Source organism: Chrysemys picta, chromosome 1, assembly GCF_011386835.1.
Source record: "Chrysemys picta bellii isolate R12L10 chromosome 1, ASM1138683v2, whole genome shotgun sequence".
Classification (NCBI taxonomy): Eukaryota; Metazoa; Chordata; order Testudines; family Emydidae; genus Chrysemys; species Chrysemys picta.
In genome coordinates, this window is record NC_088791.1 from 70,517,252 (window position 1) to 70,661,430 (window position 144,179).

Sequence of the window (144,179 nt, forward strand, 5' to 3'; positions counted from 1 at the left end):
ACTTACAGTCTATGGTTCCAAAAGGTGAAAGAGATGTAGTAATCTGTCAGCAATTAGTGTCTTTTAGGGCTAACCCAGGGGATCTCTCCTTTTGTTTCCTAGCTCCAGCCCTGCGAGAGTCCAAACAGCAAAGAGATGAGGAATTTTCATGTCAGCAATCTATCTTTCTTTCTTTCTTTCTTCCAGAATTCAAGTTGCTGGGACAAGCTTCCTTGCACATAGCACCTTTACTGCTGTGAGAGGGCCTAGCCCACTCTTTGTATCATGATGTTTCATAATGGCCCTGTGATCGGTGTCGGCCCACCTACCCGCTAGGGGGCGGTGGGGAGCTACGAGGTCACTGGCCGGCCTGGGTCACGCCTCCGTCAGCGGGGAATTAGCGGCGGGGCGGCCGCCAGCCAGAGTCTGTAGCGCGCCCCTCAGGCAGGGGAGCGCCGGCAACGGTCAGTAGCGCGCCCCTCAGGCAGGGGAGCGCCGGCAAAGGTCAGTAGCGCGCCCCTCAGGCAGGGGAGCGCCGGCAAAGGTCAGTAGCGCGCCCCTCAGGCAGGGGAGCGCCGGCAAAGGTCAGTAGCGCGCCCCTCAGGCAGGGGAGCGCCGGCAAAGGTCAGTAGCGCGCCCCTCAGGCAGGGGAGCGCCGGCAAAGGTCAGTAGCGCGCCCCTCAGGCAGGGGAGCGCCGGCAAAGGTCAGTAGCGCGCCCCTCAGGCAGGGGGGCGCCGGCAAAGGTCAGTAGCGCGCCCCTCAGGCAGGGGGGCGCCGGCAAAGGTCAGTAGCGCGCCCCTCAGGCAGGGGGGCGCCGGCAAAGGTCAGTAGCGCGCCCCTCAGGCAGGGGAGCGCCGGCTAAGGTCAGTAGCGCGCCCCTCAGGCAGGGGAGCGCCGGCAAAGGTCAGTAGCGCGCCCCTCAGGCAGGGGAGCGCCGGCAAAGGTCAGTAGCGCGCCCCTCAGGCAGGGGAGCGCCGGCAAAGGTCCCGGCGTGGCTCTGCCGGGTAGGGGAGCGCAGGCCCACCCTACACCACTGCGCTCCAGCCCAGGGCCCTGACAGTGGCAGAACGAGGGTCCCACCACTGGGTCAGCGGGGTCGTCCCGCTACATAGACTCACCACTGTGCAGCTCTGTCCCTGGGCTACTTCCTACCCGATTGCTCGCCCGAATCCCTCTGGTCCCGTGAGTGCGTCGGGGTAGTCCGCTGCTGGCAGCTCCGGCTCCCCCTCAGGCTCAGGCTCCTCCAGCTCCTCTGGGTACTCGGCTGCTGGCAGCTCCCGCTCCCCCTCCGGCTCCTCCAGTTCCTCTGGGTACTCGGCAGCAGGCAGTCCTGGCAGCCCCAGTCCGTCCTCCAGGTGAGGTTTCCACAGGTCCAGGGCCTCCCCTGGTGTGGCAGCAGGCTCTGAAGGGAGCAGCCCGCGGTCTGCGTCTGCCTCCCTCCCTGGTGCTGCCCTAACTGAGCTAAGGGCCCCGCCCTTTATACTTCCTGTTCCACCCCTCCCCTTCCGGGGGGTGGAGCGAGCTTGGGCTGGCCCCGCCCACTCAGGCTGAGGGAAAGGCACTTTACCCTCAGGGTCGGAGGGAAGCCACCCTGGCTCCCTACAGGCCCACTTAGTTTTGATAATCCTTCTTGATGGGCTGGGTGAGCCACTCCTCCTGTCTGAGTTCACAAGATCAGAGCAGGCATTTTTACAGTTAGAAAGCAAAACTTACATATTATCTTATAGCATGGGATACATCCATTACACATAAGATTAACGCTGTGGTTCTCAAACTTTTGTACTGGTGACCCCTTTCACATAGCAAGCCTCTGAGTGTGACGACCCCCCCCCCCTTATAAATTAAAAACACTTTTTTATATATTTAACACCATTACAAAATGCTGGAGGCTGGCAGCTCGTGACCCCCCATGTAATAACCTCGTGACCCCGAGGGGTCCTGACCCCAGTTTGAGAACCCCTGGATTAACGCATGCAGCAATTTACAAGCATTTATAGAGTCTAAACACTAATCACATCCTTACAAGTCCTATCTTGAACAATACTAACCTACAGGTGAGCTGGTCTGGTTTCCAGCTATGAATTTATCTCTGCTCAGCTGATGCCTATAGCCTGGGCAAGAGCTGGTACCTGGTCTACCAGCATCACAGGAGGTACTTAAGAATTATACTGGTATAAATGAGCCCAAAGAGAGGGTGTAGGCTGTGGAGGGAAAGAAAACACAATTACCAAGCTGCATGGAGAAAGAACTTGTTAGGAGCCTGTTGGCTGTTTTATTCCTCTCTGGAGTTGGCAAGAGGAGCCAGGCATCTCATTTTAAGGATGGCTCCTGGAAAGCTAGCATGCTGGGCAAACTGCATGAGCAAGCTGGCTGGGAATAATATCCAATGGTCTAAAGTTTTAGTAGCATTTCTTCCCCGTTATTCAGTACAGCACCAGGATAACAGTGGCTCTGATGTCAGTACATTATAGGTTCCCATGCCTCCACATTGTATTACAGAATTAAATTCCCACATACAGAGCCTGACCGTACACTTTGCTAGGGCAGAACTCTTGCTTTCCTTTTAACTGCATTGACATGTTTCATGTTCACTGAGAAACGAGGTCAAAGGGACACATTCTGCTGGGCTACAGAATCATTCCATGCTATGTAGTGGACACTGAGGAATCCCACACGTGGATGCAACCCCCATTGATAGGCCCATTTCTGGGTAATATTCAGAAGATTAATAAATGCATAAATAAAGGCATGAGGAGCTGGGCATTCCTATGGTTTTCCTCAGCACGAGTCTTGCTCCACAGGTGTCTTTAATTTCTACAGCATGAAAGCAAAGAATGCATCCATGAGCTGGGACAAAGGTATGTAACAGACTGAGATGCATGGAGGTGACTGCCATTATTAAAAGTGCATGTTTAGCAGGGATCGGGGTGGGAGGATGGTGTATCAGGATTTGCATGGATTTAACTGTAATGGGAGCAATATGGCTCAGTCTTTGCATAGTGCACATTCCACCGCAAATGTTCCCCTTATAGTAAAGCTTATCTGAAGCTGCCGCATGTTGTTACTACTATTATTTGTCAGTGATGTGGCAGGAAACTCATATTAGCAGCAGGTTATGTTGCCTTTTAAAGAAGGATAAAGCCTGTTAGTATTGCAGGCCATGAATAATGGAAAAGCTGGCATGATTTAATAATTTATGAGCAATGTGTCTATTTTATTATCAGAAGCCAATTTTGAGTGTGTACAGAAGACTGGGGAAATGCAACTCAGTTGTGCGGGTGCTGTCTGAACAACAATGGAGGTCTAGATTTTCAAGTGCTCAGCACACACAGCTGCAGACAGATTTTCAAATCAGCTCCCACTTCTAGGCACCAAAACAAGAGCCGGATTTTCAAAAGTGCTCAGCCTCAGGCAGCTTCCAGGGTGACATTTATGGCCAGATAGTCCAAAGAAGTCATCATGTCAGAGGCTGAGCTTTTGAAAATCTGACCACTTATTTTGGTGCCTAGCTCTCCTGCGCATCTTGCTCACAGAACTTAGAAGTTCTAACAGGAGACCAAATAGACTTAAAAACCACTCCTTTCTATCAAGCAACTGGGGCTTGCTCTACAATTGACCAATGACAGTGTGCGTGTTGGTTAGCTTTAAGTCTCTCACGTAATGAAAGCCAAAAAGAAAATGGCTTAATGAAATAAGCGCTAATCAGCTTTCAGATAAAAAGCCAAATCTACATAGCAATTTGCAGACTTTAAAAGACACTTTCCAGGGCACAAAGTGAAATGTACAGTTTTGACGGAGAAGATACAGCTCTCTGCATCTGTCTAGACATTTTCTCAATATTAAATACCTTTTATCTGAACAGAAAAGGTTTCGATTACACAGCACAAGAAAGTCCCCCATTACATTCTCTGTTTTTCTTCTGTTCCATGAAATTAGATTTAACCGTAGAAATCTGAAAAAACAATGTATTCCTTATGCAGGTTGAGAACATACCGTATCACAAATTGCAAAATGAAATCAATACTTCGGTTGAAATCCTTGCCCCATTGAATTCAATGGAGTTTTGCCATTGACTTAATCTGTATTTTCCTGCATTCCCAATTACCTTTCTTTGGCTGCCCCTCCTAAATATTTGGAAGAGTTTATTCATTTAATCTAGTTCTCTCCAAAGCATAGGAAATATTCTATGATTAAAATATAGAAACATTCAAATGTAAGGTCAGTACCAGGAAAATCTATGTATTAAATCCTTTCAGGATTCTTTTAGATGTTGTTCTTCTGAGGTTATAAATCCCACATTTGTGGGCTGGTTGCTATTAAATAACTGATGGCATTCTGTAGTAAAAGCCCCCTCTATTTGTTCTGAGATGTTACATATAAAGAGCAAACCACCTTACTGTAGATTGTAAATGACGGTCATTCTATATAGCGTCCCAGTGGTAATTAGAATGCCAGCAACTGTGGATTGGTTCAACTCTGAATACAATGGGCCCAATTGTCCTCTGACTTTACTGGTGTAAATCAGGAGTAACTCCACTGAAGTCAATAGAATTAAACTGATGAAAGCAGGACTGAGAGGCCAAGTAATTTCTATAGTTTGTTTTGACGTCCTTTAGGCAGGCTCCCTCTCACACTATCACCGGATCTAATTATATTAATAGCAAGTGGGAGGGAGAAGACCAGGGCTCCTACAGCCTCAGAATGAATAATCAGACCATCTGGAGTCACGGTATTTCTTAAGCCATTTGACAAATGCACCACTCCCAGCACACAGAACTGAAATGCTCCATATGCTGCTGGACTATAATAAGGAAGATGGGTTCAGCAAAGGAAACATTTATGTTGTCCTGTTAACAGATAAAGTGTCCTTCCCCCTTAGATGGCCTGTTGGTGTAGGAGATCAGATTACTAAGGATGCCACATGGTTATTCAGAGCAATGGGTGTCTTCAGCCTCCTCAGCTTATACTCACAAGCACTAAACTGATAAGAGGAATTCCCATACTCTTAAAAACCTTTGTGTGAAATCGGAGGATGGCAGAACTCAATGAAAGAACACAGGAGAGTTTTTAATTCCTTCATCAGTGAAACTGATGACAGCCTCTTTTCTGCTCTCGGTTCAGCTGCCCCAATGGGGCATCTGGAGTGGCCATTCACCAGTGCTGTCTGGATTCATTTGCACCACGACTCAACATAACTAAACTACCTGCATCTTTTGACAGAGGGATGAAGGCAATGTTTATCTGTAGCCATCTGTAACAACAAGGCATTCTACATTCCAGAAATAATTTAAACATTTGTCACTGTATCTGAAAAATGTCACACAGCAAACAGCACACAGAGGCGATACCAAACATTTTTTCCTCAGAGAAATGAACACAGGAAATAGGGTTGCCCTGTGTAAACTAGAATGAACAGAAAAATCTTAGCTGCCAAATATGGTGTGATTTCCATAAAATGTTAAAGGAACTAGTATTTGTGGACTTCTCACTGGCATTATCCTCTGCTTCTGGCTTACCTTTAGAATGGTTTACCTTTAAAACAGTACTTTTTAAACCACAGATGGATTTGCCAAGCACATTTTATATTGAGGAGACTTATGGGCCCCATCAAGTCATTTTCAGCAAAACCTTCAAAATAGTTTAATCAGCAGTTGCTTCTATTTTGTGTGTGCACACATTCATATTTGCACACACACACACACACACACACACACACACACACACACACAGGCTGTATATATATATATATATATATATATATATATATATATATATATATATATATGGCTTAAATCTCAGCACTAATCTAAAACTGCATTGATCCCCAATTCTTTATTAATTTTCAAATTTGAACATGTTCAGATAAGAATCTCCCTTCCCTTTTTTGTGAGCTGCAACAGACCCACCAGGGCTAAAATCTCTCTTGGGGGCTGAATATCTCTGGCAGACTAATAGATTAGTTACTAGGAAAACTGTACAGGCTAAAATAAGCATCCAGAATCTTTGCCTATCGCTTATTATATATTACACAGCTTCATGTGGCCTGTTAGATGCTGTAATATAGTTACAAAATAATTACACATCAGATTACTGTAAATTATGAGTGGCACTGGGAAACCAGATGGCCCACACAGCACAAACTGCTCTTTCAGACAACCATCTGAGTACAATTTATTGTAATACAAAGAGACAATAATATTTAGAAATGAATATCTTATACAGATCCCTTTGAGCAATACTTTATTTTGTTGTTTCCTTGCAGCCCATTCGCTGTTTATTTTAATTATTGCATATGTCTAATATACAGTGTGATGATTTAGACTGAGAAGCAAGCAGAACAGCTGATTAAAATGTTGTGCAGCATAGTTATTACACCCCCACAAAAGTCAGAATGGCCTACAGCTAAATCATTAGGTAAACTACTGGAAAACAACAGCAATAAATTGCTAATGTGGCTTTTGGATGTTATATGGCTAGCTCCTTGGTTCCGGAAGCAGCCTTTCTCTTTGTGCCTCAACAATTGTGACCTTTGTATGTATGACTCCACAGCCCTGATTCAGCATAATATATACATATAATCCTGCTGGCTTCAAAGGAAGTACTTGCATGCTTAAAGTAAGGCATACATGTAAGTACCTTGATGAATCAGGGCCCTTATGCCTGCTGCACCCAATCGTGTATTTCTCCATACCTAAATATACTGCTGAATAGCATGGCTTATAACAGAATCTACTTTCCAAAATGTACCCCAAATCTTATGCACTGAGATCTTGACTCCCACTGACTTCAATGGGCTTTGGATCAGGCGCCTTCTGAGCCCTGTGCTACCGCTGCATTAAAAAAAAAAGAGGTTAAAGAAAGACAAGACTAAGACACAAGATTAGAGGAACTCTTGAAAGTGCCACATAACAAATAAACAGTGCTTTGAAAATCTTCCTTGCTTTCAGTTTCCCTTAATTTACTGTTGCCCATGGCCATCACTGTTAAAATGAAGAATGAATATGACTGCTGTAAATGCAAAATGGATTACACCTTCATCAATAGCACCTCGGAAGCAACATTTGCAGCTGTGAGAAAGGAAGAGTGATCCAGTCTCTTTAGTATTTGTAAAAGCTTTTAAATAACTCTCGCATCCAGCTGTGGAAAATAGGCCACCCCTAAAGGACACTAGCACATAATTGTCACTGTAGGATTTTTACCTCCACCAGAATCACCTGAGGTGGGTTTTTGATTCTTCTCTCAAAAGACAGTGTAGTTATAAAGGCTCAGGAACGTCTGCTCTAAGAGGAGGAGATGCCAAAAGACTATTCTAAGCAGTGCTTAATTTGTAATGAAAGAGGTGCCAGGGCTCAAGCAATTTTTTTACATTCATAACTGATGCATCAAGCCCAGAGGTGTCGGGGCTCAGCCCTGGCCAGCTCTGGCACAAATTAAGCACTGATTCTAAGCCAACTTCAACCCCTCCCAACCATAAGCAAGGTGACATTTCCACTCTCTACCCCAGCCGAAAATGTGGGAGGCTTGTGACAGCTGAATTAAGAGCAAGCCCCAGCTGTGCTGAAGTTTCATTTTTCAAGGGCAAACCTAACACACAGCGTACCTGAGGCCAATCAAAATGCACAATTTCTTTCTGAGACTCTAATCTCATCAATGCAGCACACAAGAAGAGAGCTCGGGAACAGCAGTTAGCATTATGAATTACAGACATTTCCCTGTACCTTGTGTGTTCAGCTCAAAGAGAGTAGGGACAGAGGAGGGAGGAAGAAAATGAGACACATCCAAATCTAGGGGGAAACTGAATGATTTACGCCATACAAATAATAATAATAAATAAAATAATAATAATTTTGCTAGATTTGAGGTTCCTAGCTAATCTTAATGAGTACATATCAGATGTTGATGATTAAAAATCCTTACAATAATGGCTTTTAGTTAGGAAAATTAACCGTTACAACCCCAGGCCATTCTGAGTGAAAGCTAAAGGTAGAAGGCAATAAAACATTTGAAAATGTGTAAATATGGATTAAGGGCTAGATTCACAAAAGGACTCAAGAGCCTAACTGTCACGTTAGACACCTGAATCCCAGATACAGGTCCCCATGGGATGCACAAAGCCCCCACTCAGCTGCCACTGAACTGTGTAGGCACTCAACTCGCTCGGCACATAAGTTTCCAGGTTAAAAGTTCTGTAAGTGCCTATGATTTAACCACTAGACATGTGCATCACTGCCTCTCTCTAGGCATCTGAGTGCCTAAGCCCCCGTGTAATGCTTGAGCCAGGGGATGATGGCATTCCTCCACATAACTCGTCTGCAGGGTCCAACCCTGTAAGTGTGTTCAGAGCTCACCTACTGGATCAGGCTCCTATAGGTGAGCTTACACAGAATGGTTGTGGGGAGTAGGAGGCCCTCGCTCATAATTTTTAGCCCAGTGGTTGGGGTGCTCACCTGGGATACAGGAGACCCCTGGTTCAGGTCTCCCCTCTGCCTGAGGGGGAGAAGAGATTTGAACAGCGATCTACCAATGACGGCATCTTAATTCAAGTGCATACACTGTAAAATAAACTGAGCCCTTCCCCCCACCCCTCTTCTTACAAGTTATTACCCCTTATCTGACTCATGAAAATAAAAGTATGTATTATTACACTGCCAACCATCAGATATCTCTGTCTCATATTTACTAACTCTTCAGCTTGTGGTCCGTTAATATGATCATCCACTTTTAGCTCTGCAGTGTCATTAATACATACTTCATGTTTATGATTCAATCTCCAACTTGGAAACTGATTAGCAGACCATCCTTCTGTATTTCCTTGTGCTCCAAATGGACAGTTTTCTTTAGAGAACCCCATACAAATAGCAGACTTTTCCCAGGCTCTCTCACTGCCCTGGTTAAGAATGCTGACAATCTGCTGTCAAAGACCGAGGCTGTCAGCATTACTTTCCTATTGCTGATCTTTCAGTCATCACTTATATAAAGAACAAGCACGCAACCCACTGCCTTGTGACAAGAGTGGTGACTTTGTTAAAAAGCCAAGCACTAAGAATGAATATCAGGGAAACATAACTTAGTGAAACAGGATATGTTAACAATCCATGATAAAATGAGACAACAAACTACTATGAGCATTTATGTTTCGAGACATCATTTCATGATTTGCTAACATTAATAAAATTCTGCTAAAAAGCAGAAAAAAGTTTAACTTTTCCTTTAAGGTTTTCTCAAGAAAAATTTCTCTTATGTTCATCTTATTTTATATGCCAAAAAAAAAAAAAAAAAAGCTTCTAGGAAGGTCATCTGCACATTGCAATAACTTCACAGGCACAGGAGAGAGTCTGAAATATTTTTCAACTCTGCAAACAATTTAAGGGGCTATTTGCAAAAGCGGACAAGCTAGCCTTGCAGAATTCCATTAACGTTCTGCAGTGGATTACGATAAACCTGTTGTCTATGAGCTACTCTAACCTTATGTTTCCATCAACTGTTTCTGGGGGTTGGGGGAAGACTTGTAATGAATGTTTCCATCAAAATTAATTCAGCTCAATATTTTTTATGTATAGCTCAAAGCAAATTGGACAAATTTTGTCTGGTGGGTGCTTAAACAAAACAAATATGGAAAATATTCTATCTTTATTATTTAACTGTTTTCTTTTTAGTTAGTTCAATCAGGTCTATGACTGGAAAAGCAAGGTGAGGATAGGATTCATATCTGAATAATCATTTTAAATGATTATGCTGCTCATAACCTCTACATGTCTTTGGAATATGAAGTAAATGAAGGGACTTTAATCACTCAGGAAACTGGTAATCATCTACAGACCCTTTCACCCCTAGCTCACTGGTCAGACAGTGGCTAGTGTTGGTAATAACGAGATGCTGATTTCATAACGTAAAGCCCTCTGATGCTTGTTCTGAGCCTCATCTCCCTCCAGTTTCTAACAGACAAGTATCTGCATCACAAACTATTTCACATCTGGTACCTAAGTGGCAGAAAGTCACCTAAGTTGGGACCCAAACTAAAGACCTTTCATGTTAGTGGGAGTCTTTCAGCTGACTTCAACATGACCCAAGCAACAGTCCATTGACGAGCATAGAGAATGAACTACTCCATCACTTTGGAAGGTGGCACATTGGCAAAGAAGCGCACATTGCTTCATGTGCTATGCCTGTTCTTTGGTTAAAGAGATGATTTTATTCACCAGGACTGGAGAGGAAGGATTATCTAATATTAGAGGCTCAACACAGGCTATCCAGTAGATCTGGGATCTAGTCCTGCCTCTGCAACATAAGGCAACTCTTGGGAGGCCTGGGGCAAGTGACTCAAACTCTCTGCATCCAAGCTTCCTCACCTGTAAAATGGTGATACTATAAATACGTGGAACGAGGGCCTTGCACAGAAGGCACTCCTGTAAAAATTATACACAGGCTAAAGCCTGGTGAAGTAAATGGGAGTCTTTCCCTTAATCAGCTTCAGATCGGCCCTTTAATCTGTTTCTGGTCTTTGAGTCAAAGAATTCTAGAACCATTGTTTTTATTAGACAATGCATTTTATCTTCATAAATTGCAATAGATGCTAATGGGAAAAAAAACTTGGCCTTTCAGTTACATATGGCACAGAAAAAAAAATTACTATGATCAGTTTGATGATCCCATTTTACACATAACCTGATTCAACATTTGACTATAATAAGTGATGATCAAAAACATATGGCCAGTCATATATATCAGCAATATTTACAAAATAGTGCCAAGACTTTTAATACAAAAGTAGTGATTTCCTCATCTCGCTGTAAACTGGGAATGGACTATGCCAAAATGTGTTGTAATGTTGGCTCCTTTACATACAAACCACAAAGTACTGTATGTTTTATTGTAGTGGTTAGTCATTCCATATATATTTACTAGTGTAATCAGCAATACTAGATTAAATTAGCTATTGCAAGACAAAATTGCAAAGTAGGGCCAATACATATTGTTTTGTTTATGTAGAGATTCAGTGTTGTCATAGTACATTTTAAACAAAAGGTTTAAAATCATCGAAGTAATATCTAAACAGACATATCCTGCCAATCTCTGGATAACACTAGTAGATTATCAAGTATCAGGGGGTAGCCGTGTTAGTTTGTATCTACAAAAACAACAAGGAGTCTGGTGGCACCTTAAAGACTAACAGATTTATTTGGGCATAAGCTTTCGTGGGTAAAAACCTCACTTCGAAGTGAGGTTTTTACCCACGAAAGCTTATGCCCAAATAAATCTGTTAGTCTTTAAGGTGCCACCAGACTCCTTGTTGTACTAGTAGATTATGTATCAGAAGGATACAATTGCTCTTTTTAAAGTGGCTGTGATTTGTCTATAGAGGACTAAATGATTCTGGTTGGGTTTTATTTTTTTATTTTTTAACTATATAGCCGAGTATCATCTTTCTTGGTTTTTATTACCAAGTCTTCTAACAACAATTTACAAGTGTGGCAATCCAGCCAGGGCATACATACGGTATAGGTACTTCAAGAGCATTTTATCTGGCCAAGTGATTTCCTTGCACTGGCGCTTGTTTATGAAATGATGCCACCCGGATAACCATTCCGGTATTTCCTTTGTACATTCAGAATGCAAAATTAGGTCAAGATCCTGCCGGTTGCTGAGCACCCTCAACCATCTTCAAAGTGAGTAGGTCTCGGGAGTACTCAGCTCTGTGGAGGGTCTAGTCCTTAGTCTTTAGTTCTCAGGTTTCCCACCCTCATAAGAAGAAAGCAGCACTGTGAGCAGAGCAAACTTGGGGGGTGGCGGGTAACGTATTTCCAGCGTCTATTTTTCACAAACCAAAATCTCTAAATGAAATCAATGGATAGAAACATATTAAAACAAAACCCCTCTGCCTCCCCCCAACATTTTTTATAACTGTTAAATAAAATTGCTTAGAAGAACCCAAGTTGTCATTTCTTATTACTCTTGATGCTATTAAAAGAGTGTAGGTGAAAAGACTGTTGAGCTATGTTTTTAAAAGGTCATTTACACTTAGGGCATGGCTACACGTGCAGATGTAGAGCGCTGTGCGTTAAACCCGCCTTTGGAGAGCGCGGTAGGGAAAACGCTGCAGTCTGTCCACACTCTCAGCTGCTTGAGCACTGGCGAGGCCACATTTGCGGCACTTGCAGCGGCATTGGGAGCGGTGCATTGTGGGCAGCTATCCCACAGAGCACTTCTTCCCATTCTGGCGCTGTCGCTTGTGGGAAGGGGGCGGGGGCTGCGGGGCATTCTGGGTCCTCCTGACCCAATGCCCCGTGATGCATCAATTCGCATCCCAGCATTCCCTGTGCTTCCATCCACGTTTGGCGCCATCTTTCAACGTTTTTCATACTGTGCGCTCTATCTTCCCTTTCGGTCTGCGGGAATGGAGCCCAAACTACTGAGGAATATGCTGACGAGTCTCGCCAGCACGTCACGTTTGGCAGTCGAGTTATTCCTTAGGATCCAAAGTGACAGTGAGGACTCCGACGATATCGACTCGAGTATGCATACGACACGAGTTTGCTTGTGGCATTCACAGACATGCTCACCACTGTGGAACGCCACTTTTGGGCTCAGGAAACAAGCACTGAGTGGTAGAATCACATTGTCGTGCAAGTCTGGGATGACAAGCAGTGGCTGCAGAACTTTTGGATGAGAAAAGCCACTTTCATGGGACTGTGTGAGGAGCTCACCCCCACCCTGCGGCGCAAGGACACGAGATTGAGAGCTGTCCTGCCAGAGGAGAGGTGGCTATTGCAGTCTGGAAGCTGGCAACTCCAGACAGCTACTGATTGGTCGCTTACCAGTTTGGAGTGCGAAAGTCAACTGTTGGAATCGTGTTGATGCAAGTTTGCAGGGCCATTAGTTGCATCCTGCTCAGAAGAACCATCACTCTGGGTAATGTGCAGGACATTGTGGCTGGCTTTGCACAAATGGGTTTCCCTAACTGCGGAGGGGCGATAGATGGGATGCATATTCCAATTCATGCACCAGCCCACCTAGCCTCCAAGTACGCTAATCAGAAGGGGTATTTCTTTATGGTTCTCCAAGCATTTGTGGATCACCGTGGGCGTTTCATTGACATTAACGCAAGCTGGCCCGGAAAGGTGCATGACACACACATCTTTCGGAACACTGGCCTGTTCAGGAAGCTGCAAGCAGGGTCGGCTCTAACTTTTTTGCCACCCTAGGCAAAAAAGAAGAGCGCCGCCCCGCCGTAACACGCCCCCCAGCGCTGCACCACCCAAACCCCTGCCCCCCCCCCGAGCGCCGGGCCAGGCCAGGCTGCCCAAACCCCGGGAGCGCCGGGCTGCTCAAACCCCCGCCCCCCGAGCCGGGCCGCCAAACCTCCTCCCCAGCGCTGCGCTGGGCCACCCAAACCCCCGGCCCCCCGAAGCGCCGGGCCGGGCCGCCCAAACCCCCACCCCCTCGAAGCGCCAGGCCGGGCAGCCTAAACCCCGCCCTCCCCCACAGCGCCGGGCCGGGCTGCCGAAGCCCCCCCCCCAGGCCACGCTGCCGCCGAAACACTCCCCGCGCTGCCCGACTGAAACAAAACAAAACAAAACCTCAAGCGCTGCCCCGCCGAACAAAAAAAAAAAAAAAAACCCCACACCACAAGCATCCCCTGCCACCCCAAAATTGGCCGCCCCTTCTAAGGTGCCGCCCCAAGCACGTGCTTGGTCGCCTGGTGCCAGCCCTGGCTGCAAGCTGAGACATTTTTTCCCAGACCAGAAGATCACCATAGGGGAAGTCGAAATGCCCATTGTGATCACGGCTTACCCTTTAATGCCGTGGCTCATGAAACCCTACACAGGGAGCCTTGACAGCAGCAAGGAGCGGTTCAGCAACAGGCTGAGCCAGTGCAGAATGACTGTGGAGTGTGCTTTTGGCCTTTTAGAAGGTCGCTGGCGCTTTCTGTATGGGAAGCTGGACCTGGCCGATCCCAGCATCCCCGCGGTCATATCCACGTGTTGTACCCTCCATAACATTTGTGAAGGGAAGGGTGAATGTTTCACTCAGGCATGGACCTCTGAGGTTCAACACCCAGAGACTGAATTTGAACAGCCAGAGAACAGGGCTATTACAGGGGCCCGCAGGGCTGCAAGGATTAAGGATGCCTTGAGGGAGCAATTTGAGGCTGAAAGCCACCAGTAATGTCTGGTGCCCTGCACGGGAGTGAAGTGCAGTAGTTCCAATGTTAGTAGGAATCTGTGTTTGCTACGCTGACTTGCGGTGCCTCTTTCTTTCTTGGGCTAAGGTATCTTTTAATTTATGCAATAATAAAGAATGTTTTCAAAGCCAAAAAATCCATTTATTGAAAAGAAACACAACTGCTTGGGAAACAGAAAGGACAAGGGGGTAGGGTGGGGTATGGTACAATCACAGATATGCATATGTGCTGTCTGGAGTGCTGTGCAATGAGTGTCACACTTTAGGATGCCTATACTGCATTGTGATTGGGGTTGAGTGCAGTGGGTAAGGGTCATAGTTTTCAGGGCTGGGTGGTGAAGCTACAGGCACCTGTGTAGCGATAAGAACCCGGATGTTGGGGACGGTGGGTTGGAAGTGAAATGGGGGCACAAGGGAAAGAGTTTTGGGACAAGGGCTGCAGGGGGGGACAGGCGCGGTAGTGCTCTGCCAGCATGGCTACGAGCGCCTGGATAGAGTCTACTTGGCGCTCCGTATGCTTATCAGCCGATCTGTGCTTTTCTGCCGGAGCACCACGCTTTTGTGTCAGTGCTCCTCGTTCTGCTGGCGGATCCTCCTTTCACTCTCCCACCACTCCTGCACTTTTTGATTGTTATTACTTGAATGCTGCATTACTTCATGCAACATGTCTTCCTTGCTTCTATGTGGCCTCATTCGGATTCTTTGGAGTCTTTCGGCCGGTGATAACACAGACGGCTGAGATCTCAAAGTTGCATCTGTAAAGGCAAAATGCAAAACTTAACAGAGACAGCATTGTTCACACCAGACAGAGCAATGATTCCCCTGTACTTAAGGGCAAGCACACACTACACAATAGCATAATTTGCCCGTCCCAAAGTGAGCGCACATAAACCCACGGGAGCCCCAAAATGGTGAGTAAGCACAGGGTCAAGCGTGACTGATTGTTTCATGGCTGTACTGTCCTCTGGGTTTCTGTACCATGGGGAGAGCCAACAGCAGCAGGGGCCCCCTATACTGAACACTGTCCCCACATTTTCCACAGGAGTTCATCCTGGAAGATATCTCGCTGCTGAGGGTGACCTGGGAAGCAAGGGAGGGTCTTCTACTGCAATGCGGCTTCCACCCTGGCCCATATGCAGCTTGCCTGTGTGCAGCAATGGTCCCCCCGCCCCTCATAGCACAGTGGCGCGGACAAGTTAGCCTTACTGGGACAAGGACCGCAGTGGCTCTCTCGAGAAACCTGTGCAAGCGCATTGCCCAAGTTCTGGATGAGAGCTTTGAAGAGATCACTGAGGCTGATTACTGCGATGTGCGAGAGCACATCAACACCCCATCTAGGCATGCATGCAGCGCTAATCCTCATCGCCCCAAGAGCCTGCACCGAATAACTTCCTTCCCAAAATAAAAGCTGCTTACCGGGAACCTCCTCTGGTGTTTGTCTATTCCCAAGCACTGGCTGCCACGACTGGCTACCTTCCTCCTGGCTTGAGAACAGCTCCTGGCTGCATGCATCTAGGGATTCTGGGGTGTCTTCCTGTGCCTCAGCACACTCGCTCCTGCTTTGCTCCACCACCTCTTCCTCCTCCTCCTGCCTTGTTGAACTGGGCTCTGAAGTGTCCTTGGTAGAACTCGGAGTGGAGGTGGGGTCACTCCTAAGTATCGCGTCCAGCTCTTTGTAGAAACAGCAGGTCGCAGGGGCAGCACCGGAGCAGTTGTTTGCCTCATGACTTTGCGGTAGGCATTCTGCAGCTCCTTCACTTTAATCCTGCACTGCAGTGCGTCCTGGTCATGGCCCCTTTCCATCATGTCCCTTGATATCTGCCCGAAGGTATCATAATTTCTACAGCTGGAGCTCAGCTGGGACTGGACAGCTTCCTCCCCCAAAACACTGATGAAGTCCAGCACCTCGCCATTGCTCCATGCTGGGGCTCGCCTGGTGCATGGAGGCATGGTCACCTGGAAAGATTCGCTGATAGCACTCTACGCCTGGCTGAGCAAACAGGAAGGGGATTTTCAAAATTCCCAGAGAATTTAAAGGGCGGGTCTGATGGTTGGTCACGTGAGGGCAGGGCAGTAGAGTTCAAAGTGATGACCAGAGTGGCTAGAACAGGCATTGTGGGACACTTCTGGAGGCCGATCAGAGCACATTAACAGGATAGGTCGTCCACACTGGCGCTGCGGCACTCCAGTGGGGGCTCAGCAAACGTTATTCCACTCACCGAGGTGGAGTACCAGGAGAGCTCCAGCCATGGAGTCCGGGCACTCTACATGCCTTGCCAGTGTGGCCAGGAAGTGAGCTAGTGTGCACAGGGCTCTTTTATTGCACACTAACTCTCAAGCGTAGCCAAGCCCTTAGAAAACAACACAAGTCATTTCATGTTCCAACGATCTTTGTCCAAGTTTTACTGTAGAAATTGAAAGCAAAACCCCAGAATAATTAAAGTTATTCTCATCACAGCATCTAATTGCAAACGAGTAAATCATGGGGAAAGTGTCATGTTTTAAAAAAGGAAAGCCACCATTTTCACAACAATGGCAAAGTGATAGTGAAAGTATTTAGGAATCAAAGTGTCACTGTTCTAAATTCAGTCATGGTTTAATAATTTAAGATCACACAAAAGAACTAAACAAACCAAAACAAAAAACACACAAATAAAAAGAATTAAATGTAAATATGCATTCATGCACAACACCAAAAGTCTGCTTATGGGGCTTGAGCCAAAGTCTATTTTAGTCAATGGAAAGATTCCCATTGAATTCAGAGGGTTTCAGATCAAGCCAATAAATCCTACCTTATCATCTTGCAATGATTCCTAATGTTTTTATATAGTGTTCTTTCCATCTTACTTTACATCAAAGTAAACTCTCTCTGGAAGGCATTATTAAAATGATTGCCCCTACGGAGGAAGACAACAGCCCAATTCACGTAGGATGAACTTCACTTCTGTGCACAATGCCCACACAAGGCCTTTCTACCACTGAAGTCTGACTCGAGGCAGCATGATAGGACTTACATAGGACTCATGTGGGCATAGATCCTGTAAGTGGTGCCCTACACGCAGAGTTTGATGTCATCTTTAGTGGAAACACTGAAAATGACAAATTATTCATAGATTTTAAGGCCAGAAGGAATTGCTGGGATCATCTAGTTTGACCTTCTGCATGACCCTGGCCATAGGACTTCCCCAAAATAATTTCTATTTGAACCAGAGCAGATCTTTTAGAAAAACAGCCAATCTTGCTTTAAAAATTGCTAGTGATGGAAAATCCACCATGAGCAACCCTTGGTAAATTGTTTTAATGGTTAATAATCCTGGCTGTTAACAATATGTCTAGCTTTGACTGCCAGCCATTGGCTCTTGTTATACCTTTGTCTGCTAGACTGAAGAGCCTAGCATCAAATATTTGTAGCCCAGATAGATACTATGACAAGTCACCCCTTAACCTTCTCTGTCAAGCTAATAGATTGAGCTTCTTTTCAAAACTCTTCTTTTATTATGTATTCCTATTCCTGGTTGTAAAATATTTTTCTTTACATGTTTTTCAAGCTACAATTACAAGGTAATAATTGATATCACCCTTTAAAAGCTGCGAGCAACATTCTCAACCTTAGGAGCTTAACATTTAAGCAACTAAATCTACAGACACCTAATTAAAAGTGGCCTGATTTTTAGAAGTAGCTGGGCACCAGCAGCTCAGAGGGAGAAGCGAGCACTCGGCACCTCTAAAAATAAAGTTGTTTATGGATCAAAGTGCTTACACTTTAGGCACCTATAGTTGAAAATTTTGGCCTGGACAACTCTTGAAATACACATTAGAGCAGATATTTTTAGTGACTCTCAAATAAAATAGACTGGCAAATGTGTGTTGTTATATGTACTTACGAGAGAGCCAGAGAACGAATTGTGCCACTGAACTTAATATAATTGGTAGTGCTAAATGTCAAAGGTCACGGTAACGCAGCTTAACTTCACTGAGGCAGCTCGACACACCTGAAGACTTATCATTCCACAGAGACTGCAAAAGCAACAGAGGCAGTAGCACATTCTTCTTTTCACACATCATTCCTTGTCACGTATAAGGAACAAGTGCTGTTGTAAGCGGATACTCCTAATGTTTGAAGTGTCCTTTCCGGGCTACTTAAAGGTTACTTGAAATTCCATCAGAGGCTTTTAGATGCTGATAGAAGAGCAACAAGGCAAATCTCATGCTGTTCTTTAGACTCTTACCCAGCTTCTCTACCTCATCCATAGAGATCACCACGCTCACTGATAAAGATTACAGTCTGAGGAGGCCTCTGTCCTGCAACTTGTTGCATGTGGGTGAACTCCTGTGCCAGGCAGAGCCCCACTGAAATCAAAGAGCAGTCCACCCATGCACAAGCTACAAGACCTAACACCTTACAAGTGTGCTGTATGTAGAAAAGTTACTGGATGACGCTGTTAATTCAGTCAGCCGTTCTTTTAGGAAAGCTCTATGTAAATAGTTGTTTTGAACTCATGTTGTCTTTCAAAAAAAAAAAAAAAAAAAACCCACAAGCCTCTTCTAGAGCCTATTGAAGTCAATGAAAAGACTTTCATTAACTTTAGTGGGTTCTAGATCAGCCCCTTAAACCTTTGTAAGCTAAGAAGCTATAGCCCCAAAGGATAGTTCCTTCAACATGGCACCAATTCATTTCAACAGATACCTCTTTATTTGAAATGGAATGCATTTTGAAAAATAAGTCACATCTCTCAGAAATCATTTATGAGTCGTATTTACACACAAATTTGACAACACCGATATTTCAGCTAATGACGGGCTATGCTAGAAAACATTTGGTACATCGCTGCAGCTAATGATCAGAAGCCAGCAGTTACAGATCATGAACTTTAAAGAAGAGGAGCTACTTCAGGATGGAATGGAGATCATATTTGGTTGAACTTCTTGCTTCTGAATACAAAGCTATTAAGCGACAGAATGGTCACCACAGCTTGAATTTCCCTGCCGAATCCTGTCCCTCCTTACATGCAGGCACATTCAGTTTGCACCAATGTCTTCTACTAAGACATAAAAGGTTGACCTCTTTATTAACCAGCTTTCCACACTGCTGCTAACTACACTGAGCACCTCTTTTTGTTTTACTGGCACTGTAGTTTGTTTTCTATTAAACTCATTTGAGTCCTACACTCATTCTATCCTTCCATTAAAGGGAGGGGCTATCATGGTTACTTCACTCGTGAACCTTGAGTTGGATTATGCATGTTGTTCTGCCATGAATGGTGCAGGACCCACTAGACCTATTTGAGTAGTTACCACTGACATAGAACGTGTAGGTGACAATCAATATTTAACCAAGTAGAGTCAATGAAGACTGTTCAGTAGGAAAAGAACAAAACAAACATTTATCTTTACAAGTCCAACTTAATTTTTGGTCTGTATTGCTACTATTCTCAAGAAGAGCATAGTAAATTTAGTACTTGAGAAAGTTGCCAGATTGAATGCCCCAGAGATTGAAGTCTTATTGACACTGGGATGGCATGAGCAGCAGCATGTGCCAGGCTGTCCTCACACCACCTCAATCCTGAGCTGAGGCAGTGAACGCCCTCATCCCAGCCAACCACTGGACCTTCTACTTATACCAGAAGCACAGATGCCAACTCAGAGTGGATTTTGTGATGTGCACCTGTCACAGCAGCACCTGGGCTGACAGAAATGTTTTAAACAACATAACGGGAAATAAGTAATGCATTTGGCAGTATCAACAAGCAACAGTTTGTTCACGATAAAGATTATTACATTTAAGATAGATGTTCAAATAATACAGAAAGAGCCTGTCTCAAACCAACATAAACCAAGACATGCCACATGAAAGAGGACACTGATACATTTTCCCGTCAAGTTGAAATCAAAGTGTGAGCTAATGATGCCATCAAACTTGATTTTGAAAGTCTTGCCTTTTATCAGTTTGAGACAGAACCTTAATGTTATTTAAACCTTTTAAAAGATGTCCTTGTTTGTTTTTAAAAGCACAAGCACTCTGAGGGAAAATGATAAAATTAAGTGATTTAGGGCCTGACCCAAAGCCCGCCGAAGTCAATGGAAGTCCTTCTAGCATCAGGAGGAGTCTGGACTTCAGTGGGCTTTGGATCAGGTTTGTGTAGGACTGGAATGATTTCATCTCCCAGGGAAGTACATATCTTGGATCACAGAGAGACATATTTTGAATAATTACATTTATTCTTTACCTGGTTAAATGCATGTTTTGATAGGTGAATTTTCTGGGCTATGGGTGTATATCTGAAAGGGTGGATTAGCTACCTGATAAACTGTAATTAATGGCTCTGAAAAAGAGGTCACATTTTTCCACAAATCAATATTTAGGCACTTTTTAAAAGGTAGATGTTTTACACAGTCAAGGGCGATGGTTTTCAAGGAGCCACTACAAATTACAGTCTATTTTGTAAGTCTCCCTTCCAGCACAATCATCTACGATTTGGCAGAATGAGAATGGCAAACGTATTGAGATGTGAAAACTAGCTGCTGTACTTGCAGGGTATCTTTTCATCTCCTTCCTTCCTGTGTCCTAGACTGAGGGGATCCAGTCCTGCAAGGTGCTGAACATTCTCAGTTTCAATTAGCCTCAAAGGAATGACTTTCTTAAGGCAATTGTAACCTGCCATTCCAATCCAGTCAATATATATCCCCACAAAGGGCCTGAACTCCAATAGCCCCCTGGGACTGTTCACATGAGGGTTTGCTGGACTGGGCCTTAATTCTGTTAACACTTGCTTAACTTCATTCACATGTGTAGTCCCAATGACATTAATGGGGCTACTTACAGGTTTGCAGGATCAGGGCTAAATAATGTTCCATCACCCTGGAAGGGGCTTAGTACCCTGAATGCCCTGTAAGATAAAGGGGAGCAGAATGAACTCAGCACCTTGCAGGACTGGACCTCATTGTGAGACAGGGGGTAAATTAAAAGATACCCTTCAAATGCAGTGCTTGGTTTAAGATCTCTCTCTGTCATTTTCATGTTTTCTTTTATCCAGTCTTTTTTTTTTTTTAAAAAGGTAAAGCTACAAATCAGAAGTTCTAAACATATTACTTTAAGTCTGTTTACATTTGTATAGCTTATAAACAGGCAGAGCAGTTTCCCTACTGAGTTGGTAAAAAGAAATAGTTCCATGGCTGAGGCTCTGTTCCTTGACTTAGCGATAACAGGCCGTATCGTACTATCAGATTTTTAAGGACAACTCACTATTTATTTCAAAGCAGAGAGCTTTAACTACAGCAGTGCAAAATGGGAAATGATCCACCACATTAAGGGCCCAATTCAGTAAAGCACATGATTACGGGCATAACTTGCTTTTCTGGATCAGGGTCTAGTCACCCCACATGCTGAAATCAACAGCAAAACTCTCATTGATTTCAACAGGAGAAAGAAGACACATATGCCTACTACTTTGTTTTCTAACTTCATGGGGTTCTTTAACATAATGCAGACAAGATCCCAACACATCTCTCAACATCTGGTAATATTACACACTAAAATAAACTTGTTTATCTCAGCAATATAGCATTTTTCAGTTTAGGAAAATTATGACTGAAATGACTCATTTAAATACTTTAAGACATTTACAAGATGGGCTTTAAAATCTGTCAGAAAAAGGTCAGGAACATGGCCCTTTCATAAACCTTCTGTACCAAGAGAGCCCTGAACTCGAATGTACAGAAGTTTTAATAAATAGTTCTCAGCTCTTACAACCATTTTCATAACACAAAATAAACGAGCACATAAAATTGATATAAGTTTAACGTGACATTCTCATATCACAAATCAAATTGGTCAGAGCTCCCTCTTCAACTGCTGTATATGATAAATGAAACAAAAGGTATTTTATCTAATAATAATGAATCAAATTATTTTTTGTGTAACTGAGTTGTGTATAAAATGTAATACTCTTCCCCCATATTTATGTTTAAAAAATAACAACAACCTTGGCATCAGGTTCCAACCCTTGGAGAGAAGCAATTTCTTGTGCATTAAGATCTTTATCCTAATTCTAAACCATGCATTATACTTTCCACATTAATATAACAAGTTTCTAAAAGAATATTTTGGGTAGAAATGAAAACTATTGTATTCCATGTGGAAAATCACCCAAAATTCATGGCCATATAAGTCATTCACTTCTCCCACAACCTCCCTCTCTCTCTCCAAAGTTTGCAATATATGCAGGAGCTAAGGTGTGCTTTGAATTTTTATTTGGAATTTGATTTCTGGATAATGGCCTACATTCAGAAAGGTCTTGCAAACTAGCCTTTTACAAAATCCCTAATAAATAACCATAAAATAAAATACTTTAAAATAAATGTACAGTACATCATGTGTCCTAGACGCCCCATCATGCCAGACGATCCTTTCCAAGGTTCATAAATAGTACTCAGAGTCCATATGACTTGAAATGTTTTCCCCGCACCAAGGAAGGGATTGTGCAGAAAACTCGCTGGGTTTTCAGGTTGTTGAACTGATGCTCTCCAGTCTCCCCGCTCCGTGGCTCTCCTCGGTTTGCCAAGTTTGTCGATCCACTGAAATATGTTCACAACAGAAAGATGCTGATCAGTCTCACTTCCTTGGATTCAACCTGTGATACAACAATACAGAAGGAAGGGAATCGGAATGAGCTGACAAAGGGTGTGTGCACAGATAGCCAACCTGCCTGTGCCTGGAACAAGTTCTCTGAATGACAAATGGTAGGTGCACCGTCCTGCAACAGTGAACCAGGCACAAACGGAAGGGCAGGAGATGGAAGATCATATAGACTTCTAGAGCGTATAAGGACAGGACAGGGCTCGGAAACCATATACCCCGGGCGCAAAAGGCAGCGTTAAGTCAGCCGCACTCCCCGGCTGTCTCTGAAACTCCTCGAAGATGCTGGGGGAGAACGAAAGGGCTGGGAGCAGAGAAAACTCTTTCCCTCCTCCCTCTCCCCCAGGCAGACGGAGTCCCAGGCCGGTAAGTTGGCGATGGTTTGGTTTGTAAAGGTTCCCAGTGCCTTGAGAGGCTTGGGAGCCCACCTGCTTCGACCTAGGGAGGGATCCGGGGGGTCCTGGTTTGGCTCTGGCGCCCCGCAGATCCCACGCTCCCCGGCGCCCTGGGGCTGGCAGGGGAGGGGGCAGGATTCCTAGGAGCCCGGGGAGGTACCTGGGCTGTGCCGCGGCCGGTCCCTCGAGCGCCCTACGCGGAGTTGGAGGCGCTGCGGAGGCGGTGGCCCGGGTGCTGCTGGACCAGGTGCTGCTGCTTCTGGCGGGTGGACTTGACGGCCAGGATGGCCTGGCGGTTCTTGTACTGCACCAGCTGCAGCGTGATCTCGGCGTTCCAGCCCTGCTCCTGCGGGCCCCGAAAATCGATCTCCTTCCCCTCGGCCATGACCACGGTGAAATACACGTACTTGCCCTTCCGCTCCACGCAGTCCACCGTCTTCATGTGGGAGAAGTGCAGCTCCTTGATCTTGGCGGCCGGCGGCTCGGCGGCCGGGGGACCCGGCTGCGGCTGCTTGGGGGGCACGAGGAGCAGCCCTTCCTCGGTCAGGATGCAGCGCTTCTTCTTCCACAGCTGCAGCAGCCCGTCGCTCCGCTTCTCCAGCACGCCCTCCTTCAGCGCCTTGCAGCCACTCTCCAGCATCCTCCTGGCATGGGGCGGCTTGCGCCTGCTGGCCGCGGAGCCTCCTCCCGGCGGGGCAGGCAGCAGCCGGTCCCGTTCCTCCTCGCGCCCGAAGCGGATGGCGGCGAGCGAGCAGGCTCCGGCGAAGCCGGGACGATCCTGACCCTACCGAGGTGTCTGGGGCGGCGAGCGGCCGTGCGGAGCCGGCGCCCGGCTCTGGGCGCTCAGTCTGGCTGCTCCGCCTCGCAGCGCGCTTCGCCCAGCCCAGAGTGACACCCGGCGGAGGGGAAGCCCAGCTCCGGCAAACGCCGCGTTCCTTTCTCACGCCCCCGCTTCCCTGGGTTCCCTTCCAAATATGGGGCTGCCTCGCGGCGCGCTTCCTGGCAGGCGCCTCCCTTCAGTGTCACCCTGGTGGGGTTGTCCCTTGTTCTGACTAGGATGGGTCAAGCGCCCTGGAAAATCGGCTCCCACTTCGCCTTCATCAGCTCCCCGGCAGTCCGAGTGATGGTTAAATCCGATCAGTGCTATTTTCTCTTCTGCTTACAGTTTACTACCGACTAAACAGTTTCATTTATTATTGCTGTAGCGTCATCAGAGCGCCTGGCCCTCCCCAGAAAAAAAACTGAGATCAAAGGATGAAAAGCTTTCTATAAAAGCTAGGTGTCGTTAATAATAATAAATAATTACTAAGAGGCAGCTCTCAGACCATTTACAGTCATAGGTGCTAGAACTGGGGCTATGGCTTGAAGTGGTTTCCATCATACACAAGGTTGACAGTTTGGTTCACTGGCTCTCAGTACCCCCCCCCCCCCAATACAAATTGTTCAGTTACAATATAAGGGCCCGCTCCTGCAAAGCCCTACTACTCACTAAGGCTAATGGACATTATTAAAGTATGTTCCAGATCACAAACCTTTTGTGCCTGGGTCTAATTCACCTTAGAAACCCGATAAGAAACAAATGTGAAATAGGCAGCATTTACAAGCGTCTTAATGAACATACACTACAACAAGATCAAGAACTCCAGTCTGGACCCAACCAAGTGGAAATGGGGAGAAAGAAAAAAAACTAGATCAAAAAGTGGCTAAGGGCTGGTCTACACTTAAAAATTAGATTGACCTAGCTGGGTTGCTCAGGGCTGTGAAAAATTTCATGCCCTGAGCACTGCTGTTAGGTCGACCTAATCCTGGGTGTAGATATACCTGGCTAAGTCAATGGAAGAATTCTTCTGTTGACCTAGCTACCACCTCTGAGACAGGTGGATTAACTATAGCGCCAGAAAAACCCCATCATATCAACAGGGGAAGCATCTCCACCACTGTACCCTGGAGCTGTGCTACTGTAGCAGTTGTTGTGTAGACAGCTACTGGAGGTTATGTGGACCTATAGTAAAATAACAAGATTGGAAACAGCTGAAAATCCAAGTATTTACTTTCAAAGTGGAACAATATGTATATGTGCCTAGACTGAAAGTGGAATTAGACACTACTTTGTGAAACAAAACTCCGTTACAGCTTTTTGAATTAATGTTTGAGAAGAACAAGGTACAATATGGTGAACTACACTGATGCCTCAACAGTTTTGACCTACTCAAACTGCCGTAATTGTTGAGATGGTTCTCGGGGCACCATATTACACTTTGCCTCTGGCGTGAAGGAGTCTCTCTTGCTTATCCCTGGCCCACATCAGCTTCCTAACACAACCAGCCTTTCAGACATTCAAGCACTCTCATCTTGCCAATTGCCAGCCCTAACTTCACCTTGCAGGTTAGCAAGAGGTGCACACCAGTCCCCTTTGAATTGTATCCCTATGATCTCCAGCCCTTGATACTGGCTATTCACAGAAATTCCAGATCCTTCATACCCCCAAGGTGCAGGGAACCCCAGTTTACAAATTTTACCTTAAACCATCACTCTTGGAAACCACACCGCACTTCTGAGCCCTTATAATAAAACAAAAGTTGATTTAAGTGAAAATAAAAATTTAACTAGAAAAAGGAAAAAAAAAGTGTTAAAAGCAAGGGGTTACAACATAAAAAAAAATGCATACCTTGTAGACTTATCAATATATGAGTAAGTTTTCCCTGCAAATTTCAGTCTGTTGTAGAGCTGGCTGATTTCACAAGACTCAGGATCCAAACATTCATGAAAGCCCCCCTGCACCTCAGGGGAGTGCCTCAGTGAATGGATCCAAAATGCTTCTCCTCCTTGTGTGTTATCCTGAAAACAGCCTTTTGTTTCTATTCAGACAGGGCAAACCTCTGTCTGTTGTAATGTTCCTTTTCCACCTCAAAGTGGTTTCAATTGTTTGTAATTATCTCTGATGGTTTCCCATTGGTAGGCTTGGGAGGGAGCAAGGCCAAACAACTGAGGGCATGACTACACTTGCAGATGTAGAGCACTTTGAGTTAAACCAGCCTTCGTAGAACGCAATAGGGAAAGTGCTGCAGTCAGTCCACAAGCGCACTGGCGTGGCCACATGAGCAGCTCTTGCAATGGCCACAGGGAGCAGTGCATTGTGGTAGCCATCCCAGCATGCAAGTGGCTGCAATGTGCTTTTCAAATGAGGGGGGTAGGGTGAAGTGTGACAGGGAGTGTGTTGTGTGTATGTGGGGGGAGAGAGTGGGTTTTGGGGGGGCTGAGAGCATGTCAGCATGCTGTCTTGTAAGTTCAGACAGCAACAGAACCCCCCCCTCCCCCACCCGCCTGCCTCTCTCTCTCTCTCTCACATACAGCATTCTATAGTAATGTTTGCTTTGCCTCGGAGCAGATAAGCAGCCAGCTGTCAGAAATGGAGCTTTCAAAGGGCATATCGGCATGCCTGCAGTGATTCCAAAACAATGACAGGAGTGGCCACTTGACTTAAGGGGATTATGGGACATTTCCAGAGGCTGATCAGAGCGCAGTAATGCACCACCTCATTCACACTGACACCCGGGCGTTTCAGCCAATGTGCACCAAGTGTTAATCTTCTCACCGACGTGGAGTACCAGGAGTGCTCTAGCCATGGAGTCAGAGCGCTCTACGTGATTGCCAGTGTGGACAGGTAGTGAGCTAGGATGCCTGGGGCTGCTTTAATGAGCTCTAAATTGCAAGTGTAGCCAAGCCCTGAGCTTTGCATTACCTCTCCAGCTAAACAGGGTGGAGTGACAACTCCCCCTGCATGAATGGGTCATCCCTGATGAGGGCTTGTCTACACTACCAAGTTTTGTTGACAAAACTTATGTCGACACCCAAAAGTTGACAAAACAAAAATCGCCAAAGCGTATTCACACTTAACCTATTGACAGAGAGAGCATGTCCATATGGGGGACACCATTATCGACAGGGTGAGCAATGCACCATGGGTATGGATCCCACAGTACAGCGTTGTGGGAAGGAAGAGCTGATCGCTGCGCATCTTGGGATTCTCTCTGAGTTCTCCCACAGCCCCCTCAGCTGCCGAGAGCAGCATCGTGAGCAGCTCTGTGAGCTCTCCATGTTGAGGAATGGCAAAGCAGCACAGCAGGCTGCCTGTTCCTAGCACAGGGCAGAACAGGAGCATTCCAAGGATTTACTCTTTGTTTGTTCGCCAAGCGGAGCAGCACACAGATACTTCCGGGAGATTTCCCCACAGGGCAGCAGAGATCAAAACACTGAGCAGAGCAATCAGGCCAGGCATTGTGGGATACTGGCAGAAGCCAGTTCTGTCAACAGAACAATCAGCAGTGTCTACACTGGCTCTTTGTCGACAATAATGGGAGGGGAAAGACAAAAGTCTCTCGTAAGGGTGGAAGTTTTTTGTTGCCAAAACTGGGCATTTTTCATGACAAAAGGTCCATTGTAGTATGTACGCTCTTGCTGTTTTGTCTCCAAAAGGCAGTTTTGGGGGACAAAACTTGACAGTGTAGACAAGCCCTCAGACACAGTACCCCTAGTGACTAATTTTTATTCTAGTCAATAAAGAACGCTTTCAATATAAATACATTATTCCTTAAATATTGCCCATACATACTTCTCACAATGCTTCTGAGTCTTGACAAGTTACAAGCTTTCTGTAGAGAGGTGTTACTCTTTATGGACAAATATCCTGTAAGATGTGTTTGGTGTAGCAAGTTTGTAGCATCTAAAGTGAGAGCTGTTTGCAAGAAATAGGGGCCAAGGGGCCTCTGTCTCACAAATGGAGCCACAGCTCTACTTGCTCTATTGTAGTTCTAATAAATTCTATGCAAGGTTTCAGAGTAGCAGCCGTGTTAGTCTGTATCCGCAAAAAGAAGAACAGGAGGACTTGTGGCACCTTAGAGACTAACAAATTTATTAGAGCATAAGCTTTCGTGGACTACAGCCCACTTCTTCGGATGCATATAGCACGAAAGCTTATGCTCTAATAAATTTGTTAGTCTCTAAGGTGCCACAAGTCCTCCTATGCAAGGTTTGTAAACACTCCTAGCTTGCTAAAAGCTCTTTGGATATATCTGATGTTCAGATGCCCCCTAGTGCCAAACGTTAATACTGCAAGATGGAAGGATTCTGAACCTGATCCTTGAAAATATAAATGAGAGGTCCTCTCATCTTTCTGGTATTTTCCCCTATTGTTCGCTTGCTGATAGAGGTTGCTGATAGAAGAGTGCAGTTGTACAGACATTGCACCTGTGTACACATTATAAGGCTTCTAACTTTGAAAGCCAAAGACTCATGTGCCTGAAAACCCGTAGAATGTATTTATTGTGTGAAGCTTGAAGGAAATTTGGTAATGGTTTTGGGAACTACGGAGAATGGGCTCAAAAAGAGCACAGAAAAAGCAAAGTAACTACTTTCTTTGGTAGAAAGGGGATGGTAGTAGAACTTATTAATTGATAGCGAGTTTTGATTTTCATGATAGGCTCTTACTGGAAGGGCTTAGTTTCTTCATACGTTCATAAATATCTGTTTGGGAGGGTCTCATAGATGTGGCTTGCATGACACCGTCAGAATCTGCACAATCGGAGATTCCATAGAAGGAAAGAAAAAAAATAAAGTTTCCAGCTCTTTTGGCTGCAGACATAACCCTCCAATTGTATAGTGAGTACAAACTGATGTCATGTTTGCCTGAGTCTCCAGGGAGCCTGAAACACCAAGTCAGATGTGAGAACTCCCATGTCAGCCATAAACTGCATTGGGGCGTGAACCCATAACAGTCAGCAATAACACTGTCAATAATCAACATTAAACTATTCCACTACTGATCATTTAAGCAGATGTAATGGAAAAAAGATTGAGAGTGAAGTCTGCAAGAGGTAGGCACAGGGAGTTGTTGGAGGAGGGGGGGGGGGGGAAAGAGAGAGAGAAACAGCCAAAGAAAGATGGGGAAGGAAGAGAAACAAAGAGCAAAAGTAGCAGTGGCATAACAGGGCGCAGCTTTTCTCACAGAGCAGGACAATAAGGTACTAAATAAAAATAGTTACCTCTTGAATTCTGGTCTCTTCTTGGTCTTTGTACAAGCCTCCCATTGATATCAGTCAGGAATCCACTGTGGACTGAGGAGGAGTAAGAATTCCTGTATTTATAGCCCAGGCCACAAACCATAATCAAATCTGGTCCTCTCTTCTGATTGAGTTTGAACCTCCTGAGCCATAGACATGGATCTCATAAAACAAAATACAATATAGAAGACTATCCATAGATTTCAACCATAGCCCCTACACACAGTCAACCCATGCGACAGTCCACATTGTCCCCAAAGGGGTTAAACTAGAAGTCCAGAGTGCCCATAACCTGGGTGAAGCTCCAGAGGAGCATGTGTAAGCAACTGAGGGGGCCTGGGAGCCCTTAAACACTGGTTTTGGGGGTCTATGGAGGCTAGATGGCAGTGTCCAATGTCCCAAGGAAGGGCATCAAACAAGAGGCCTGAGCCTGAGAGTATGCCTTCAATTCTAAGAATTAGAAACAGCAACTAGACTCTGCCCAGACCCAGTTGGCTTGGAAGCAGGTGGTACCCAGAAATTAGGTCCACTCACAACAGACTGGTGAACACTGGGGTCCTGGGACAATTTGCAATAACCCCTTCCACAACAGTGATATAAAAAGATCGGTGTGGGATGTATAATATTCAGAAGGATAAACTGGCCAGGGCTAAAGCAGGGGGGGGGGGGGAGGAAGAGTTCTAAAATTGAAATCCCTTCACAAAGAATATCCTGCTAGCAGCACCCTCTTGTTTATATTCAGGTGGCTCCAGCTTAAGCACCTCTGGTGCTGATCTCAGCAGTGGCAATATGGCACAAGGAAAGGGGGAGTCTCTCAGGTAACCAGGTGCACAACCATTTGGGGTTTGTCCACAAAAGACATTTTTATCTCAATTTTACTTAGATCTTTCTAGGTTAAATCCAGCTCCTTGAATTCCACTTGAAAATGCCACAGAAGCCAATGCATCTCCAGCTGAGTGAAACAGCTACTAGGAAACTCTGACAGGGTCATACAGAGATTAGCCTGGGTAGGAGAAAACCATGACCTGGGGGATTAGGATTCTTTCATATGCCAACCTTTGCTCAGCACAGGAGGTGGTGGGAATTTCTGGGAGTTGGTTCTAACTCCAGCTCGCTGACTTTTATGGCCTGCCCAGGCCCTGATGAAACTTAAAAGCTGCTACTAGGGTTGTAAGTTCTACCGCTGGCTTTGAGGCCTCAATGGACCCTTCCTCTTCAGAACTCTCAACTTAAATCCTGGTCAATGTATGTGCAATTTACGTCTGGTCTACTCTTAAAATTTAGATTGACATAGTCACACCACAGAGCAACATAGTTATGATGACCCAGTACTTGCTGTAGAGATGGGAAGGTGCAAGGAAGAAAGTTCCCATTGACCTAGCTACTGATGTTCGGGGTGGTGGATTACCTACAGCAACGGAATAACTCCTTCCATTGCCAAAGGAAGAATCTACATTACAGCACTCCAGTAGCATAGCTACAGCAGTGGTGCTATTGCATCGATAGGGTGCATGGCCTAAAGCTCCGTAATGGGTCAAGCCAGTGAAGAAATGCCACACCTCCTTCCTCCCCACACCCGGGATTGGGGTGGAGGAGGGGGCTGTGGCACAGATGCACCTCTAAGGAGTTCTCTGACAGAGTAATTCTCTGCTGGGCATTTGCAGCTGGGTCTTTTTGCACCACCTGAGTGGTACAAAGGGGTCATAACCCAGGTTGTGAATCTGGATTGTAAGTCTCAGGGCAAGTGACAAGGAAAGCATCAGAAAGAATGTAAGGGTAGGTCTACAGAGGAGCAGGTTTAATTTCTGCATAGTTTCTAGTGAATGTTCAACATAAGGGCAATTCCTAGGTTAAAAAAAGGGAGGTTTCAATATCCATTACTTAGCTGGGAAAATACCTTGAGAATGTCATAGTTCTCAAAGAATCAAGTCAGCTATGTTTAAAGTCATGTAAAAGGAAGTATAGATACACAAAGTTTAGGTAATGTAGGCAACTTTAACATTCCCTCCTCCATCTCCAGTTATTCCAGAAAGCAAGAGAGAATCCCTTAACATACATTTAGGCCAAGTATGCACTACAAACTTTGGTTGACACAAGTTACATTGGCATATAGCCACTGAAGTTGGTATATCACTCGTGTGTATGCATATGTGGCTATTTGTGTGTCAGCGCCATGCGTACTCAGCAGGAGAGCTTGTGTTGATGCAGAGTGTTGCATCACAGGTAGGTATCCCAATGTGTCATGCATCACAGTGGGGTGCAATGCCATTTGGGACATTTTCTCAATGTGCTGTGGAATAGTAATGAGTCACTCAAGGATCTCTGGGAACTAGGGGTCAAGTTTCCAGCATGCAGCTTTCTCCATCCCATAATGCCATCCATATCCCATTATTTTTGCACTTTAAAAAAAAAATCCCACAAGTTTGGGATGCCAAGCAGTGGCTGCAAAACTTTTGTATGTGAAAGGCCACATTACTGGATCTGTGTGTTGAGCTTGCCCTAGCCCACCAGTGCAAGGACACCAGTGCAAGGACACCGAATAAGAGCTGAATTGACAGCAGAGAAGCAAGTGGCACTCACACTCTGGAAGCTTGGAACATTGTAAGTGGGAAATCATTTCTGAGTTAGAAAATCCACAGTAGGGGGCAATGTCTGCGCCAATTCGGTGCAATGGAATGATCATGCTTTGTCATAACAAATCTTCCATACAAACTAGGGTAGCAGTGGGATGGGAGGGAAGGCAAGGCGTACTTCAAGTGGCCCATCCAGGACAACAGGAGGGCATCACCCTTGAAATCTTGATGATGTGCTACTCTGGAACAATATATGTTGAACTTCTTGTTCATTTGAGAGGCAAACTGGTTGAGAGATGGTGTTCCCCACTGAGTAAGAGGTTGTTCAGCACTGAATTATGTAATTTCCACTCATGATTGGTGGCAAAATGCCTAGCAAGGCTGTCTGCTAGTGTGTTCTGAGCCCCTGGAAGGTATACTGCAGAGATTGTGGTGTGGTTCCGGATATACTAGTTTCATAATTTGACTGCCTCTATGCATAATGGGAGGGATTTTGCCCCTCTGTTTATATAGAAGATGCTCGTAGTGTTGTCTGACGTTATCCAGACATGTCGGGATCATATAGGTTGGAGGAATACATTGCAGGCATGTCGGACTGCTCTTAGTTTCAAGAGAATGATATGCATCCAGGCCTCCCAAAGCATCCGCGTACTTGTGCTGTGTGACCACCTATGGGGGTTCCCCAACTATGAGGAATGTGTCCATGATTAGTGTCATGTGATGTCAGGTAAGAAATACTCCACTACACATATGTTTTGGGTTTGGCCCCCAGATGAGTGATGCCCTGACATTGATGGCAATTGTGACTACACTGTTCATGCTGTGTCTATCTGGCATATATATCAACCAGAGCCAGGCCTCCAGACAACGGTGATGGAGCCTAGTAGGCACATTACATAAGTACAGGAGACAATGTGGCCTAGCAAAGAGACCTGGATTGTTGTTCAGGGTGTGAAAGGGACTTGGTTTATCAGACTGCTAAGGAAGGTAGGCCCTTGCAGTGGTCAAGTCCAGGGTTGCCCCTAAAAAGTCTATGAGCTGCATAGGAGTCAGAGTTGGACTTTTTACGTTTATGCAGCTTCCCAAGGATACCATGAGGTAGAGCAAAGACAAGGTTGCCGACTGAACTTCCAGATGAGATCTGCCTGTTAGTAGCCAGTCGTCCGAAGACAACGTAGCTGTTTCATCTCATCTGTGCTACCACCACTGAAGATCTTTATGAAGATCCGGGGAGCTGTTGTCAGACTGAACAGGAGTACCCTGAACTGGTTGTATTCCTGTCCTATCAGAAACAGGAGGAACCTCTTGTGGAACATGTGAATGTCCACATGAAAGTAAGCATCTTTCAGGTTGAGAGCTATCCTTTTCCAAGGAGGGAATTATTAATGCCAACGTAACCACGTGGGATTTTAATTTGCAATTAAAAGTAGTTAGTTGACATAGGTTGAGGACAGGCTTCGGTCCTCCCCTTTTCTTGGGAACTATAAAAATTGGGAGTAGAACCCTTTTCCTTGATGCTGAGGTACCACTTGCTCTATAGCTTCTCGTTCGAGGAGAGACTCCAGCTTCTGTCAGTGGATCTCATGAGAGTGGTCCCTGAAGCAGAGCCGGAAAGGGCGATTTGGAGGAGGAGAAGAAAAACTCAATGGTGTACCCAAAGCGGATATCTAGTACTCACTCACTTTGCCCACAACGAAGGGCTACAACAAAGGACAAGTATACTAGGCCACCACCGAAACAGGTGGAAATTGCATCAGTGTTGGGTCTCAGCTCTCGAGTAACCTTTAGTCAGTGGATGAGATTGAGTGGATGTCATCGAGGTGGATTGGGTTGCATACCTTGGCCTCTGCACCTGTTGACACTTGTGTGGCAGTTTATGTGGTCATTGATGGCATAGGCGCCGACTTCTACTGAAGCTGGTGGGTGCTGGACCCCCCCCCCCACCCCTAGCCCGACTCCACCCCTGCCCTGTCCCCTCCCTTTCCCAAAGTCCCTGCCCTGGCCCCGCCTCTTCCCCTGAGCGTGCCACATTCCCGCTCTTCCTCCCCCTCCCTCCCAGAGCTGCCACCAAACAGCTGTAGCAAGCAAGTGCTGGGAGGTAGGCGGAGGAGGGGGGACGTGGTGCACTCAGGGGAGGAGGCGGAGGGGTGGGGAGCTTGGCTGTTGGTGGGTGCAGAGCACCCACTAATTTTTCCCCGTGGGTGCTCCAGCTCTGGGGCACCCACGGAGTCGGCACTTATGATTGGTGGTAGAAAGACTGGAAGAGGCCTTGCCTTTCATATTTGTTTATGATGCTTCCTCTTAGGGGCAAGGATATAAATGCCCAAGGAGCGGAGGGTTGTCCTGGAGTCTTAACAAGTGCAAAGACTTCTGTTTTCTCAATAAAGAGATTAGTTTCATTGAAGCACAAGTCCTCAGTGGTATTCTGAACCTCTGTGAGGAACCTTGAAGACAACAACTCTTGCTGTTTTACTATGGCAGTGGCTATAAATCATTATGCAGCATAGGCTGCATCCACTGCAACTTGAAACGAGGTTTTTAAACCATGAGTTTACCTTCTGCAACAAGGGCTTAGAACTGGGCCTTCTCCTCCTGGGAGAGTTCATCTTTGAACACCAGGAACTTCGATAGTTCATAAAATCATATTTCGATAACAGGCTGGTAGTTAAGAGATTCTGAACTGGAGGCTGGTGAATATAAATACCTTCCTCCCCAGAAGGTCCATATATTTAGCTCCCTTGTCCATGGGGTGGTTTTAGCGTGTTGCTGCTTGGATCTTTCCATGGCTGCTCATACTAAGGACCTGGGGGCAGGTTAAGTAAACAAGAATTCTGCCCCTTTTGCAGGCATAAAGTAAGGTTTCTCAACCCTTTTAGGATAGGGTACACATTTCTGAGGTATGCCATTCCACTCTAGCTGGTTTCATAATGGCCTAATTCACCAGGAGAGCTACCCGACTACTGTCCAGTGGACTTACACAACACAAACTCTTGGATATGCTGATCTTGAACTTCTTCTAATGGAATCTAAAGTTCTGCCATCACCCTCTGCAGCAGTTCTTGACACTGCCTATGGTCATCAGGTGGCAATGGTGAAGATAGAGCAGTTGCCTCATTGGGTGAGGAAGATGATATCCATGTCTGTACTGGCGGATCCAGTTAGTTAACTCCCTCCTGTATGTACTCTTGCGGAGTGGACTGTTGTCGTCGTCTAGGAGAAGGACATGACTTTCTGGTAAAGCACACTAATCTGGGGTGTCTTGCATAGGACCCCATGAATCCCAATAGGGCCACAGTATGAAGGATTGTAAGGTGGTCAGGGGAGCCCAAGACATTGGGTACCAGCAGTCTCTTGGAGGGTAATCTTGCTTGAGCAGAGGATGGGTCCAAGAAACTCAAGGCTCTAGCTGGCCAAACCTCTCTGGGTTGGGGAGATGGTTTGTCCTGGACACAAGATTCAGCTGACAAGGCGGCCAGATTTGGTTACATCAGCGGTACTGCTGGTGTCAGTAGGAGGACACTCCATCTCAGACAGACGAGGGGAGTAACGCCTTCTCTTTGATGTTTTGATCCCAGATGAGGATGCCACATCTATCAAAACAATTGGGTCCAAAAGTAGAGGAGTTTGTACGTCCAGTAGGGTGAAGATATTCTCTGGGATAGTACATGTCTCAGACCATTCCAATGTATGAGGGGTTTTGGTTGTTAGTTTCACTGGATCCACTGCCAGACTTAGTGGTTGGCAGAGCCTTAGGGGACAGGGACAAGATGCATCTCCCATCTGGAGCTATTGATTGGTACCAGCAGATGTTGGTCCTTTGGCTTGCTAGGTCATGATCAGCACTGATGTCTATACTGGGGATGACATGGTTGTTGCTTTGTTCCTGCATGCTCTCGCTTCATGGTCAGGCGGCTTGGGCAGACCTAAGTTCTTGGGACCGGCATGCAAAAAAACTCACCTGACATAGAAGGAACCCATTCTCCTGGAAGCAGCCGGAGACCCAGGCTACACTACAGATCTTACAGCGGCACAGCTGTAGCGCTGCTAGTGCAGGCGCTCTAAGCCAATGGGTGAGAGCTTTCCCATAAACTTGAATTACTCCAGCCCCAGTGAGCACCAGTAACTATGTCAGCAGGAGAAGCTCTCCCGCCGTCATAGCACTGTCCACACCGGCACTTAGGTCTGCGTAACTTACATCGCTCAGGGAGGTGGCTTATTATTCACACCCTTGAGCAACCTAACTTGTACCACTTAAGCTGTAATGTGTGCATAGTCAAATGCCATGTCTACACTACAGTTTTGTCTATGAAAGGTAGCTTTTGTTGACAAAACAGTGGAGGTGTGCATTACTGCAATACTCCTCTAGCCAATTTAACCCTCCTGCTATGCCAACATAATAAAGTCACCTCGATGAGAGGCATAGAGCTTTTTGCGACAAAGTTAGAGAGACGCAGCGTCAGCATACACTCTATGCTCACTTACGTTGCCTTAAGTGGCCTCAAGGAAGGGTCCCAGAATGCTCATTGTGACTGCTCTGTAACCAGTTTGAACTCCATTGCCCTGCAGCCAGGTACACAGGCATGCATCCTTCCCCCTTTAAAGCCCTGGGAATTTTTGAAATTCCTCTGTTTGCTTGCCATGGAGAGTTTGCATAGCATCTTCCCAGCTGACAATGCCAGCTTCCCACAGCAAATGTGCTCCCATCTGGAGTACATCAGAGTTGTTGGATCTGCTGAGTCTGTGGGGAGAGGAGGCTGTGCAATCGTAGCTCAGCTCCAGCCATAAGAACTTTGATACCTATGTGGACATGGCATGGAGGAGAAGGGACACAAAAGGGACACACAGCAGTGCCATGCTAAGATCAAGTTGCTGAAGCAGGCATACCAGAAAGCAAGGGAAGCCAATCGTTACTCTGGTGCGTTGCCAAAGCCATGCCATTCCTATGAAGAGCTGCATGCCATTCTTGGCGGTGACCCCACCTCCACCACCAAGAGCCCTGTGGATACTTTGGGGGGACTGGAGGCAGCAGCCAGCAGAGTGAACCCTGAGGACGAAGCGGTGGACAAGGAAACAGAGTTTGAGGACAGTGTGGAACATGCAACAGGATCATCCAGTGATGTGGCAAGCCAGAACCTCTTTTTGACTCTGGAGGGGTCTAGCCAGTCCCAGCACTCCAGCTCTGGTATGCCTGATGCAGGAGAAGGGAGCTCTGGTAAGTACTCATTTTGCTTTGATACTGCAGTGACATGAGGTAGAGCGCTCGCTCTCTTTTAAATTAAAAAAAAAAAAACACACAGGATAGAAGAGGGATAAGAGATAGAAATTAACACTAGCACTTTTTGCATTTGCTTTTCATTCCCCTCTGTAGTTACACAGTGGGAACCCTGGCAGAAAATGTTAATGCACACCAGGATGTCCCGATAACTTTCAGTAGAGGATTGCAAAGTACCTCCAGGAAGGTCCCTTAGTAAAGCTGCCTTATTTTGCCCCCTTTCTGTATGAAACTTTGCCGCACCAATCAGCAATTACTTCTGCAGGCACCAAAGCAGCACACAGATGAGCCGCACACATGCAGGAGATGCACTCTTGCATCCTTGGTTACCCTCAGGAGTGAGATCAGCTTTCATCACCCTTGCTTGTGGAAAACAGTGCCAGTATTCAGAATAGTGTCTCTAGGTACTTGTAGTTATCCCCTTCAGAAGCCATTGAACTTTTTGTCCCATCTTGCTCTTACCCCCTGGGCCAACCACACCATGCTTAGGGCTCTCAGTGTGCTGTGTGCTTGCCAATTGAGAAAGAGGCCTATGTAACTTACGATTCAAGGCTGTGAGTACACTCACAATACTGCCTCTATTTATTGTTTCTTTAGCTTCTGCAGATGTGTCCTTGAGGGTCACCTCCTACACACCAGGAGAGCAGCTCTGTCAGATAAGGAGATGAACCAGGAGGCATAAGGAGGAAACATTTAAGGAAGTGCTGCAATCATCTGATGCTGCTGATAACAAGCAGAGAATGGACAGAGAACAAAAAACTCGGAATGGATAGCCAGGAGAGGAGACAGGAGTGGGAGCAGACGATAAAGCTGATGGAGGACCAGAGATGCTGAAGTCCCTGACTGTGCTGCAGGTGGAACACATCCACGCTTACCTCCTCCTGCAGCCCACACGACTGCCTTTCATGCCCTCCCCAAACTCCTCCCACTCATTCCTCGCATGTTCCTGGCCTGTCACACTAACCCTTGCACTTCATCCCTATGGATGTTTCATAATGACAGCAGGGCATACACAGTTGAGAGCCAAACTGATTCACGACTTACCGGTAGCAGTCTGGAGTTGCCAGCTTCCACAGTGATTGCCACTTACTTACTTTTCCATTGTGAAGGCAGCTCTCATTTTGGGGTCCTTGCGCTGCAGGGCAGGGGCGAGATCCCCACACAGTGCCAGGAAGGTGGCTTTGCACATCCAAAAGTGATATAGCCACTGCTTGTCATCCCATACCTGCATCACTATGCAATCCCACCACTCAGTGCTTGTTTCCCGTGCCCAGTAGTGACGGTCCATGTGCAGCTGATCTGTGAATGCGAATATCAATCTTGAGTTGTTTCTTTCCAAGGCACACAGCAGGGCAGACACCATGGTTTCATTATCAGATTTACAGCTTACAAAATACTACAGGATCAGGTGCATTGTGTTGTTAACATCCATCTCAAGGCTGGGGAGCACTGCAGGATTCATGCTTTCAGACAGATGGTGGGCATACTTTTTATGGGGGCTGTTGAAAAACATCTCAAAATGTAATCGGAAGCCTATGATAGGAATGAATGATAGGAAAGAGAAAAGTGCATCATGGGAAGGTAAGCCTGCACCCATGATACACTGGGATCCATTCCCAGAACTCCAAGTGGCAGGTGATTAGTTGCACAATGGGAGAGCTATCCACAGAAATTACAGAACACAAGGAGATCCAGGGCACAGGCATGGACCAACAGATATTACTTGCAAGATGTTCTGGTCTAGGTGCATATATACCCAAATGGGGAATACACATCGGGACCAGCACTCAAAGAAAAATAGTTATCTTCAATGACCCCTAACTCCTTTTCAGAGGAATTAATTTCCAGGATACAACCCTATTCTTTAACATACTTTTTTTGGTCATAAATGTATGACATTACATTTGGCTATACTGAAATGCACGTTTGATTAGTTTCCAAATTAGGTCAAGACTGAGGTGGTAAATGAGAACCAGTCCCTGATACAGAATGAACTAGATATAATCAGCTACTTTTAAAGTTTTAAAATTACATCTCTATTTTGCATGCAAGGTACAATAGCTGAGTGGGGTGGAAGATTAATAAAATACAACTGAGTGACCTTAATTCTGCCTAACTCTCCCCACTTACACTGTTAAAGCTATTAGTTCTGAAGTTAATCACTAAGATTAGCTTATTGATAAACTGGAGCCAATACAAATAGTCCCAGCACCACTCAGCCCAGCTGTCACAATGACAGGAATCCAGGTAGGCAAAATGTGAGTGGCACTGTACCCTGGCTCATGGGGGTTGCAACTCCATTCTCACCAATTTGGGCATCAGGGGACAGGGCCAAAAAACATGAGTGGCACTGCAAACCCAGAGGTTGCAACATCCGGAGTGGAGAGTCAAGCCCAGCCAGCTCCACAGCACCAGAGCTGCCACTGTGGGGTGAGTGCCAGGCAGGAACCAAGGGGTAGGATGCAACCGAAGCAACCCCAGGGCCTCCACCCACAGACTATTTACTGGGTCACAACAGGCCAAAAACATTTACAAATGGGTCCTGAGCTCAAAAGGTTGAGAACCATTGTCCTAGAGTAGGGGACATGTCTATCCTACAGCTGCAGCTACACCACTGTAGCATACACACTTGCTACAGTGGCAGAAGCAGTTTTTCTATCTCTGATCAATCCGCCCCTTCAAGAGATTGTAGGTAGGTGGTCAAGGGAAGGATGCTTCCATCAATGTAGCTGTGTCTATACTAGGGCTTAGGCTGCTTTAACTACCTCTCTCAGGGGTGTGAATTTTTCACAGCCCTGAGCAACACAGCTAGGTTGACCTCAGTTTTAGGTGTTGACCAGACATAAGGGTCAAATACCTTTCTCCCCATTCTCACCCCTCCCTCCCCCATGGCCTCCCACAAAAATATTTTCTAGAGGTGAAACATCTTAAATACCAAGGTAAATTGCCCACTTAATATTAACCCCAAGTATTAATTAATATGACCTGGTAAAAGTGGAGGGAGTGGAAACAATGTCACAACTACTACAATCCACACTGAAGGTTTACTGAACATAGTGCCCTCTGCTCTAAGGGTATGTCTACACTACGGGATTAATCCAAATTTATATAATTTGGATTTGAAAAACAGGTTGTATAAAGTCAAAATGTATGCGGCCACACTAAGCACATTAATTCGGTGGTGTGCGTCCAAGTACCAGGGCTAGCGTCGATTTCTGCAGCGTTGCACTGTGGGTAGCTATCCCATAGTTCCCGCAGTCTCCCGCGCCCATTGGAATTGTGGGTTAAGATCCCAGTGCCTGATGGGACAAAAAACATCGTCGCAGGTGGTTCTGGGTACAGCCTCACCTCCTCTCTCCCTCCTCCCTCCCTCCCTGCATGAAAGCAACGGACGGCAGACAACCATTTTTGCGTTTTTTCCTGGGTGGGTGAACACTGCAGACTCCACACCACGGCAAGCATGGAGCCCGCTGAGCTCAAGACAGCAGTCATGAACATTGTAAACACCTCGCGCGTTCTCGTGGAGTTTATGCTCAGCCAGGACCAGAAAAACGAGGCGAAGCGGCAGCAGCGCAGCGACAAGCATGATGAGGACATTGACATGGACACGGACACAGAATTCTGTGAAACCGCGGGCCCCGGTGCTTTGGAGATCATGTTGTTAATGGGGCAGATTCTATCCATGGAACGCCGATTCTGGGCAAGGGAAACAAGCACAGACTGGTGGGACCGCATAGTGTTGCGGGTGTGGGACGATTCCCAGTGGTGCTGCAAGCACTTGTGGATCACAAGGGACGTTTCACCAACATCAACGCGGGCTGGGTGGGAAGGGTTCATGACGCTCGCGTCTTCAGGAACACTACTCTGTTTAAAGGGCTGCAGCAAGGGACTTACTTTCCGGACCAGAAAATAACCGTTGGGGATGTTGAAATGCCAATAGTTATTCTTGGGGACCCAGCCTACCCCTTAATGCCATGGCTCATGAAGCCGTACACAGGCAGCCTGGACAGGAGTCAGGAGCTGTTTAACTACAGGCTAAGCAAGTGCAGAATGGTGGTAGAATGTGCATTTGGCCGTTTAAAAGGTCGCTGGCGATCATTATTGACTCGCTCTGACCTCAGCCAAAGAAATCTCCCCATTGTTATTTCTGCTTGCTGTGTGCTCCACAATCTCTGTGAAAGTAAGGGGGAGACCTTTATGGCGGGGTGGGAGGCTGAGGCAAATCGCCTGGCTGCTGATTACGCGCAGCCAGACACCAGGGCGATTAGAAGAGCACACCAGGAAGCGCTGTGCATCAGAGAAGCTTTAAAAAACAGTTTCATGACTGGCCAGGCTACAGTGTGAAATATCTGTTTGTTTCTCCTTCATGAAAACCTGCCCCCTTTATTGACTGATTTTCTGTAAGGAACCCACCCTCCCCCTTCCCCCAGGTTTCTTTCAAACCAAATAAAGTCACTATCATTTAAAAATCAATTATTCTTTATTAATAGATTAGAAAAAGAGGGAGGGAACCCGGGTGGTATTTGGGAGGAGGATTGCTGGGAAGGAAAAAGCCACTAAGAAAAGGTTTAAAAAAATGACAGCCTTTTGCTTGGGCTGTCTACTGGGGTGGAATGGGAAGGTGTACGGAGCCTCCCCCCCCCCCCCCCCGCGTTCTTACACGTCTGGGTGAGGAGGATACGGAACATGGGGAGGGGGGAGGGTGGAACAGGGGCTGAAGCGGCAGTCTGTTTTCCAGCAGCCGTTCCTGAAGCTCCACCAGACGCCGGAGCATGTCTGTTTGCTCACGCAGCAGCCCCAGCGTTGCATCCTGCCTCCTCTGATCTTCCTGCCGCCACCTCTCATCTCGAGCATCCCTCCTGTCCTCAGGTTGGTCCCTCCTGTCCTCACGTTCACTGGCTTCTTTCCTATACTTTGAAACTGTTTCCTTCCACTCATTCAGATGAGCTCTGTCACTGCGGCTGGATTCCATAATTTCAGAAAACATCTCGTCTCGCGTTCTCTTCTTACGACGCCTTATCTGTGATAACCTTCGGGACGGAGGAGGGAGGCTTGAGGAATTTGCAGCTGCTGTAGGGAGGGGAAAAAAGAGAATTGTTTAAAAAGCTACATTTTGCAGAACAATGCTTATACTCTTTCACGGTGACCAACACTATTCACATTACATAGCACATGTGATTTCTGTGCAAGGTCGCATTTTGCCTCTTAATGCTGAGTGCCTGTGGCTTTGCTGCTAGAGATCACAGGTCTGGGCAACAGAATTCGGCTTGCATGCGGCCATGGTAAGCCATTGTTTTACAGCTTCTGCGCCCTCTTTTCCCACATACCAAGCATAGCCTGTAGAGTGCTGCGGTTTTTCTGTTAACATTCAGCAGCAGCAGAAAACAAACTAACCCCCCCCCCCCCCTCTCGCCATGAATTCTCTGGGATGATGGCTGTACCCCTCCCCCCCACCGCGTGGCTGGTATCAGGGAAGATCCCTGCAGGCACCAAACTAACCACCCCCCCCGCCGCCGCCCCCCTCCCGCCATGAATTCTCTGGGATGATCACGGTACCCCTCCCCCCACCACGTGGCTGGTAAAAGGGAAGATCCCTGCTAGCCAAACGCGAAAAACTCAGGGCCAATTTCCCATCTGCGCTTGGCTAACTGCAGGGAAGGATTTATTTTCCGCCACAGGCAAACAGCCCAGTAGGAACGGCCACCTCTGTCCCCTTAATTAAGTTCCCGTATTTCAACCAGGTTACCAGGAGTGATATCACTCTCCTGAGGATTACACAACAAGATAAAGAACGGATGTTGCTTGAATGCCAGCAAACACCGGGACCATACGTTGCCAGGCTTTGTCAGGCAATGATACCAGATTACTTGCTGCAAGCATGGTGTGGTCAAGTGTCCTACCATGGAGGACGGAATAAGGATGCACTGCCCAGAAACCTTGTGGCAAGGCTTTTGGAGTACCTCCAGGAGAGCTTCATGGAGATGTCCCTGGAGGATTTCCGCTCCATCCCCAGACACGTTAACAGACTTTTCCAGTAGCTGAACTGACCGCAAATGCATCCCAAGTCCTCAGGGCAAAATAATCATTAAAAACCGTTTGCTTTTAAAACAAGTTTTATATTTTAAAAGGTAAACTCACCTGAGGTCCCTTCCATGGGGTCAGAGTCTTGGGTACTGGCGTGGGAGGGTACTTCAGTCAGGGTGAGAAAAAGATCCTGGCTGTTGGGGAGAACGGAGTACTGTGTGCTCTCTGCAAGCTCATCCTCCTCCTCCTCTCCCCCATCGGCAGAATCCTCAGGCGTCGCTGATGAGACTATCCCCGACCCAGAATCCACGATCACAGGTGGGGTAGTGGTGGCAGCCCCCCCTAGAATTGCATGCAGCTCGGCGTAGAAGCGGCATGTCCGCGGCTCTGACCCGGAGCGACCGTTTGCCTCCTTTGTTTTTTGATAGGCTTGTCTGAGCTCCTTGACTTTCACGCGGCACTGATCAGAGTCCCTATTGTGGCCTCTCTCCATCATGCCCTTGGAGATTTTTTCAAAAGTTTTTGCATTTCGTCTTTTAGAACAAAGTTCTGCAAGCACGGAATCCTCTCCCCATACAGCGATCAGATCCAGTACCTCCCTCACGGTCCATGCTGGTGCTCTTTTTCGATTATCAGCCTGCATGGTTACCTGTGCTGATGAGCTATCTGTGGTCACCTGTGCTCTCCACGCTGGGCAAACAGGAAATGAAATTCAAATGTTCGCGGGGCTTTTCCTGTCTACCTGGCCAGTGCATCCGAGTTTAGATTGCTGTCCAGAGCGGTCACAATGATGCACTGTGGGATAGCTCCCGGAGGCCAATACCATCGAATTGCAGCCACACTATCCCTAATTCGAAATGTTGAAATCGATTTTGGCGCTACTCCGCTCGTCGGGGTGGAGTACAGAAATCGATTTAAAGGGCCCTTTACATCGAAATAAATAGCTTCGTTGTGTGGACGGTTGCAGGGTAAATTCGAATTAAAGCTGATAAATCCGAATTAAAGTCGTAGTGTAGACCAGGCCTTAATGTAGTAATATTCGCACACCTTGGCTGAATTCCAACTCGGATAATTCCTAAGTTTCAGTAAGAATTGTCTTTATGGCCTTAGGCTAGGGGTAGTCAATAGGCGGACTGCAGGCTAAATAACCACTCCACACCTTTGAATTGACTTCAAAACCTTATTCACTTACTGTTTGGTTTTTTTCCCCTCCAAAGTCTGGACCTTGACTATACCTTGACTGCCCCTGTCCTAGGTTGTTATAGAACCTTACATGCTACAAGCCAGACTGATGCCAAGTCCCATAGTCTGCTGTATGTCAGGGGCAGGGTAGTGATAACTATCTTTACTCACAACATAGAGGCAATAAGAAATTAGTGTCAGTAAAGTACTTTGAGAGCCTCAAATGAAAGTGGCTGTGTCATATTAGAAAAAGGGAGTGTAAGGAAAACAATGTTTCAGAAAGCCACAAGCAGCCTGGAGGTCGTAAAGATTGTAAAGAAAAGGCAATGGTTGTACAAACATTGAATTCCACTGACTTTTCAGTGTTACATTTTAGCAGCCCAGTTTTATGAATAAGTAGCTTTAAAGCTTGTGTTCCATATTAAAAAAAATAGTTTCTAGAGCAGGAAAGGTGATAACAGAAAAAGGAATGATTTACTTTTGAGTGGAAGAATACATAAAGACAGACAAGAACTAAATTAAGCATAAATGACCAAAATTGGTGCAGTAAGGACTGCAAAATGAAACAGCCAATTCTATTAAAAGGAACAGGAGTACTTGTGGCACCTTAGAGACTAACAAAAGGGACACAGTCAAGGTAGAGCTCTTTGCATCCCAATCTCTTCCAGACTGATACAAAGTCAATAAACAGGGTGGTTTACGGTGTGTGTGGGGGGGGTGTGGTGTGGTGTGGGGGAGGAGAGATAAAGAAACGAGAATAGCTATTCAAGGAATTCGGATGCCCCTGCTCTCATCCTGAGGCCATTGCCTGTAAAAAGTATTCCTTCTACCACATAGCTAACAGGAAATGCGACAGCTTAAAACCTGTCTCCATATTTGTTAATGGGTGAGTCTATTCCTCTTATACACAGATATTGTTCCCAAACTGAACTAGTAGTTTGCACTCAGAAGGCCTGAATCTCATCTTCCCAGATTCATAGTTTGAAGATAGCAATAGAGCTTCCCACTTTGGAGAACTGTCTATATTGACTCATGAAAACGGTTACTATTTACTCTATCCAGGTGGTATTTAGGGGAATCTATACGGTTTTAGGTCTACACAGCAATTTAAAATATAAGCCAGAGTTCATTTGATCAAGTGGTGACCTCTGAAGTTCACTAAGGCATTATGAAAAGAGTTTTGTACATCTTTATTCCATGGTTCCAGACTTGCCTATAAATACAGAACTGCAGCAGAAATTGCATTTGTTTTCCCGAATGACATATGCTGACTGTAGTCAAAGAAATATGTAGCTCAAATTCACACATGGCAACATGACCTTATTATTCCCATTATACTGACAATGAAGAGCCTGGATAAAACTGTCCAGGAAGGAGAATAGTGCAGTTGAGTTGATGTTGTACGTCACTGAGTGTTAAACAGTTTGCATATAAAAAGTTTTCAAAAATGACTGTCTAGTTAAAAAAAATCAGCTGCAGCATGTAAGATATTAACAGTTTACACAGCATAATAAAAGAAGACTAACTTCTGAAAATACTAGGTTTTATTCACACCCCAGTGGTAAACAATAACCTTAATATGATTACTAGGTTTCTTTTGTAGATCACTGTCACATAAAATACAAAACCCATAGCATAAACAAGCAGACAGTTATGAACATTTAATGTGGTCTTGTTGGAAGTTAAATGAATTATACTAGTCCTCTGAAGTAGTCAAATCCAGAAATGCATCATCTCCTAGTTAGTACAAGTCACTGCCATTTCTCTAACAAGGTAATGAAGGCACAGCTAGTGCAAGCAGACAAACCCATTCAACTACTGGGCTGAAAATACTTTGGTTGGTTCTTCAGGAGAGGATTTTCTCTAAACAAATATTGGTCTCAGTTAACAGTTCTGATCATCTTCACAGCTGCAGTCTAATAGCTACATGACGAAAGACTTCACAAGAACCAAACTATGTAGCAATGAATTAACATTCATGCTTTAGGGGATTTACTGCATTCTACATATTGGCAGAAAATTATACTATTAAAAATGCTAGGTAGAATGAACCTACATTTTAAACTGGTACTTATGTGTTTGACTTCATTTTAACAAATTGTTGTTTACTTAATTCTACCAAGAAGATACAAAACATAAGGCTGTAAGTAACTAATAGTTGTGTTTAGGCTATTACAGTGCAGGTAATCCTCAAGGCCACATACACACTGCTTCACTGCTGCTTGCATTCTGCTGGGTTTTGATCCTTCTGTTGAGGAATTAAAAAAAAAGTCAGTGTACAGATGTCACATCAAGTTATTTTTCTAAGCCACTTATGAAAGCTGTCAAGCAAGTGTTTTCTAGTTTCATTTACAGCTCTTAAGAATTAACTTTAGCTATTAATAATCTTGCATCTTCTCTCCCTCATCCACACTGTGCATAATATTATATGTATTCAAATTTCTGTGCACTAAGCAAGTTAAGGATCTCTCTGAATAGCCAAATTCAAGAGGATGCCTCAGTTTTGCCTTGGGTGGGGGCTGCACTAGCCATTGGCAGCAACACAGCACTTCTAACTACAGTAGGGTGGTCTATCTTGAACAAATGGAGGGAAAGAATAGGAACAAAACTGGCCTGGCACAGAAATGGAAGAGGTGCCCATATACTGCAACAGTCTTGGCCAAGAAGGACTTTCCTTGATCCCGTGAGCACAGGCAGCCCAAACATACAGGCTCACTGCACAGGTCATCATGTATCTGTATAATGACATGAGGGGTAACCTGGTGAGGGTAACACTTAAGTCTCCATCAAGGGTCCCAAGGTATAAAGCCTACAGAAATAACATTTATGGCTTCTATGGCCATATTTCTCAGCACCTGTCATGACTGATGTATATGCAAACCAATTCCTGTCTGCACTGTTCAACAGTAGAGCCATTATGTGTGTGTATCATCTGGGCTAACAGGGAAGCCAAATCTTCCTGATAAAAGGACAAAAATTTACATTAATATCAGTAGTGGAGAGCTTACTTGCTCTAATGTCATCCCTCAGGAGACAAGTCACACTTTGAAAGCCTGGCTCCTGACCTGCATAATTAACAAAAGCACAAAATCCTGAAAACTGATAATGGTCGCTGAGACGACATGTTGAATACCCTTCGCATGTAAGTGATTGAATGAGCCCCCTGTGGGGTGATGGCACTAGACTGTGATGGCATACCTGAATGAACCAGCAGAACCTGTCCCCTAGACATCAAAAACAGGCTGATTGCTAATTTGCTAGTGGGAAGTGAGAGATTACTAAAGAAAATTACAAACAATATGGTAGGGTGAGTAGTAAGATGTATACTGGATTATATGGCACACTCAGATTCAGCCTACCTAACACTGTCAGTACTTTCATTACAGCAACAGTCTCAATCAAGGACCCGTCTCAGTCAATTGTGGTGATGGAAGAACTGGCAGAGGGTGGTTTCATACCCATCCCAGTAAATGTACATGGATATACTAAGCACAGTATCTAGGGCAGTGGTTTGCAATCTATTTTCACTTGCAGTCCCCTTTGGAAATTCACCCTGTGGTCTACAGACCCTGAAGTCTTAGACTGAAAACTGACTGAACAGAATTCAACTATAAATGCTGCATATCTCTGGCATGGCACTGGCCGCAGTGTGAGAAAGGGCCCTAAACTGTGGGCTTCTCTGGTAATGACAACACTTCTGAAATTTTATTTCCCACAGACCACAGATTGTAAATTGCTGCATTGTCTGCCTACTAGCTACTTGACAATGTTTGAGTCTCCAGCATCCGTTCTAATCATCTACTTAAACAAACGGAAGTAAATGCTTAGAGCATCTTCTTGCAAGGTTATATTGGCCCCACACTGCTCAGCCAAACATGAGTAAATTGACACTCCAGGTGCATGGGAGGTGTACAAAGGTAAAGAATTGTTCCCTGGCTTCTCACTGTGTGCAGCTGAACAATTGCCATCATGTGCACATGGAAATGGCCTGTAGGTGTGTTTTAACATGTACTTGCTCTTCATCTTATCCACTTAATTCCTTCTTCACTGCCAGGCCATGTACAACCTTCTGTTTTGCTTAGTACAGATGTAGCCCCCCCGCACCCCATTTTTAAGGGCCTACTAGCTACTCACCTTCTCCTCCCACAGCACCCTTTTTTAAAGAATCTGGCTCTACAGCAATTACTTCTGGGGAACAGCGGTGCTCAGTCCTACATCCTAGTAGCGTTACCGCCTTGATGACAACATCTTTCTCCCCTCATTCCTCCCCCCCCCCCCACAGATAGTCATCATAAGCCCTGGCCCTTGCCCTGTTTCTGTTCTATTTCTTGACGCTGCAGCAGTAGCGACTGCCATCTTGCCATGCTGAGTGGCATAAGAGGGAGAAGATTCAGTCAAGTGTGGTCTGCAGAAATGTGATAATAGATCACTTACATATACAGATAAGGATACTGAGGCTGGACCTGCACAGGACTGTATGCAAGGGGCACTTGCGTATCCATTTGAACACTACTCCCTCCTCTGTGTCCAGTGCTAGGCTAAGCAACAAAACTGCTGCATCCCTCAGTTGCCTCAAACAGAATTTGAAATCTTGCAACCTAACATACAAGGCCAATTAGCATATCCCACAGCAGGTGCATGAGCCCTACTTGTCTCAGTTGGCAAATCAATTTGTTGCTATTTCTGTCAGGGTAGATTAAAGCAGTTCAGAAGGAAGGGCATTGTGCGCATTACTTCGCTCTCCATAACAACTTTTTTTTGTCATGGGCAGTGAAGGATACAGTGGAATGCAGGTGGTTGGATGCAACAGGGCAAATGCTAAACAGTTTTGTTTGACCTTATTTGATATACCATTATTGGTTTGATCTAAGCCCTGCCAACACTGCTGAGAAGAAGTCTGATGTATCCATATGGCCTACTGATCTTTCAATATGTTATGTAGAGCCCTCCTTCACCTTTGCCCACTGAAGCTAGCACTCTTTAAATTCTTCTACAATGTGGGCTGGCACTATCCTTTAACAACTCAACTTGCAAAACTGGCTGATACTCAATGTGATACTGCACATTGTTTAGAGATTTCTAGCAGACAGGGAGGGAAAAGCAGAGAATTATCTATAGGTTTCTGCTTCTGTGTATCTGCAATGAGAGCATCCCTAGTAGCTGCCCATTTCACAGAGTATCCCATCCCCATCACATAGCTTTTGCAGATCAGAGTAGATATTACCATATTGTGGGTGACTATAATACAACTGGTCCAAAAATGATAATGGATATTTCCCATTATAATCTTGCATTTTTTATAACATACATTCTCCCCAAAATGATACAGTTGCCTTTATCTGATGAGTATTTTCTTTTTCTGCAGTATTTCTTCTGCAACTAGCCTGAGCAGGCATCATGTAACTGATATAACCAACTACCCACTATCACCTGAGTAACAGTGATGCTTCCAATGTCATGTATATTTGAGTTTGGTTTGGTTCCCACTCAAAATTACTAATGACCTGGCTTGGCTTCTTGATCACTGCTTGCGGCCCTAGAAGTAGCTGAATAAATGCTACCTACTATGACAACTAGGTTTCAAAAATCCCAGTGGCTCATCAAGAATAAAGGGGCTGATGTAGAGCAAGGAGCATGAATTTTCAGATGTCTGGTACTTCCCAAACTAAGCTATGAGAATTTACATAAATTTGGGAGTATGCAAAACAGAGGATTAACAATCCCTGCTGCACATCCATATTGCCCTCTTGTCATCCTGAAGTCTCTGCTCTCTAGGTAGTAAACATCTGTATTGTTCCCCTTTGTGGGGAAGAGGACATACAGGGGAAGACTGGAATGAGATGGGCTCTTAGCCAAGCAATATATTCCCTGCCAAAGGGAGTGTTTACATCCAATTGCATGTTAGCAGGAAAGCTACACCTAGTTTTCTTTAGAGCACTGTTGTAGGTTCTGCTCAGTACAGGAGGATGATCATCTCCAGGTAAGACAGCCCAAATCCTCTCCTTACTCTTAAGTCTTAAAATACAGCTTCAGCCCCACTCAAGAAATTTCACCCAAGTGAAAGGATATGTTCTCCTTGATAGTGCAACCAAATGCAGGCTACACTAAGTCACAGATAATAGCAAAAAATAAATAAATATATACACATGACAAACTCGCCCAACTAAATCAAAGATTTTAACAGCCCTCATTTAAGATAAGTTGTATTTTCTTTAACTTATGAATAGGAAAGCTTTTACTTGCTAAAAAAAGGTTGCTTATGTATATTTTTAAACACTCATTTTGTAATACTTCTAATTTCTTTAAAAAAGATCCATGGCCAAATATTTTAAAAAGTGTTATTAAAACAAAGTTAGAATGACAATGTTGCTCAGCAAATCTTAGAAGGTAAAACGTGGAGTATTAAAACCATCTGAGAGAGCAGTTTAGTCAAAGCATGTTTGTTACAGGAATTATGAATTGTATATTGCAGATTAATTTAAAGCAACAATTTAATGGTGTAATTTTAATTAAATACATTCCTTGGTGCTACTCACCTTCGGGTCATAATCTGGATCATTTTCTTCGTCTGCTTCTTCCTCCCCTTCCTGAAAGATAGAAAGCATCAATTAGAAATTGCTCTTGTTCAGATTAAATACATACAGTGCAGTAACAGGTTAAATGTTCTTCTGATGTTTATAAGTTACACTGGTCTACAATTTTTGAGAAGTTATCTGCTTCAGAGATAAAATGTGCTATTTACTATGTATTTTGATGTGCTGAATTCAAATATGACCATTAAAACAACTGATTAGCTACTATTTCTAAGATATTTAAGTTTTTACATTTTATGTCTATGTATATTGTGTAGATAGAGTTTTAATCATAAATTGTAAACCTAGGTCTTTTCATGTGTTTATGGTTGCTTTACATGAGAATATTTCACCTGTCCTGTTTATGTAACACTTTAAAAATCAGCAAAAGGGTTATATAAATAAAATTTATTATGAAACAAAAGGCAAAAAACTATTATGTACATAGTTTAGTCCTATTCAGTGTCTACTCGGCGCTTCTTGGCTTGTCTCTTGTATTCATTAAATGGAGCACCTCTTGTCACTGTCCAGCAATAGTCTGCAAGCATTGATGGGCTCCATTTACCCTGATAGCGTTTCTCCATTGTTGCAATGTCCTGGTGAAATCGCTCGCCGTGCTCGTCGCTCACTGCTCCGCAGTTCGGTGGAAAAAAATCTAGATGAGAGTGCAAAAAATGTATCTTTAGTGACATGTTGCAACCAAGGCTTTTGTATGCCTTGAGGAGGTTTTCCACCAGCAACCTGTAGTTGTCTACCTTGTTGTTTCCGAGAAAATTTATTGCCACTAACTGGAAGGCTTTCCATGCCGTCTTTTCCTTGTCACGCAGTGCATGGTCAAATGCATCATCTCGAAGAAGATCACGAATCTGAGGACCAACAAAGACACCTTCCCTTATCTTAGCTTCACTTAACCTTGGCAATTTTCCACGGAGGTACTTGAAAGCTGCTTGTGTTTTGTCAATGGCCTTGACAAAGTTCTTCATCAGACCCAACTTGATGTTGAATCAAGGAAGATTTTGTTACCACCATTACACAAGTGGTGGATGCTGAACACTTTTCCTCCCAGGCTCCAATGACTGTCGGAGTGGCCAATCTTTCTTGATGTAGTGGGAATCTCTTGCACAACTATCCCATTCGCAGAGAAAACAGCAGTACTTTGTGTATCCAGTCTGCAGACCAAGCAAGAGAGCAACAATCTTCAAATCGCCACAAAGCTGCCACTGATGTTGGTCATCGTTTATGCACCTCAAAAGTTGTTTCATGTTGTCATAGGTTTCTTCATATGGACTGCATGACCAACTGGAATTGATGGCAAAGCATTGCCATTATGCAGTAAAACAGCTTTAAGACTAGTCTTCGATGAATCAATGAACAGTCTCCACTCATCTGGATCGTGAACGATGTTGAGGGCTGCCATCACACCATCGATGTTGTTGCAGGCTACAAGATCACCTTCCATGAAGAAGAATGGGACAAGATCCTTTTGACGGTCACGGAACATGGAAACCCTAACATCACCTGCCAGGAGATTCCACTGCTGTAGTCTAGAGCCCAACAGCTCTGCCTTACTCTTGGGTAGTTCCAAATCCCTGACAAGGTCATTCAGTTCACCTTGTGTTATGAAGTGTGGTTCAGAGGAGGAGGATGGGAGAAAATGTGGGTCCTGTGACACTGATGGTTCAGGATCAGAAGTTTCATCCTCTTCCTCGTCTGACTCAAGTGAGAATGATTCTGGTGCATCAGGAACCGGTAGTCCTTCTCCGTGGGGTACTGGGCGTATAGCTGATGGAATGTTTGGATAATGCACAGTCCACTTTTTCTTCTTTGACACACCTTTCCCAACTGGAGGCACCATGCAGAAGTAACAATTGCTGGTATGATCTGTTGGCTCTCTCCAAATCATTGGCACTGCAAGAGGCATAGATTTCCTTTTCCTGTTCAACCACTGGCGAAGATTTGTTGCACAAGTGTTGCAGCATATGTGTGGGGCCCACCTCTTGTCCTGATTTCCAATTTTGAAGCCAAAATAAAGGTGATAGGCTTTCCTAACCATAGTGGTTATACTGCGCTTTTGTGATGCAAAAGTCACTTCACCACAAACATAGCAGAAGTTATCTGCACTGTTCACACAAGTACGAGGCATCTCTGCTCACTTTGGCTAAACAGAAATGTGTCCCTTTGCAAAATCAAACACTGACAAAGAAGAGAGCACAACACTATGATTTCTAGAGCTGATATAGGGCAATTTGTTCAGCAGAGTGATGTAAGCTTCGTTATGATTGCATCATCCATGACTTCTAGGAATAATATGATGCAATTCATATCATGTATGACGCAATACCAGCTTCAGATTGCATCATTCATTGTTTTGCCTAAAAAGCAAGTACTGTCCAAACCCAGTCATAGATTTATTCATAGATCCAGTCAAAGATGTATTTTAGTCATTTCTGGTTTAAATTGAGATCCCTTCCCTTTATAACTCACTTATCCTCTGCCATTCCCAAGTCAAGGGTCATATATACTGACCCAGTAGCATATCTTGAAAACTAGAGCCAATCAACAATTTTAAGCATCATTTTCGTTCTCAGTGACCCAGAATTAGTAAAGTTTGACTACATTTATTTCAGAAGCATTTTGGCTGTAGAGCAGTGTTATCAGTGCAGAAATGAAAAGAACTTGAATGAGATATCTTGGTGTTTACCCATACTCAGCTTTCAGAGTAAATTTCTACACTACATTTAGAATAAAGCTCTGCTCTTAAATATACTTGCTCCACTAGTACAAATCTGAGGGCAGACTAATATCTGGCATATTTGCTTTTATCACCACCTGAGACTTACACTTATAAAACATCTGAACCAGTAATGTTTTATATAGATTGGAGAAATACTGAAGAATGTTTGTCATTCACAATTAACTAAACAAGAAACATAAGTAACTTGCCAACTGCTCAGCTACCATTCCATCAAAGATGAAAAACTTCCTCCAAAATGAAGTATTCATGTGTCATTTTACTCATCTAACATCTTGTAACTCACCTCATCATCTGCCTCCTCACCTTCTTCATCATACTAAGAGAGAGAAAAGTTCATTGTACAATGTTGTAAACACTATCATTCTAGATGTTAAGCAGTTTTGTGTAAGTTATGTGGAAGCCAAAGAATTTCCATGGTAAAATTAAGTACATTTTTTTTTCCAAAGGGGGCATTTACATTAATCCAGCTTTGTCAAAAAACTTTTCTAGATCTGTGTTACAGTGATCAATATCATTAAATACTGAAGCCATTTTATTGAGCAGATAATTTAAAATAAGCTTTAACAAAGAAAGCTATTTCCTACTTTAAGGATGACACTTAACTATGAGTAAGTTTTAACATTCATTTTGCACACATATGTATATATTTTATTAAAGGCAGAGTTAAAAGCCACACCTATTACAAATGTCTGACACTTCCCCTAACAAGACCACATTTTCAGTTGCTTATACACTCTGCAAAACTAACTGTCTGGATTGAAATTTTCCAAGCCAAGTGTCAGCCTCAGGATAATTTTTTTAAAAGAATACAGCTAGATGGAGATACAGTTTTGTCCATGTTAATAAATTATAGTGACCTTTTCTTTGAATAGCTCTCAAAGTTCTGGAGCAAGCATTTGAAATTTGGCAGGGGATGTGCCTTTCTGTGTCTCCATGAAAATATACCCAAATTTGACCAAGTTATAAGTCTGAAAAACTGACGCCTGCACACACTCAGACTTGCTGGAGTTTAACAAATAGAATTTCCAAAGATTGTCTTCACTGAGCATGGCTCAAGCTTCATAGTTTCTAGTGCTGACCAGACTGCACATGTGCCATTCCACAGAGCAAGTTCCAGATCAGGGCTACAGGAGTGAGGCCAAACTTTCCCTGGAAGTGCTGCTCCACACTGGAATTTGGGGGGGGGAGGGGAGAGAGAATAACTGGAATGAGGGCAGGAGGCCTCTGACACCCGCCCCCCTGCCAGGCAGTGTTGCTTAAGAAATAGTCTAAATTTGAATGCAGAGGGGAACAAAAGCTGGACCGAAGATAGGAGGAGGAGAGAAAAGTCTGAGACAATCTGGTGCTACAGGGATTGCAAGCCAGGTGATGGGGAACACAGATTGGACAAGGGACTAGGGTTTGTGGAGGAAGAACTGGAACAGCAAGGAGGCAGACAGGGATAGGGTTGCGGGGGAAGGGAGAGTCCACTTACAGGGTGGACTGGACAAGAGAGATGAAGCAATGGGTGGATAGGGTAAATAGAAGAATTTGTGCCCAGTAGAGCACAATCCCCTTCTAGAGTCAGGAAAGAAACCCAAGATTGAATGTCACCATTCTTCCAGTGTCACCAAATATCTGTGAACCCCCAATGGCAAAGTGAGTCTCATCTTTATCTAAGTGATCCTCTATACAGAGGATGACGACCTACTGCTGCTGCTCAGTTAACTTCCTTAGCACAAGTGGCAGTGGATCTAACAGTTCCAACACTACTCATGATCCATATCTCAGTATAATGGAATTTGTTTTTTCAGTTTGCTTTTTTAAAAGCTTAGGAAGCTCTGCACTAAAAACTTGAGAATATTAAAATTGCAAAACCAATAATTCAGGTTAGGAAATGACAGAATTAAGGTTCCTTGGGCAACCTTAATTTGACACCCTTGTATACAACCATATACTATTTTTTAAATAGGACCTTTGCCTCATTCTGTGAATATAATGGATGATGCTCACTTAACGGGCAGCACTTCAAAATTTGGTTCTCTTCATTGTTCAGTGTGGGCCCCTCATTTATACTATTCAAACCCTGCTTTGAAGGCAAAAATAAATCATTTCCTCAGGGGCTTTTCTACAGTGCTTATCACTATAGTACTCAAGAGCTTCACAAATATTAATTTATTTTCATAACTCCTCTGATGGAGTATTATTTATCCCCCCATTTTACAGACTGGGAGCAAGGCACAGAGATTAAGATTATAAATTCACACTAATTTTGGGTACCCAATTTGAGTAATCTAGGACCTGATTTTTCAGAGTACTCATAATTATACAGCTCTTTATAGGTACAAAAGAGCTCCTATTGACTTCCGTTTCAGCTGGGAGCGCTCAACTCTTCTTCAGATCAGACCCCACAATATCATGTTGGGCACCCAGAAAGGGAGGTACACAATTAGTGACCACACATGAAGAGTTTGGTTTAAATAATTTGCTTATCATATAGAAGCTCTGCTGTAGGGACAGAATCCAAAATATCCAGTTCAGTATTCAATTATCTTAACCTTGATACCATCTTTTCTTCCTGCCTCATTCACGACACTTACTTACCTTCCACAATAAACTAGCCAGGAGTCCTACAGATAAATTTACCCAAGCAACTTTAATTCTGGTATTCCCTAGCTTTTGAACCGTAATGATTTTTTTTTTTAAGAAAGTCTTGTTATACACACACCCACCCACCCCCCGGTGTGCTGGAATATGGCCCATTTTGTTTTTATGTATTCTAATGTAGACAGAACTCACTGTGGAACGGAGAGAGGGTACTCGAGATCTGTCTGTTAAAATCAAACAGACAGACAGAGTACCCTCTCTCCGTTCCACAGTGAGTTCTGTCTACATTAGAATACATAAAAACAAAATGGGCCATATTCCAGCACACCGGGGCCATATGCTGTAGTCGGCATTTTCAGACCCTACATACAGCACAGGTGAGCTCACGACATTGTGTGAAGAGTCATGCCCCGATGGCATAAAGTCAGTGTCATATCCCTCCATACCTTTAAGGCCTGGTCTACACCTAAAACTTAGCTACATCTTTCAGCAGTGTGAAAAGTTACACGCCCTTTGTGAAACAGTGCAGTCAACCTTACCTCCACAGTGTAGATGCAATTAGGCTGACAGAAGAATTCTGTTAACCGAGCTACTGCTTCCCAGAAAGATTTACTACGTGATTGAGAAACCCCTTCTGTTGCTGTAGCAAGTGCCTACACAACAAGTGCTACAGGAGAGCAGCTACAGTTGTGCTGGTGTAGTACTTGTGGTGTAGACATATCCTAGAGTGGCCACTACTGCCCTCCGAGGCTTTTGTAACACGATGTAGGGGGGCCTACCCTGAACAGAGCTGGAAGTATCTAGACAGTAGATTCATGCACAAAATCCCACAAACACTACTAAAGCTACAGAAATCTTATACATTAGGAGTCTTAAATATTAAGAGTATTGTTCGAGTATATTTAAACAGTTTAAAACATAACTTACATCATCATCATCATCTTCAATAGCTTCCCCTGTAAAGTACAATACTGATCGTGGGACTATACGCTCACGTAAAAAGTGGCCGATTTCAAAATCTGCAGCAAGGATTGCTTCAGCATCATCATCCTGCATAAGCCATTAAAAGAAACAGTCAAGTGGTAAATTCATAACTCATGTGTTTTAGGAGTCTGAACACAAACTAATGTCAGATTGAGGTGACCAGACATTCAAAAGAGTTCAGCACAATGGGACTATTTTCAGGGATTCCGACATTTATTGGATCATAACTAAGGGACAACTCGCAAACTAGGGTAAATAGACAATGTATGCATTTGCCCACATTAAAAAAAGCAACCTGTGAAAAGTCTCTGAAATTTTGTGCAAATTAACACAGAAACCTCAATACATTAAGTTCCTTTGTTTTCAAGTTCAAATTTTTCACCCAGACTTATATTAAAAAGAAAGTTTCCCTGTTCCCCCAATGTTTAGCTTCTCCAGATCATTTTAGGGTTCTTCACGACCTTCCTAAAATTCTGTTAAGCACTAAAATCCCTTGAATATCTTACAAATACATTAATATCTGGATGCTTTAAAAGACTCACAGCTTACTCCTAAGGTATGTCTCTGCCAATTAATTCAACCATGGTGATAGTAATAGAGTCACCCATAATTCAGTTAATATGATATTTAAGTTAGATTTACACTGACAACACAATGAGATGGATACAACACTTGAAGTTTTCACTTCTGTTGTCCACAGATTCAGGTAAACGGAACTCTACTAGTTTACGTCTGAAAAAAACTTTTTTTTTTTAAAGTAATAAAGTGTTTAAATGAAAAAAAAAAAAAAAAAATTTGTATAAGATGCCAAAACACCTACGGATTGAGTTTATACTAGTTGTGGAGTTTCTGGCAGCATATTCAGAGTCTCCAGTGATAAAAAGCAGACCCATTATATAAAAAGCATCATCTACACTCATGTTTATGAGAAAAGATTTTCAAGACATTTTGGAATGTAGATAAGGCGTTATCTGTAAAGCTTCCCACCACTGGTAACCAAGTGGAACAGTAGAGCTGAAAAAGCATTTGTGGGCACCTGAGGCTTCACCAGTTTTAGCAGTGGTGGAAATGGTAAGTGGATAGAGTAGAGATAGCATTTCTGGGGTAACTAGATAAGTAGGTTAATTAAATCTTTCTCCTTTAGAGATTGTAGTTTAAGTCAGTTTGACACTCACCTTAGGTTGGTATTATTGGTTCCTCACTTTCATGAGCCCCAAGTTGATTCAAATTTTAATGTTTACAAGACAACTCCGGTTTATCCTTCACAAGTATGAACAAGCCCCAAATATACTAATTACAACTTAGTACTAAGAATGCTCTTATCCAACCTGAATATATCTTCCCATAAAGCAAGCCAGAATATGTGCTAAACAGTATTTACTAGACAAGTGTTCCTTATTACATAAAGAAATAGCTAGAATAGTTTAATATCCTCTCAAATTATAGCTTAAGTAGCATACACTCTTTCCAAATTTGGTGTATTGAATTTCTTCAACTTACCAGGTCTCCACTTTCAGGAACTGTAAAAAAAAAAGAGGGAAAAAATAAATAAGTACCGGTAATTTTAAAGATACTACATATAATTCATTGCAAATGAATCCAGACAATATTTACCTTCAGGGGGACTAAAGAAATTGAAGAAAGAATCATTGGAGACAGTTTTTGTCACTGTTCTAACTGTCCCACGTCCCTTGTGTTTCTGCTTCTTTTTGATGGTTTTCAAAGTAACATTTTTTCCTTTTTTCCAGTCTATTTGGCACCTGCAAGAAATAAGGGAAATAGCTATCAAATTGGGATACGCTTACAACTTCACATTGTTTTTACAAACTAAAGTTACCACTAGTCTAAGAATATAGTTAATAATTATTTATTTAAGTACAGTCAGTTAAATATTTTAAGGTGATCTTGAAAATTATTATGTATTTGGAGAAAACACCGAGCTAGCCATAACGCTCACGGGTAGTTCATTTTGAGGTGTATCACTCATTCTACTCCCCAAATTCCTTCCAATCCAGAGATTCCCCCCCCCCCCCTTACTTTTCTTGTTGAAAATATTTCTATCAGAAATAAAGAAAATAAACTGAGGTTACAGAAAGATATCCCACAGCACTTATTTCCTGCATGCATAATTTTTTGGGCCCCTCACATATTACGTTTCACTTTTAAGCCTTGGCAGATGGAAGAACAAGAGCATAGCTCAATTTTACTCTAGCACAAGACTAGCAAGCACTATTAATTTGAACAATGTTGAGCAAGACTATGAAAGACAATCCCTATCCCATGAACCTTGTCAACACTGACCAGGTGCCACTTTCCTTCCATGAATCATTGACACGCTGCATGGACAAAGTACATTTTCAAGAACGATTTGAATAGGGGGCAGTAATTTAATTGGCAAAGACAACCAAATATGTTAATGATACCAGGTTAGGGTGGAGGAGAAACTGGAGGAAAATGAGAAGAAAATATAGCCGTGACAGAGGTGTGCCGAGTCTGAGACAGCTAAGAATTGTTACTTGCTAATTTAATGATTGCCTGCAAAGCTGCACACTTGCTTACAGGTGGGCTCATGGCACTTTGTAGATAGTTCCAATGATTACTATGTACGCAACCTGCCAAGGACAACAAGGGACGAACTCCACTCAAGTTCATTTACTTGGTGAAAGAAATTAAGACCCCAAAAAAGTTGGAAGGAAGGCAGGCAGCTCAGGCAAACAACAAAAAAATCAAGTCAGTAAATGTTCATTCTTGAAGCATTGATTGCATGGATCTCTGTATCTGATGAACATTGCGGGTGATCCTAGACGCAGAAGTTTGAGGAGTCTCAATTTAACAATTATAGGATTGTCCTCCTGACCTGTGTATTTGATCTAGAAAATCAATTCAAGGAATGATGCTATATAAAATTTAGAAAGAATAATGGTTCAATCCATGAGAGAGAAGACATTCAGAGCGTCAACATGTTAACTCTATTCATGGGTATAGGAGGCAGCTTTTTGCTGTTTACACAATTGAAGAGGTGTTTGAGGCTGTGGTTGTACTAAAGAGCTGTCTGGAGCTTCATGTACCCCTCATTTATGCCCCTATTGTTCTCTCTCCCCCCCCCCAAAGTCAACAAGATTCTGACCATAGTTGCCTAGTACATTGTCTGAAATTTTAGAGCTGATTGGATGCAGTGTTCAAAAGTTACCCCATTTCATGCATAGCCAAACACAGAAATCCCAGCGAGTTGAATCTAAGACCATTGCTTGAATGTAAGACTAATACTTACCTGCCTTGAGTGCAGGGGACTGGACTAGATGACCTCTCAAGGTCCCTTCCAGTTCTAGGATTGCACGCTCAGTCAGCCAAATATTCAAGAAGAGTCATCAAAAGGTGGTTAACTACTTTAAAATTCCATATTAACACTTACCCTGTACAACCCATAATTTCTGGTCCATCAAAGGAAAAGGGATCAGAATCATCTGGTTCTGATCTCATTCTGTATGACTTTGTCAACACTTCATTTGTGAAGAAGTCATTTGATTCGAAGTGAAATTCTAACGTGAAACTCTAAAAACAATTGCCAAAAGACAATGTCATTAGCAACTGAGCAACATTTATTCATCTTTAATTTCAAATTACGATTAACAACTAATATACAAGAATCAGATAGTCCAAATCAATGTACACCTCTTTTCCAGTAATAAAGTGGCTTACTTAATGTCAATTCTGCCCAATATATGAGACTCAAAATTCTAAAACAATTTCTATCCCCAAATTACAATAATTTAAAGTTTCCTTAATTTGATACTGGCATCTAGGTTTATTATTTTCATCTTCTGCCTCATACATTTTGAAGTGTCATCACCTGATAAACAGTGATCTGTGAGCTATAACGTAGAGCTAAGCCTCTCGACTACTACAGAAATAATTAGTCATTTTAACTTCTTTGCAAACCACATAATTTCTTGCAAGCAACGTAGGTAATCAGTTCAAGGACATAATTATCAGCAACTATATTTTTGAAATTGTGTCCAAATCCGAAAGTGAAACTCCTAGCTGCAAATACTGACTAAAGCTAGGTTTTGTATCTAATTGATTAAACTGTCAAAATACAAGAGATAATGTGGTCATTTTATATATGACTGTATTAACAGCATGCTAGTGCCATTTCTCACTAAGAACAGACTAAAAATTCTTCAGAATCCAAAAGGCACCATCAAATATTTGACAGGCAAAGACCATCACTATGTTCCCAGTGTCAATTTTAATCTTATCATGCAGAAATACATAGTTTGTCTAAGATGTTAAGCTTACCATAGGCTGACCGGCTTCTGAGAACTTCACTTTAATATCTTTTAAGTGTTTCAGGATAGGTTCATCATGTTCCTTTAAATAAATTGATTTTAAATCAATGCATAGCATTTTTCATGCAAACAGCATTTGAGTTAAGCTAGTTACAAAATAAAAAAATGCACTGGGGTGAAAGGGGCACAGATATATTTAGTATTTGTTTCACAGTAGCTAAGAACCGGTGATGGGCATTTGAAAGTATTTTATACAATTATTTGACCAGCAGAGGGCAACAGTAAAGTAATAAATAGGCACAGTAAATAATTTCAATTATATAAGCATCCTCAATCTTATTCAATCATGAAAGGCAGTTTCTCATAATTTGATATGCAATTCATCACTGAATATGTGAAGAAGACCTGTGTAAGGAATGTAATTGGCAACTAAAGAATATGATGTGTCATGCTGAACAGGTGTGGGAGCATGGTACATCATTCCATTGACAAAGCACTTTGAAATGGGATACAAGCCATTTTTATTCTACCAGAAGAAATACCAAGACAGCCAAATCAGATCACTATTTCCACAACTTCTAGAAGCACACCAGTACAAATTTTATAACTTATGATTACATTTAACTTCAGGTCACCACCTACCTGAACCATATCACTAAGCAAGTCAACATTCTTAAATACTGTCAGCCAAAACTCAGGAATTCCTTTAGGGTCTTCTTTTTCTTCATCTTTTTTCTCCTCTTCAAGCTTGGCCTTCTCTTTCATTTCCTCCTTGATAAAATAAAAATGTTAAACTTTCTAAAATTTAACAAGAGTTTTATCACAAGTACCAGATATTCGGTTAAAGCACATGATTTTATGATAAAGTCAGTGTGCCCATAACTAAAAATCAAGATTCACAGCTACTTTATAGAGTCACAAAAAGCTATTATGAGAATTTCAATGCTGGCATTTTAGATTTTGCTACAGTATTGGGTCTTGTTTAGTGTGTTAAAGCTTGAAATATGCCATCAATTATTCTCTTCAGATATAGTGGAGATACTCACTGAAATTTCTTCTTCAGCATCTGCTTTCCATTCACATTCTTCCTCTGTAGGTTCATAAATTGCATTGATGATTTCACTTCGCTGGAAAATAAAACCCATGAAGTCTTTCAGTTTACTGTTGTATGTTTTTGCAATTAGTAAAGTTACTGTAAGCCAAGCTCTCTCTTTGGGGAATGCATTCCATTTGCTTCTTGACCTCATCTGCCACTCAACAGTAACATTACACTTTACTCCTATGCCCCTCCAAAATAACCACCCAGGCCCTGAGACCCTTAATCACACTGGTTACTCTCATGGGTGGTCCTATTGGAATCAATTCACTCACGGGACTGAGGGGTTCACATCTGGCCCCACATGGGACTGTAACACCATATAGCTACAGATATGCACCACTGATGTTTATTCCCATTGTTATCCTCTCTTTTGGGATTTTAGTTAACTAGAGCTTAAAAATAAAGTTAAATTAGCAAAGAGTTGTTACCTTATCGAACAGAGGTTGATAGAGAGCAGCATACTTTCTTTCCAGCTCATGAACTTCCTCGTAGAACTTTGCTTCTATCTGTGCACACTTAACTTGAAGGTTCTTGAGTGCATTCACCCGTCTCTTAACTACCTTAGGCAAGCTGAAAGTTTCAGTTATACAGTATTATGATTACTATTAACAGAAGTGTTCCATAAAACACACGGACCCCCCTTCTGAATCACTCCCTGCCCACCCCATAGCCACCTTCCATAGTACAGATTAGTTTTGTTTTATGCTATGTTACAATACTTTTCATACTTAAGCTTTTGACAGAACAATGGAGAACATAACTCACTATTTCATGCTGATTCAGCATTAATGCAAACTCAAACTAATCTGAGGTTTCATTAAGGCTAGGGGCAAAGCATTCCAAAGAACCAAGTTTTATTACGTAAGATTTGCTTAAAGATCCTAAGCAATAATGTTAGGCTGCTCTCTAAATAGTAGAGTATTAACTGAATTTAAAGTAATTTAATAAATAATAATAATAATAATTAATGGAGATATCCCATCTCCTAGAACTGGAAGGGACCTTTAAAGGTCATTGAGTCCAGCCCCCTGCCTTCACTAGCAGGACCAAGTACTGATTTTGCCCCAGATCCCCAAGTGGCCCCTCAAGGATTGAACTCACAACGCTGGGTTTAGCAGGCCAATGCTCAAACCACTGAGCTATCCCTCCCCCCCAATTTAAAGTAAATGATTGTCAGGATAGTGTTTTTTATCCCTACAAAGATGGGCCAATGCATCAAGATGACAAGCTACTTTTTTTCTATTTGATTAGAGAAAAATCAAGTAACATCAGGATTTACATCTGTATATTAGGCAGTTGAGGGCCAAGAGGCTGGTGCAACATTTCAGAACATATTATATAATATTCCCATGAATTAAAAAGATTTTTCCTAGACAGATCAATGTATTAAGTAAATGTTGGAAAAGTGTGGAAGTGACACGGATTATAAAATACAATAATTAGTTGCAACCCCTTGAGCTCTTAGCTTTACTTGTAATCAACTGGGTGCTCTCCTTACATCTGGGCTCCAATGACTATGTAACATTAAAACATTAAGGCCCAGTTATAGCTGAGGTGGATAAAGTCCAGCTTGTGGGCGAGGTGGGTTACATAGCTGGCCTCCAAGTTTCTCCCATCCTGGACTGGCTGTACACTGGCCCAGACACCCAGCAAGAATTAGGCTACAGCAAGCTCTCTAAATTACACTGGCTAGCCGCAATTGGCTGCCCAGGGGCTGATCAGCAGAATGTATGATCGTCCCAGCCTTGCCCTCTAAACTGCTTCCACAAAACCAACATAAGAATGCAGGGTGTCAGAGCCTATATATACACAGGATCCTATTATGCTGCAGTGATCTTCCTGGGGCCACTTACAGTGGCTTCATGCCTATGTCCCAATGGCAGTGGAGCACAAAGTGGCCATGCCTCAACCGAGGATCTGAACTCAAGTATTTTATGCAAACTTTATGGAAAAAAATGTACATTACTTGAGTCGGAAAACGATGGGGTATATTCTCAAGGATGGTGCTCAATTTGTAAGAGTTATACACAGTGATATTTACATGTCTAAGAGTATAAAATTAAATGTTGCCATTTACTCAGTGTATGGCTATCCAAACTGGGTAGCACGCTGAGTTACCCCCCCTGCCTGCACACAGACCCTAGCTACCCCCTCCCTGCACCCTGAGCAGTTTTCAAACTTTTTGATCTGAGTTCCCCCCTTTGAATTATATTTTTTGGTTGCAGACAGGCTGGGTGGCCTCCTGAGTGAGTCAGGGGGTGGAGGTGGCACTCCCTCCCTGGACCCTGCTGTGTGGAGCTGGCTCGAGCCCTGCCAGCTGTTGTCCTCCCAAATAGAAGTAAAACTATGCCTAAGGACTCGCCTGGCCTGGAGCTCCTACCCCCCCCCCCCCCCCCACCACACACAACCCCTGCTGGGCCCTGGCATTTTTATAACATGTTGAGCGGGGCCTCAGGGAGAAAGGTTGAGAACCCCTGGGAAAAAGAATATTCATTACTCAATATAGGACAAACAAAAAGCAAGAAGTTAAAACCCTTCCATTGCCCTCCTATCAGTGACAAAATAGTGATTTCATGCTTGGATATTTAAAAAACATTTTATGCACTTTGAAAGAAAATTTGGAAGACTGTCTACGCAAAAGGAGTGTGTAGATAAAGTTATTTTAGGAACTAGAAAAGATTGAATGTATTAGCATTTGCCTAATTTATTAAGGAGGTGGACCATATTGATCAGAACAGACTATAACCAGACTGCTTTTATTATTATTCTCACCTTTAGCTTTAAGAAGGGAGAAACAATTGAAGGCTCTGTTAAACTACTTACTTTAGTTGTCAAGCACTGGATGGGACTAAAGTACCTAACACTGCTCTACTCATTGTATTACTTACAGGTTCTGAGACTATTGCAACACTAGTTTAGTTTTAAAATGGTTTTAAAATACAAAATTGCCACCTTCCTCACTATCATTCTTAGGGTTGACAAGAATGTACCACCCCGACTAGTAAGATTTCTATTAACATCAAACAAGTGAGTTTCCAATAGGTCACCAATAATTCAGCATCTGGCTTTTGCTGAAGTAGAGATCTGCAATATGCAATATCAAACAAACTTATTCAGGAAGGTTCTGAAAAAGTTCTTATCCACCCAATATGACATTTACATTCAGTTATATTACTTTCATACTCTCTTTTAGAGATATTCTAAAATTTAAGGTCAAATTTATCACTAATGCTCCACTGCAATTTTAACTTGACGGAATGGTACAGTGAAAAATCAAAAGGTTAGTTGTGTAAAGATGTTAATAGAAAAATATTAGAAAGACTTTTGTTGAGACAGCATATGATAAGCACTCATTTGAGGTCACTGACTACAGTAACATTCTGCAAGAGTCTAATGACACTGGACAGGTCCTAGCAACTGTACATATAAGCATCAAGAAACAAATAGATACACACATCTTGTTTCTCAGTATCAGACTGTCAGGCTAATATTGGACACCTAATGCAAATTCAAGCCAGAGTAATTTAATGCAGGTTAACCCCTTTTATGGGAGCATCTGGATTCCTTAGTATAAATCATATTGGATATAAAAGTAAAATGCAGAACTGCTAGCGCCAACTAATTTCAAACTTCAACTGAGATTTATATATTAGTATCAAAGGGGTAGCCGTGTTAGTCTGGATCTGTAAAAGCAGCAAAGAGTCCTGTGGCACCTTATAGACTAACAGATATATTGGAGCATGAGCTTTCGTGGGTGAATACTCACTTCTTCGGATGCAACTTCTTGGGTATTCACCCATGAAAGCTCATGCTCCAATATGTCTGTTAGTATATAAGGTGCCACAGGACTCTTTGCTGCTTTTACAGATCCTGTGTGAAAAGGCATGTAAAGATAATGGAAGTGTCACCTATAAGCAGTTTTATAAAAGATAAAATTATGCAATAGCTCCAAAGAGAGGCAACAGGTCCAAAAGAATCAAAGCTGAAGGAACAAACAGATACAAGAGGACACCCAGTTAGCACTTGGTCCTCTGAATGCAAGTCAATTTAATGAATGTATGGTCAAATGAGAAGCAGGGCCAATCTCCTCAGGAGGTTTGTCTGACCTACAGAAAAACTTTAAATCAGCTTGTGGAGCCAAGCTTCATTGGAATTAGTATAAACATGGACAGAGGAGCAACTGACTGGCTGCAACAGAATTAGTAATACCTAGACTTGGCCAAATAGAATGCTTTTTCATCAGAAAATGCCAATTTGTCAAAATCTAAACGTTCCATGGGAATGTATTCATTTCACCTGAATTTCAACAGAACTTGTAATGGAAGCTTGCTTGGTTTCCTGCCAACTTGCTTGCCTGCTCAGCTCCTCAGCAGCCTGGACTTCCAGACAGGCTGCCTCAGAGTTGGGGCTCCCAGAAGCCCAGAGCTGCCTATAGCCTCAAACATTCTGAAAAGGTTGAAACAATGTTTCCACTTTTTCACAACAGAATTTTGCAATTCTTGTTCTTTGCAGAAAGTTTCAAAATTGTTTTTCCCTGTTTTGAATAGAGGGGATTTTTGAAGTTCCCCATGGACAAGATATTCCTATTTCCGACAAGCTCTATAAAAAAAAAAAAAAAAAAAAAAAAAAAAAAAAAAAAAAGGGCTAATTTGTAGCCTGTTTACAAAAAATAATAATTTGGGGTGGTCCATGGCACGTATCAGCCCTTTGGAGGAAATCAAATTAAAACGTTATTTGAAAAAGACTGCTTCTCCCATTAGGCTCATTGCAAGCCTCACCTGCTTATTCTCATTTCTGATAGATTATACTGAGCATACATGGACAGAGGAGTTAACAGGATTTTAAGCCTTAAATTTCACACCAGCTGGGCAGTACAAGGAGATAAACAGTAGTCCTTTAAACAAGACCCACCAACCAGTGGCAGTAGTCCTTTAAACAAGACCCACCAACCACTGAGTCTCACCTTAGGCAGACATCTGGAAAAAAGTTTGGGAGGCATACTGCTAAAAATCCGTCAGTCAGGGTATGGGAAGGGTTACATTTTTGGGGTGGGAGAGGGAGAATAATCAAAGAATTTCTGTAAAAAAATTTAGACATGAATGCTTGCTGGAAGGGGAGGGACATTTTAGGGAACAGAGTTAGGGAATTTGGAGTTGCACTGGAAAATAGGGATGGGTGGGGTAAGGAAGAAGCGAAGGCTTGGGGATGGGGGATTAGGACACTGGGAAGAGGACATGGGGGTAAGTGGCAGGGGCATCTGTCAGCACCACATTCTCCCCATCTGTATGTCAGGATCTGGGGGTCAGATCCTCTCCTTGCCCCCTCCCCCCATATGTGAGCTAGGATCTAGGTGTCAGTTCCCCTCCAGTGGTGTCTAAGCGCCACACTCTGCCTCCATGTGTGTCAGGATCTGGGAAGCTGCTTATCTATGGTGCTCTAACCCCCTCCAACATCCCATGTGAGCCAGTTTCAGTGGGGCTTGCTTTTCTGGGGGTCTGAACCCCTTCCTCTATTCATGTCAGAACCAGTATCTATAGGGGTCTTCCCCTTTGCCTCCCATGTAAACCAGGTTTGAGGGCTTACCTTACTGGGGCGGTCTGAACCCTTCTCCGTACCACCCATGTGAGCAAGGATCTGGAAAAACCCTGCTCTTCTGGGTGAAGAGCTTAGAACAAGCATGCTCGGAGCATACAAAGAACATACTGTTGAGACTGGGGTGAAGAGCTGAGAACTGGTCTGCTTGACACATCAGAAACTCTCCTGCACTGGGGAGAGTGGGGTAAGAGAACACCTACCGACATGACTAGAGCAGTGGCTCGAGCTAGGTCTACACTATAGGACCTTACAGCAGCACAGCTGTACAGCTGCAGCTCCACCGCTCTAAGGTGAGCACTCTCCCACCAACATAATTAAGCCATACCCAATGATCAGCAGTAGCTATGTCGGTGGGAAACGCTCTCCCACTGACATAGCACTGTCCACATTGGCGCTTTTGTCAGTGAACCTTATATTGGTCAGGGGTGTGTTTTTTCACACCCCTGACCAATGCAAGTTTTGCCAACAAAAATGCTAGTATAGACAAAGCCTCAGTTATTGTTTCAATCTGTACTCATCTCCACTGGGTATTCTTTCATCTGAAAACATCTCATTGCAATGAATCACTTAACACCTCACAGAGCCTGCAACTTTGAAGTCTGAGAATTCTTTAACCCCTGGCAGAAGTCTAACTGTAAACATTTGGAGGAGGAGGGGGGCGGGGAGGGGCTTCCTTTTAAAAAAAAAAATGTTTTTTGGAGAAATGTAATCCGAGTACAGCAGGATATTCAGAAGGTACTAAAACTATTTTTGAGAATGAGCTAAATTAGACAAGTAAATGCTAATTGGAAGGGGAGGGTTGATTGGGGTGGTAACAGGGGGTTGAGTCTCCAGCAAGGGATTATGGGGAAGGGGCTAAGTGGAAATGGGTGGTAGGGGAGGGAAGATAAGAGGCTGGAGAATATGAAGGGTAGCAAAGAGAGTTGGGGGTTCAGAGTTGGAGCGGCCTGTCAGCACTGAGAGAGAGAGAGAGAGAGAGAGAGAGAGAGAGAGAGAGAGAATGAGAATACACACACTATATATAGAGTGAGAGAGAGAGAGAGAGATCTAGGGAAGCCCTAACACCTCTGCAGGTACCCGAGACCTTCTCTGACCACTATGTACTCCAGGATATGGGGGACCCTACTCCTCTTGCAGTGTCTGAGACCCTCTCCCTGCCCTTCCTTGTGAGATGGGCTCTGGAGGAGGGTGGAGGAATGAAGGCAATGCAAATTTAAATACCTGAAATCCATAAAATAACTAGTTAAGGTATATATCAGCCCTGTGGGAGGCATAGGGGACAGTTAGCCAGAGTGTTTGGGAGAAGGGCACACTGAGCAGACCTGGAACATGGCTGGGGAAGCCTGACAGAAACAGGGGAGAGTGCCAAAGGAGGTGGGTAGTGGGAGTAAGGGGCCAAGTTCAGTATGCAGCTCAGGCTACCTAATAACCATGGCAGTATATGACCCTCCAGTAAGCTTTTGCCATGATGCATACACAGTAGCATAGGTCTGGAGACAGCAAGGAGTAACTTCTTACAAGTTAATGGTTTCTACAGTGCCAGGTAATAGCATAATAGGATGGGAAGGAGAGGGGGAGCTGGAAACAAGGAGGGTGTGGAGAAGAATACAGACATACCAGTCTTCTCTCAACACTTTGCGATCTGGTCTACACAACAGACCTATATTAGCGTAACTACGTCGCTCAGGGATGAGAAAAATTCATACCCCATAGCAACATAATTATACTATCGAAAGCCCCTGCGTAGACAGCACTATGTTAGCGGAAGAACTTCTCCCACCAACAAAATCCAGCTACCACCTTTTGGGGAGGTAACTACATAGACAGGAGAGCACGCACGCGCTCTCTCTCTCTCTCTCTCTCTCATCAGTTTATACTCCTGGGCGAATTCTACGCCACTGCATGTGCGCAGAATTCATGTCCCCCGCAGATTGCTTCCCTGCAGAAAAATGACTGACTGACAGGGAAGTAAAAGGAAGCTGCAAAAGCAGTCACGCACCACTCCTTAGTAGTGCAGGTACATCGTTTCAGACACCTAAAGCAGCCGGCAGAGGGGTAAATCACCACAGAGCTGGGGACACCTCAGCCAGTGGCTCCAACCCTGAACCAGGATCAGCTGAGACTCCCATCAGGGCTGGAGGCAGGAGAGGATGGGACTTACTCTTCCCCTGCAAGGAGTGGCTGGGACTATGTCAGACCTCCCCCAGCTGCAGGAAGCTCAGCATCCTCCCCTTCTTCTTATCTCCCTCCCCTCTCGCAGATGAGCAGGGCCCCAGGGTGTTTCTGAGGCAGGCCCAGGCCTTATGCTCTGTCAGGATCAGGTGCAGCCTCACCATTGAGTTTACGTCCCAGGGGTGGGAGGGCTGCAGGGTGATCTCCCACCTTTGTGCAGCCAGTAGCCTGTGCTCCCCACTGCTATGCTGGAGCCACTGCATTTATTTATTGACAAATAAAACTTGCAGAATTTTAAAATAGTGTGTGCAGAATTTAATTTTTTAGCGCAGAATGCCCTCAGGAGTACTTGGAGCATCTTAATTAAAGCGCTACATCAACTGTATGCTGATGCAGCATTATAACTGTAGACTTGCCCCAAGTTACTGTAACAACTAAGTAATAAGACTGTCAAGGTTTTGGGACATAGACCATGAATGAGATTTCCCACACTGGCCCCGTTCGCAACTACACACTGCAAACATTTCAATGCACTACTATTATCCCATGAAATATACTGGAGGGTGTGTGTGTGTGTGTGTGTGTGTGTGTGTGTGGGGGGGGGGGGGGGGGGGGGGGGGAGAGGAGAAGAACACTGAGGAAATCACATCATAACCATTTGGCCTAGTGAAAATACTGACTGGGACTACTTCTAGGTTTGTCACTGGCCTACTTGGTGACTGTGGGCAAGTCATTTCACCTCTGTGCCTCAGTTTCTCATCTGTAAAAATGGAGATACTGATGTAAAGTTCTTTGAGCTCTACTGATGAAAAGCACTATATAAAGCTAGGCCTTTTGATTATTACATACCTACAGTACCTGATCAGCTGCCAACTAGGTAAAACTGCCCAAAGGACCACTAATTCTTACCAACAAACATTTCTTTCTGTTTAAAAACAAACAAAAACATTAAGATATTAAGTAGCAAAAAACCCCATAATTAACCCAGAGTTCAGGTTGCCTGGTAGTAGCTCATGCCCTGCTAGAAGTTCAGAAAAACTCAACTGAAAAACAAGAAACAGAGTTAAGGTAAACAATGCAACTTTAACTCTGCCCATATCAGAAACACTCCCGCACTGGGCTGGGTGGGAAGGGAACACCTACTAACATGACTGGAGTAGTGCCCCATAATGCCCGTAACACACATACAGTGACAATGCAGAGTGCACGTAATGAATAGGTGCTACTTGCCATTGCCCTACACTCAAACACAGACTACTCCTCAGACAGAATACCATGCTTTAACAACCATTTCAGACCCTTCCACAACCCACTGACACCTGCACATACCACCCAAACATGTACTTCCTCAGACCCATCATATCAACCAGCTGCTCTCATATCCCATCAGATGACAACACCCATGACAAGACCACCCTAGAGCCCTGCTACTGACACAACCTACCAAATTCTGTATTAAAGTGAGCAGAGTAGAACCTCAAGGCACATGTGTATCTTTCCTTTGACAATATATGTTGGGGGGGGGGGGGAGGAGGAGAAGGGACACAGATCCAGTTCTCATCATATCACAACTACAGCTCTCCAAAGCTGCTCCAACTTCTTCCTCCACCATTCAATACAGCTACACTTAACAGTGAATGTAGCTGTAGTCCATGCAGATAATTCCCAGGGGCTACTGCCAGCTCCAGGTGGCAGAGTTAAGGCTGTGCAAGCATTTACCTTAACTCAATTTCCTGGCTTTCTGACTTTTGAATTTTGCTGAACTCCACATTCTGGAAGTGCATGAGCTATCAACTGGGCAATCTTAACTCCGCATTAATGAAGTTTTATGCCATTTAATCATTCTACAAGTTTTTCTGACCATACTGTAACAAGGATATCAGGAAACATAACTCAGCAACCGTATTACAGAAATGGATCCACGCTTTTCAAAAAAATAGCTCAAATTCTTGTAGTATTTATTACTGAAAGACTATGAAAGCGACCTCAAACAAACAGTTCAACTTCAACTTAAGTAAAACTTAAATGTACCTCTGCAAGTCACTTTAACGTCATCCCTACTTTAAGCTCTTTACCAAGCTTCCCACCTTCCCTTCCTCAAACAACACCCCCCCCTCCCCATGAGAACTCAGTTCCTGATCTCTTCTAAAGGTTAGGTTCTCAGATATATTTGGCCCCAGCAAGTAGTTTAGGATGTATTAATATTATTTGTCTGAAAGCGAAGAGACTGTGTGGTGTGAACACTTCCACAGAGAACAAGATTATAAAAACAGATACTTAACTACTGAATGAGAACAAGCTGTACCTTTCTATATATCCTGTAGATGTTCCTACCAGACCATCAAGTCTTTCCTGAAGGGCTGCAAGAATCTGAGGATTTTGCATCATCTGTACAGTCAGCTGCCGAGCTAAGTAAAACCAAGAAGAGGAGAGATTTTGCAAATGCATTATGTTAATCTTGTAGCCAACCTGGAAAGAAACTTATTTTAGTACTAGGGAAAGATGCCAGGTTGACAATCCTTGATATTTGAACCTTTTCAAAGGAAATGCAGCACAAATAGGAGCATTTCACACTTCCATTTTCCCCACTAACACTGTGCCTTAAATATGCTATTAAAAATGTTAGTGAAGATCCATCTTATTCTGATCATTTTGAAAGACAGCTGAATATTTGGAAAATCTAAAAGTTGACCATTCTAGAAAAAAGAAGACAAAGCTTTGAGATTCTTATTTTATGAAAAGTTGACCCAGTCATTAGAATAGAAGTTCTTGCTGAAAACACAGGTTTACAACGGGTCACCAAAAATGTCCTTAAAAAAAAAAAAGGCACTTTTGTCTAACATTTCAAACTAAATGATGTAAAGAAATGCAAGATACTGAGATTTGTACTTTTTGCTTTGGGCAGAGGCAGGGACTGTGCAATGTGTCAATATTCTTCCAAAAACAATTTCTGTACAACTGTCAAAACTCAAATTGGATTCAGTAACTGCCCTACAAGTCTCTAATTTATACAAGATTTCACACACAAAAAAATACTAGTGAAAATAAGGCATAAGTGACTTAAGCAGAAAAATTTAATGTGCAGTAGGAACAAACTGCCATACCAGATCAGACCAGCGATCTCTCTAATCCCATATATTTTATATGTATAATCATCTATGACTGGTCAGTACCAGATTCTTCAGAGGTAGGTGCAAGAAATCCCATAGTTTAAAAAAATAAAATAAGGGTAACTTTGCCCGTGGAGAAGCTGCTTCTTAACCTCTGTCATACCTTGACATCAGGGAAGTTTGTAGCCTATAAAATTTGTCTTGTCTAATGTAACTAACTGTTCTAATTATCCATATTAATATTCATCTTTTAACTCTTACCAAGCTCTTGCCCTCAATATCCTGTGGCAATGAATTCCACATATTTATTATTCCAAAATGCATAAGAGTTTCCCTTTTATCAGCTTTTTAAAAAAAAGTTAACTTTCACTGAACATCCTTGTTCTTGCATTTTCAGAGATTAAGATATATATGTGTGTGTGTGTGTGTGTGTGTGTGTACACACCTAAACCCCTCCTAATTTTGTGCGCTAAATTAAACAAATTCTCGATCTTTTTAATCTCTCCCAGAAGTGAGCACACTACTTCAGATGAGGTCGTACCATCTTTGCATGAAATTCCATATTATTTTCTGTCCAATATTTAATACATTCTAAAATTGTTCACTGTTTTGACTGCATTTACACATTGAGCAGGGGTTTTCAGAGAGCTGTGCATAACAGCAGTCCAGTCTCTTTCTTGAGTGACTGCAATTTAGATGCCAGTAACATGCAGAAGAAGTAGTTCAAGTTACTTCTCCAAAAGGGATTACCCTGCATTTGTCAATGACGACTTGTTTGCCATTGAACTGTTCATTCAGACAGCTCTCTTAGATCTTTTGGTTCTTCCATGTTCTCTATACTTAAAACATATGCAATTGAAACATCTGCAATTTTATCACATTAATATATTAAACACCAGTTCTAGTACAGTATTTTAGGTCACTCAATTGTCAATCTTTTACCATGTTGAAAAGTGACCATTTTTTCCTACTCTTAAAGTTTTTAATCCCTGAGAGAACTTCCAACTCTCATCCAAGACTACTAGGTTTCCTTAATAGCATTCAGTGAAGAACTTTCAAACAGGCTCTTGAAATTCCAAATAAATATCAAATGGGTCTTTTTTACACTCACTACTTTGTTTACATGCTAAAGTCCAATAGGATTAGAAAAGCATTTTATTCTATTGAAGTTCTGCTGGTCGGTCCCTATGATATATTCATATGGGTATTTTAGAACTCTATTTTTACTTATTTCAGCCAAGTTTGCCTAGTACTGAACTTCCCTTAGTGTCTTTTTACAGGTAGGTGCGATACATGCTACCCCAGTCTTTAGCTATAATAGCTGATTTTAACTTGGTTGTATGCTTTTGTTAGCAGTTAAACTATTTCACTCAAGTTCTTTGGGAACTCTTTAGGTGTTATACCATTGGATTAAGGGAACTTGTTGCTATTTATCAGCCGGTTACGTTAATCTGATATCTTCAGCAAATCGCAGGCTTCATACTGCGAAGACACTAAAAGCATTTCTTGCCATTTGTTTATATTTTGCCTCTTTGCTCTCTTCAAATTCCATTTTCACCCTCCAAACCAAACTACATTACATGAGCAGGACCAACTTTTTCCACCTGGATTGTGTGTCATGCAAAATGTACTACTAACTAGATATAAATGGGTGGGTTTTTTGGGGGGTATATGTGGATTTCTACTAATTGTGACTGAATCGTTGTGAAGTTGAATGGTTGTCTGTGAAATTAAGACAAGTGAGCAGTAAAGTTCATTTGAGAGTAGTGACCGAAGCACTGACTGGTCAATGACTGGTTCACATGGATAATGTTTCATGAACTGCTGCTGTTCAAGATTTAAAAAGAATGAGAGCAGACACCAACATGAAGTGAATGATCATTAAAAATCCCTTTGAATGAGCAATACCTTTCTGGTTTCAGAATTTAAAAAGCATTAAAAAAAAACATTTTATCATTTGCATTCAGTTTAAATTGAAACGTGAAATCCTTTTAGAATTTCTTTTGATGTGTGTTACAGTGTTACCTTTACTGTTGGCATCCTCGCCAGTTTCTTCTTCTTCCACTTCTTCAACATCTTCCATATCCTGTTGGTCAAGTTCAGCCTGTTCTTTGCTAGTAGAAACATTCAATTCAAGAGTTGACGTTTGTTTTGTTTTTTTCCTTTTAAGCTAAAGGACTTGTTTACTAATACAACTTGTCCTGAAAAAGCTGCAGTTACAGATATTGCATTAGTTCCCATTGTAACAACTAAGCTGATATATTCAGTTTTGTGGTTGGGTATTTTATTTTTTATTTTATTTTATTTTTTTGAACTTTTGTAACTTTTCCACTGGTAAATTTGACCAAAATAGTAAAATTCAAATTGGAAACTTTCCACAACAACAATTTCACTTTTACTATTCTAATGAGCAAATAATTTAGTGGTTTGCATATAAGACTAGGAATTGAGAATCAGAGTTCCAGTCCCATCCTGGGGAGAAATGCCCTCTGTGAACTTGGTCAAATCATTTAAACCTCTACCCTCTGCCCCAACATTTCTCCCTCTGTAAAATGAAACTAACTCCACAGCACTATTAAATCACAGAAACCGTTTTATACACAAGACATAAGTTTCACCTGTATCCTGTTTAAAGTAAGATTTTGCAACGCTTTAAAACTACAATATCACTTTGAAGGACATTTTGGCTTAGCTCCACTGACAAAAAGACAGGGAAAAGAAAAGTAATGTTTAACATGACAGTGGAATGGGCGATGCTGCTTGTTTTAGTAATTTAGTACATGAGTTGAATTTTATTTTGTAGTTAATTAGAACATTGTTAGTTTACATTTTGCATAATAGCTACTGCAGTTACAGTCCCAAACAGGGCTTTGGAATTGTGCTCCAGTTCCGCTCCAGCTCCACTGCTCCGGAGCTGCTCCGTGCTCCAGCTCCGGGCTCCGCTCCAAAGCCCTGGTCCCAAATGAGCATGTAATAAAACAAAATATGAAACCATTTGCATATTTGCTCATTTTACACCAACCTAATATATACCCCTTAAGAGAAAAAGCTATTTAGAGATCACAGTATTTTAAAGTACAGGATTAATCAATACATAGACATTTTTAGTCAAAGTAAATGTCCAAAAGAGTATACTTACTTGTCAATGTCTGCCATGTTCTCAGACCTCAGAAAGCCTTAAAAAAAATAATTGTGTTAAGTTTTATGTACAGAGACTATGTACACCAATATATATATATATATATATTAAAAATGAAGTTTAGGAACTGCATAAGACATGTACTATCATAGTTTTCAAAGCTTATCAGTAGTTTACAAAATAGTTACTATGCTGAGGTCACAGAAGTACCCATTTGTTAGGAGTGCACACTGCACAGAATCACAGAAATGTAGGGCTGACAAGGACTTCAAGTTTCCAGCTCCCTGCGCTATCACAGGACCAACTAAGCCTAGATCACCCTTGACAGGTGTTTGTCCAACCTGTTCTTAACTTCCAGTGATGGGGATTTCACTGCCTCCCTTGGAAGTCTATTTCAATCTTTCATTACCTTTTAGACAGTTTTTCCTAATATTAACCTAAATCTCCCTTGTTGCATATTAAATCCATTGCTTCTTGACATACTTTCAGTGGATATGGAGAACAACTGATCACCATCCTCTTTATAATAACTCTACATATTTAAAGACTATGATCAGGTCACCCTTCAGCAGGGCCGGCTCTAACTTTTTTGCCGCCCCAAGCAAAAAAGAGCACCGCCCCGCCGTAACACCCCCCCCCCCCCCGAGCACCGCCCCACTGAACCAAAACAAAACAAAAACAAACCTGAGCGCCGCCCCGCCACCCCAAGCACATGCTTGGTCAGCTGGTGCCTGGAGCTGGCCCTGCCCTTCAGTCTTGTTTTCTCAAGACTAGCCATGTCTCGCTCTTTTTTTTTTTTTTTTTTTTTTTTTAAAAGCAGCCTTTTCCCCCAGGTGTCAGGTTGTCTAAACCTTTCAGAATTTTTGTTGCTCTCATCTGGACTCTCTCTAGTTTGTCCATATCTTTCCTAAAGTGTGGCACCCATACCTGGACACAGTACTCCAGCTAAGGTCTCACCAGTGCCGAGAACAGGACAGTTACCTCCCATGTCTTACATAGGAAGCTCTTGTTAATACACCTTAGAATGAGAGTCTTTTTTGCAGCTAGAAAAGGTAACAGAGGGTCCTGTGGCACCTTTAAGACTAACAGAAGTATTGGGAGCATAAGCTTTCATGGGTAAGAACCTCACTTCTTCAGATGCAAGTCAGACTTGCATCTGAAGAAGTGAGGTTCTTACCCACGAAAGCTTATGCTCCCAATACTTTTGTTAGTCTTAAAGGTGCCACAGGACCCTCTGTTACCTTTTACAGATTCAGACTAACACAGCTACCCCTCTGATTTTTTGCAGCTGTATCACATTGTTGACAAATTCAATTTGTGATCCACTCTGACCCCTGATCCTTTTCAGCAGTACTACCACCTAGCCAGTTATTCTGCATTTTATAGTTGTGCATCTGATTTTTCATTTTCAAGCAAGTACTTTGCACTTGTCTTTACTGAATTTCATCTTGCTAAATTCAGACCAATGCAGCAATTTGTCATGGTCATTTTGAATTCTAATCCTCTCCTCCAAAGTGCTTGCTTGCTGCAACCCCTCCCAGCTTGGTGTCATCTGCAAATTTTATATGCATACTCTCCACTTCAAGTCATCAATATTTTCATTAAATTCCACCAGATCCTGCAGGACCCCTGTAGATACAACCTCCCCGTTTGTAAACCATTAATAACTACTCTCGAAGTATGACCTTTCAACCAGTTGTGCACCCACCTTATAGTAATTTCATCTAGACCACATTTCCCTAGCTTTCTTTTGAAAATGTTATGTGGGACCATCAAATGCCTTACTTTACCCAAAAACAAAACAAAAAACCACACCCAGTAACCCTGTCAAATAAGGAAATTAGGTTGGTTGATATGGTTTGTTCTTGACAACTTTCATGCTGGCTATTCCTTATAACCCTATTATTCTCCAGGGACTTACAAATTGATTAATATTTGTTCCAGGTATCAAAGTTAGGTTGACTGCCCTATAACTCTCCTGGTTCTCTTTATTGACCCTTTTAAAAAGACAGATACTATGTTTGCCCTTCTCCAGTCTTCCAGGACCTCAACCATCCTCCAGAAGTTCTCAAAGATAATTGCGAACAGTTCTGAGACTGCTTCAGCTAGTTCCTTGGGCATCCTAGGGTGAATTTATCAGTCCCTGCCAACTTTAACACATCTAACCATTCTTCAACCTGTTCTCTCCCTATTTTGGCTTGCATTCCTTCCCCCGGCTGTTAAGTACCTCATCAGCATTAACTTTTTTTGGTGTAGACTAAAGCAAACTAAGCATAACACCTCAGCTTTCTTGATGTCATCAGTTATTAGATCTCCTTTCCCGCTAAGTAGAAGGCCTTCACTTTTCTTCATCTTTCTCTTGCTCCTAATGTAAAGAATCTCTTCATATTTCCTTTTATGTCCCTTGCTAGGTGTAACTGACCTTGTCCCTTACCCCTTCTAATTTTGTCCCTACATGCTTGTGTTATTCTTTTCTACACTTTGTAAGAATGTGTTTGTATATGAAATAGAGATTATAAATTGTCTTGTGCTTTAGAATGAGTTATACTGTATGCCTTTACATTTGGCTAAGGTATTTAACCATGTATTAGATATGGAGTCTAAAATTCAAAATGGCGTGCCTGCCAAACAGCTCGACTCCATCTTTGTTTAGCATCTTGTTGAAGTTTCCGTGCCCTTTTGGAACTCTGGCTGGAAATGAAGCCAACGGTCAGCATAGAACTGGTTGAAACATGTTCCAGCAGGGGAGTTTGCCAGTTTTACCTCAGAACTTTGCCACACTTGTGCTTATATAAACTCTCTGCCTAGTTGCTGTCCATCCTGGAGGCAGCTACGGTATCATTTTATTTGCGCAGCTATGTGGACCAGAAGATCAGAAGACCAGCATTAAGAACTGTGAGTATGCTTACCAATCTCTGAACTCCACATCATTTTCAGAGAAAAGTACAGAGGTCCTGTTGATTGCTCACCCTTGGGTGATCGCAGAGCCAGGCCTCTCTTCAGCATCAGGAGATCCTGTTGATCTCCCCCTAAGAAGCAGGTGAGACCCAGGGTCCATCAGTCGCCTGTGACAACGGTGTCGTACTATCTACTGCTTATCAACACCTAGAAATGGTTCAGTATCTGGAGTATTTGTGTTTTAGGTTTATTTGTTTATTGCCAAGGTGTCTGTTTGGTTGGACCTGGATTTTAAATCCAAATAGTCAAACCACATCTCACTGTTTCTGTTTTAAATAAAAGCTGTCATCTGTTTACTTTAGTCTTCTCTCTTCTTTATTAATCTGCATCACTGGACAGGGAGGTACACTCTCTTTCCCTTCTAACTCCCGGATGATAGATACCGGATAAGGTCTAAGATCCGGCTAATTGGCTACAAGGTATAGCTGGCCTACACCACCCTCACCAACATAGTTAATGTTGCAATAGCTCTTAGACCATGTTTCCACTCTCTATACAATTTCTTTTTAAATTTTCAGCGGGATAGATAAAAATCCATGATTTAAAATAAATAAAATCAGTTTTTGATTTAAAATCAGATTTTTTAATTGCTTTGAGGGAAAAATCTTTTTATCTAAAGATTGTTTTAATTAAGATACCTTATAGCTCAAAGATATCTCATCATGGAATAGGGATTATAAATTTTAATTCTATAGTATGAGAATATATTCATGTAATGGTTAAGAAAAGATTTGTAAATTAGTTCCAATAGTTCACGGATTAGGGACCCAATCTTATGGAGTTACAGGGACTTCTGTATAGATTAACATAAATAACCTTGCTATCTAACCAATGGGACTCAGTGCTCAGTCTAGAAGGTACCATCAGAGATGCTTAGTTTTGCAGTTCTCAAACTGGATTTATATCTCCAGAGATAACATGCTTGTTGACAGCAAAAATGTTTTTAAATAAATAAATGAATAAAATAAATTAAATAAATAGAGGTGAGAAATAACAGACCTCAACCCTATTGTCCCTCTGCAAATTGTGTAGAGAGAGTCAATCCCTTACCTCTCTCTAAAAGTGCAAAGTTGCAAAAAGTTCAATGAAGACTGTTGGGGGCGGAATAGATCTGGACCAGAAGTCTGGAGATAAATGTGAGAGGGGAGGGACAGGCACTAGAAACCAAAGTGAAACTGTTTGAGCAGCATATTCCAGAAGTCTTAAGGTCTTTCTGAGTGTAGTCTTCATTGATTTGAGATCTACCATACCATTCTCTCACAAGAAGGGAAAACCTATAACGGCAGCAGGCCGTAAAAGAGACCCAGTTTGAGAATATTTTAATGAAGTTCCTCTACCTGTGGGTAAGACAGGCAGGCATGCAAAATGCAAACAGTGCAACAAAAACACAAGGCCTGGTTGTTTCGAATGAAACATCATGAGAAGCGTGCCTTCTCAGGAGGACGCTCCGTTGAAGATTATGAAAGGAATATGTCTGAATATGCAGGATCTTCAGATTGGTAAACTTTTTTCCATACTCCTTTCTCAAGGACTGCCCATCTTCCTTCTGACTGTTCTTGAATTCTCAAAAAAATATAGTTGTTATTCTATGGTACTACCACTTTAGATGCAGTTGTGATAAAAATTAATAGCTGAAATAGGCAGATCTTCCTTTTACAATTTCACCTTTAAAGTAGTACTGAGTGTCAGTAAATGCAATGAGTAATACTAAATGAGCAGTATGGTGGTAATAATTAATTAACTGCATTGACTTATTTTGTTTAGGAAAATCCATCCTCAACATACTGGATTCTGAAGACTATCCACCTTCAAGATAATCATCATCATTTTCTATAGTTTCAGAGTAATCTACCAACGATAGTGTTTCAGTCACACCATGTATGTCACATAGCCACAGTATATCATCTGTAGCAAAAAGAAAAAACCCTCCATTGTCCAGAAACAACCATAGATAAGAGCAGATGTTGCAGGCAAATTGCTGGATAAAGTGTATGAAAGAGAAATTGAGTAGTGTGCAAAAAGTCTAGAGGGTAAAATTATTAACCTGAGTCTTGATGAGTGAAGCAATGTCCACAATGATCCTGTTGTATGTGCTTGTGTGACAACAGAAGAAGCGACTGTCTTCCTTACAGAAACAATTGATACATCAGGAAATGCACACAGCAGAATACTTAGAAGAAGTAGCAGTAAAAGCTATAACAAACTGAAAAAAAATTCAAATGTCTAGTACTCAGCTTGGTCATAGACATGCTACAAATGTATCCAAGATGAAAAGAAATTATTTAGAAGAGAGTCCCAAGCTAACATACGGTTGCAGTGCTCATTTGATGCACCTCCTAGCCAAAGACTTCAGTGTTCCAGAAATAAAGGCGAACGTTGTTGAAACTGCAAAATACTTCTGTAATAACGACTTTGCAGCAGCTGCTCTGAAAAAAAGTGGGAGGAACCAAGCTAACTCTCCCAAAAGACACGTGATGGAACTCAGTAGTGGACTGTTTTGAGTACTATATCAAGAACTGGCCTAATCTGATGACAGTTTGTGAACAAAATAGTAAAAAAATAGATGGCACTGTCACAGCCAAAGTTCTCAACGTTGGGCTTAAGAGAGATGTTGACCACATGCCAAGTACCCTGAAGCCTATTTCTGTAGCCTTGAACAAAATGCAGGGAAATAGCTGTTTTTCTGCTGACACTGTTGACATTTCGTAGGAACTGAGTGAGATCTTAAAAAGAGAAATATGCAATGACAGAGAATTACAAGCATTAAAAAAAATAAATGGGACAAGTACTATCTCTAGCTCATTTTCTTGCAAATATTCTCAATACTCGGTACCAAAGTCAAACCTTAATGGCTGAAGAAGAGGAGCTGACTATGACATGGACATCCAGCAATGATCCCTCCATAATGCTAACTATAAAAAAACTTCAGAGCTAAGGGTGAACCATTCAAGAAATATATATTTGCTGATGATGTTTTAAAGAAAGTCACATAAGTGACCACCACCAGTTCACTTAAGCACATGGATTCAGAGACTGCTGAATCTCACTTTTAACAGCAGTAGCTTCTCCTGCCGTTGTAGAAAGAATATTTTCTTCCTTTGGACTAATTCGTTCCAAATTGAGAAATTGTTTGGGACCTGAAAAAGCAGGAAAGCTTGTTTTTCTTTTCCAGATTATGAACCAACAGGAAAATGAAGGTGAAGACGACTGAGTTAGCGGCAGAAGCCAATATTTTAAGTTTCTCATGTTGACCTGGCTGACATAGTTGATTTTTTTTTTTAATATTTCATTGAACTATTTTAGTTAACAATTTTAACAAAAACAAACCTGATTTTAAAAAACTTGAATGTTTAAATTCAAAAATTCATATGCTTGTTTTGTTAAAATATTGTATGTTTGCTGTTGAAGAAAAAATCCAGAATACATAATGTTGTTGTTTTTGTTAAATAAAAATGTAAGATGTCTGTCTGGTGATGTTCTCCTCCTAAAACATGGCAAGAAAATCCTCCAAATATTAATGATTAACCTGTTGAATTGGAACTCGTTCACCACTCAATTACTTCATAAATATCTGATTCAATTAACTTTGGTAAATGAAATAACTAATTATTCATTTTCTGATATAGCTGTAAAGCTAATCTGAAAAGTTTTCAAAATAAGTCACTTTAAAAATGTATTATGTGTACCTTCTAAAAATGAAACCTACATCTAGCTCTGAATTGTGAAGAATATGTATTAAGGTTATAACCACCAACAAGAATGCACTTTTATGTAGAAATCCTTGATTAAATCGAGTCTTCCTGATGCGCGATTTAAATCAAATCCACCCTGATTTTCAGGTAATTGAAGGGATCCTGATGAAGGCCTCTTACTATTCTCATCTCTCCTTTATAGCTGGATAGTTTGCAGTTGTGCCTTTAGTCTCCTTGAGAAACTGCCAGCTCTCCTGAACTTTTTCCCTTATATTTTTCTTCCCATGACACTTTACCTACCAACTCGGAGTTTGTTAATGACTGGACGTCCTTATTGTCCTTATTCTGCTGTTCACTCTACTTTCCTTAAAATCATGAAATCTCTTATTTCATGATCACTTTCACCCAAATTGCTTTCCACCTTCAGATTCACTACCAATTCCCCGTTAGAATCAAGTCTAAAATTGATGACTGCCTGGTTACTTCCTATACTTTCTGGAACAAAATGTTGTCCCCAGTACATGCCAAGAACTTACTGGAAATTGTTATGTCATATTACTTTTCCAGTAGATGTCTGGATAGTTAAAGTCCCCCATCATAACCAGGCCAAGACCTGAATATTTATGGATATCTGTTATTTGTTCTAGAAATACCTCATCCACTTACTCTTCCTGATTTGGTGGTCTATAATAGACCTTGACCATGACATCACCTCTACTTTCTAGGCTTTTATCTTTATACAGAGACTCAACTGTTCTGCCTCCCACCTCCTTCTGGGCCTCAGAACAAGTGTATATATTCTTAATGTATAATGCAATACCTCCTCCCTTTTTATGCTACCTGTCCTTCCTGAACAAGCTATACTCCTCTATCAATATTCCAGTACCCCCCTAAGTCTTACCCCTCCAAGTCTAGGATGCCAATTGCATCATAAATTTAGCTTATGACTAAAATTTCCAGTTTTTCCTGTTTATTCCCCATACTCCTTGCATTTGTGTACAGACATCTAAGATGTTGATCATATTCTCCCACTGATTTCACTCTTGTTGCTCCTATGACCCTGCTGTAATTTTCCATGTCCCCCACAAACAGCAGTTCTGGTATAAGGTTGACAACTTTTCTCATGCAAGTTGAGGTAAACCCATCATATACTGGTTTGCCACATTTTTCCAATGAAGTACTAATCATGTTTATACAATGCCAGAAGCTACAGAAATATGCAATATTTTGAAGATGCTTTCCAATATGAAGAATACAAACTAGATTACCAGCAGGTATGTTATATGACTAAACCAATGAGCCAACTGACTCAACTGCAGCACAAAAGCTCAATAAAAAACAGATCCTTTTGTGACTGAGTGCACCTACTTATAGTAGCATAGCTAATCAGTGCATTTTTGGTAAATGGGTCTCTAGTTAAGGAGGTCTTGAATAAGATAAATTTCTTCAAATATTAGACAGATTTTGCTTTTTCATGGGTTCAACTTCAACCCCATGCCTCATATTAGACCTCTGGGGGAAACGGACAGAACATTTACAGTGCCAGTGCATGTCCAATTTCAGACAAATTTGAAGAATTCATTGTTGCTACTAGGTGCTCAGAATGTTTTGCTGCCAAGCTATTTAAGGCAATTAACTCCCATGTCTTCAAAGGAAAGAATCTAATCACATCGGTGAAGGAGTTTTCAAAACACCTAGATACTATGGTGACGGGTGCATTCAAAATACTCAAGGTAATCCTCAATTTTCAAAGCTATGCCTCATACACACAAGAACAATTTTTAATCACTGATTTATTAGGACCTGAAAACTGAAAGCTCCCTCCATCAAGTCTGCATAACATAAGAACCACCATACTCTTGGGGGAATTCTGCACCACTGCACAATGCAGAATTTTGCAGAAATTAATGCTATACATGCAAAATTCCCCCCTCCCCCTTCACGGAAATGGGCTGGAGAAATGTTGGCTGCCACTTGGGGCCGATGGACCCAGCAGAGTCCAGGTTGCAAATATAAGACAAGGCCAGGAGGAGGGGGAGGGAACTGGAGGGTTCCCAGCAGTTGCAGTTCCCAGCATTCCCTGAAGGAAGGAAAATGGTGGCATGCAGGAAACTCTGTGCAAGCCCAGGACCCAGCATCATGCTGTTTCTCCCTCTGGATCCCTGGGCTCTAGGAGGGTAGGGTCTGCAAGTGTCTGGGCCTGCAGTTGGCCCCCCGGGGGAGGCGCTGGGGAAATGCAGTGTGAATGTCTGGGCTGAGGAGTGGCACATGGCTAGGTTCTGGGGGGGCACATGGCTGGGCTCATGGGGGGGGGGGGGAGAGAAGGGCAGAGAACCAGGAACTAGGCGTAGGGGGGTTCTTTAAAACTCTACTCCTGCAGGAATTTGTGTGTATCCCTATAGTTAGGGACATACTTGCCAACAAGTATTTTGAAATAAATCACCAAAATACTTGAAACTGGTGCGATTATATAGTGTTATTTTGACAAATAAAATTCGCAGAATTTTAAAATCATTGTGTGCAGAATTTAATTTTTTGGCACAGAATTCCCCCAGGAGTAAAACCAGTATAGTTTTACAGGGATTCTTGAAGAATGCAAGTATTAAGACATACACAAGTAATGTCACACTGCATTTTCAACCAGCAAATTGGTATGTAACATTACTATATCTGCCAAAGTACGACACAGGATACTTGGTGGTAACATTTTAGGGTTAAAACGACATAACACAAAGTTACACATTTAAATGTGTGCTGTAACACTACTGCCAGCTTCTCACTCAATAGCAATGTGTTTATTTCTTGGATTAGAGAATTTTTATACAGTAACTTAGGCCAAGTACAAACCCACCTGAAGCCATGCCTCCACTGCTGCTACCCATGCTATTCCAGCTAGTAGATCATGTTTTCACCCCTCAGCAGAGAGCCAAGACGCATGCTAGCTCGATTAGAGTTAGCACAAGTATGCATAGGAGAGCAAAAAAGAGTGACTTCTAGCTCATGCTACAGACAGAGTCTTAATGTTCTGAACAAGCTATCGTGAAACACTGAATAATTGTCATGTGTGTACACTTTAGCTTATTACTTTGAATATGCTGAACACTCTAATGGATTGTTTCTGATACTGAGTAAATTCTATTCTGGAGGTGGCCAAACTTGCTGACCTTCTGAATTGCAGAAAATTTTCATAACTTCAAGAGCTGGGCACACCTGCCAGGGTTCTGGGTTTTAGCATTGCAGGGCTGCCCCTTGCGGCTGAAGTCCATAGCTCTCCCCCCCCCCCCCCGGCCTCCCCCATTTGGTAAGCAGAGAATGAGGGGCATGGTGGGCTCCACGAGCTGCACTTTTAACTGTAAATGAGCCACATGTGGCTTGCAATCTGCAGTTTGGCCACCCCCATTCTATTCCCTACAGCAAGGTCTTAAAGACATTAGTTTAAAAACAAAACAAAAACTTTTGTTCCGATGATGAAATGGGAAGCCATGACTGTTCCAGTAAGACACGGACAATATGGTCACTTTTGGGACATCCATAAGAATCCAGTCACCTAGAGTTTACACTAATTTAGCTAGCTACAAATATGAAAATTACTTGAACAAAGTTTTGGCCGAGTCATTAAAATGAATATTAAAGTAATCAGTAAAAAGGCAACACTTTGTCCAAATGGTAGAGTTGAGGTTCATCAGAACCGCATATATTTCAACATCTGTCCCACAACTTCCCAACAACTTGCATCTAATGAATGTGACCACTGAAATACGTTCATTTTGAAATTAAAGCCAATTTAGAGGTTAGAAATGTATATTGTGGGAAGTGGATATCAAGAAAAGGATTTGAAGCATTACCTTGCACATCATCTTGTCACATGTTCTACAAATCTAGTTCAATAGCTCTTATTCATGAATGCCAAACATATAAGATATCCTAAACAATACAATGTAATTGAAGAGCAATTTCTCTCTCCACTTGTTCTACCTCCTCTCCCAAATATGTAACTGACCTTCAGAGTAGAGAAGTGAATGTGACATTCAGCTAGTGGTTACATTTCCCATGAGATATTATATTGTTAACAAAGGCTACAGAGGTTTTTGAAAAATTCCATTGATTCAGGCACATTAAGGTAGAGAGAGAGTGGCAGATAATGTTTAACTTGTATGACAAATAAGGCCGATTGGCAGGGTTAGTTTAAATTTGCTGCAATCAAACCAAGAACAAAGGGCTATTAAAAGAAATTTAAGGGCAGGAAGTTTGGAATAGGTAGTTATACTTCATACAACATAAGGCTCACTTACAGCAGCACGTATAGCAGACACTGTATGCTCAGCTAGCATGGGTACAAACAGTGGGGTAGATCGTGAGTAGAGTAGAGTGCCTATGTCTGAACCCCCAGGGTATATACTCTCTACATGCCCAATCAGTGCCTCCCAAATCTACACTGTTTTTAGCAGTGCCGTGTCCCATTGCTAAAGTCTCTCCCCGCTGCAGTGAAAGGCTCCAGCAGTAGGGAGACAGCAGAGTGAAAGGCTGCAAGAACTTCTCCACTGCATTCCCACTACTGGAGCCACATACTGCAGCGTGACAAACATGGATGCAGCCTACCTTCACTGCAGCTATACGTGTAACCCCTCTACTCTACATCTTGCCATAAATGTAGAAATAGCCATATAGTCAAACCTGTGGAATCCACTTCCACATGAGATCACCAAGACACCATAGATTCTTGTAGTTACAAGATGGCATGAGATTATGAAATACTCATCTAAAAACCTCACGAGGGAGTGAATAATCTGATGATGATCAGGAAACACCACCACACCCCTTATATAGCACTACTCAATTGGCAGCTGAATTATTGGGTGAAATGTTGCGTTCAACAGAAGCAACAAGCACTTGCAACAAGTACTGGCATCAAGATACCAGAATACCAAAAAGAAAGAAAAATAAGTAGCCGTCGTCTGATACGGTACATTAAAATAGTACTAATGAGGAACTGAAACTCAGACCCGTTTCCCCTTCATGTTGACATTTTCCTCTTAAATAATTAGCACAAGATATTCAAAGGTGCTCATGTACCCACAGTTTCCACTGAAATCCATGGGAGTTGCAGATGTTCATACCTCTGAAAAATCAAACCATGTTTCCAACAAATCCAGTTTAGTGATTCAAGGCTGAAACCACCACAACTGTCTATTCCTCATTTTAACCTTTTCACTAGTGCCCGACAGATTCTGTCCAGTACCAATTTTATGGGACTGCAGACTAAGGCCTTGCCTACACTGCCACTTTACAGCACTACAACTTTCTCTTTCAGGGGTATGAAAAAACACACCCCTCTGAGCACTGCAAGTTTCAATGCTGTAAAGTGGCAGTATAGACAGTGCATGAGTGCTGGGAGCCACAGTTCTGTAGCAAAAGGAGGACTTCATGGCTGAGGAATAACATAATACAAGTAACTTACATGGTTTTAAGTTGGTCTAATGTTTTGTTGTATTGATTGTGTCTATGCTAAGGAATTTTACCAAAAATATTCCCCTATAAAATTGGTGTGGGCCTTACTTTAGACATGAAGGCTATTGTGGCCTCTGACATTTTTACTACCCTATTTGCCACCACTGTCTTGCCCATACTCAGGGCTCCCATTAGTGGTACAAACACAGAAAGGAACTTTTTGTAAAATTTCATTGTGTAGACAGGGCTGAGATAATGAAGTTTATCAGTTTTCTAATGGAGATTCCCACCTTTTGCACCTTCTCTGTGTGGTACAGCTGAAGTGTTTCAAAGTCTTTTGTAAGTGGCTCCTATTCCAGTGAGGCAATACTCAAGCTACTGTCATCTGCCATAATGTACTTGGAGATTCTCTGCCAGAAATCAAGTGTCTACTAGTATTTGTGATCATAAAATGGGTGTTATGAAAGAAAGCACCTGATTAAATGACAGTTGATACTCTGGGTGTTAAGTTATATGTAGTAATGTTGCCTGTAGTTATGTTACATTTCCCGCTATAGGATCCTGTTTTCAGTTGCTTATAACTTTGGCTCAAATTTTGTATGCTAAGTGTCTACTTCAGGAAGAGAGTATCTTGAAAAGTGAGTTAAAATGGTTCAACCATTTCCCAAAGCAAGGTAGGGAAAAATATTGTTTTCTCATGTTAAAAAGATTAGCAGTTTTGTTCAGAAGCTGTTCCACCGCCATACTTTGGAGCAAGGCTTGAAATTTGGCAAGGGGGTTGCTGTGGTATCAGGGTTGTCCCTTTTTCTATTCCCATTGAAAAACCACCCAAATTTGGTCAAGTGATAAGCCTCTGAAAAAAAATCTCATTTCGTACATGCTCATTAGACTTGTTAAAGTTTGGCAGCTAAATTCTCTGAATAAGCACTGAACATGCTCTATTCTCTTGCATCTACATGCACAAGTGCCATCCACACGGAGTGATTGAGCATTCTTTAACCTGGACTGCAGAAGTGGAGCACAAATTCCCTACAATTGCTCCTTCAAGTTTTCAGGAGCTGCAGGAATTAAGTAGTGACAGTCTCTTCCCCTCAGTGGTCCCCCTGCTGGCTCTCAGGCAATTTGGTAGACAGGGGAAGCTGCCTGACTTGAATGTAGGTGAGAACAAGGGGTGTGGGGTGAGTAAGGGGAAGGGAAATCAGGGGAAGGGAAAGGAGGCATATGCTGGTGGTTGAGGACAAGAGCAGAAGAGGCTGGGTAGATGGGCAGAAAGGTCTAACCATTAGATCATTCCATTACAGAACCTGGAAAGAACCAGTTACTCCACTGTCCTTTGCTGTCTAGCAAATAGCTGTGAAACCCACTGGCAAAGTGCCTCCATCCCTCTCTAGTGGCAAGTTCACAGAAAAGTTAACAGGTTTCTGTTGCGACCAGTTACTCCATTAGCTTAAGTGGTAGAAGACTTTGCTGGGGATCTATAGATCACAAGTCCTGTGGATGATGGGAGGTCAGTATGGTTCTGCATGATGACTTTTTAAACTTGTAAGCATTTAATAATCTTAATATAGCAAACTACATTAAAGCATACAGGCTAGAAAATGCCAGAATTAGTTACCTACGACACTTTAATTTGGCCCCTTGGGTGTACGCAGTATCACAGTCTTAATTACATCATGATTACACACACTTTTTTCCATGACACTTGCTGTCTTCAGTAAGTAGGCTGGACTATGTTCTTGTAATGAATCAGGGTTGTCATAGTGAATGAGGCGGTTGCCTGTAGGACCTGTATTTTAGGGGTTGCATAAGTTGAAAAGTGTCTGAGTGAATGAGGTGGTGAACTGTAAGAAGAGCAAACATTTTCACATGTCACCCCCTCCCCTGGGTACCCAGCTTTAGTCACTTGGGGGCTGATTTGCAGAAGCACTGAGCACTCACAGCTGCAGTCAAAGGTCAGTGGGAGCTTTGCTCCAAATACAGAGTACTATACAGTTCTAGGTACTCAAAAAAAAAAAAAAAAAAAAAAAATCAGACCTAGGGCATCTCAAACTGGACACCCCAAACTAGTTGAGACTTCTGACAGTCTTGGCTTTTATATCTATCAGTTCCCCACATGTAGAATTGGGATAATGCCACTTCACATCAAGGGCTTCTATGAAGATAGAAGCATTAATGTTTGTAAAGAACCAAGATACTAGGATGAGTATCAGACCATGAGCCAATTAATAATTTTTTATTTAATGCAAGTTTTTGGCTGGTGTACAGTAAAAGGATGGGGACACATTGAATGATGACGGTAAAAAAATATTCATGGGTAGCTACCCATTCATTGAGCACTGTTCAGCATGTGCACTGAATGAGGTTTAAAAGTTCTATGGAAAAGCAATACAGCATTGTGTAGTTAAAGACTATCAAATAAACATGCCCAAGGGAGCTACATGGGCACCCCTAACTCTGGCATTTCCCTTACTTTTGAGTGTTTGACTTTGCAACCTTAATATTCTCAATGTGCTTTTTTGGATGTAATATGATCAAACTAGCATTCTCAAATCAGGATATCTATGGAAAAGGAAGAAATAGTAATAAACTTTAAAATATAAAACCTCAAAACACTAGGTAGCTAATGGGTTTTAGCAACTACGATTATGAATGAGGCTACAGATGATTCAAAAATCCCATTATAGCTGACTCCTCAGATTTTTTGTTCACATCCCCAAGCACCAGTGCTTAAGGATTTAGTTTGTGAATTAGGGCTCTTTATTGCCATTTGTTAAATCAGTGAGCGGGAAGTGTTATTTGCGGCGTAAAAACTGAAACTGACAGAGGCAACATAAGGTGGGAGAGGAAAAATGTGTGAATCTTTCCCAAGTCTTCAATAATATTCCACACTTAGTTTGTTATACTAGAACCGTTTTTCATAGTGGAAGGATATGTGCCATAATCACCTCAGAATCTCTTAAAACTTTAAGAGAATGAGCCATACTCTGTAATAAAGCTGGAATGTGGCCATCATTAGTAGATTAGCGGTGTGCTTTTTACTCTGCCATAGGCCTCCTCACTTGACATTTACAATTAATATGTGCACGCTTTTGTTGTGGCTTATTGCTATAGTGACTTTTCCAGGCCACAGTAACTGAAACTTACAAAAGTTCAAGACTGCTGTTGGCTGCCCTCTCTGATTCCATAAACAGTGAATTGGTGGCTGAAAACAGGAGAGGTTTCTTTTTAAAATCAGGTTTACAGTTTATTGTTGAAAGACTGGTTTCCCTGGGAACAGGAATGAACTGCAGCCAGCAGTAGAGGAGTTAGCTACTAGGCTTCAGGCTTGGAGCTGCTGAGTTTTCTGCCTTGTCAGACATTAGGTTTCAAAAGACTGCTTCAAAGTACTTAATTTTGAAGCACTTTTCAACATTTTAAGAGACTTTTAAAAAGCTTTATTCAGGTACAGCTGTTAAAAATATGCTTAATATAAGTTAGTGGAAGAAAAGCCACCTTCATGTTGCACAATGCTCCAAAGCTGTAGTGGGCAACCGGCGGCCCATTACAGTAATACACTGGCAGGTCGAGAGACAGGTTGTTCACATCGACCATCCGCGGCACGGCCCTAAGCCGCTCCCAGTGGCCGTGGTTTGCCATTCCCAGCCAATGGGAGCTGCGGGAAATGGCGGCCAGCCCGTGCTGCTTCCCGAAGCTCCCATTGGCCAGGAACAGCGAACTGCTACCACGCCTGCATACAGTCAATGTAAACAGTCTCATGACCCGCCAGCAGATTACCCTGACGGGCCACATGCAGGCCCGTGGGCCACAGGTTGCCCACCCCTGCTCCAAATGCTTGCAGATAGGAGATATCGGTGTAATTATCAACCTTGTCGCGTTTGAGTGCAAGTGATCTCAGCCAGCTGACATTATCCTTTCCTTCAGGTGATTCTCAGTTCTAGTTTTAGACACTAGATTATACTTCTCTATCAACACAGAATGAAAGCTTGCTCGGTATAGCAAGTATTGCTAGTGTGTTCTAGGCCCCTACATTCTAATTACCCCACTTTTAGAACCAGTTCAGAGAGTCTGAATAATAATAGAATAAAGGGGTAGAATTAATTGTCGGGCATGGTTTTAAACTAATTCTGAAGTATGTTTCCTTACTCACTTGACCAGAGTCTGGGATCCTATTCTATCTTCCCAGCAAGAGTAAATTACAAGCACACAGGGCAGGTCTACACTTAAAATGCTGCATCAGCACAGCTGCAGTGTGTAAGTGAAGACGTTCCTGTGCTGACGCGAGAGCTTCTACCATCAGCGTAGTTAATCCACCTTTGCAGTAAGTGGTAGCTATGTCTGTTGGAGAAGGTCACCTGCCAACATTGGCCGTGTAGACAACACTAGGTTGGTATAACTACGTCGCTCAGCGGTGTGGATTTCTCACACCCATGAGTGACGTAGTTACACTGATGTAAGTCTGTCAGGTAGACCTGGCCTCACAGTGCTACTAACTAGCAGAGGGGTTGCTGAGTGCTTGTTGAATTGTTTACTATCGGATGGAAACATGCAAGAGAAGCTTTTTTTCCCCAAGTGGGGAGGGGGGGGGGGGGAAATCAACCCTTTTGTTAGAACCAGCCCAGGAGTTGCTCAGAAGACTTTTGTACAAGCCCATGTAGATATTTGTCCTTTATTAACCTGAGCAGTTCTTGTTTATCCTTGATAGTAGGAGCTGAAATTGAGGCTCCATGAGTTCTTAAATGGTAGTTTGCTTGTAGAGGATTTGAGAGCTGAAGTCTAAGGAAAGTTACTGCTGTCTTAGGGTATGTCTTCACTAGTGTAGTCACAGCGCCAGCAATGGGAGAGAGCTCCCAAGTTCCCACTTTTAATGTGATACCTGCTAGGTGAACGGGCAACACAATGGCAGGTGAAATTCAATGCTTTGAACTATTCACACACTTGAACAAGCTCTAAATAGTGCTAACCAGGAAAAAAAAACCTTCACAGAAAAATTCACATCTGAAAGATATTTTTGGGGGTGGGGGAGAAGGGGAAAGTGTCCCCTGAACTGGGACAAACCACCAAAAACATGAAAAAGTTCACAGGAAGGATTTAAGGGGGGGGGAGAGAATGGTTTGAGAGAACCAAAACAGAATTTTTTGGCTTCCTGGTGCCCCCCAAGAAGGCTTGGGTCAATTCTAATAAATGATGCTGCTGGGAAGTTTCTAGTCTATCATACAATTCAAGAATATTCCTGCAAATTTAAGGTCCAGCCTGCTACAGAGTACATGAGGCCTGAGCTTTATAATTACATGCCCCCTTTGCACTTAATTTTATTGCATCTACAAAATTTGTTAAATGCATACAAGAAATCTTCAACAGGCTGCCCACATTGTGTTTTTAAACCCAATTAAGTCAGTCAGGAGCTAAAATGTAGACGTCTACAAGCACCTTTTGTAAAATCTTCCATACATGTGTTGATTGGACTAAATGTAAATAACATTTGTATATAAAAGCTAAAACCTAGATGTGGTTTAGGTGGAAATGAGTGTTCGTTCATTAACTTTATGCTTCTGCAGGCCAAGGTCAGTTAGTGGCATTGACAATTTATTTTTAACTAACTTTAATTATACACCACTTTTGAAAGCAAAGAATCCCAAAGCAACTTACAAACAAACTCATCTACAAAATGCACTATCAACCACCACTTTTGGAGTGAAACAGCTGTTGTAAGATACTGCAGAGCAAACCTACAGTTTAGGACAGACAGAAAGTAGTTAGAACGCAGTTACCCAAACTAGAAAGTGACCAGACAACAAGTTCAATAGCCTACTCTTGAAAGCCAAGGGCTCTAACCACAAGCAATTAGGAACCAGCTTTCACATTTCATCTGGTGACAGGCTAAAGTTCTGGTTCAGTATTAATTTAGAGGTGAGTATGCCACCCATTTTGTGGATTAATCAGATTTTGTACTTGCCCACAGAATAATGGATGAACATATTTAAAACAACAAATGTCACCACTTTCTGCAGCATCCAGCTGTTCCTTAAGTTCCCCATATAAGTAATGACCAGGCTTATATCAGTTTAGTTTGAGATAGAACATGTGCACAGCCCAAAGTCATATGATCACAGACCACAAAATCAGTTGGTGCTCAAACATGGTACCAGCATAGACAAACAGCTTAACGTTTCTAAAACAGCCGCCGCTGGACCGTAATTGACATTCCCTGAGTGATGAACCGTAGATGGAAGCTGTGTCTTGCATCCCTTAGGATAATGCAAACTAATCAGACACTCAACCGTTCCAAAAATTGTTTTTATTGCTTTGACAGCTACTTAGTTTCTGACATTTCTCAAATAATGAATAAGTTTATTTCATGTGGTTACTTTGTATTTGGGAAGTTCAGATAATGGACAACCTTCTACCAATGTCATTGACTTGCAGAAATTCAATTTAGTATAATATGGTGACATTCTCAGGAATGCAGTCTCTGCCTAAAATAACCAAGTCTCATATCAAGAAAGAAGTGCTGCGGGGAAGCTTTGCAACATACCTGTACAATGCCTAATGCCTAATTCTGCTCTATGTCATCAGTTCACATAAGTGAACATCTTTACAAGTTTGTGTAAATGACACAAATTTAAAAAATGATTGTTTTAATCTAAGAGACTGAAAACAAATAAGTCTGTTATTTCAATTCAGCAGAATTCTGATAAGAGCTTGAAAAGTTTACCATCCCAACCTGCTAAGAGTGCTCCCATACACTTTCCAGAGCCTCTAAACTGCTCTCAATGGAAGAGTCTTCACTTCTCTCTCCCTCCAGAGCCTTATGCCGGATGTGAGGAGAAGCAGAATTCACTGGCACCCTTCTGCCACTACTCCAGTCTCCTAGTCTTTTGATTCCTCTTCCCCTGGGAGTATCTCAGTGTTTACCTCTGCTGTTGCTGGTCTTAACTTTTCCCAAGGAACTACACCATGCTGTACATGAGTCTTCCACCAAGGTCCAAACAGCAGCAAGGAATCTAACAAATCTTATGAACTGCACTCTGCTACTGCTGCAGAGGCACTGAATGTCTGGCTACGGACTAAGGAAAACATCAGCATATTGATTACCCTTTGTTCACTTTTGGAGAGTTATTTTACCAACCAAATAGAGACAGCATTTTTTTTATTAAGCTGAATTTACGTAGAATTTCGTGTTGTAAGTGTCTTCCCTGGCTTCTTGGGGTTAGTGGATTTTTTCAAGTCTAAATTCTGATATTACTAGTAATATTATGCAACTGATAACAGTATAAAAACAACCCCTCAGCACTGCTTGAAACTTGCTCCAGGTGGTGGTGATGGTTACTAATATGTCAAGTTTTCTTTTTGACAAGCAAAGCTACCACTCATCATCACTTACAGTCACCAATGGTACTTTAAACGCGACCTTTACATAGAGTTGTGAGTAAGCGCCAAGAACGAAGCCCAGAGGGGACTAGCATGCTGCGCTCAACTCACTAGATACCATGCATCGGGGGAAGCTAGGAACTGAGCGGAGACAGCTCATCGACAAGGCGGGGAGCACAAGCGATCCATCGCCAGGCTCTGAATCTCTGGGCCCCCCGTCAGTAACAAGTTGCGCAGCACACTGCTGTCTCCCCGGAGAGCGTGGAAGCTAAAGAGCCAGAGGTAGTACAAGGCACCCTTCTCTACCCTCCCCAGACACATCTCCTGCCCCACGCCCTACGCACGACAACAACCTCCCCGCCACAGCCACATACCCCCCACACAGCCCCCCTCTCGTCCAATCCGTCTCAGTACAGTCTCCCCTATTCACCCCCAACACGCACCCCGCCTCCCCCCCACCCCCCACACACACCAGCATCGGGCGGGGCAGCGCCCCGAGGAAGGTCGGGGGCAGCCCCGTCCCCACGTGCTACTACCAGGCAGACCGACCTCTCTCTGCCTCGCCGCCAGGCCCAGGGCAGCGCGGCCTAGTGCGACCCCAGCGGCCATGGCGGCCCCGGGGGGAGGAACTGACCAGCGCTGCTCCCCTGGGAGGAGCTGAAAGGCCCCACAGGAGGGGAGGGGCCCCGCGCCGCGCAGACACCGGGACAACCGACTCCGTCCGGCCAGGCCCAGTCCCAGCCGCATCCGGTCCCGGCCCACCCTTGCCTGGCGACCCCGGAACAGGGGCCCAGCCCGGCCAGGCCGAGGGGCGCCTCCCCCGAGAGTTGAGCGGACCCCCACCCGCCCAGAGCCGGGCCCCCTCATTCCGCAACGGCCCCCGCCAGCCGCTCCCCCTTCCTCAGTACCTGCGCCGAACCGGGGCTCGCAGTGACTCAGGAGCGAGGAGGAGGTGCCGCGCGACTGGCGGTAAAAAGACCCAAGCTCCCGCCGCTCGCGCTCATATAGAAATAACGTCACCACGTAACCCCCTCCTCCCCGCGCGCCCCTGTCCCCAGGCAACGCGCGCGCGCCGGGGTGAGCGCCTGGGCGGGAGCTGTCCGGCATCAGCCCCGCCCCCGATGGGTCGGACAACAGGGCGCGCGGGGTGGTCTGGCTCGCGGGCAGGGCAGACCCAGGGGCCGCCAGGCAGAAACGTGACCAACAGCTCGCCCCGGGCCGGAGCGTGACACACACGGCCCCAGGCGGCCCCACGTGTGATCATGACATACAGCATGAACATACAGCCTTCAGCCAGCCCCACCTGAGATTTCACACACACAGCCCCAGGCCCCACGTGCGATCCCACGCACAGAACATGAATACACGCAGCCAGTCCCAGGCCCCATCTGAGATCTTCTATATATACACACACACACTGCCAATACAGTCCCAAGCCCCACGTGTGATCTCTCTCACACATACCGTGAACACGCACAGCCATCAGCCCCCAAGTATGATCTCACACACCTAGCATGAACACATACAGCACCCCACTGTTGCCGGCACAGAGTGCCCGAGGAAAGCAACAGCGGAGTTCATTGCCCAGTGTGCTTCGCGCCAATGAACACACCAGGGTGGAGAAGCAATCAAAGTTTATTTGAGATCTCAAAGCGGTGCAAGGAGACTGGCACGTCTTAGATCAAGCACACCATCATAAGCTGCTTTTCTCTTTTCATACATTTTGCAGTTAAGCTTTTTTCTTCTTCTCCCCCCTTCCCCCCCAATAGTTTACATTAAGCAAGTAGCAAGCAATTACATTTAAGCAGTTAAATCATCTTGGCGGCTATAAGTCCAGCTTGTTAGTAACTTCTTTTTGAATTATTATCTTGTCCCTTTTCTTTGATTTGTTATTTTGCCTTTCAGCCAGGAGTATGCAGGCCTCATTATTACCGCTTGGCACCGGTATGAGCGGTGCTGCACCTGATAACTGACTGCTACACATTTCAATTTTTGCATCTGGCTTTTGAGGTCGATTAGAGTTTAAACATGGAAGGACTTTGGTTCATTTAGGCCTAGTGCAGGAAGGTTTCATCAACACTCGTGGTCTTCCACCCTCCCGAGTTACCTAGGGTTATGCCTAATGACACCAACACCACCAAACCCCAAGTATGATCATACATGTATGCACACCTCCTACTGCGGAAGCCTGAGAATAATACACAAACATCCCCTGCAGGCTGAAGCATGACACCTGCACTCCCCAGGCCAAAACACAACATACACATACCCCATGGGCTGAAGGGTGACACACACAAACACATCCAACCCCCTCCCCCAAGGCCAAAATGTAACATTTGACCCTGAGCTCTCAGGCAGGGACTCATCTCTTCTCCTGGCCAGCCACACCAGGTCCACTTCACCAGTCTACTAGGCCTGACAGACCCACACCAAATTAGGCTAGTTGTTATTATGGTTGTTTAAATGAGTCTCAGTGCCAGGATATTCGATGAAAATCTTTCAATAAATTGTATTGCTCTTCCTGCATGCACTGTGTAATAGGCAGTTCATTTAAGCCACCATAGCAGCACCCTGTACCAAAACAGATCAAACTCACCTGCATCAAAGTATGGAAACCAATTTCACATGGGCTACACGCGCAGGAAAACAACTCAGTGACACTATTTCTTTTATTATTTATCTTACTTACTATTTATGTGATTCTATAATTTTGCAAGGCACTTTACAGAAATAAAAACTGTCCATGCCATAAAGATTTTGCAATCCAGATGAGGTTATTTAACAGTGAAAATGACAATAACAGAGAATGACAGAGGAAGGAACGGGAGGGATCGGTGTACCAACTGAGATGTATGTATTATATGCATATAATACAGATTGCATATGAATTTTGAAAAAACGTATGAAACATGAGAATCAGGCCAGGTCTACACTTTAAAATTTAGGTCAACATAGCTACGTGTAAAAAAGTTCACAGCCCTGATTGACAGCAATGGAAAAATCCCTTCCTACTCTATGTCACTACAGTGACATAGCTGCTGTGCTGCCACTGTGTCGCCATAGTATAGCCATACTTTTAATAGAAACAAGTAATTTAATCAATATTTATTCTGAAATATCAGTTATATTTTATTGTAAACATGTTAATTTTATTCAAGCAGCTAAAATGGCACCGCAGCTATGTAAACTGCACACATACTGGCTTATGTCACCTTGCTCTGGTGATTTTCTAACATTCAAACAGCCAATTCATTTCTTCTTCATGAAACTTTCCATCCCACAGCTGGCTCCAAGCATCTGTAAAGCTTGCAGTAGTAGATGATCTACAAGTCACAGGATCTCCTCAGTGGCCGCGGAGAAATCCTTGTTCACATTAATTAGGTAGCACTACAGCAACCCTGCTACCAACTAAATATTTGGAATGCAATCCTCAAGCACACTTAAGGTTGCCAATTTTGGTTGGATGTATTCCTGGAAGTTTCATCACACGAAATAATCTTTAATTAAAGATTAATCTTTAATTCCTGGAGACTCCAGGACAATCCTGGATGATTGGCAACCCTAAATGCACTGGAGCAGCCCTGGACACACCTGGGAAGCAAAGGTGGCTCTTGCATGTCACCTTTCTGCTCTCACTCCAAATCTATGGTCAGCCAGGGGCAGGTCTGACCCTTAGAATGATTTAGAGCAGCCTTGCAGCTGAGAGGTGACGCACCTCTGAACAGGGCCGGCTCCAGGCACCAGCCCACCAAGCTTGTGCTTGGGGCGGCACCTGGAGGGGGGCGGCGCGGCGCTCCGGCCCCCGGGGAGAGCGGGGCCACGGCCGGGCTCGCCGCCCTCCCGCCGGTGCTCTGGCCACCCTCCCCCTCCGGCGCCCTCCCCCCGGCCGCCGGGGGGAGAGCGGAGCCCCGGCTGGGGCTCGCCGCCCTCTTGCCGCCCTGCCCCCTGCGCTCTGGCCGCCGGGGGGAGAGCGGAGCCCCGGCCGGGGCTCGCCGCCCTCTCGCTGCCCTGCCCCCTGCGCTCTGGCCGCTGGGGGGAGAGCGGAGCCCCGGCCAGGGCTCGCCGCCCTGCCCCCTGCGCTCTGGCTGCCGGGGGGGAGAGCAGGGCCCCCGCCGGGGCTCACCGCCCTCCTCCCAGGGCTCCGGCCGCCCTCCCCCCCGGCTGCCGGGGGGAGAGCGGAGCCCCCGCCAGGGCTCGCCGCCCTCCCCCCGGGGCTCCGGCGGCGCGGGGGGGCGGCCAGCGGCTTTTTTGCCTGGGGCGGCAAAAAAGCCAGAGCCGGTCCTGCCTCTGAACCAGCTATTACTAAAGAGGCTAAGTGGTGAGTCGCACTGTGGACCAACGGTGAAATAACAGCAAAAAGCTTAAGGCTCACCAGATGTCACAAAGGGATGCATTTTCTTCAGTTCTTTTTCAAATGGCCATGAACTGCAGCGCTGCAGCACTATGTGTACCTCTATCTAATGAAAACAATACATGCAGAGACAATAGACTCACAGACTTTAAGGCCAAAAGGGACCATCATGATCACTAGTCTTACCTTTTGCACATCGCAGACCAAAGAACGTCATCCACCTATTCCTGTAAAAGACCGATAACCTCTGGCTCAGTTACTGAAGTCCTCAATCCTGATTTAAACAGAGAATCCACCATTTGCTCTAGTCTAAACTAACAAGTGACCAGTACCCTATGCTGCAGAGAAAGGCAGAAAACTCCCAGGGTCTTTGCCAATCTTACCCAGGGCAAATTCCTTCCTGACCCCAGATTTGGCATTCTGTTGGACTCTGAGCATTTCGGCAAGACCCATCAGGCAGACACCTCGGAAAGAGTTCTCTGTAGTAAGCCAGAGCCTTCCCCATCTAGTGTCCCATCACCAGCTGTTGGAGATATTTGCTACTAGCTGTCGCAGATGGACTACATGCCATTATAGACGGTCTCATCATACCATTGACTCTATTAACATATCAACCTCAGTCTTGAAGCCAGTTTGGTTTTTTTCCCCCACTGCTCCCCTTAGCAGGCTGTTCCAGAACTTCTTTCCTCTGATGGTTAGAAACATAGACGGCGAGTTATATGGGCCTGTGGTGCCCTTGCTCCACCAATATTTAAGAACATGGGCCCGGCTCCACCAATGTTTGGGCTTATCACGCTTTGGGGGGCCCCACGCTTCAGACCTGGGGGATTAGCGGGGGGCCTGGCACAAGCAGCAATGAGCGACCCAGACCCAGCCCGCCCCACCCCACCCCGCTGGCTCCTGGTGTCGCTCGGGAGAGGGGGCGGAAGCTGGAAAGAGGTGGGGTGGGGACTTGGGGGAAAGGGTGGAATGGGGGTAGGGAGGTGGAGCAGGTGGAGCAGAGGCAGGCTGGGGCCAGCTCACTTGCTGCTGCCTGCGCAGGGCTCCCTGCTAAACCGCCAGACTGCCCTGGACCCCGAATCCCCCTGAAGCACAGGGCCCCCCAAAGCACGGGGCCCGGGGCAGTTGCCCGGTCCGTCCTATAGACAAGATGGCTCTGCCTAAACCCCGCTTTCCACTGAAGTGTGGGGCCCAGGACGGTTGCCCCGGTCCAGCCTATGGAGGGGATGGCTCTGCTTGGACCCATTCTGGGCACCATCAAAAATTATACAAACCTGGCGCCTATGGTTAGAAACCTTTGATTAATTTCAAGCCCAGACTTGCTGATAGACAGTTTATACCCATTTGTTCTTGTGTCAACATTAGTGCTTTACTTAAATAACCCCATTCTTCCCTGGTATTTATCCCTCTGATGTATTTATAGAAATCAAGCATGTCTCCCCTGATCCTTCTAAACAAGCCAAGCTCTTTGAGTCTCCTCTAATAAGGCAGGTTTTCAAAAAAAACGAACCACATTCTTGTGGCAAGAGGTATACATTTTAGCATTTATTGAATAATTACCATAAGTTACAAGGATAGCCAAGTGAATGATGAAAGTTAGAGCAGTTACTATTTCTCCCGCTTATTATTTACTTTCAGATGGACTGTCTTTTTAGCAACAATGGAAGAACACCAACTCAGAAAAAAAACATGGTGTATAAACAGTTCTGCACAACAGAAGTGCTGTTGAACTATCACATGGCAGAGCTAGCAAAGCATGCAAATTCCTATATAGATTTGAATGAAGTTCCCTCCTAACTTTCTGTTTTGCACTTGGTTCTGCTTCTGTAAAATGAGAGCAAATTTGCCACAAGGAGCACATTTTCAAACAGTGGAAGCAAATTAAAGAAATCTACCATATGGAACTTTTGAAATACAGTAATAGAAGACAAAAGAAAATGACATGGTATGGACACAATGAAATGCTAGGGTGTGATTATACACCTGTTGACATAATAGACTTTCAACATCTTTCATTTCTCAATATTTTTAACTCTCCAGGGATAAACTGTCACTCTTGTCTTACATTAGGGTTGCTCATGAAGATAGAAAACAGAAGCCAAAAAGTAATAACATAAAAATTGGCATTAGACATAGACCTGAATAAATTTCAGGATGTGGAGAAGATAGAGCTATAATGTGAAGTTGATAAACTCAAGAAAAAGAAAACAACAGAAATAAGTTGAAATATGAGAAGAAATTTTAAGATCTAATGTCCACTGCTGTAGTGATAATTTCAGAAGTGAAATATATTAGATATAACATACAATGCACTATTATGTGACCCAAGGTGCCTAGGGTAGCCCACACTGAAAATGTCAAAGGGCAGGCTGCGAAAAGAGAGCAGATTCTCCCAAAACTGGTGGTTAACACTTTAGTTAGGGTATGTCTACACTGGCATAGTTACAGTGCCGGCAGTTACAGCACCGCTGTTGTGTGTTCACACTGTCATCTGCCTGCGCAATAGTGTGTTCACACTTGCGCCACTTGCAGCGGTATTCGGAGCAGTGCACTCTGGGCAGCTATCCCACAGAGCATCTTTTCCTCTTCTCCCACTAAGAGTTGTGGGAAGGCGGAGGGGGTCGCAGGGCATCCTGAGTCCTGGCCCAATGCACCGTGATGCACTACTTCACATCCCTGCGCTTCCATCCGCATTTGGCGCCATCTTCCAACGGTTTGCGTACTGCGCGCTCTGCCTCTTTGGTCTGCAGGAATGGATCCAAACTGCTGACCAGTATGCTGCTCGCTCTAACTAACATGTCACAAGTGGCAGTGGAGTTATTCCTTAAACTACAAATGCAAGAGGAATGCAACATTGATCTCGCCACGCATACTAGCTATGACACGAGATTGCTTGTGATATTCACTGAGGTGCTAACCACAGTGGAACACCGCTTTTGGGCTTGGGAAACAAGCACCGAGTGGTGGGATCACATCGTCATGCACATCTGGGATGACGAGCAGTGGCTGCAGAACTTTCGGATGAGGAAAGCCACATTCATGGGACTGTGTGATGAGCTCACCCCAGCCCTGCGGCACAAGGACACGAGAATGAGAGCTGCCCTGCCGTTGGAGAAGCGCGTGGCAATTGCATTGTGGAAGCTGGCTACTCCAGACTGCTACCGATCGGTCGCTAACCAGTTCGGAATGGGGAAGTTGACTGTTGGATTCATGTTGACAGAAATGTGCAGGGCCATTAATCACATCCTACTCTGAAAGACCATGACTCTGGGCAATGTGCATGACATTGTGGATGGCTTTGCACAAATGGGCTTCCCTAACTACGGAGGGACGATAGATGGCACGCATATTCCAATTCTGGCACCAGACCACCTAGCCACTGAGTACATTAATCGCAGGGGGTATTTCTCAGGTTCTCCAGGCCCTTGTGGATCACCGTGGGCATTTCACAGACATTAACGTGGGTTGGTCCAGAAAGGTGCATGACGCACACATCTTTTGGAACACTGGCCTGTTCAGGAAGCTGCATGCAGGGACTTTCTTCCTGAACCAGAAATTCACCGTAAGTGAAGTAGAAATGCCCATTGTGATCCTGGGAGACCCCACCTACCCCTTAAATCTGTGGCTTATGAAGCCATACACGAGGCACCTTGACAGCAGCAAGGAGTGGTTCAACAACAGGCTGAGCAAATGCAGAATGACTGTTGAGTATGCTTTTGGCTGTTTAAAGGCCCCTTGGCGCTGCCTCTATGGGAAGCTGGACCTGGCCGATGACAATAGTCCTATGCTTATAGCCACTTGCTGTATACTCCATAATATTTGTGAAGGGAAGGTGAAAGCTTCACTCAGGGCTGTATCGCTGAGGCTTAGCGCCTGGAGGCTGAATTTGAACAGCCAGAGACCAGAGCTTTTAGAGGGGCGCAGAGCAGGGCCATAAGGACCAGGGATGCCTTGAGGCAGCAATTTGAAGCTGAAAGACACTAATATTTGTTGCTATGCTTGGGAGTGCAGTGCTTGTAATGCTAGGAGGTGAATGTGATTGGTGCAGACGATACAATATGAAGGTTTAAGATAATTGTCTGTTGCTTTGCAGGACTCTGTTTGCTTTCAATTAATAGAATAAAGTTTGCTTTCAAACCAACACAATTCTTTTATTAAAAAACAACAACCGGAGGAGAGAGTCAAACAAAAAACACATCAGCACTAAGAGGGATGGGGGATGGGAAGGTCCCAGGAGGAGGTGGGGTCCCGGGACGGTTAAAGATTTTTGTATGTCCAGGGATCATATCTAACCTTCTCCTTTGGAGTACAGTGCAATGAGGACTGTACTTCAGCAGGGCCAAACTGCAGAGGGATGGATGTTGAGTGCAGTGGGTACTGGGAGTCTGTGTAGTGTTGGGGAGTAGTGCTGCACTGTGACGGGGGAGGAGTGGAATGCTGCAGGTACAGACTGGAGCCAGGAGATCTCTTAGGCAGATTCCCATGAAGATTATCAGTGTTCCCATGAAGTGAGGCAGTCAATCAACAGCCTGTTCCACTGCTCAGAGTAGGTATGTGGTTGTACGCGCATCATACAGACACAAGCCTGCTTTCCAAAACCCTCCTGCCCCCAACAACTCGCTTCAGCGATTCCCCAAATCAAATCCACTTACCAGGGGCCTCATCTCCTGTTTGTGCTTCACCAAGATCTGACTGCTGTGATTGGATAGCCTCCTCCGGGGTAGAAAAGAGCTCCTGGCTGCATGCATCTCTGACCTCCGAGTCATCCTCTGCCTCTGGGTCCCCCTCTCCCTCCACATCCTCATCAAAGATCTCCTCCTCTTGGCTCAGTCCACTCTCGTCTGGCACATGAGACACCGAAGTACCCACAGTGGCCTTCGCAGTGGAGGTTGGATCACCACCGAGTATTGCGTCCAGCTCTTTGTAGAACCGGCAGCTCGTGGGCGCAGCATCAGAGCAGTAGTTTGCCTCCCACGCCTTGTGGTAGGCACTCTGCAGCTCCTTCACTTTGACCCTGCACTGCAGTGTGTCCTGGTCATGGCCCCTTTCTGTTATGCAATGTGAAATCTGTCCGTAGGTATCATAATTCCTATGGCTGGAGTGCAGCTGGGACTGTACAGCCTCCTCTCTCCAAATGCTGATGAGGTCCAGCAGCTCGGCATTGCTCCAAGCGGGGGAGCAGGCATGGCCACCTGGAAAGATGCACTGAGACCACTGCATGCATCACTGAGCAAACAGGAAGGGGACTTTCAAAATTCCAAAGGGGTGGGGATGACGGTTGGTCACCTGAGGGCAGGGCAGTAGAGTTCAAACTGATGACCAGAGAGGCAAGAACAGGCATTGTGGGACACCTCCCGGAGGCCAATCGCAGTGCTGTAATCGACCAGGGTGTCTACATTGGCACCGCAGCACTGTACCCCCGTCGCAGAGAGCTCTACACCTCTCGTCGGGGTGGTTTTTTTACAGCACTGTAACTGCGCAGTTTCTGCGCACTAAGTGGCTTGACAGTGTGTACACCTCGGGAGTTACAATACAGAAAGTTGCTTTACTGCGCAGAAACTTGCCAGTGTAGACAGGGCCTTAGATTCACCAACCAATCACAAACTCTGCTCTCGATCCCCCACACTGGTTATCAAGAAGCTAAAAAAAATAAATCACAGAGACCCCTCTATTGCATTCCAGTTCTCTGGCTTCCAATCAGTGCATTCAGTAAGGTGAGGAGTTATTTAAAACTCTGTTCACCATACAAAATGTTCTTCTGATCCCCAAAGGGCCAGCCACATTACCAGATCAATACTAGTTTGGATCTTATCAAAATACCACGCTGCCAGCCAATGCTTTAGTATCTAAAACTAAAGCTTTATTATAAAAGAAAAGAACAAGAATTGTTAAATGGTCAAAGCAATCAGATACATACATATGACTTCAGAGTCCATATATCAGATTATTAGTTGCATTAGGTAGTTTGCTGGCTTTTAAATCTCTCTGGAACACATCCAAAGCTTGGATGGGTCTATCAGTCCTTTGTTGAGAGCTTCAGTTTGTAGGGAAGTTACTCCAAGGTGAGAAGCAGGATTGAAGACAAAATGGAGAAGATGCAGCTGCCCTTTTATATCCTTTGCCATGTGGCTTGTACATCCTTCGTCCCAAACACTAGCTTACAGCACATGGGCATGGAAAAGCACTTGGAGTCCCCTGTCCACGGGCATGTCCCTACATGTTCGGCTGACTCATAAGTGTAGCCCCAGGCTTCTTTCAATGAGTTCACTGTATAGCTGATTGCCCTCAATAGGCCAGTAAGCAGGCTGGATAGTGCTGATGCCAATGTGTCTGAGGGTGTCACCCAGATACACAGCACAAGTTTGAGATATCAATATATCGCATGTATTTATAACTCACAAGACAAAGATGATACATACATATAAACACGATTATCATATTTAGCAATCATAACTTTTCCACTGATACCTTACATGGCATATCTTGTAAGATTCATAACAATTTTTTAATATTGGTATCAATAATATAAATAGTGACCCATATTCCATACAGCATCACAACCTACCAGTGGATTTGAACTCAAATTTGTAAATAATGGTGTCTGTTGTGGCATTCATACCCTTATCAGGAAACAGCAATGAAAGGTCATTACTGAAATATCAATCTTGGATAGAAATTCTTCATTAAGTAGTTTGTTTCTATTGACATACAAAATTATTAGAATAAAATAGAACAAATCCTTTTATTAATGTATATGAAAGAAATGAGCCTAAAGAAGGGTGAGGGAGGAGAAATAGGGTGGAAATAGATATATCCCTTGGAGTGCCTGTGGCTATTCCAAATTTATCCTATAGTTTCACAAAAGAAGCTATATACTGGAAAGTCAGTGTCCTTATTGCCTTTGGGTACTTACTGTGATGCAATTAAGGTTCATCTGATTTGAGTGGTATCATGGTCCAGGGTGTGGCTGCACTGGGACCAGCTCCTAAAAAGCGGTTAATTTATTACGTAAAGGTGTGAGGACCATCTAGCTTTCTCACTTTACTTTTCAATAGCCTTTATATGGCTGGTTCTTTGACAATCAGGGTATGTCTATACTTAAACTGCTACACTGGCACAGCTGCAGTGCTTCATTTGCACTACTATAGCCCTTCAGTGTAGACACTCACTCATAGACTCATAGACTTTAAGGTCAGAAGGGACCATTATGATCTTCTAGTGTGACCTCCTGCACAACGCAGGCTTCAGAATCTCACCCACCCACTCCTGTAACAAACCCTTGACCTATGTCTGAGCTACTGAAGTCTTCAACTTGTGGTTTAAAGACTTCAAGGTGCAGAGAATCCTCCAGCAAGTGACCTGTGTCCCACGCTGCAGAGGAAGGCGAAAACCCCCCAGGGCCTCTGCCAATTTGTCCTGGAGGAAAATTCCTTCCCGACCCCAAATATGGCAATCAGCTAAACCCTGAGCATGTGGGCAAGACTCGCCAGCCAGACATCCAAGAATGAATTATCTGTAGTAACTCAGATCCCACCCCACCTAGTGTCCTATCACAGGCTATTGGGCATATTTACCGCTAGTAGTCAAAGATCAATTAATTGCCCAAATTAGGCTATAATACTATCCCCTTCAAAAACTTATCAAGCTTAGTCTTGAAGCCAGATATGTCTTTTGCCTCCACTGCTCCCCTTGGAAGGCTGTTCCAGAACTTTATTCCTCTGATGGTTATAAATCTTCATCTACAGTGATGGGAAGGATTCTCCTGTCAGCATAGGTAATCCACCATCCCAAGAGGCTGTAGCTAGAGTACTGTCTACACCAGACTCTAGGTTGGCATAGCTATATCTGTCAGGGATGTGGATTTTTCACATTCCTGAGAGACGTAGCTATGCCACTGTAAGTTTTCAGTGTAGACCAGCTCAGTTTTACAATTTTTGCACTGCAACAGAATCCACGGTAACCTTGTGCTGCAGGAACCCCACCTGAAATAGTCATTGTACAAACATGGGAGAGAGTGCAGTGTGTACTTCGCCCTGGAAGGTTCAGCACTAGAGCTGGGCAGGAAACAGTTTTCCCATCCTGTGAAGATTTTTGCTATATCCAAAAAAAAAAAAATCCTATCTTGAATGAGGAAAAAAATCTCTGTTATCTGAATATTCAAAAAATAGTTTGGTTCAGGTTAATTGAAACATTTTGTTTTGACAGGTTTCAGAGTAACAGCCGTGTTAGTCTGTATCCGCAAAAAGAAGAACAGGAGTACTTGTGGCACCTTAGAGACTAACAAATTTATTAGAGCATAAGCTTTCGTGGACTACAGCCCACTTCTTCGGATGCATATAGAATGGAACATATATTGAGGAGATATATATACACACATACAGAGAGCATAAACAGGTGGGAGTTGTCTTACCAACTCTGAGAGGCCAATTAATTAAGAGAAAAAAAACTTTTGAAGTGATAATCAAGCTAGCCGAGTACAGACAGTTTGATAATAAGTGTGAGAGTACTTACAAGGGGAGATAGAGTCAATGTTTGTAATGGCTCAGCCATTCCCAGTCCTTATTCAAACCGGAGTTGATTGTGTCTAGTTTGCATATCAATTCTAGCTCAGCAGTCTCTCTTTGGAGTCTGTTTTTGAAGTTTTTCTGTTGTAATATAGCCACCCGCAGGTCTGTCACTGAATGACCAGACAGGTTAAAGTGTTCTCCCACTGGTTTTTGAGTATTTTGATTCCTGATGTCAGATTTGTGTCCATTAATTATTTTGCGTAGAGACTGTCCGGTTTGGCCAATGTACATGGCAGAGGGGCATTGCTGGCACATGATGGCATATATCACATTGGTAGATGTGCAGGTGAACGAGCCCCTGATGGTATGGCTGATGTGATTAGGTCCTATGATGATGTCACTTGAATAGATATGTGGACAGAGTTGGCATCGGGGTTTGTTACAAGGATAGGTTCCTGGGTTAGTGGTTTTGTTCAGTGATGTGTGGTTGCTGGTGAGTATTTGCTTTAGGTTGGGGGGTTGTCTGTAAGCGAGGACAGGTCTGTCTCCCAAGATCTGTGAGAGTAAAGGATCATCTTTCAGGATAGGTTGTAGATCTCTGATGATGCGCTGGAGAGGTTTTAGTTGGGGGCTGAAGGTGACAGCTAGTGGTGTTCTGTTATTTTCTTTGTTGGGCCTGTCTTGTAGGAGGTGACTTCTGGGTACTCGTCTGGCTCTGTCAATCTGTTTTTTCACTTCAGCAGGTGGGTATTGTAGTTTTAAGAATGCTTGATAGAGATCTTGTAGGTGCTTGTCTCTATCCGAGGGATTGGAGCAAATGCGGTTATATCTTAGAGCTTGGCTGTAGACAATGGATCGTGTGGTGTGTCCTGGATGGAAGCTGGAGGCATGTAGGTAAGTGTAGCGGTCAGTAGGTTTCCGGTATAGGGTGGTATTGATGTGACCATCGCTTATTAGCACAGTAGTGTCCAGGAAATGGACCGCTTGTGTGGATTGATCTAGGCTGAGGTTGATGGTGGGATGGAAATTATTGAAATCATGGTGAAATTCCTCAAGGGCTTCTTTTCCATGGGTCCAGATGATGAAGATGTCATCAATGTAGCGCAAGTAGAGTAGGGGCATTAGGGGACGAGAGCTAAGGAAGCGTTGTTCTAAGTCAGCCATAAAAATGTTGGCATGTTGTGGGGCCATGCGGGTACCCATAGCAGTGCCGCTGACTTGAAGGTATATATTGTCCCCAAATGTGAAATAGTTGTGGGTGAGGACAAAATCACAAAGTTCAGCCACCAGGTTAGCTGTGACATTATCAGGGATACTGTTCCTGATAGCTTGTAGTCCATCTTTGTGTGGAATATTGGTGTAGAGGGCTTCTACGTCCATAGTGGCCAGGATGGTGTTTTCTGGAAGATCACCGATGGATTGTAGTTTCCTCAGGAAGTCAGTGGTATCTCGAAGATAGCTGGGAGTGCTGGTAGCGTAGGGTCTGAGGACAGAGTCTACATAACCAGACAAGCCTGATGTTAGGGTGCCAATGCCTGAGATGATGGGGCGTCCAGGATATCCAGGTTTATGGATCTTGGGTAGCAAATAGAATACCCCTGGTCGGGGTTCTAGGCATGTGTCTGTACGGATTTGTTCCTGTGCTTTGTCAGGGAGTTTTTTTAGCAGATGGTGTAGTTTCTTTAGGTAATCCTCAGTGGGATCAGAGGATAATGGCCTGTAGAATGTGGTGTTAGAGAGCTGTCTAGCAGCCTCCTGGTCATATTCCAATTTATTCATGATGACGACAGCACCTCCTTTGTCAGCCTTTTTGATTATGATGTCAGGGTTGTTTCTGAGGCTGTAGATGGTGTTGTGTTCAGCATGGCTGAGGTTATGTGGCAAGTGATGTTGCTTTTCCACAATTTCAGCCTTTGCACGTCGACGGAAGCAATCTATGTAGAAATCCAGTCTGTTGTTTCGACCGTCCGGAGGAGTCCATGCAGAATCCTTTTTTTTGTAGTGCTGGTAGGGAGGATTCTGTGGGTTAGTATGCTGTTCAGAGGTATGTTGGAAATATTCTTTGAGTCGGAGACGTCGAAAGTAGGATTCTAGGTCACCGCAGAACTGTATCATATTCATGGGTCTGGAGGGACAAAAGGAGAGGCCCCGAGATAGGACAGACTCTTCTGCTGGGCTAAGAGTATAGCTGGAAAGATTAACAATATTGCTGGGTGGGTTAAGGGAACTACTGTTGTGGCTGCTTGTGGCATGTAGCAGTTTAGATAGTTTAGTGTCCTTTTTCCTTTGTAGAGAGGCAAAGTTTGTCTTGTAAATGGCTTGTCTAGTTTTTGTAAAGTCTATCCATGAGGAAGTTTGTGTGGAAGGTTGGTTTCTTATGAGGGTATCCAGTTCTGAGAGCTCATTCTTAATCTTTCCCTGTTTGCTGTATAGGATGCTGATCAGGTGGTTTCGCAGTTTCTTTGAGAGTGTGTGACACAGTCTCTCAGCATAGTCTGTGTGATATGTAGATTGTAATGGATTTTTTACCTTTAGTCCTTTTGGTATGATGTCCATCTGCTTGCATTTGGAAAGGAAGATGATGTCTGTCTGTATCTGTACGAGTTTTTTCATGAGGTTGATGGATTTCCATTCCATACGGCTAAATGCAGTGCCTTGCATAATGACAGGTTTCAGAGTAACAGCCGTGTTAGTCTGTATCCACAAAAAGAAGAACAGGAGTACTTGTGGCACCTTAGAGACTAACAAATTTATTAGAGCATAAGCTTTCGTGGACTACAGCCCACTTCTTTGGATGCATATAGAATGGAACATATATTGAGGAGATATATATACACACATACAGAGAGCATAAACAGGTGGGAGTTGTCTTACCAACTCTGAGAGGCCAATTAATTAAGAGAAAAAAAACTTTTGAAGTGATAATCAAGCTAGCCGAGTACAGACAGTTTGATAATAAGTGTGAGAGTACTTACAAGGGGAGATAGAGTCAATGTTTGTAATGGCTCAGCCATTCCCAGTCCTTATTCAAACCGGAGTTGATTGTGTCTAGTTTGCATATCAATTCTAGCTCACCAGTCTCTCTTTGGAGTCTGTTTTTGAAGTTTTTCATTAATTTCTCTTAATTAATTGGCCTCTCAGAGTTGGTAAGACAACTCCCACCTGTTTATGCTCTCTGTATGTGTGTATATATATCTCCTCAATATATGTTCCATTCTATATGCATCCGAAGAAGTGGGCTGTAGTCCACGAAAGCTTATGCTCTAATAAATTTGTTAGTCTCTAAGGTGCCACAAGTACTCCTGTTCTTCATTTTGTTTTGAGAATTTCAAAACATTTCATTTAAATTTCGACCATCAATATTTTTTACTATAATTAGCTTAAATTTCAAAATGAAAAGCCATTTCAAAGTGGAAAACCAAATATTTCATTTAGAAAATATGAAAATGATTTTTTCAACATTTTTGAGTCAGATAATTGGTCAAAATCAATCCTTTCCTGTGAAGAGTTTCAACAAACCAGCAGTTTCCAATGAAAAAAACATTTTGTTGGAAAATTCTCAACCAGATCTACTCAGCACCACTAACTGGTACAGCATCATTTCCTTTCCATCACTCTTAAGGCTGATCCTGAACTACTGAAGTCAATGGAAGTTTTGTTATTGACGTCAATAGGCGCAGGATCATGCAGTTAGAGAGCTGTTGACACTGTGCTAGCTAGCAGCAGTCCTTGCAGCCCTTAGCCCGAATTAAGAGATGAGGGTGTCGAGAAGAAGTCCAAGGCTATGGGTACACTAGAAAGCTTACAGCAGCACAGCTGCAGCAATGCAGCTCTGTCACTGTAAGCTCTCCAGTGTAGCCACTCTACCCAATGACCCCACCTTGTAAGGAGAGGCCCTCGGAATACTGACTACTTATTTTAGCTGTCTGGATCTAGAGCCTAAATCAGCAAGTTCCTGCACTTCAGTACTGGGCCCCTGCCAAAAGTTGTAACAACTAAACAACTCTCATATAGGTTTAAACTGTGACTTCTAGGATGGGGGGAAATTCCAGCCCTTTGTTTGCCCAAGACCCAATCCTAGGTTTTGCTGTGAGGAAGGGGAAAAAAAGCACAACCAGTTTACCAGCCTCAGCCAATCTGGTGCTATGGGGAAAAAAGACCTAGTAAAGGGATGAAGGATGGGCTGACTGCATGGGCAGTGGGTGAACCACGGGCTCAGGGAGGCTATACCCCGGCCCAGCCCACCCCTTCCACCTGAGGTCCCGCTCCTCCTGTCTCCTTTCCCCTGCCAAAGCCCAGAGGCACCTCCCGTGGCCGGCAGCCCCCCAGCCCCGGGCCACCTGAGCATCTCCAGCCCAGGAGCGCAAGCGGGTGTCATGTGGCCTCCTCCCAACCCCAGGGCATCGGGCGGGCTGGCAGCATGCAGCCTCCAGCCCCAGAGCACTGGGTGGGCGACAGGCGACCCCCACCCTTCCTTGCATGGGTGGCTAGGCCCCAGCCCTGGATGCCTTTTTGAAGAGATTTTAATCAAACACAAGTTACTGGGCTCAACATAGGTGTCACTGGATGACATTCTATGACCAGTGTACACAGGAGGTCTGACTAGATGATTTAATGGTCTCTTCTGGCCAAAAAAATCTATGAATCTATGAATCTTCCCTCTCTTTCTCTCTCTCTCTCTCTCACACACACACACACACACACACACCCTCTCACTCCCCCTGCATCTGCTTTTCCTTTTTCTCTGTCTCAGCTATGTCTACACTTAAACCACTACAGCGCCACAACTGCCGTGAGGGGAGGGATTCTCCTGTCACTGTAGTTAATCCACCTCCCTGAGGCCTGGTCTACACTACGGCGTTAGGTCGACATATGCTGTGTTAGGTTGAATTTATAATGTGCGTGTCTACACTATCGAGCCCTTTCCGCTGACCTAAAGGGCTTCTAAAATCGATGCCTGTACTCCACCTCAGCAAGAGGCATAGCGCTAGAGTCGACCTTCCCGGGTCAAATTAGGGATAATGTAGACACAATGATGTGTAATTTGACGGGATTGGCCTCCAGGTGGTGTCCCAGAGTGCTCCAACGTGACCGCTCTGGACAGCACTTTCAACACCACTGCACTTCAGCCAGGTACACAGGAAAAGCCCTGGGAACTTTTGAATTCCATTTCCTGTTTGATCAGCATGGAGAGTTCACCAGCACAGATGACCATGCCTGCCCAGGGCCACAAATGCGCTCCAGCATGGAGCATACAGGAGACACTGGATCTGATTGCTGTGTGGGGAGAAGAGTCTGTTCAGGCAGAGCTCCGAAACAGCAGAAGAAACACTGACATCCATGCCAAAATCATACAGGAGCATGGGGGACAAAGGCTATACCAGGGACACACAGTAGTGCCACGTGAAAATAAAGGAGCGCAGGCAAGCGTACCAGAAGACAAGGGAGGCAAACAGTTGCTCTGGTTCTGAGCCACAGACATGCCGCTTCTATGAGCAGCTGCATGCGATTCTATGTGGGGACCCCACCAGTACCCCAACACTCTCCGTGAATACCTCCGACTGGCCCCGGATGGCCTCGGGCAACAATGAGGAGGACATTGTTGATGAGGAAGAGGAGGAGGAGGAGAATATGCAGCAGGTAAGTGGAGGATCCATTCTCCCCGACAGCCAGGACCTTTTCCTAACTCTGGAGCCGATCACCTTCCAGGGCCTACTGTTGCGGGACCGTGATGGTGGGAAGGGCACCTCTGGTGAGTGCACACACTTGTAATCACACCACAGGGGTTAAATGCAATTGTGGCTTAATGTTTAATCTGAGGTAAACAATTGGGATACAGTGATGGCCAGTGCAGCCACGCAAAGGGTGCTCCCCGGAAAAGCCTGTTTATGTGCCAAGAGTTTCCCCACCAAAAAATGTCCCCGGACGCCGCCTACTCTTTCTTGTGTGCTTACCATGCCTGCCTGCAAACCAAAATCTGCTGCCTAGCGCTCTACTGTGTGTTGTACCTTCCTGGTAGGCACTTCTTTTAAAAGACAAAATGTGGCCATGTACTTCAGGGAATGTATTTACTGCTGTGAAGTGTTTCATTCATTGCAAGAGTTAACCATCTGTTTTCAACAATGTATGTTCTATAAGGCTAATCTTGTGGGTTTTTTTCCCTTGCAGCTGCAACCTGCAATTCTTCTGTCAACCTTGCACTGTCTATATCTAAGGCTATGTCTACACTATAAAATTAAGTCGACTTAAGTTATGTCGCCGATCATCCACCACTGTAATTAAACCATTTTTGCATGTCCACACAATTCTCCTTGTGATGGCAGAGCGCATCCACAGAGAGAATGGTGCTCTTGCATCAACAGAGAGAGCTATGCGAGTAGCTATCCCACTGTGCAACTTGCCACCATCTGCTACTGGTAGTTCTGGGAAGTGATCATGGAGACAGGCTTACCATCTCCTGATGCAGTTTTTTCCATCCAATCATTCTATGGGCTTCTGACTATGTTTCGTGCCGCTTTTCAACAGCCACTGTAAACTTTGCGCCCACCATCGCTGCCTCAAAGCATGGATCCAGCATTGCTCTCCAGTCTTGTGATGAGTGTTATGAACACAACATGGCTGATCCTGCAGTATTTCATGAGCTGCAAATCTGATAATGAAACCATGGTGTCTGCCCTGCTGTGTGTCATGGAAAGAAACAATTCCAGATTACTTTTGGCATTCACAGAGCTGCTCACATAGTGAACCGTTGCTATTGGGCTTGGGAAACAACCACTGAGTGGCGGGATTGCACCATGATGCAGGTATGGGATGACGAGTAGTGGCTGCAGAACTTTCAGGATGCACAAATCCTCCTTCCTGGAACTGTGTGTGGATCTCTCACTACTGCCCTCTGGCACAAAGACACCAAAATGAGAGCATTACTAATGATGGAGAAGTGAGTGGCAATCACTGTGTGGAAGCTGGCAGTGCCAGACTTCTACCGATCAGTTGCCAATCAGTTTGGAGTTGGGAAGTCCACTGTGGGGGCTGTAGTGATACAAGTGTTCAGGGCCATTAATCGCTTCCTGCTATGAAGGACTATGATGCTCGGCAACGTGCAGGAAATAGTGGATGGCTTTGCAGCAATGGGATTCTCTAACTGTTTGTGCGGCGGGGGAGTGGTAGATGGCATGCATATTCCCATTTTGGCCCCAGACCACCTCACAACAGAGTATATCAACAGAAAGGGATACTTTTCTATGACACTGCAAACTCTGGTAGATCACCAGGGTCTTTTCACCAACATCAATGTGGGGTAGTCAGGGAAGGTGCAAGATGCACACATCTTCATGAACACTGGCCTGTACAGAAAGCTGCAAGCAGGGACATTCTTTCCAGACCAGAAGATTCCAACTGGGGATGTGGAAGTGCCAAAAGTGAACCTTGTGGACCCAGCCTACCCCTTGCTCCTGTGGCTCATGAAGCCTTACATCAGAAACCATCAACGAGCGCTTCAACAACTGGCTCAGCTGCTGCGCTCCACCTCATGTCTTCCTGCACAATGAGTACTTACCGGAGCTCCCCTTTCCGGCATCAGGTGCACCAGAGCCAGAGAGCTGGGGCTGGCTAGACCCCTCAGAGTTAAAAAGGGGTCCTGCCTCATCACACCACCAGATGACCCCATCGCCTGCCCCCATCCTCCTCCAACTCCACTTTCTTGTCCACCACTTCATCATCGGGGTTCACTCTGCTGGCCACTGTCTCCAGGCCCCCCAAGTATCCACGGGGCTCTTGGTTGTGGAGGTGGGGTCCCTGCCAAGGATGCCATTCAGCTCCTTGCAGAAGCAGCATGTCTTTGGCGATGCACCAGAGCAACGATTGGCCTCCCTTGTCTTCTGGTACACCTGCCTCAGCTCCTTGAGCTTAGCACAGCACTGCTGCATGTCCCTATCATGCCCCTTCTCCTCCATACCAGGAGTAATCTGCCAATAAGTATCAAAGTTTCTACAGCTGGAGAAGAGCTGTTGAGCTGGGAGTGTGTTTGCTGCGGGGAGCCGGTATGGTCAGCTGAGAAGATGCTATGTGAACTCTCCACACCAAGGAAACAAGAAGAGGAATTTCAAAAATTCCCAGGACTTTAAAGGGGGAGGGGCACATGCCTGTGTACCTGGCCGCAGGGCCGCAGAGTTCAAACTGGAGGCTCCTTAGGGTGACATAAGCAAGCTCAGTGTTTATACTCAAACTGCATCACTTGAACTTCATCACAAAAATCTCTATGCCTCTTGCCGAGGTAGTTTGATTATAACACGTAGCAGGGGAGTTAAATCGGTGGAAAGAGCATTGCCAGTGATAGTTTTGTCGATGAAAGCTCCCTTTTGTCAACAAAAATGTGTAGTATAGACATGGCCTAAGGCTAGGTCAGCATAGCTATGCCTCTCCCGGATATGGATTTTTCACATATCCTGAGAGACGTAGCTATGCTGATGTAAGTTTCCAGAGCAGACCAGCCCATAACACTTCTCATTTCCTCTGTCTAGCAACCCAATTGCCACTCTTTCCCAGTATCTACTTCTCAGCTCCTTGTAACATCACTGACTAATGGTTAGTCTACACTAGAGTTTTACTGAGGTACTTAACACCTTTGTATACCCTAGTCTGGACACTTCCCAATCATTTTTCCTAGGCTACAAATGTTTTCCATAGGCTGATCCCTAAGGTCCAATTGTGGAGGGGCAGTGTGATGGGTTTGGGCATTTAGAAGTAGCATAATGAGTTGAGATAGGAAATATGTTGAAGGTGATAAAACGTGTGGGGTAATTTTACCTGCTGTGACAGAATTGGAGTTGCTCTTGAATAATTTATGAATACTGTATGTTGGCCTGGTTACTGGGATGGTGTATGAAACTATATTGGTTTAGGTTAATAGGGAGCTGTAAGGAAAAGCAAGCAGGAAGTGAAAGAATGGCTCAGGAAGAGCCACCCCTAGGCAAACACTTGAGAGTTGTTAAGGGATGATGGTAGAGCTACTGGCCCTGAGGGCTCTGGCTTTATCTCCCGCTGATCCTACAGACTGGTTTTGTCCAGAAGAACCAAAGCCCAGGAACACAGAAGTACAAAAGGTCTATAGCAGTTCAAAAAGGAACACTCTCTCAAAAGATGTAGGAGCTGTAGGGGAAACCGGACTGTGACACAGGGACCTCACCAGGACGTCTGAAGAAGTGAGGGCTGCCTAAATTAAGCCAGACATGCCTGGAGGCTGTTTGTTGTTTTAAAATCCTTTTTCTCTAATGCTTTGTTCCTACTGCGAAATAAATAATAGTTTTGTTTTAAGAAGGCTGCCTTATCACTGTATAGCAATGGTCACAGACTCCCCAAGGGAAGAATTCTGGGTGCCAGAACTGAGCTGGGCCTGCTGGGTAAGCACAGTTGACACACAGAGAACTTCAGCCCAGAGCCTGGTCTAAGAGTGGAAGAACTGTGGAATTCCATCCTGGGATAGGTAAAGGCACAAGATCTGAGACCTGAGGGGACTGCACTCAGAGGGACTAGAAAGGGGACAGAAGTACATCTAGCCCCGTAACCATGACATCAGCTGACTGAGTTTGTTTGCTTTGGATTTTGTTATATCACATAAAGGGTGCCAATAAAATTTTAGATGGGTGAGTTTTTTGATTGACTGTAAATCCAAATTCTTTAATACTTCATATGTCCCCCACTACATCCTGTTGATCCTGTCATTTGACAGTCTACATGAAAATTACATGTGACATTACGTTTTTGAGGAGTGTAGGGCCTAGCATATTGGCCATCCAATACATCCAATGAAACTCATTAGCTGATCCACCAAGAAGGGAATGAACATCAGCTTTTGAGATTTAACTGCAGATTTGCTTTGTTATTTGCCAGACAAGAAAATTATCTAGAGGAAAAAGAGTTCTTTACCAAAATAATGTATGTAACTATCTTAAAATCTCAATGTTACAACCAAATAACAGCATTTTAGTTGGTCAGTATTCAAACTGATTAATCATAGGTGCAAAAACTAAGGTGCAGAGATGCCAAGGCAAGAAAATGCATAAGCTGGATATTTTGAATGCATCTACAGTAGAACCTCAGAGTTACAAACACCAAAGTTACAAACTGACCAGTCAACCACATACCTCATTTGGTATCGGAAGTATGCAATCAGGCAGCAGCTGAGACAAAAAAAAAAAAAAAAGCAAATACAGTACAGTAGTCTGTTAAACGTAAACTAACAAAAAAATAAAGGGAAAGTTTTAAAAAAAAGATTTGACAAGGTAAGCAAATTCTTTTGTGTTTGTTTCATTTAAATTAAGATGGTTAAAAGCAGCATGGTTCTTCTGCATAATAAAGTTTCAAAGCAGTATTAAATCAATGTTCAGTTGTAAACTTTTGAAAGAACAACCATAATGTTTTGTTCAGAGTTACAAATAATCTCCGTTCCCAAACTGTTCGTAACTCTGAGGTACTACTGTATAGAAAAAAGATCCAGATTTAAACAGTTTTATTGACAAAAGAACTGTAACATCCATTCTTTCTGTTCTCTTTCTTTTCCCCCTTCATTTCTTCCTCTGTAGCGTTGGTATTTCAAAGGTTATTTTTGTCACAAAAGATTTCTGAGTGTAGGTCAAGTGATTTCAGTTTCTCCTATTATTCTTGCTTGTTCCTATAATTTATGTTAACACTTCTGAAGGAACAGCCCATCAGGGACTGACATCAATTCTAGCAAGATTCTCCTCTTTCTGTGGTTTTTCCTTTGTATATTTACCTCTTTTCTCTTCTGTTTTCTCTTGTATTTCCTTTTCTTCTGTTTTGGTCTTTTTTTTTCCTTTCTGTTTTTGTCTAATCTTCTTGAATATGCTTTCTCTTCTATTTTCTTTCCTTTCACTCTCCCTTTTTTCAGTTATTTTTCTTCTGTACTTTTCCTCTCCTATCCTGTTTTTTCCAGTCTATATTCTCTTGTTCTTTCCTTTGCTACTTCCTACTGTTGCTCTGTATAGCTTCTCTCTATCTGTCTTCATTTTTTCCCCATCATAATATTATCCAAGTGCTGCTTCAATTTACTGATGGAAGTATAGTTTAATCCAGCAAATTTTAAATGCCAATTTATCAGTTTAGCTGTATTATATAGGATAAATATATATAGGGGATATAAACCCTTATGCTTCAGGATATAAGCCAACCATTAACTGCCTGGGCTTCCAAAGAAACATCCAGCATGGGCACTTTAGTCCATAATTCTCCATTATGGGATTTCTTGCACCAAGATGTGCAGCAAGCAGCAGAAGGGGACCTTGCATCTAGAAAAAGCTAATCTCCAAAGCGGCCAGTAAGAGGCACGACCTGGAATGAGTGGACCCCATGACAACATGATGGAAAAAGCCAGCACTCGGTCATCTTTGATGTAAGAGGACTGTGACAGAGACTATGTAAGAAGGTCAAACCCTGATACAAGGGGAGTAAGAGGCATGGTAGCAGGAGATGCCAAAAAAGGAAGAAAGCACGGAGGTGCCTACGGTGGAGGCCTGCTTTGCGGAGGGAAGTCACTCCCTCCTGAGATGGACTTCAGAGTTGCCACTCCTGTTGAGGGGAGCAGATAAAGAACAAGGGTGGATCCACGCCATTATGAAGCAGGTGCTGGAAAACCAGCAGAGACTGTGGGAAATTCAAGTACACCTGCAGGACTATTTAATGAGGGTAGCTGAGCAACAGCAATATTGTGAAAAGAAAATAGGATAAGCCATAAGGGCCAGGAACAGAGGGGGGTTCCAGGATTAGTAGGACAGAGGCCCAGCCAAGGTATTGTTGTGCCTGTGGGCAGCAGGGGCATCTGTAGAGGGACTGACCCTACTTCTATGGCAATATGGAACCTTGACAGGAAGTAAGGACTGATGTAAAGCCTAGGAGAATCCCACCCAATAGAAGATTAGGTAAGAAGGGGATCTGTTTTGGGGCATGGGGAAAGAGGACATATAAAGAGACAGTGACCCCACAGGAAAAAGAGGAGCAGGGAAGACAAGGGCAAGGTTCCAAGGGAAAAGAGTCATGAAGAACCAGAGGCCTGTAGCAAGACCAATGAAGTGGCAGAGAAAGCCAAGGGGGTGGTAAAACCGGAACATGAGAAGAAACAGGAGAGGAGAGAGGAAGTTGAAAAATGCGGGACTAAAAGAACTACAAAGTGGGGGGGGGGGGGGGGACTGAGACCCTGGGAGTGAGGGTGCTGGGGGACCAGGTGGAGCAGATGAAGCGGTTGCAGGAGAAGCTGGTAGCTGCTGAACAAACTCAGGATAGAGAGTTTCATAAAGAAAACTTCAGAGATGCAATGGAGGAACAGGGCAGGCTTCGAGTAATTGTCAGGGACCTAAAACAAGAAAGAGATTACCTGAGAGCCCAGCTGCGGCAAGTACAGAATAGCAGGTTCCTGCACCCCAGATGATTGCAGTCTTGAGTGGAAGAATTAAGGCTGAGAAAAAAGCTTTAGTTAGGGGAAGCTCACCTATGCAGGAACAGGCAGGGCTTCTATAATGCCAGGAAGCTGATAGCAGAGAGAGGCTGCAGTGAAGTAGTCTGCAGTCATTCCCTGGGACAAGGGAGGTGTGTTTGGGGCTACAAAGGCAAGTGGCCCACAGTAACTCTGGGAGAAGGGAGTTTGGGGACTGGAGAACCCAGAGAAGCGGGGAGAGCCAGAAGGTAAAGAAAGGCTCAGGGAAAAGGCAGTAAGGTCCAGGATGGAACAGATCTTGGCTGTTGATTAGAGGGGTCCTGAGCTGAAACCCGGAGTAGAGGGCAGGCCTGGGTTCCCCTACCAGCCACTGGGGAAGCGGTACCATAGGGGCAGGGAATGAGAAGACTGCCTAAGACTGCTGGAAAGGAAAGACTTTGATACCCCAGACAGGGTAGACATGCATAGTGATCTGTCTGGAGAGCCAAGTCACAAAGACGGAGCACCCTAAGTCTCAGAGGGTGAGAGAGAGAGCAGCAGCAGGGTGTGGAGAGAGCAGCAAAAGGGGGCTTTGGATCTGGAAAGAGCTAATCCCCAGAGTGGCCAGGAGGAGGCACCACCTGTGGTGAATTGACCCTCTGACAGCACCTAAATACCCTTAAGAATCTGGACCCGAGTCTGTTATTCACATACTGTGTCACTGGGAGGACATCTTTATGGAAAGCCTCTGTTTTTTTCAGCATGTTGAAACTTTGATCAGGGACACAAAATAAAGTTCATATATGAGAGATTGATAATGAAAACATTGAAGTTGTATTTTGATACACTGCAACAGCCTAAACTTGATTGACTATATGAACAAATAAATTAATCTCTTAGAGATGGCAGCAAAGAACTGTCTGAGAAGTCATTGTGCCTGACATGGTTGAGATGGCAAGAGCTTTGCTGTATCTATTGAGAAACTTGAAAATGTGGTACATGAGGGAGCTTTAGGAATCCTGGGAAAAGGGGTGGGGGGATAGTAGCTGCCCAGCTGACTTCGAGGTGAGTGCGCTTTTCATTTATAAAAATGCAGGGAACCATCATTTCCATTTAACCGTACATTCTACCCACTGTGAGATCATCTTAACTGATGATGAAGATGACACCGGCCACTACAGATCAGTTGCTTCCCCTGCTGGATGGTGCAGAGGAGACCAAATCTGTAGAGGGAAATTCAGTGTGGTCCCAGGGAGAGGGAAACTCTCTCACTTGCTCTGTGTGGCCACCTTGACCCCTCTCCAATCTGAAGAAGTGAGTGAGGAAAGAGGTAGGTTCATCAGAAAGTTCTTTTTATTATCCTGCATGTAAAAAAGAAATTACATATCTCTTTCCAAAAAGTCCTGAGACTGGAATGGTCCCTGAAGATGTGTTTCATTATACCTATATTAAGCTTACATCACTAATATTGATCTGAAGTTCTTTGGCCAAACGTTTGCAGCTCAAGGTAGGTTATAATATCAATTATGGATCACACTAATAAGGTAGTCTGTACTTAGACGATGTAGTTATTGATCCTGTAAGAGAGTAAAGGTTCACATCTTTTATGGGGATAGCTGCAGTATCTCACAGTATCATTTGGGTCTGCTTTAGCAAGGTTGGATTCCTGCAATGTTCTGGATGCCAAGAAAACAAACCTGTCAAGCAATACTGCTTCCATCGATATGAAGCAGATTTTTAAGGGGCAAGGGTGGAAGGGAGGAATAAGGCTGATCATTCCAGATAATCACTAGCATATTTGTAAATACTGGGAGACCATATTTGCCTGTGAGGTTATATTTAGTCTGTAATTGACCTAATTATTTTTTCTCCTGTACTCCTCCCCTAAGTCAATGGAATAGGCCATTTCAGTACTTTGGGGTAAAATTCCAAAGGGTTGAGTCCTAAACTCCCTTCTCTGGACTTGCAAATTTTGTGCCAGCAGATCAGGTTCGTAGTTGTGCAAATACTAATACCAGTGCCCACAATTCAATTAAAAGTGCAAAAATACTGGCAAAATGAAAGGCTGCCCTTTTCAAAATGTGGCCCTTTCTGTTGAAATCCTTTCTGCATTTGACATCGGATAATGTGTTAAAATTATTCTATTTTAATTTTATAAAGTACTGTATAATTTTAAAAATATTACAATATTCTAACAGAACAATAACAGCTGAACAATCTAATACAGAAGAGCAATAGCTGAAAACATTATAGTATCGTTATTATAAAATGTAATATTTTGGATACCGTATTTGTCATCCTATTTAAGGTACCAATGCTTGATATTATCTAGGTTAACTTAACAATACAGAACAAAAACAATACAGTAATTTATCTAAATAAGGCAACATAAATACAACATGGTTCATGTATAGCAGTCATGAAAGTAGTTAATCCCAAACATAGATAATGGGACGTGATCATTCCCCTCTATTCGACATTGGTGAGGCCTCATCTGGAGTAGTGTGCCCAGTTTTGGGCCCCACACTACAAGAAGGATGTGGAAAAATTGGAAAGAGTCCAGCGGAGGGCAACAAAAATGATTAGGGGGCTGGAGCACATGATTTATGAGGAGAGGCTGAGGGAACTGGGATTGTTTAATCTGCAGAAGAGAAGAATGAGGTGGGATTTGATAGCTGCTTTCAACAGGGCCAGCTCTGGCTTTTTGGTCGCCCCAAGCAAAAATAAAAAACTGACTTCTGGTATTCTTTTGTACTTATCCTTAGCAATTTATCCATATCTGTGTGCAATCTATGTGTAATGTGCATGCCCAGTTGAAGGGAAGAAGCTAGCTGAGTACCTCTGCTCTTCACCTTAAAAATACTTACATGTATTTGCTGGACTGACTGAATGGCTCATCATCACTCAATAACATTTAGGATATTTTCCCTGCTTACATAGATATGTTTATTTTTCATTCTATTATTCATGTCTTTGCCATTGCTGGTATATTTGTATGCAGCCTATGTGCAATGAGATTATTGCCAGGGAACAGCATAATTAAAGCTGATTTCTTCTTTCAAATGAGTGTCTGTGTTTCATCTTGTTTCATCTGCCACGGGGGTGGGGAGGAAACTATATAACTGTTCACTGAGAGTTACTTGCAGAGGTCCACTATGACCCATAGCATTATGGTGTGCAGTTAAACAAATTGATGGTCCTTTCCAATCTTCAGTCCCATATGCTGAATTTAGGGTTTTGCCTTCACAGTTTGAACATCACTGCTGCCCTTCTGCTCCATTGCTTCCAGGTGTATTACTCTGTATGACCAAGTGTCCTCCCAAAGTGATTTCGTCTTGTAGGAGATGGAGGTTTTTACTTGCAGCCATGTTAATTGTGGCTTTATAACACTTTAGTTCTCATCCTCTTGTCCTTCTATGGGTATGTTGTGCAGCACGGGATTCCACCATTTGATGGATGCTCACTAGTGGTTATTACACCGTTTTCATGGGGTGGTGGTTTGCCGGATGTGTGTCCCCTTTTGTATACATATTTTAATTTTGTTACATGCTTTTTGGAGCATTTTGAGGTGATTTGAACCTTGCATTTTATAGTGCCTTTCAGCCAGGAGCATCTCAATGGGCTTTACAAGCTATATATAGGAATCACTTCACCCATTACTGGAGTGTAGCTACCTGTGGGGTAAAACATGACAACACTGCCCCAGCACACAGTTACACTACATAACAATTTAGGACAAGAAGAGAAAAATACCATCTCCCATGAAACCACATGGGGGATTATAGGTAGCCAGAATGTAATTATCCAAGGGGGACTGTGAAGAGAAAGGAGGCAGATGGGAAGCAAGGCCAGGTGTAGACTCCTGCCTACAATATGCCCCAACAGACCCCATTCTCTCTCTCTGCCAGGAAAGAGCCCCCCTTTTCCTTGATCTGCACTTGGACTCCTAGTGCCCACCCTTGCTGGCAGGTCTCTCTTCCTGCTCTCTCATGTATAGACATCCTGAACTGGGAGCTTTGCCTTCAAGGGCACAGGACCTAGAGAGGAAGCAGGCAACTCAGAGCTGCAATAGAGTGTATGACAAGGATTTCCTGGTACAGAGCCCAGACTGACTCTGTGTTGAAGTTTAGGCTAGCAAGTGAGCATGGGGAGTAAGGATTTGTGCCTGCTCAGGGTGACTTCTATTGGTGGTCATGGTGAGATTTGTGGTGGGCTCATACTGAAGAAGGGTGGGAGACAAAAGAAATGAGACATACAAGGCTAACGATTATTAAGTTCTGACTTCAGCACTTTTTCAATTATTAATTTTTCAGACTGCTGCTTTTATTACTGATCCATATTAACCCTCTGTGCAAACAGGAGTTGATAATCTTGATAATCATCAAGGTCATGATGATCTTGTATTTATCTACACCCACTGAAAAGAGTGTTAGGTGATGATCTCCCCAAGCCTTAACAATGCCAGAGGGAAAAATACTATCCAAAGGGCTAAGTGCCCTCTGACGGATTGCTCCTTACTTTGTATTGAATACATTTTGCATGTGACGCATCTGGTTGAACAGGACAGCTCAGTGTTCAGCCTTAAGATTTTAATCAGTGCTACCAGATATTGGAGGAAATCTACATCATTCTAAGCAGGGATAGTTCTTTTCAAGATACACTAAAAGGTTGCCTATGCAACCTTAATTCAGCCCAACATCTTTCCTGTCATCACATAGGGAGGCTGTGGCAGAGGCAGGAATAGAGCATAGTTCTTCTGGGTCACGGTCAAATGCCTTATACACAAAACAAAATTATTCCCCTTCTTGCAACCTTCTGCCTATTTCAGGGGTCCTGTCCTAATAAGGCAGGAGTCCTGTGAAACAAAGAGTTTGTAATCACATAATCAAAGATTGTATCAGAATTCAGACCTATACAGCCAGTAAGGCTGCCAGAAGTTAGAACAGCCTCTAAGTCACCGCATGCAGGTGGCTATTGACTCAACTTGTGCCATCATCTATGTTTCTCCTCACCTCCCCTGCACAAGAGATGATCACCACATTGTGGCAAGGCACAGAGGGACGAAAGAGAACCTGCTTCTGATGAGAGGAGAAGCGAAGAAAACAAAAGTCTGAAAGTGAATGTGCAACAGATGAGGGGCACATAAAGAATGAAGGGGAGATAGGCAAGTGAGAGCTAGGGAAGAAAGAGGAAAGGGAGAGGAGATCAAAGGATGGGAAGAAAGGGAAAAGGAAGAAGCAGAGTGGAAAGGTAGGGAAAGGGAAAAGAAGACGAAGCAGCATAGAAAGTATAAGAAGAGAAAACCCAGGAGGAGAGTATAGAAACCAAAGGAGAAGAGCAGGAAATTTGGGGAGATAGGAAGATGAGACTGTAAACAGGGGAGATCTCTAAAAGAAAAGGATCTGAGCCTTCAAATACAGGACAGAAAATACATACAGAACTGAGTCTGGGAGAAGATAGAAGGAGACACAGAGGGGTGAAATCTATAATCCTTCTATTCTGCCTTTTAGCTGAAACCTATCACAGTTCTTATTCCAAAAAGAATGGGAGCTAAGGGTTGTGAGAATGACTTGGAGGAAGAGGTGGGTGTTGCTTGGCTGCAAAAGTAGAGCTAGTAAAAAAGTGGGATCATTTGTGGCACAAAAAAATGCTTCTTGTTAAAAATATTCAAAATCTGAAATTTTTCACCCAGCTGTAGGAGGACTGGGCACCCTTCTCCTGCTCTGTCCCCTAGTTAGCCAAACCCTTTCATACACACCTTCCTAAGCCTCTCCTAAACGGTGTCCTGGTTTATTGCTATGAAAGTCCAGACACTCTGAGTTACAACCTACCTGAGCAGTGTGATAAGTGGAATTTACCACAGCATGCTCCTTAACAGACTAAAATTAGGCTCTTTAGAGCATGCAGCTTGCTACTGATTAGATACTCTGAAGTCTCGCCACATTACCCATGCTGATAAGTGGATATGACTTTGGTCTAATTCTGCTATATGTATAGAAACAAGCTATACATTCGGTATGATAAGCCACTAGACTATGCTACAGCAAGGATCCTCAGGGAGAGATTACTCAAAGCCTTATTTCTCCTAGAGCAACAGCGATTCTCAAAAGAAGAAGCTTATACCTAATTATCTCCATTCCCCCAGGAACAGCAGAGATCCTCACGTAGGAAGCTCACATCCTGAAACTGTCACTCTTCTCCCCAGAGCAGCAGGGATCCTGGGGGAAGGATGTTCGTTGCAGGAAAACCTCTCCCTCCAAAGCAGCAGGGAAGTCTGAGGGTGAATCTTGGCTGAATTTCTTAGGCACTGCAGAGAGATGATGAAAGGATGTAGCTCATGGTAAAAATGTTACTGGATTCTTGCTTTGGGGGATCAAGAGAAGATGGCCTGTTTTCATTTTGATTTTAGTTACAGGAGCAACTCCGTTCAGAAGGACATGTTTTCTATTATTAAAGCAGAGTTCAAAACATCAAATCCAAAACAATTCAGATCCAGATCCGAACTTGGCATCTGGGACCCATCTCCAGATGAAAGCAACGTTGGTTCTGTGATATACACAGTGTGAACAATGAATTGGGGAATGTGTTGCCTAGTGCTATTCATTTTAGCTACCTTTTGGGGAAAGACAATGGAATCATAATCCCTAGGTAATCTTGTTGAGAGCAAAGCAGCACAGAAGAACTAACAGGTCAGCAGAAAACAGATCTGCAATTTTTTTGCAATAGCATGTCATGCATGAAATCCTGGCCCCATTGAAGTCAATGGGAGTTTTGCATTTGATTTCAATGGCATCAGGATGCCACCCCTGAGGCTAAATATATTTATTCAGCAAACAGTGATCAGATTGGTTTTCCCCCTCTTCAATGGGGGTATAAATTGCAGCAAGGAAGGTTTAAGTTGGACATTTGGAAAAACTTCCTAACTGTCAGAGTAAATAAGCACTACAACAAATTGCCTAGGGAGATTGTGGACTCTCTGTCATTAGAGGTTTTTAAGAACAGGTTAGACAAACACATGTCAGGAATGGTCTAGTTATTATTTAGTGCTGCCATGAGTGCAGGGGACTGGACTAGATGGCCTACTGAGATCCCTTCCAGTCCTACACTTCTATGATCATGTATTTTCTGTGCACTTGGGTAGATACACATTTCTTAAAAATTAGAATTCAATGTTGAATTAGAATTCAATGTTGTTTAGCGTGACCAGATTCCTGATTTTATAGGTGTAGGAGCTGGATTTTATAAGGTACTATGAGAATTAATGTATGATTTAATTTCATCCTGTCAGCCACCCCTTTTGAATAGCAGAAAGGAATGACAGACCAGAACAATCCTTATGACTAATTATGGTCATCCTTTTGTTTTAGAATAAGTTATAAAGCTACTATGGTTTCCTATATGTATTACAAATTAGGAAGTAAGAGACAGGATTCTCTATTGTGTCTATGTTAAGTAGATTAGAGGAACATTGAAGGCCTGGATCTCAATGTAAATTGTCTTGGTTATTGATTGTAAAACTTAGACAGGTTTAATTTGCAATGCCCTGTTGCTCAATATAAAATACTACTGTTTGTATTCTCAATCTGTTTGTGTGAATGAGGAATGTATGCATTAGAAAAAGATAAGGTGTGAAGGCCATTGTTATAGCCAGTCAAGGAAGAAACTTGAAGAAACTTAAAGGACATCAAAGAATCATCAACACGCATCCATAATGAAGGGCAGATTGACGACCCTGAGGTAAAGGCTGGCACCCCTAAAGACAATTGATTAAATCGAACAAAGGACAGGATGACCCTCTCGGAGGTGTATTGGAATGTTTACACCAATTAAGAAGTAACCGGTCACAAAGTGACACAGCAAAATCCATAGGCTTCAACAGAGAAGAAAACCTATAAGAACAGGGTGCTTTGCCATAGGACTTTGGGTTCGTCTTGCAACACTCCAGAAGCATCGGATCACAACAGATAGAACCCCGCTCCCCTCTGCGACCAATCTGGCTGGCCACTAGATTGATCCAGACTCTGGACTGGTAACTATAAACATCACTGCAGGAGTGTGTGTGTGTGTGCGTGTGTGTGCGTGTGTGTGTGTAAAAAGCATATGCTAACTGGTATTCTCAATAAACACTGTGTGTATTTACCTTCCTCTATAAAGATCCCGTGTGCTTTGTATGAGCATAACATAGGGACAGTCCCGATTTGGGGGTCTTTTTCTTATATAGGCTCCTATTACTCCCCACCCCCTGTCCCAATTTTTCACACTTGCTGTCTGGTCACCCTAATGTTGTTGTCCATTTTCTACAGTTACATATTATTATGACAGAGTAAGTACCTTACAGGGCCAGAGCCCAGTCCTGCATCACCTCCTTGCATTGAAGATCTGTACATGAGCAGATTTCAATTAGACTAATTGCATAAACAAAGATTACTCATATGAGTTAAGATTGTAGCATAGAATTTCATTATTTCACATTCCTATTGCTTTCATTTTCAGTAGTCTCTACGGGTATATTGTGTAACCCAATATTTGTGTATACTGAAGACTGTGATCTGTTCTGAATGGAATATGGCATGCACTCATCATCTACTGAAAAAGGGGGAGTATGTTTCTCCATGGCCATGTGCCCTTTTCACAAAAATGTGTGCCAGGGCTATATAGGTTCAGTTAAATGCCACTAAGTGAGGCAGGTACATGCTGAGTTTTCCATGGAGCTCAGATGAAAAGGTTTTCTGCAGGTCAAGACACTTGCTTGTGTAGGTTTTATTTTCAGCTTAAATTTTGCACTAAGATTTTCACATTGTACAAACCCATACAGATATGCAGGGTAATGGAAAAAATGGGTCATGTGAAAATATGCCATAAAATAGAATATGTGCAGTACTTATACATATTAATTAAAAACTCTTTTAATTAATATGTATGAGGAAGGATAGGATCACTTCATCTCAACCAAGGATTTCTTCTATTAAAAATGTGGAAAGCTATACATCCATTCAGTTTGATGGGAAAAACCTCCTGAATAAGGACTGCTATCGAAGATCCTGTACCTTTTAGTTATCTTTATGCATAGCCATCAAATGCCTCTTCCTTACTCTAATACAAAAGCTGTGATGTCACATGTTGAAATACATTATTATAAGCAAGCAAACTATATTTTTAAAAGATATGATTAATTCTGTTGTCTTCATTTCTTTAACTACAAGCCACCTACGTCAAAGGATACTTTAAATAATCCCAATTTGTAATCCCTGTAATCCCAACCCTCTAGCCTCGCAGCTCTTGCAGTAGTTCAGCCATTGTTCCTATGTAGATTCATGTTGTTATACACATTCTTGGACAACAGAAAATATATTTGCATTGCCTGGATCTATTTAATTCACCACTTGCATAATCTTCAGATGAAACTATCCCAATCACATCTCACAAGAAAAAGAAATAATACTAAATTTATATGGAAGATTTTATTTGGATTAAATTATATTTTTTCTCCTAATTTTTTTTGCCAGTTCAGTTTTTCTCCTGAGTAAAAAAAAAACAGATACATTATTCCATTTGAAATACTGTGGTTGTCTCTCATACTAAAAGTTACTCAAATGGAAGTTCCTACCAAAAGGCATTTAATTGGAGCTGGTTGGTAGGAAGCAAAGTTACCAGCTTTGACTTTAAAGCAAATTGACACCCTTGGAAATTAAGCTTCTCTGTTCACCTGTTTGTCTCCCTAATCTGTCAAACCAGTGGGACTCAACCCTGTCTGGATGGTGAAGGGTGAGAGGGTAACACATTCTTTGGAGCCATTAATTCCTTGGCCTCTGCAGAGACTGCCAACAAGCACAAGCTGTTGGGATTTTTAAAAAGGGCTCCAGAGATGATCCCAACAATTACAGGCTGGTAAGCCTGACTTCAGTACTGAGTAAACTGGTTGAAACTGTAGAAAAGAACAAAATTGTCAGACACATAGATGAACATATTTTGTTGAGAAAGAGTCAACATGGTTTTTGTAAAAGGAAATCATGTCTCACCAATCTACTAGAATTCTCTGAGGGGGTCGACAAGCATGTGGACAAGGGGAAATCCAGTGGATATACTGTACTAGATTTTCAGAAAGACTTTGACAAGGTCCCTCACCAGAACTCTTAAGCAAAGTAAGCTGTTATGGGATAAGAGGGAAGGTCCTCTCATGGATTGGTAACTGGTTAAAAGATAGGAAACAAAGGGTAGGAATAAAGAGTCAGTTTTCAGAATGGAGAGAGTTAATTAGTGGTGTCCCTCAGGGGTCTGTACTGGGACCAGTCCTATTCAACACATTCATAAATAATCAGGAAAAAGGGAACAGAGGGTCCTGTGGCAGCTTTAAGACTAACAGAAGTATTGGGAGCATAAGCTTTCGTGGGTAAGAACCTCACTTCTTCAGATGCAAGTAATGGAAATCTCCAGAGGCAGGTATAAATCAGTATGGAGATAACGAGGTTAGTTCAATCAGGGAGGGTGAGGTGCTCTCTGCTAGCAGTTGAGGTGTGAACACCAAGGGAGGAGAAACTGCTTCTGTAGTTGGAAAGCCATTCACAGTCTTTGTTTAATCCTGATCTGATGGTGTCAAATTTGCAAATGAACTGGAGCTCAGCAGTTTCTCTTTGGAGTCTGGTCCTGAAGTTTTTTTGCTGTAAGATGGCTACCTCAACATCTGCTATTGTGTGGCCAGGGAGGTTGAAGTGTTCTCCTACAGGTTTTTGTATATTGCCATTCCTGATATCTGATTCGTGTCCATTTATCCTCTTGCGTAGTGACTGTCCAGTTTGGCCAATGTACATAGCAGAGGTTTGTTGCATGGGTTGGTTCCTGAGTTAGAGTTGTGATGGTGCTGTGCGTGGTTGCTGGTGAGAATATGCTTAAGGTTGGCGGGTTGATGATGATGATGATCCCTCACTTTCACAGACCTTGGGAGGCAGGCCAGTCCTCGCCCACAACCAACCCATGCAACAAACCTCGATGCCAACTCTGCCCACATATCTACACCAGCAACACCATCACAGGACCTAACCAGATCAGCTACAACATCACCGGCTCATTCACCTGCACGTCCACCAATGTTATATATGCCATCATATGCCAGCAATGCCCCTCTGCTATGTACATTGGCCAAACTGGACAGTCACTACGCAAGAGGATAAATGGACACGAGTCAGATATCAGATGAAATTCAATGTTGATAAATGCAAAGTAATGCACATTGGAAAACATAATCCCAACTATACATATAAAATGGTGGGGTCTAAATTAGCTGTTACCACTCAAGAAAGAGATCTTGGAGTCATTGTGGATAGTTCTCTGAAAACATCCACTCAAATTGCAGCGGCAGTCAAAAAAGCAAACAGAATGTTGGGAAACATTAAGAAAGGGATAGATAATAAGACAGAAAATATCATATTGCCTTTTTATAAATCCATGGTACACCCACATCTTGAATTCTGCGGGCAGATGTGGTCACCCCATCTCAAAAAAGATATATTAGAATTAGAAAAGGTTCAGAAAAGAGCAACAAAAATTATTAAGGGTCTGGAATGGCTTCCATATGAGCAGAGATTAATAAGACTGGGACTTTTCAGCTTGGAAAAGAGATGACTAAGGGGGGATATGATAGAGGTCTATAAAATCATGACTGGTAGGGAGAAAGTAAATAAGGAAGTGTTATTTACTCCTCATAACACAAGAACTAGGGATCACCACATGAAATTAATAGGCAGCAGGTTTAAAACAAACAAAAGGAAGTATTTCTTCACACAACACACAGTCAACCTATGGAACTCTTTGCCAGAGGATGTTGTGAAAGCCAAGACTACAACAGGATTCAAAAAAGAACTAGATAAGTTCATGGAGGATAGGTCCATCAGTGACTACTAGCCAGGATGGGCAGTGATGATGTCCCTAGCCACTGTTTGCCAGAAGCTTGGAATGGGCGACAGGGGATGGATCACTTGATTACCTGTGCTGTTCATTCCCTCTGGGGCACCTGGCATTGGCCACTGTAGGAAGACAAGATACTGGCTAGATGGACCTTTGGTCTGACCCAGTATGGCAGTTCTTATGTTCAACAGTATTCACTAATGGAGTAGCAAGAATAAGTCCTTGCACTGCAGAAATTACTGAGTGAAGTTCTACAGCCTATGTTATGTAGGAGGTCAGATCAGATGATCATAATGACCCCTTCTGGCTTCATTATTTACAAATCTATGAACAATGATGCCAAAGGGTCAACTGCAAGTCCACAGTGGTGGTTTCTTCTTGATTTGCAGTGGAAAGGATTCTGACTTTCCAGTGGGTCTGACTAGAATAAAAGAAGGTTATTGCAATTTTATATACACAACCAGCCTGAGGATCCAGGCCAGTGTATGGCTGATATATATGTGAGTCTGGATATCACCTGTGAGAAGGTTTGCAGCTATCCTACAAGAGGCATTGACCATGTGGATGAAGATGTCTCCCAAGATGATGAGCCTTGTGAAATACATCACCATGTCAGGCAATGTCTCTGTCAGCTCCTTTGGGGTGCCTTTGGTCCCTGGTGATTTATGGATAAGCAGGACACCCTGGTTTGTCTTGTCTCTGGATTCATAGATTAAGTGGAAACAAAGGATGTTGTTTTGAGTCTTACCAGGGTCTCTTGCATCTTACTCTAAAGCATCTAATACTGACCACTCTCAGGGACAGGATACTGGATTAGATGGCCCACTACTCTGATTTGGGATGTTAATAACTCTGTGGCCCAGATCCACAAAGGCATTTCGGAGCCTCACTTCCATTGAAATCAGTTCAGGAAGTGAGGAACCTAAGCACTTTTGTGGATCTTGGTCTATAGGAGTTGCTCTTGATAAGACAGCAGCTGAGCCAGGAATAGAATCCAAGTCTCCTGGCTCCCAACCCCAGGCCTATCCACAGATCTACACTGTAGCCCCACATCCTAGAACACAGGTTAAAGGTGGATTTTGCAGATGGCAGAGGGTAAATTTTTTTCCATCTATCTAGTGCTTTAGTTTTCAGAAAACTAAAAAATTTATTAACTGTGTGGGTTTATTAAGCTGGACAAATATGAAAGATCAAAGCGATCAGAGCACTTGCAGACTGAAACAGAAGGAACCAGGCTTGTGCTGTAATTTATTGTAATCCCTGTTACATTAAGATGTATCTTGTCCTGTTGCACTGTTACAGCGTATGGTACAAACACAACAACAGAGCTTGCAGGAGGTTACCCAGCATAACCCAGTGCAATGTGTCAGAAATGTCAAAGAACACACTTCTTTCTGAATTATTCTAGATATTAGATGTTTGTAAATACCCAATATAAATCTATGGCAGTGGGTGAAAGCAAAGTGAATTGGAGACAGGCTATCTGGAAAACACCATGGTCCAATAGCTACTTTCAGGTAGCTTATCAGGGTTTTTATCAAATGGCTCCTGTCACTCAAACTGATGCACTGAAGCCTAAGATTAAGTTGTGAATGTGTGAGTTTTGGGGGATTTATTTCTTAATTTATAGACACCACTCAATCTATTTGACATTTTTGTCTGACAGAAGAGTCATTTAAGACTGGACAGGACAATGCATTAGCACATATATTGTTAGGAACGATCCTGCTCTCTGACCTAATAGGGTTTGCATATCACTAATGAATTTCCATGATTCTTGACAAGCTAATTTGGACTGCTATTAACATATTCTCAATGTTGTCATTATAGTCACAATGTTAATTCTTATTGTGATGTCCCAGCACTGTCTACTGATGCTATATATAAAAATGCAATCTGCAAAAGCGAAGATAAAAGTAAGAGTACAAGATCACAATCTGGCTTCACTGACCCATATGATCAAAATGGCAACTGATAGCTCACAACTCAAGTGTCTTTATTGTTCAGAATATATTGCTACCAGACAAACAAACAAAGTTTGACATTTCAAGCAGAGGCAAGAACATTGCCATTTTGTGCAAAGGAACAGTGGGCATAAAGCAACGTTGGAGGTAAGGTTGTTTTTAGCAACTAATACAACACAGCAAACAAGTGAATATTACAAAGTGTAATAATCTACCTTGCTCAGAAATGAATACCAATTGCAGACTAAAAGCCTTTCATTATGAGAATCTCTGCATGGGGAATGAATTTGAATTTTTAAAATCTCTTTTCCACTGCTATTTATCAATCAGCCGTTGGAAGTGGAAAGCTCACATTTCTCATGTGACTAAATCTTCAATATTACAATCCTTGCTCATTTGAGTATTCCCAGTGGAACAGGTGCTGAACTCATTTACACTAATGGACTCAGTAGAGTTACTCTGGATTTACCCTAGTATAAAAGGAGTTCCTTCATCCTTCTAGAAAACTAGGCCCTGTCTCATTTTCTACACATTTCGCTAGTAGAACAGTAAGGCAGGATTTCACAGCACTCTCTCATTTTCATTGTCTATATTTCCTAGAGAAAGGCCTGACCTGCTAAGTTTGGGAGTACTCAGAACCAGGGCTTAGCCCTTATACAAATGGGGTGAATTCTGAAGTTCAGTTCTAGAATAAACCACCACGATCATTTGGGATTGTGCACCCCCAGGATAATGGTTTGTGCCCATCTATAATATTTTCCAAAAACCTCCTGAACACACACTGCCCCACACCACCCACCCAGTTATTTGTTCCTTATGTTATTGAGTTTATGCCTTTTAGAGCAAACCATCGAGACTTTGGTTCATATTGCTTACCCTTTTCTTCCAGGTCCTGTTCTTCCCCCTGTTTCTCCCTTCCTGGCAATGGTTGTCTACATGGGCCATACCCTTCAGACAGATCTTCAAAGAGTATGTCAGGAGCAATGTTGCCACCACAGCAGACCAGTTGATTAACATTATCACTATCACATAGCGTAACAAAGTGGTAGGGCTCTGTTGTCCACTCACCCTGTCACTAGGAGTTGGAAATAAAGCTTCTGAAGTTCTGCTGACTCATTGTGGCAGGTGCTGCTTGTTACTCCTGCATACAAGGGAACTGAGAGTGGGAACTAAGAAGCTAGGACAGAAGTAGAGGAGAATCTTGACAACAGGCAGGCTCAAGGAAGAAATTTAAGAAAATAATACCTAGCTGTTACATAGCACTTTTCATCAATAGATCGCAAGGCATTTCACAAAGGACAGGGAAACTGAGGCACAGAGGGGACTGTCTGGCCCAATGACACTTGGCAGGCCAATGGCAGAGCTGGGAATAGAATGCCAGTCTCCTGAGTCCAATCCAGTGGGCCACATTGTCTCAGAAGATGGGGCTCATATTGTGTGTGCTAGTGTTTTTGCGTTACCAGCAAAGCCGAACCCCAGTAAGTGAGTGAGTTTATTTATTAATAAAGGGTCTGGGTGCTCTGCTGAGGATGGGATAGGGGCTCTGCCTGTCCACATCTATTGTTTCTTTTTCATGAGCTTATTCTGAGAAACCAGTGCTTTGCCTACTAAAGTGTTAATGCCAAAGCGGAGGATAACACTGATCTTACACAGGGATAGATCTCACAAGGAATGCGCCTAGGAAAGAGAATCTATTGGTAATTATATCACAATAAAGACAAGGGATGAAATCCTGGCCACATTGAAGTCAATGGGAGTTTTACCACTAAAGTCACTGGAGCGGGATTTCACCCTCAGATTCTATGGGTTTGACTTTGCAGTGGTGGCATTATTCTGTTCCCATTCCGGATAGTAGAGCTAAAAGTTAAAGAATCTTGGCCGAATAACTAAAGCTAGAACTAGGTGGGAGTGCTGGAACAATTTGTATAGTGGAGGTGCTGAGAGCTATTGAACCAAACTGTAAACCCTGTATATGATGGAAGCCACTTCAAGCCAGGGAGTGCGGCAGCATCCCTAGTTCCAGCACCTATGGGACTAGGAGGCAGGAGATCTGGGTTATGTTCCTGGACCTGATCCAGATTCATTGGGTGAGCGCAGGCAAATCCCTTACATCAGTGTTTTCAAAAGCTGAACTGGGAGAAAGGAAATGGAGAAATGAAGGGAGCACGGAGCAGGTGGCTGTCTAACTGGCTGGGGGACTGCCTGTTTGAAGATAAGAAGGATGGCACTGGAAGGATGGGGGTTCTTGAAGAAGAGCATAAAGGGGATGACTGCTTGGTGGGGCAGTGACTGGTGAAGGACGAAGGAAAAGAATGTGGCTAGAAAGTAGGATGTGAGAGGAGGGGACACATTTTCCTCCCCAACAAAGCTAATTCTTTGTCCATTCCTAGCGACAAAACCCTGCTGTGTATGCACAGCCCCTCCATTGTTGTGACTGGTATACAAACAGAAGGGCAAAGCTTATTTTGCAACAGGAGTAAAATCAAAGCCAGAATCCAGAGTTGTACAGCTGATATAAGGTCATGTTGGTTCCTGAGTAAGCAATGTAATTTTTTGCTAACTAGAGAAATACTGTACAGCAAAAGCCATTTCCCATTCACCATTAATGTTTCAATACTAAAGCTGGGAGTGCAGAAACATCCACATACTGTAGAGAAAGCATTAATAAAATCATATTCCTGACCAGATCACAATGAGGGGAGTGGAAAGGCAACTGCATGGTCTTGGATTATATGGACTTTCCAGGACAAGGAAGCCATTGGTTGAAATGATTGTTTTCACTTGGTTATTTTACTCCGAGTGGAGGAAAAATCTGAAGAAAAGAATGAAAGGCTGAATGTAAATGTAGCTATTTCTGATTCACTAACGAAGATGAATTTTCAAGAGATGTTTCATCTTGGTAGCAAGAACTAAATTACAGACAGGATGACAGATGGATACTGGGCTTAATACAAGGCTGCAAATCATTTAAATAGCTCTGCTAATGTCAGACTGCAGTGAAGGCACCAGTGTAGAAACACTTCCATCCAAACTGTACTTATTGATTGGTTTGCATTAAAACGTAATTCGATAGAATGCCCTCTCTCTGCAGATGGTCAGCGTGCAATCTCTCCAGCAAGACTGCTATTCTTTAAGGCAAATAGCATACTCCAATTATTATTCAAACCATATGCATGCTTCTCTTTCCCAAGGAATCAATTAAACTGTAATTATTACTGTGATGCTCTCTCAGTGTGCCCAGGACAGTGAGTTATTCTGTTCCCCCTGCCCTGGCTTCCAGTGAGCGGGAGACTTGCCGGTGCTTAAGTGGGTATCAGCTCCCTGACACCACCAGCCTGTTAGCCACCCAAACAATTTCCTCTGGACTCTGCCAGCCCTTACTTTGCCTTGCAGGCTAGCAATTGTACCTCAGCTCCCGAGCCCAGAGGCAAATTAGGGGTTTGTGGGGCTCTGGGCTAGAGCAAATGGGGGCCCCTCCCCACCTCTTCTGCCTGCAGTCCCCCCTGCCCTCCCCAGCACTCCTCCCAGAGTTTGCCCCACTCCCCATGCTCCTGCCAGTGAGCGGGGTTGGGGCATGGGGGCTTCCCCTGCTTCCCAGCAGGAGCACCGGGCGGGCAGAGCAGGGCAATCCCCTGCACCCCACTCCACAGCAACAGCACCAGGCGAGTGGGTGGAGCAGGGTAAGCCCCTGTGCCACAAACCCGCTCTCCAGTAAGAGCGCTGGGTGGGCAGAATGGGTTGGGGCAATGGAGCACCCATTTTTCTGGGGGCCCCCCAATTGGCCTGGGGCCCCTGGGCACAGGCCCCTTTGGCCCAGTGGCTAATCCGCCACTGCCCAAGCCCCTCTGAAAGCATCCACGTGTAGTATCCAGCCCCTGTTGCTGGACACTCACAGAAACTTCCAGGCCACTGTCCCCAAGGGAGCAATGTAGACACAAGTTAACTGGTACAACTCAAGATCAGGTCCTTTATAACGATCACAGCACTGAGATACAGTTATAATGAAAACAATCATAAGTTTCTTATCAAAGATACAGCTTTAAGTGATAGTAATGACATAATTCTTAGAGTTTAAGCTTAACTTTAACAGGCTAAACTCCTTATCTAAAGCAGTTTCTTACCTAAAGCGATCTCCTCGCCTCACTAATCAACATGGCTGGGATCCACTTTTCATGAATGCAAAAAGCACTGTCCTTTCTGCTTCCTCAGCAAAGGATAAACCAGTTGTTCTTTTTGCGTTCTACTTATAGCCCCAAAGTTCATTGTATTTTTCCCCCAGAGACATGACAACCCCTTGTAGTTAAGTCTCTGGTGTCTTCCCATCCCCATTTATTCCATATGCAGATTTGGTTTACAATGCTTAATTTACATGTGACAGAGAGATACACATCTTACCTCTTGTCTGGAAGAAAGCTTCTTGTCAGCTCTGTCGTAATAAAGACTTTTTAGGATCATATTTTCAGGGTATGTGCACATAACTCTTTCAATATCATCGTACAGACATCTCACAATGATTATGACGATCAGTGTGACCCAAGCTTGTATTAGACATCTCAGACATCCCTTTTTAGATAAATACTATGAAAGCAGCATGTTAGGTGTAATGACTTTGTCACACCTGAGAAGAGTTGCTTTACAGAACAGTGAACTCTTTGCCAGTTGGGACAGAATTGACTTAGGTTATGTCTACCCAGAAAACAAAACATGCGGCAGCAAGTCTCAGAACCAGGGTCAACTAACTCGGGCTCATGCCATAGAGCTAAAAATAGAAGGGCATATTGACCCACCATTTCATCTAACCCAGCTCAAAGCAGATTTAGACAGGAGAATGGTTAAAATGCTGGCTCCTGTGGCCAAGCTACACTAGCACTCCCACTACTGTACCAGCAGTGGAGTTCAATGGTGGGAAGCTTGAAGAAAATGCTATTGTTACCCAGTGCTAGCTGTGTACCTTAATTTATGTAGAAGGAGACTGTCAGTTTAAAAGTCAAAGGGCTGGAGCCTGCATCTTTTACTCACAAGAGTAACCCTTACCCAAGTCAGTCTGAGATTGTGGCTGGTACATGGTGAGGGCCAAAGCCTAGGACTTAGAAGACCTAGGTTCAGTTCCTATTTCTACCAGAATTCTCTGAGAGCTTGGGCAAGTTATTTAGATACCTAAGGATCTGGGTCTTAGTCTCTACATTCCTCATATGTAAAATGAGAAAAATAGTATTTCCTTATCTCACAGGGGTGTTAAGGAGAAATGCATTAAAGGTACCATGCTAATAGAGGTCATATAAGTATGCTAGATAGCTAGTTTGCTTAGTTCAGTGGGAATGTTTGCATGAACAAAGTCTGCAGGAATAAGATGATGTATTTTAAACAAATAAGTTCCTTACTTATATTGCTAACCACACTTTCAATTACTAAAATCAGTTTCCAAATCTGATTCACTTTTCATTAGTTCGTTTATTTTTTACATTTCCCTCTGTTTGAACAACGATGTCAGTTGGGAACTGCTGGAGGTTTTCATAAAATAACACATTTCTATTTCCTGTAGGTTTTGTAAACGTTTATTTTTATGAAATCTGGGGTAGGATTTTCAGTAAAATTAATTTAGCCAACTCTGAGCACTAATGAAATTTGGACGCAAATTTTATTTAGTGTCTTGAATCTACCATGTTAACATTTGACAAGTAAATATACAGGTCATGTATTACCGCAAACTTTGATGCTGTGTCACTTAATCTCTTACTATACTTACTAAAAGTGCAACTACAATAGAGGGTATCACTATAACACGTATTTAAATACCTCCCGCTAGATTCAATAAGTACATTGAAATCCATGTATATTCTTAAGGGGAAAAGTGAGTCCTATAACATCTAACCCTGCTTTCATGTGACAAGCCTGAGGAAGAGACATGGAGATGTTCCACTTCCACAAGAGAAAGCCACAAGCAGTTTAGCTTCAAAATAAAGGAGAAGGTGCATTTGACAGACTCAGTTTTTCTGGGTTTTCTGCCTCTCCATTTACTATGTCTGAAAAGCAGCCCTGGCAGGTGTATAAAAGGAAGGCTAGAATTGAGAGTTTTGTCCCTCATCTTCAGTCCACCTTGTTCCCCAGACAGAAAATGGTCATGTGTGTTCTGCTGTTAGACTGAGGGTTCCGTTATGGTTTTGTGCTCATTTGGTATGGCTATTTTACTTTGGTTGGAGTGCTTGATATTTCAGGGATTCAGAGCTTTCTCTAGGCAGCATGGCTTAACATCCCAATGCCACACTATGTTCCCATAGCATGTGGATTCTTTACAGTGCATTAAGTGGATTCCTTTACTTCCTACTTTTGCAGAGGATGCAATTATGCAATCCTTTACTCACAAGTAATCCTTGCCGTTTAGAAAAGTCCCCCTGAAGTCACTGGCACTACCAGTGTAAGGGTTTGCATAATCAGCCCTATAACTTTGGAAAACTTTGAAGACAGCTATCTGCAGTCTTGCTTTTCATATTTATGAAGGATTGCAGAATGGTGAGGAATTGAGGTAAATGGCATGCATAATTTAATGCTGTTCACTGCAGAGATGGTTGTAAGATTATCTGCAGAAATGGCAGCCTCCCTAAATCATTAATGTCAAGTGGTGCAGAAAGCAACATAGCCCTCATGCTATTTCCTATGCACCTGCTGAATGCCTAGTGACACCCTCCCACTGCTACTGTACTGGCCACTGGTTTAGAATTTACCTCCAGAATGCACCACCGTACTTTCAACAATTTTCCTATGACAGGACTCATCCCCTTCCCCCTTATAAAATTGTTTCCTTCTTGCAATAGATATTGCTGTACACCTGTGCTTTTCTTCAAGTTCTGAAATCCAAGTGACACATTTAGTGAAACTCAGAGCTGGATTCACTTTTACCAGAAGCTGCATCTGTTCCTTTTTGAATCAAGTATTGATTTGTGTGGGATGGAAAATACATGACATAATGGGTGCTTGTTTTGGCTTGATTTTTTTAAAAGGTGAAAGTTCTGACATCACTTCTGAATGCAAGACCGTACATAAATCATAGAAATGTAAGGCTAGAAGGGACTATGAGAAGTCATCAAGACCAACCGTCTGCACTGCGGCAGGACCAAGTAAACCTTGACCATCCCTGACAGTTTGTCCAACTTGTTTTTCAACATATGTCTGTTTTGTATGTGAAAAACATGGCTGACAAATTTAGAATGAAAAAATCTGAAGTTGATTAGGAATAGAGGACTTGCCAGACAGAATGTTCATGTGGGCCAGTATCCTGTCTCCAGCAGTACCTGGAGGGGGGAAGGGATAGCTCAGTGGTTTGAGCATTGGCCTACTAAACCCAGGATTGTGAGTTTAATCCTTGAGGGAGCCACTTAGGGAGCTGGGGCAAAAATCAGTATTTGGTCCTGCTAGTGAAGGTAGGGGGCTGGACTCAATGACCTTTCAAGGTCCTTCCAGTTCTAGGAGATAGGATATCTCCATTTATTTAGTACCTGCTGCTTCAGAGAAAGGTGCAAGAAACTCTGCAGCTGGGTTATGGGACAACCTGTCCCAGGGAAACAGTCTTCCTAAACCCACATTAAGTAGAGTTTGGATTATGCCTTGAAGAAAGAATGTTTACATGTGTAAGAAGACTGCCTTGCCTCGGCAGGTCATGCCTTGCCAAGTGGCAGGCCACCACATAAGTCACACCTGCCTTAGTTTCCCTTTTTCAGACTCCCCAGAAATAGCAGAAGTCCCATGCACAACAATCGTAACAGAAGTCCCACAACCATAGTCCAGAATTCCCCTAGCATAGTCCAGACATAATATACAACTTACAGCCCTGGTGTCCCTCACCATGCCCAGCTCTCCAGCAATATCCTCTGCCATCCTCATCCCAGAACAGCCAGGCAGCCTTTCCAGCTAGAGCACAACCCCACTTTTCCCAGCAGGAACCGCCACACCGTCTCTGCTAAGAGATCTTCTTTACTAGGGGAACATCCTTCACTCCCTCTGGCTCCTTCATAGTTCCAGCTCTGTGGCCCTAGAGATGTCAGTGGGTAAGCTCCTTTGCTGCTCCCCGACTTCCGCCCTCTCTAGTCCTTGTCTCCAGTTCTCTGGTTTAGAGCCACCAGGCAATTCCCTATGTTGCTCTCTGGACTCCAGCCCTGGCTCTCTGGCTTGGGGAGGCCAGCCAGCAAACCCCTCTTACTGCTCTCCTGCCTTCAACCTTCTCCCAGGAACCAGCTTCTGCTTTCTTCTGGGACTCCGAAGATCCCCTGGTCTCTGGCAGATTTCACTTGTCCTTCCTAACTGAACCAATCTGGGCTGACTCATTAGAAGTCTCTCTCACTGGGGCTTTCCTTGTCTTTTTTTTTTTCTGTTGTTGGAGCCTGAGCATGTGAGGCTATGATCACCATCTACTGCAGTTTTTGCATAAGCAAAAAATCTGTATTCTCTCACCCAGTCCTATATCCTTAAAAAAGCAAAGTAACACTTTTTTAATGCTACCCCACTTTCCTGTACTCTCACCAATCCTTCCTCACTATATTCTTTCACCAGAAGGCATCTCAGTTCTTCATAAAGAATCTTTCTGTGTAATTCTCCCTGCATTAGCACGGAAGATGCTCAGCTGTTTCTTCAATTTTGCATGTGTCACGCAACCTGTTTTTCATATTTACTAAACAAGCATAAGTGCCAGTCATAGTGACCTGTCAGCACCATATAGTTTCTTCACGTCTTCTGTCATAGCTATTAAATATACATTATCCTCAAGTTTAGGACATATTTCATAGAATCTTCGTCCTTTTTCCTCTTTGGTGCATAGTTCTTGCCACTTCTTCTTAAGTTCTTTCTTAACCAAACGTTTAAAGTCCTGTTTACTCAGAGGGATCTTTATATCAACCTCCTCATTTTTAAGGCTTTTTTCGCTGCTTTATCTGCCATTTCATTGCCTGGTATCCCAACATCTCCCCGGTCTCC

The 144,179-nt window shown here is 43.5% G+C and overlaps 3 protein-coding genes and 1 long non-coding RNA gene across 17 annotated transcripts; 1 reads left to right on the top strand and 3 right to left on the bottom strand.

Annotated features, from left to right (window-relative positions):
* Positions 1-18,831: 18,831 nt before the first annotated feature.
* Positions 18,832-24,195, bottom strand: PHLDA1 (pleckstrin homology like domain family A member 1). Of its 2 annotated transcripts, none has more exons than XM_005291341.5 (2): positions 23,352-24,195; positions 18,832-22,791 (listed from the first exon to the last, which is right to left on the bottom strand). In XM_005291341.5, exon 1 carries the CDS (start codon positions 23,829-23,831, stop codon positions 23,385-23,387), a length of 447 nt encoding a protein of 148 aa, XP_005291398.1. In that variant the 5' UTR covers positions 23,832-24,195; the 3' UTR covers positions 18,832-22,791; positions 23,352-23,384. The 2 variants fall into 2 exon arrangements, with proteins under 2 accessions (XP_005291398.1, XP_005291399.1); XM_005291342.5 differs by having other exon boundaries at positions 21,134-22,735; positions 23,352-24,081.
* A 17,361-nt stretch (positions 24,196-41,556) lies between these two features.
* Positions 41,557-45,643, bottom strand: LOC135973894 (uncharacterized). The gene is made up of 2 exons (XM_065559208.1): positions 43,234-45,643; positions 41,557-42,165 (listed from the first exon to the last, which is right to left on the bottom strand). Exons 1-2 carry the CDS (start codon positions 43,760-43,762, stop codon positions 41,696-41,698), a joined length of 999 nt encoding a protein of 332 aa, XP_065415280.1. The 5' UTR covers positions 43,763-45,643; the 3' UTR covers positions 41,557-41,695.
* Positions 45,644-45,827: 184 nt separating this feature from the next.
* Positions 45,828-97,161, bottom strand: NAP1L1 (nucleosome assembly protein 1 like 1). Of its 13 annotated transcripts, none has more exons than XM_042860106.2 (16): positions 96,977-97,142; positions 76,603-76,639; positions 75,489-75,577; positions 72,659-72,761; positions 63,015-63,156; positions 62,534-62,614; positions 62,130-62,255; positions 61,498-61,569; positions 60,611-60,750; positions 58,813-58,958; positions 58,699-58,718; positions 57,142-57,264; positions 53,912-53,944; positions 50,838-50,888; positions 46,915-47,036; positions 45,828-46,549 (listed from the first exon to the last, which is right to left on the bottom strand). In XM_042860106.2, the coding sequence occupies exons 2-16, from the start codon at positions 76,617-76,619 to the stop codon at positions 46,492-46,494; spliced, it is 1,323 nt and encodes a 440-aa protein (XP_042716040.1). In that variant the 5' UTR covers positions 76,620-76,639; positions 96,977-97,142; the 3' UTR covers positions 45,828-46,491. The 13 variants fall into 13 exon arrangements, with proteins under 13 accessions (XP_042716040.1, XP_065415248.1, XP_042716039.1 ...); XM_065559176.1 differs by lacking the exon at positions 46,915-47,036 and adding an exon at positions 47,310-47,366; XM_042860105.2 differs by having other exon boundaries at positions 62,130-62,258; positions 96,977-97,123.
* On the top strand, positions 77,390-80,093 carry LOC135973895 (uncharacterized). The gene is made up of 2 exons (XR_010590935.1): positions 77,390-77,664; positions 77,853-80,093. It is a non-coding gene; the product is annotated as an uncharacterized LOC135973895 (long non-coding RNA).
* Positions 97,162-144,179: the final 47,018 nt, after the last annotated feature.

Bases quoted from the DNA above. Each gene is read 5' to 3' on its own strand.
- PHLDA1 (XM_005291341.5), bottom strand. From the start codon at position 23,831: ATGCTGGAGAGTGGCTGCAAGGCGCTGAAGGAGGGCGTGCTGGAGAAG.
- LOC135973894 (XM_065559208.1), bottom strand. From the start codon at position 43,762: ATGCAGGCTGATAATCGAAAAAGAGCACCAGCATGGACCGTGAGGGAG. The intron at 42,166-43,233 runs GTGAGTTTACCT...CCCTCCCTACAG, and splicing joins CCCCATGGAAGGGACCTCAG to CAGCTGCAAATTCCTCAAGC.
- NAP1L1 (XM_042860105.2), bottom strand. The intron at 62,615-63,014 runs GTAACAACTCTT...TTTATTTTCCAG, and splicing joins ATCAACCTCTGTTCGATAAG to CGAAGTGAAATCATCAATGC. The intron at 61,570-62,129 runs GTAGGTGGTGAC...ATTTATTTAAAG, and splicing joins TGCTTAGTGATATGGTTCAG to GAACATGATGAACCTATCCT.